The 144,179-nt window shown below is 40.7% G+C and overlaps 1 protein-coding gene and 2 pseudogenes across 4 annotated transcripts; 1 reads left to right on the forward strand and 2 right to left on the reverse strand.

Annotated features, from left to right (window-relative positions):
• Window positions 1–2,328: 2,328 nt before the first annotated feature.
• On the forward strand, window positions 2,329–6,386 carry LOC147611483 (pentatricopeptide repeat-containing protein At3g12770 pseudogene; annotated as a pseudogene). Of its 2 annotated transcripts, XR_015263761.1 has the most exons (3): window positions 2,329–5,364; window positions 5,750–5,844; window positions 6,064–6,386. The product of XR_015263761.1 is annotated as a pentatricopeptide repeat-containing protein At3g12770 pseudogene, transcript variant X1 (transcript). The 2 variants fall into 2 exon arrangements; XR_015263762.1 differs by lacking the exon at window positions 6,064–6,386 and having other exon boundaries at window positions 5,750–5,966.
• A 48,103-nt stretch (window positions 6,387–54,489) lies between these two features.
• On the reverse strand, window positions 54,490–61,446 carry LOC147611484 (DNA repair RAD52-like protein 2, chloroplastic; annotated as a pseudogene). Its single transcript, XR_015263763.1, has 5 exons — window positions 61,222–61,446; window positions 58,879–58,916; window positions 58,693–58,787; window positions 58,413–58,558; window positions 54,490–55,015 (listed from the first exon to the last, which is right to left on the reverse strand). The product of XR_015263763.1 is annotated as a DNA repair RAD52-like protein 2, chloroplastic (transcript).
• Window positions 61,447–94,092: 32,646 nt separating this feature from the next.
• Window positions 94,093–105,816, reverse strand: LOC147611485 (RNA-binding protein Y14A-like). The gene is made up of 4 exons (XM_086784576.1): window positions 105,300–105,816; window positions 104,803–104,939; window positions 94,656–94,801; window positions 94,093–94,494 (listed from the first exon to the last, which is right to left on the reverse strand). The coding sequence occupies exons 1-4, from the start codon at window positions 105,589–105,591 to the stop codon at window positions 94,446–94,448; spliced, it is 624 nt and encodes a 207-aa protein (XP_086640702.1). The 5' UTR covers window positions 105,592–105,816; the 3' UTR covers window positions 94,093–94,445.
• Between the last annotated feature and the right edge of the window lie 38,363 nt (window positions 105,817–144,179).

Raw genomic sequence — 144,179 nt, forward strand, 5'->3', positions numbered from 1 at the left:
CTGGGCTGAGGTTGGAGTAGGGAGGAGGGGAGAAGAGAGAGAAGACATGGGTATAGAGAGAACCGAAAAAAGGCCGCTTCATGCCCTTCCCCCCACTATTGGGTTGTCTAAGACTTTTGGTTCATTTCCAGGAAACGTCGGTAATGTGCACCACTCTAAGTGTGTTCCATTTACATCAATGTACACTAGAACATTAATAGTTTCGTGGTAACTATAACATTGTATCACAAAGGGTCCTCGAGCCCCACTATGTTGAGCCCTTGCCCCCATTGGTCCCTTTATGTCCCTTCTCTCTCCAGTTGGTCCTACGGATTGAGGCCTTTCAGCTCCTTCCAAACGGCTCTTCTCTAAATGCTTCGAGCTCATATTCGATCATTCCTATAGTTGGAAGCTCTATTGGCTTAAGCTACACACTCTTGGTCTGGGTTTCTCCATTGTGAAGGATTCTCTGCTTCACACACCAATTGGAATCTAAAGCTCCTAGGGTAGTTAAATTGATTTTAGGTCTTGCAGGTCCCACTCCCTAAGGTTGGTGCATACGACGATGTTTTTAATTCATAAGTCGAGTTTGAGAAAAAGGTAGCTATGACTCGACTGGATTATAATGCATAAGCACTTGGTCCAATGCCGGAAATCACTCGCTGGGATGCTTTGATGATTTTCTAGTTTTTTAAATTTTTAAAAAGAAGGATAGGTATTCCATAGGTTCTTGGGTCTCACACAGATCAAGAAATTAGATTAGGAACGTTAAGAAATTTTATCCTTGGGAATCTCCAAAATCGAAGGATTGGACTAGTTTGATCGATGATTGGTTTCCTTGCGATTGTACCTTTGAGAATCATACTTGACAACTATTGTCTCACTCATCGATGATTAGACAACGATTGTCTCACTTTTTTGACGATCGAACTTGACAACGATTGTCTCACCGATCAGGCATTGGGTGACTAGTCTTACATGATTGGTCATACTGAGGACTGTGCCCACGATTGTGTAGGATTTGTAGTCTTGAAACGATTAGACTTATGTAGTTTCTTGTATACCCAATCGGTCGTATGACGAATGTACGTTTTAAGCAATTGAATGCTTGTGAGAATCGACAAATGGACTAGTCCAATCGGGCGATTGAACTAGCCGACAATTACACTATCTGCATGTTAGTTGTTAGCTGTTGCGCCGACTAGCACGTCTGCTCAATATCCTCTATCAGATTCGGTCAGTAATCAGCATAACTACATTTCCCTACACTCAACATGATAAGCACCAAAATTTCCTTAATCACTCACAAGTGATAATTATCAAATTTGTATCTTCAAAAAGGCATGGATTCGTTTTGTTTATTGGGAAGAGAAATATCTATAACCCACATCTCTGTTATAAAATGCATATTGAGGATTCACCAATCAATTTTGGTAGCATCATGTGATGGCCAAGGTTGTTAGCTTTACTCTTGGAGCCTTAATACGGTAGCGGGGTGAGGTCAGGGACACGCAAGGAAAATGGAATGAGAACTTTCGATAACACACCAAGTACTGAAACCAAATGGAATGAGAACTTTTGATAGCACACCATGTACTGAAACCAAATATGTACTTATTTTTGGTAGTATGCTTCTAGCTACTTCAATTTAGTGAGAATAGGTTGGGTAGAATATAGCTTTAACCAATAAAGAAGTTGCACAATAGTAATATAGTAATATGTGCCACAATAGTGGTCCTTGAATTATACTAGTGTAGACCCCTTACACTATACAACTTTTGAACATGACTAGGGAGTGTTGGTGAGATAGCAAGCCCATTTGTAGCCATTAGTGCTAGGGGGTATAAAGTCATTGAGGCCGAACAAACACAAATCATGTTTTGCCAAATAGGACACAACCCACATGCATGCGATCTTAGCATCTTTACACTACACAACTTGTTGCTAAAATTTGGGAGGGCGATAGGAGATTCCCAGCCAATGAAAATGAGTAGAGGAGATCTTAGGATCTCTCCCTCTCTCCCTTTTTGTGAATTTCAACCATCTATTGCTGGTGCAAAATCTATAGAAGGCGTGATTTCACACAATAACGAAGTGGTTAGCCAAAGGGACGCACCTATTTTTTCCCAAATAGGCAGAGGGATACGTGTAGGACCTAGGTAATTGCCAAAAAGTTCATAATTTGTGTGGACTTGTTAATGCATCACTCTTGCTAATGCCCACACAAAAGGCCCGAGTTCGATCTGCAAAAAAGTTATGTGGTCGTGTACCCAATCACCCGCCAATGCTATATCGCTCTTGTCAATGCCCACAAAATGTTCATACTCCAAAGCTTTTAGTGAAGGGGCTTGTTGTTGGGGAGTCGACCAAGCAAGCGACAATCATAAGATGCTAGCAAGAGGTGCGAGGTCAAAGCATGTGGTGGACACGCCAAGCAGCACCAGGCATCTTGTAACGTTGGGCAGGGCTTGGTAAAGCACGCGGTGGACACGCCAAGCAGCAACGGGCATTGTGGAATAGTTTGGTGTTCGCGTTATGCAATTCATGTGGTGGAAGCAACCAGCATAATGAAACCATGGGAAGTGTTTGATGAAGCAAAGCATGCCGTGGGAATGCCATACAAGCAGCACCGAGTACTTTGAAAGATTGATATAAGAGTTAGCGTGGTCTGGCTACAAGGGATGGAAATGGTTGCTTGATTCTGGCGTCAGGGCTGGGCTTCAGGATATGAAATGAATGATGGCCAGGTCTACATAGACCTTTTGTACAGCTTATACATAGACCTTATGCATAGCCTATGCATAGACCATATGCATACACTATGCATAGGCCATGGGTGATCCATATGCATACACTATGCAGCTAGCAAGGTCCGCGTCTGGGTCTGGTTAATGAAATGAATGAAAAGAATGTGGTCAAAATGCCAAGCAGCTAAATGCTTTCTCAAACCTTGGCTAGAGGAGCCACCATGGGCACGGGTCATGGGTTTTGATTCCTGGCAAATCATGCAGTAGAAATGCCAAGCAGGGTACATGCATTGTTTTTTTTTTTTTTAATGGTGAGATTTACACACCCCCCTCCCCCCTTGCAGCAGAAACGCTGGGTTTAAGTTGCAGGTCCTATTGCCGGGCGAGGGCATCATTGCATTGTTAAACTTTTACCAAGGAGCTAATCCAGTCACATGTGCAACTTCATTTTCAGGTCTAAAATACAAAGGGATGAATTAAAAGCACACGGTTTTCAAAAAGGCAATACTTTGGGCATGCTCAGCATAGAGGAAACCTTTATATACAGACATCTAAACCACGTGGCCGAGCTCCCTTCAGTGGATGGCTTGATAAGCATCTTGCAGCAGTGCAGGGAACAAAAAGATTTGGCCCTTGCCAAACGTGTGCATGCACACATGTGCAATATTGGTCTGGAATCCCATGAAGATGTGGGAAACTACATTGTCCCGATGTTTGCGGAATGTGGAAGCCTACCAGCTGCCCAGGAGGTTTTCAAGAGGTTGCCTTTCCATAACGTCTACTCCTGGACCTCTCTTATACTAGGGTACACTCAGTGTGAAAAATGGCAGCATGCTTTTGATCTGTACCATGAAATGCAGGAAGAAAGAGTGCATCCTAGCAGCTACACTCTTGTGGCCCTACTTAAAGCTTGTGCTGGATTGAAAGATCCAGATAAATGCCAAGAAATTCATGATCAAATAGCACAGATGGGTCATGAGAGATGCCTTTATGTAGGCAGTGCCCTAGTGGACATGTATGCCAAATGCGGCTTACTTTCTGAGGCAAGAGAAGTTATTGACAAACTGTCAGTTCGAAATGCTGTGTCATGGAATGCTCTAATTGCGGGATATGCCGAATATGGACCCAGTCAGGAAGCCATGAAATGCCTCGAACAGATGAGGTTGGATAATGTCTCTCCAGACACTATCACATTTATTTGCATCCTCAAAGCTTGTCGTAGTGTAGGCGCGATAGGAAAGGGCCGAGAAATACACATGGAGTCTGCAAAAGGGGGAACTGACAGAAACCCTTTTGCTGGTAACATTTTGGTTGATATGTATGCCAAATGTGGTTCTCCTACAGAGGCTCAGAGAGTCTTCGATAAGTTGCTGGTTCGAGATTTTGCTTCATGGACCGCCCTAATTGCAGGCTATGCTGAACATGGAGCTGGTCAGGAAGCACTGAACTGTTTTGAACAGTTACAGCTGGAGGATGTTTCCTTGGATGCTGCCATATTTGCTTGTGTTTTGAAAACATGTGGTAGCATTGGAGCTATAGCCAAGGGTCAAGAACTACACAGGGAGATTTCCCAAAAGGGACTTGAAAATAATCTTCATATTGGTAGTTCCTTGGTGGACATGTATGCAAAATGTGGCCACCTTACAGAGGCACGAGAAGTTCTTGACAAGCTGTCAGAACGGAATGTTGTATTATGGAATGCAATGATAAATGGATATGGCATTAACGATGAAAGCAACCTGGCTGTAAAAGCTTTCGAGGACATGCAAAACGAGGGTGTGAAACCGGATGCCATTACATTCTTATGTCTCCTTACTGCGTGTAGCCGCGCCAGCCTTGTACTCAAGGGTCAAGAGTATCTAAAAATGATGAGAGATGATTACAGCATCTCTCCAACAGTAGGGCATTTTATGTGCATGGTTGATCTTCTTGCACGATCGGGACAATTGTCTGAGGCAGGCAAGTTCATTGAAACCTTACCATGTCCACCCTCTAAAGATATGTGGACAGCTTTGCTGAGTGCATGCAAGACCTATGAGGAGGCAGAAGTGGGACAGAGATGCTTTCATCAGCTTGTCCAAATGGGTTCAGATCTGGCCGCGCCCTATGTCCTGATGGGAAACCTCTACTCCAGTATGGGAAGGTGGAATGATGTACATAGAATAGAGGAGCAAAGGAAACATGCAGGGGCAAAGAACCTGCCTGCAAGTGCTTGGATAGAAGTGAACAAGAAAGTGCATGAGTTTGTTGCTGGTAACAACCACTGCAAGAAAATATCAGGGATGCTGGAATTGTTGAGTTCACACATGGAAGGAAGTGGGCTTGTGCCCAAACTAGATGTGGTCTTGAGACCCATTTCTGATGGGAAAAAGAAAGCGGTGTTATGTCAGCATGCAGAGAAACTGGCCATCGCTTTTGGACTTCTTAATACGCCACAAGGGCAAACACTGCTTGTGACTAAAAATATGAGAATGTGCAATGACTGTCACAATATGGCAAAGGTCGTCTCTAAGATCAAAAGACGGGAGATCATCGTACGAGACTCCTACCGTGTTCATCGTTTCAAGGGTGGCTTGTGTTCTTGCAAAGATTTTTACTGACATGGTCTTTCTCTCTCATGCTATGAGAAATCAATGTGGTGAGCTGTTCCCTAATTTCTTCCTTGTCAGGCCCACATTTTTCGGGGTATGAGCTGGCAAACTCTGGTTGGGGGCATTTTTTGTTCTGAATATTACCTGCTTCTGAGTGGAGAAGGGAATGGGGCTTAAACTTCCAGCATTTCTCCCATAGATGCGTATTCAGATGGACGTCTCATCTCATGACTCATGAGTTAATACATGTTTTTTGTGGCCATTCATATGGCACTCAAAAACAAGTACAAATCTTTAACATGTACTTCAACCCCCACCCCAAGCAGAGTGCCGATGACTCATGCTATGTACCAAGATGAAAACTTTGAAATGTAGGTATTTTAGCAGTTTTCAACATCATACTAAAATCCTGTTAATTTTGTTTTTCACCAGAATCAAGGGGCTAAGCTTGAGTCACCAATGACAAACTTTGTCGCACGTGTCTTCATGTTTCCAAGATCAGCAACTCCTCTTATGTTGAGGCCTTTGTGAGTGCACCACAGATCTAAACCTTTTTATGCGGTTTATGCTGTATTTACATCTAAATATGGAAATGGTAGAACCCTTTCTTTGTGCTGCCTTTAAGGCACATGGACTGGCACATACATCATTTGAGGTGTTGCAATTTTTGTGTAGAGGTGTGTCTCCTTACAGGCTATGGATCCTTATTATTTCATGTAGTTAAAAGTTTTCTTTCTGTTTGCTAGGTGCCTTTGTGTGGTAGAATCTCTTGGTGAGATCTCTTGAATCTACCGCTTTGTTCCTGTTTCATCAATGACGTTCCATTGAGAATTACTGCTGCCATGCTTTTCTCATGGGGAATAAAAAGCAAAGAACTGTGTGAGGATGTAAGCTATTTTATAAGGCCTTAAAGGCAAAGTAGTAGTAGACTACAGAGACAGAGCGTCCTGGGACACCTTTTGACTAGCTAAAGGAGTGTTGACCAGGATCATGATGTGGACAATAAAACTTGAAATCACAGTATGTGAAACATGTATTCACTAATGACAGCAATGAAAGCAATGAAAACTTGAAACCACAGTATGTGAAACATGTATTCACTAATGAAAGCAATGATCCTATACAATGATATAATGAACGAGAGTGGAGAAGAGTAGCTTAGTTCACTAATGAAAGCAATGATGCTATACACTGATATAATGAACAGATATGGAGAACCTAAGCTTTATTCACTAATCAATCATGAAATACATGTACTAACATGCACTATGATGGAGTTTAATCATAAACAATACTTTGTACTCTACTGTTACTCCACTAATTAAGCTAAGTAAGCTCAATCTTTTATGTAGAACCTACTCTACCTAACTAGCTACTATTATTGTTAATGTATAGGAGTTGATTGCTCCAACTACTATTGCACCTACATTAAAATTATTTAGTTAATCTCAACGGTAAGGTTGTAGGTCTCTATGTGTTTAACAATTTTGCAGAAGATTGCATCTTCATCTAGCAGTTAGATTTGGCTCTAGAAGCTCGCAAGTTGAGTAGGTGTACTGAATTCTGGTAGTCTTCAACTAGCTTTATAGGAACCTTGGTATCTATTGATATATTTCATATCTCCTAGGTCTAAACAGTGAACATGCTGAACATAAGCAGCTCTTCATTTTATCTCGAGTCGATCCAATGGTGCAATCTAGAGATATTAGCACTGCAATCTATATCCAACATGAGTTACCATCCAATAATAGTCAAATATTCTATTGTTCGAGGAGCCTTTATTCAAAGGCAATACATCCATGATAATCCCCATCTAATGCTAATATACTCTTGACATCTATGTGATTACTTTGTGAATAGCCATGATAGATGTTGCATACATTCAATCCTAAATGCATAGTGGACAACGTTGAACTTGCTCCACATTCACGCTCAAGATCAACATCAATATGAATCCAATGCTAATATATCATGCCTCTATCATACAAGGCTTATCATATGTATGAGGCACATCACATAAGAAGGTGAAGAGAATGCATTTACCTTTACTCATTTCCCCTTGAATGAATTCTTTTGATCTTAACTCTAAGAGGACTTCTATTTTCAAAGAGTTCTTTTCTAAGAGCTTTTGTGAAGACATTTGCCGCACAATCTTGGTCATGAATCAATGTGATCTTCATCTTACTTTTTGATTAAATGGTAATGAACCTCAAAATGCTCTTATGATGAAATGGATCATGGGCAAAATGTTGTGAACTTTAATTGTCGCATCATGTTGGCGAAACTCCACCATCAACCTTTTTAGTCATAAAGCTTCTTTAGAGCTTTCACATAAGGACTTAGATGCAATCTCATAAGAGCTAAGTGGATATTGTTGATTGTTTTGACTCAATCTCAAAAACAACTCCATTATATACATTGAATGTAAAACTCGTAGTGGACTTTATGTCCTTGGCATCAATTGCAAAGTTACTACAATCAGCGTTGATTTGTGGGATCCACCCTTACTCGAAGTACTGCTAGACCTCATGAAGGTGGTAGGACTAATGTCCACCACCAACACCCCCCCCATGACACTTATGGCTATCCTGTTGGGGGATACATCCGCTACCACCAGAGGAGCATCCAGGGTGTTGAAGTAGAGGTAATAGCAAAAAAGTGTCAACACCAAAGCCCGCTGATTTCAAAAGAAGTAGAAGGGTGCTGCAGTAGAAGTAATAGCAAAAAAGTGTCAATACGAAAGCGACTGATTCCAAAAGAATCTTGGCGGTAGATAGAGGAGCAACTAGTGCAAGAATGGGTGCAGAATCAAGAAGAAGCTCAAGAACAAGAGGAGGTAGAAGTACTTGGGTTTTCAAGAACTATTCCAAGAAGTGAAACCTAAGCACTAAATCCAAATGGTAAACAACTTTAGCTATGAACAGTTCCCAACATACAAAGGCAAGAAAGAAGAGGATCCACACATCCATGTTAAAAAGTTTGAGCAAGCATGGAAAGTCTACATGGTTCGTGGTCCGAGGTTGGAAGACCCAAAAAGAGACTAGTTTCCAACCACCTTTGGTATTGTGCCAATGAAGTGGTCCACACAGTTGATAACCACTTCGACATGCATTCCTGAAAAGGTTCAAGACATCCATGTTAAAAAGTTTGAGCAAGCATGGAAGTCTGTAGTAGGGTCCATGGCCCAGGGTTGGAAGAACTAAAAGAGACTTGTTTATAGCTAGGTTTGGTGACATATGCCAATGAAGCGGTTCACATAGTTGACAACCACTTCTCCATGTATGAGGGGCTGAGGATGTGTTCTTGAAGATGTTCTAGAAGTTAGCTTACAGACATCATGAGAGAACGAAAGTTAGAAGACATGGATGTCGATGCCCATGTAGCAAAGTTCAAATCACTCATGAAGAGACTGGATGAAGCCAACATACCCTTTGAAGAATTGACTAAATTCAAAGCTCGGAGAGTTAATTGTTGCCAATGTGGATATGGAAGACTTAGGGTTTGACGAGTTGGCCAAGGCAACTAAGAGGGTCAAGAAGACATATATACCAGAAAACCAAGTCAAAGAAAAAGAAGGAAGCAATGGTGGTTAAGGATTCATCCGACAATAAGACATAAGAATCGGATGTAGATGACTCAAGAGAGGACCTTGACTCATACGTTCTGGTAAGAAGAAAGGTAAGAAGGGTGTGGTGAGTGTAGAGAGAAAAGCACTACTCTGAGAGATAAGAGACCATGACCAAGTGTACCAAAAAGAAAGGTAAGAAGGGTGTGGTGATTGCAGAGAGCAAGGCACTAGTCTGAGAGATGAGAGCTCTTGCAAGGTAAGAAGGGTGTGGTGAGTGCAGAGAGCAAGGCACTACTCCAAGAGATGAGAGAGCTTGCAACAGCCATGACCAAGTCTACCAAAAAGAGCACCAAAAATCTAGATGGATTCAAATTTTAAGAGGGAGAGTGTACTAGTATGGAAGATATGCAGGCAGGAAGGGCACCTCAAGGAAGAGTGCACCGCTCAACAATCGACGTGAGAAGCCTATCTGGCATGGAATCACACAACACAAAACTGCAAATATAATGGATGGAATAGAGCCCCGTTCAGTGAATCAGGTGGAAATCGGTGAGGACAATCCACTGCCAAGGCTATTATACTATGATAGAGGTCGAGGAACAGGAAGATACAACCCCTTATAGAGGGATGTCTACTACTAATATAGGGTGCATGTCATTAAAAAAAAAGGCCAAATTTTCCTACAATATCAACAAGTATTGTAGGAGAATACAAAGAAACCCAACCAACCAGGTGTAAATTGGTGTAGCTGGAGGAAGACACGACGGAGTTAATGGTAGTGAAGACGAGGCGGTAGAAGCTAGCAGACAAGAAAGGTAAAATGGTCTCATGGGAAGACCATGTAAGAGTAAGGGCCGAGGCCACAAGAATGGTACAAGAAACATAAGGCATTGCAGGAAAAGCAGATAAAGTAAGTTCTGTGCAGAACAAAGTGAGGTTGCTAGCAAGGATAAAGGAAAGGCCAAGGTAGGCTGTGGAGGATGTGAACTACATCTCATAATTCCTAGTGCAATAAAAAATGAAGAAGACACCCTAGAGAGTTTGGAAGCTATTGCACAAAGAAGCATCCGGGGTGCGAAAGCATCAGTGCCATTGGAGACGGGTAGTGAAGATAAAGGCAAGGACAAGGAGAGTATGACCTCTAGAATGAATTGAAGAGCATTAAGCTGAACATAACACTGAGCCAACTACTGCTACTGTGTTGCTGAACTTAGTTCCCAACACTACTAGAAGTAGCTCTAAGCTAGGTTAATGGGTGAGTCTAAAGAAGAGGAATCTGTGACATATTAGCCAACAATAGCATGTTGGAAAACAAAAGTAAAAATAGTCCTGGAGGTAGACAACATGCTCCCATAGGTGATAGTCTCACCATGTGACAATCACACTTTGAGGACAAGATATACATGGAGTCCTACTAGATGGAGGATCAGGAGTAAATATCATCTTAGAACAGACAGCCAGTGACTAGGTATGATGGACTAATAAGCATCACCATTCAACATAAGAATGGCGAGGAGGACAGTGGAACCCTTGGGCATAATCGAAAAAATGAGGAGATACGGGTGGCAGGATGCAAATTGAGTGTCTCCTTTGTGGTACTAAAGATGGAATCAATATATAGTGCTCTATCTGATGCTCTTGGTTGCGACATGGCAAGATTAAACAAGACTGGGAGAAAGGGACACCAAGACAAGGATTTTACTCCAAAAGGGACACATCTATCAAGACGAAGGAAGACAAGGATTTTAGTTTGAAGAGACACAATTGTCAAGCAGACGGTGTGACTATTGCATGCAGAATGATTGAACTTGATGGAAGGAGTAGGTAATGATGAGGAAGAGAGGATCCTAAGGGAAAATCCTCATCTAGTCACATTGTTCAAGGTGGTTGTGGGAAAAACAGTAGCTCAATAGACTGCACCAACACCTTGACAAGAAGTCTATAGAGGATAATCAGGAGACTTCTCATAATAAATATAAGGAATGAACAAAGTTCATAGAAGAAGACCGAGCCAAACAATCACATGATGGAAGAACTAGTAGAAATGGAACAATCGTCAACATAGCCATCCTGTCCTCAATAGATGATCTAAAAAAGTGGTTGGAAAATGAGAAGTTAAAAGAGAAATGGAGCAGTAAGCGTATTAGAGTACAAGAAGATGAGCTCGTGGAGATAAACCTAGGTCTGCAAGATGATCTATGGAATGTCAGGGTCAGTGATGCACAATTGGAAGATAAATGTGGAGAATGAATATAACGATGTCTTTGCATGGTGTTATACTGACATGGAAGGTATTGACCCCAATTTTTACCAACATAGGATTAATCTCAAGGAAGGTGCAGTGCCGATTTGTTAGTAGTGGTATAGGATGAACCCCAACTATGTCAAGCAAATCAAGGAGGAAATCGACAAGCTACTCAAAGCTAGATTTATCTATCTAGTATAAAAGGTCACATGGATATTACCCATAGTGATATGCTAAGGAATAATTTGAAGATCAGACTTGTGCAGATTATAGGAAACTAGATGCTGCAAAAATCTCAAATTTGCTCCCTTTTTCCTTGATATATGAAATGCATTGATTCCTGGATGGCTTTTGAGTGGCTATAATCAGGTCTACATTGCACCACAAGATAATAAGAAGGCTACATTCATCATAGAATGGGGGGATTTGCTTGTATGGTTTTTGAGCGACGGTGTTAATCCCATTTTGGATTAACAAACATGATCCTCCAATTGAAGAAATTAATAAGTGTCATGAAATGACACTATAAAAGTTGTACATTATGAGATATTGGCCACCCAAGGCCTTTGGGCACCCAAGTGTGAATAAGGACCAAATGTATATAAGGCATTTTCTCATAATGAAAAGACACAATCCCCTTTGTGCTAGAGAGAGCTCTTCTTTGTGTCTTGAGAGGGATTGAGAGAGAGAGCATTCTAGCATTGTTCCTCTTCTATGCCTGTATGATTTATGCTTGTGTGGGAGAGTGAGAGAGAGTGATTGCCTTAAGCGACGGTGCGAGAGCGACTCTACGGTGATAGCGTGGAGGTGGAGCTTGGAGGTTTGGAGCTTAACAAGTGAGTGTGGAGGCCTCAAGGGACTCAAGTTCGAAGCATTGGTAAGTGCCCTACAACAGTTATGATCTATTGCTCATCCTTTAGGTGAATGCATTGAGTTCCCTCTTGGAGGTGTGGTAGCCCATAACATTTTTGGTGCCGCTATTGGGGATACACCTTTGTTTCTTCCTTCATCTTGGAGTTTCAGCTCCCATTGCATAAGATTCATGATTGCCCTTGTATTCTAGTAGTGCATTGTGTAGAAAATGAATGGATAAGATTTGTGTGGAGGTAAGAAATCGTGTGAAATTGGTTGTGGTTGTTGTGTATGTGTGTGGTGGAGTGGTCTTAGAATAGAGCTTCACTGTTTTTTCTAGTTAACTTTGATATTTGCATCATTGGAAGCATCAACGTGAATGAGCAGGTTGGTGTTCTATTTTCTTCTTTTTAAAAAATTCTTAAAAATCAAGAAAATAAGGAGCCATTGACTGTGTCGCAAACTTGTATTCCACTCCTTAGACGTGGCACAATCATTTTGGGAACCATTGGATAAGTATTTTGCACCCAAAATCATAATAGTTGACGTGGGAAGTTTCCACATGAAACTACAAAAAAACGTTCACACCGTGAACCGTTTTCTGCAACTTCACACCGGGAATACTCCCGACACCAGCGCAGCAATTAACGCCACAAATCACCGAATTGCCTTGCCAAAAATAGGTAACCTTATCCTGACGCCTCTGATGCCACGAGGTCTGACAAGATTTAGAATCGTGAAAGTTTAGAAATTTATTCACGCTGTGAAATTTTTTAGAACTCTTCATGGCGTGAACCAATTTGTTCAGGATGTGAGCCATTTAGAAGACCTTCACGGCATGAACCCTTTTTTGTTCAGAACGTGAACTTTTCCTACAAACTCACGATTTAGTCCAATCCAACGCACAATCAGGCTAAGGCTACGAAGGTCTCGGTAAAGAAGGGAAGCCTACAACAAGGACAAGGGATTCTGACCCTAAGAGCAAAATTTTTTGAACATGTGAAAGTGCAGAAAAACATGACGTGAACTGTTTTCTGACACTTTACGACGCCGTGAACTATTCTTTGTAATCTCACGATCTCAGAAACAAATCGATAGAATTGGATCAAAATTAAATTGGGTCATCAAAATAGCTTATCAAATCATACATACATGCACTTAAGATCTGGAAAGCTCATCGGAGACGATCTTACACCTGACGATAGTGCATCGAATCACGCAAGATCTTCCTATCAAAAAAGTGTGGGTTCAGGTCATTTAGCAAGCACTCACCTGAGTGTCTTAAGGAACCTGACCACCGTTGAAACTAGTAGTGAAGAATCCATGGAAGAAGGGCTTAGGTACTTTGGGTTTGGGGAAGAGGAGAAACCACCCTCCCCAACTAGGTCGAGTGGTATCATTGATATCGCCCGAGGATTTTTTGGTCTTGAAACTAGTCAATGACGAAGAAGTGCAATCTGTGGGCATGGGTTCATCAACTAGCGCTGGGCTCGGTCCAAAAATGAGGAGCCCAAAAGAGATATTGAGCAGATGATCAATCATCCTTCGTTCCTACAAGACATGGAACTTTTAATTCTGCAAAGGCGTATAGAGGCAACTAATGATGAGCCACTCCAAGGTATAGTGGTCGGACCATCCCATGGACCGGAGAAACCTAGAAGAGCCAATACAAGAAGAGGACGAGGTCTAGGAAGGGGGGGAGAAATCCTGAAAAGACCAAGGATGTGGATCCAACCATTAACGTCAGTCAATATAGCCACAAGGACAGATCTGCTAAATATGGTGGCAGAGATGGGCCGAGGAATGGTCAGAGAACTAGGCACTGCTCTAGAATCTCAACCCTCCCAGATGAAGCCACATATCATTTCCAAACTCGTCCAAAAATTCTCTCGAGACAGAGATCCTATCCAATGTGTAGAGATTTTTGAATCCACATGTGAAACCTATGATTCATGCATTCTCACTGACCCTGGAAGGGAAAGCGCATCAGTGGTTCACACCACCCTCAAGCCCGAGGATAAGGTTAACTTCACATGACTCAAGAATGTGTTTATACCCAGCTTTGCCAGAAGTGGTGACAAATGGAGCCCTGTGGCACAGTTGCATAATATCAAACAAAAAGAAGTGGAGTCGATGAGAGACTATGTGTCTCGACTTAAGCACTTAAATTCAAGGTGAAAACTATGGGAGAGGTTAACTGACGATCAGTTATTGCCTTGCTTCTGGAGAGGGGTTAGACTGGTACTAGCCTGACCAACTATTACTGTTGATGCATGTTGCAAACTGGCAATTGAATATGAAGATAATATGCTAGAATTGCCGCAACCAGAAGATATCAGAACATCTTTAGCAACTACGACTTCTCGTGTCTCGAGTCACCAAGAAATTGGAACTCAGAGCAAGAAAGTCGAAAACATGACTGTGGACGAGCTCAGTAACGCTATACTAGAGAAATTGAAAGTAAAGGAGGGAAGAGAAACATCTGGGCATGGGCATAACCATCTTTACCCTTGCAGGGAATTGATGTGGTGCTCTATGTGCAGATTGAATCACACCAGCACCGAATGTCCACAATTAAGAGCAAGGCCATTACTCTATTGTGCACACTATGTAAAATTAGAGAATCATGACACTTCAATGTGTAGATATCCAAGATTCCAAAATGTTGCATAGCTACCAATACTTAGAGGTCCATTGGCTTTACCTGCGCCACTTGGACAAATCACTGCTACTGTAGGACAACCCAACTGTTCCTACTTACCTAGGGGGATGTTCCGAGTACAAGGCACTTCACCTCTACCACCACCAGTTTTACCACCACAACCACCGCAGGCTAAAATCAACCAAGTATTGATTCAAGAGCCATCAAAAGATGTTGATGTGGTATGTGAAGTAGAACTTAGCGGAGAGTACTATGAGGAAACTACGGAGGTCACGCGTGAATTCTATGTCCTATAGAATAACTCGCCAGTACCTGTGTTTCAAACCACGGTACAGTGGAAGGGCAAGGACATGAACTCGAACATGAGAAGAGGACTGCTATAATATTTTGGCTACGGGAGGGCCGCATCAAATCACTGCCCAAATAAGAATATGGTTCATACGCACCAACCCCAACAAGTGATTGCTATGCCCAATGACATGCCAGTACTCACTTGTACTAAATGTGGTATTGATCATTTGATCAAGGATTTTCCATACCGCGCAAGTGGTTCGACTTCTACTGCCAAGCCACCATCCGAACCATTAGTGTGCAACCTAGAAATATCACACCACTTAATGTCCTAACATCTACTCAGTTCTTTCCCTTGTCTCCTAATTGAGCCCAAGCTCAATTAGGAGACAAGGGAAAGAACCGAGCAGATGTGACTATTTGTAGAACTGGCCGCAGGAGAAGAGCGAAAAAAGTGGGTAAGGGTGACACAAGGGTCACAATCCAAGATGGATCCGAAGAAGATACGATTGACACTGGATCCACCCAATTAAGAGAAGAGGGGGATCAAAGGATCAACCACAAAGGGCCGGACCTAGAGGAGCAAAGGGAGCAACAACCAACAACTCCTAAAGGAGCCGGTGAGTACCCCAATGTTGATGAGGAAATAAGAAAGCTCGAAGACACCAGAGCCTTAGTCGAAGAATGCCAATGGCTTCATTAAGCCAAGCTAAGGGCTAACCGGGTCAGGGATACAATGTATCCATGAAACGAGCCAATCAGGGAAAGGAAATTGGGCGTACCTACTCCAATTCCAGAAGAAACAGAAGAGGGATATAAAGTAGACACAATGTCCAGAATGTTTGAGGAAAATGCGCTGGGTGAGTCCATCCATTCCTTCCCTATGGTGGATGAATGCGAGACACACACCTGGGGAGAACCCTCAATCTCCAAAGAACCCAAAGACATAGGAAGTCTCGTGGGTTGTACTGTCCACGCATGTACAAATGCCATTAGGGAAACTGTTATTATGCAATTCACCAACCCTATGGACGGACATAAAAGAATGGGTAGAAGGCAGACTAAAGCCAGCCAATACTATAGAGGATATTCCGCCACCTCTAGCAGAAAGAACCTTAAGACACGGTGTACAAGGAAAACCCGAGTTGTTAAGATACCAGTTAATCAACTGGGGCGTTATTACGAAAGCGATGACATGAATGCTACAATCCCGATTCATCATAACGGGTACCAGGCACTGGCTATCCTGGATGGTGGGACTGTTAAAATGCAAGCAAAGTGATGAGCTATGGTGGATCAAATGTAGGAATCAACATCATTAACAAAGAGATTAGATGATGATTAATACGTGATTAGTGAGCAATTAACTGATAGCTTAATGTAGGCATGGATACTCAAAAATCAGTAAATTCTCATTAGGCCAATGCCTCAATTTATAGAGTTTACATCCACAAGATGCCAAGTATCTAATTCCACTGATCTCTCCTTGATTCACTCCACCTCTTTTGCTTGATTCTCTCCACCTCTTCACTTTTCCCAAAATATCTCCACACATCCTAAATCTTCTCATGCTACCCTTTATTCTCTCCCAGTAGATACCTCTCACCTTTTCACTCTGCTTCTCACTCATTTACAGATTCTCTTTTACAGCCTCTTGCTGGACTTATTCTCGCACACACCCATTCACTTGTATATTTCAACACCTCCCCTCAAGTGAATAATCCTAGCACACCTGGACCCTATACCAAGTTTCCCTCTTACTTGGTAGCCCGTGACCAGTGCCTCAAGTCCCTAAACTCATAGTCCTTGACACTCTCTCTCTCTTTCTCTCTCTATGTGTCCAAGGCTTACTACAAGTGCCCGTGACCTTGACTAAAGTGCTCACACATACATCTACCACATGGCCTACATCATCGGTGGCTCAAAGGTGGTTTTACTCTGTTGGGGCAGGTTACATTGGGTTGTGGGGTCTCTCTCTCTCTCTCTCTCTCTCTCTCTCTCTCTCTCTCTCTCTCTCTCTCTCTCTCTCTCTCTCTCTCTCTCAGGAAGGAAGGAAAGATGATCTAACTGTACTTCCTTAGGAGTCTCCATGAAGTTTGCCGATGTCGTTCCTTCTCCACTGGGTTTGTTGTAGCAGTCTCTTGCCATGTGTCCTGGCTTCCCACAGTTGTGGCAAGTGAAGGTCCTTCCTCCTCCTCTGCCTCTTCCTCGTCCTCGTCCTCGTGTGAGAATTCTCCTCGGGTGAAGAATGCTTTTTCCTCTCTAGGTGTTGAGTCCACCCATTTCTTCTCGACCTTGGCTAAAAGGACTTGACTTTGGCTGAAGAAGATGAGATGGTTGCTCTCCTTAAGGAATTTAAGGACTGTTTCGCTTGGAATTATAAGGAGATGAAGGGGGTACCACCTGAGGTAATGTAGCATACGATTCCAATCATAGAAGGGTCATGGCCAACCATGCAGAAACCATACCAGATGAATCCTAAGTATGCGGCGATTGTAAAGGAGGAAATTGACAAGCTCATGCTGCATATTTCATCTATGAAATTGAACATATGGATTGGTTGTCACCAATCGCAATAGTGCCAAAAAAGAATGGAAAACTTAGGGTATGTGTTGATCTTAAAAAGGTCAACGCAGCTACTAGGAAAGACCATTATCCACCACTACCCTATACTACGACATATGTTTTGGAGAGAGTGGCTGGTGAAGGAGCTTATAGCTTCTTGGATGGATTCTCTGGCTACAATCAGGTGTCCATAGCACCAAAGGACCAGCATAAGACAACTTTCAATACAATGTGGGAGACATTTACATACAACAAGGTTATGCCCTTCGGTCTCACCAATGCTCCAACAACATTGCAATGACGATTGATGTGCACAACCTTCAAGGACTACTTACAGAAGTGGTTGGAGGTATTCATTGATGATCTGTGTGCACACTCTCAATGGGCGGACCATATGGCTTACTTAAGGAAAGTGTTCGAGCGATGTCGATTATATTATGCAACACGGGGAGAATCACACGATGGTTGCTATTATTGTTGGAATTCGACTTTACAGTCACGGTAAGAAAAGGAACATGGCATGTGTTAGTCGATCATATGTCAAGAATTCCAAATGGGAAACCGCAACAACTGGTGTTGAAGATGATCTCCCTGATGCTTATTTATTCAAATTGGACATGATACTCGAATGGAGCGAGGAAATATCAGATTATCTAGCTCATGGTTTTATGTAGGAAATACCTTTGAACAAAGATAAAATGCAACAGCTTATCAAGCTTGCTGCACCTTATCAAGCTTGCTGCACCTTATCAATTGATTGCGGGAGAACTATATAACCTAGGAAAAGATAATGTGCTAAGAAGATGTGTGAGAGAAGATGAGTTCGTTCTCACGATATTGGATGAAGCTCATTCAGGGATAGCAGGAGGCAGACATTTTGCTGAAGAGATCATGGATCACAAAGTGCTTCAAGCAGGATTATGGTGGCCTACGTTATCCGAGACGCCATAGAATTTGTCAAAAGGTGCCAAGAATTTCAGCATTTTGCTATCCCACAACAAACGGCGGACAAGATGCCGCTCTGTGGGATCCCAATTGCCCCCTCTGCACACTGGATTCCCGGTAGTAGCTGGCAGCAGTCCCTCTTGCACGGGGTAGGGTTTCCCACTCGGGGCCTCACCCTCGAATGTCCGGGCACGAGACTAAGCTGGTGGTCATTCCGAAAACCAAAACCGGGAAAATTTCCCATGCCCGAAAAATGGGGACAATTCCACCATTTAATTTCTTAAACGAATTTTTCTAACGAGGTTAAGATACTGAACTAACCTTCATCTGAATAAACCAGATAGAAAGGAAACTATTACTACAGACTTATCTTGAAGGAATCAATGCTTTTTTCCTAATTAAATCAGGCACAGTCGTTGATCTATTCATTAGAAAGGTCTTCAGGCTTTTATTTAACTACTCGAGTTATAAGCGTATTCCTATTAATCAATTTTATTATTAAAACTCTACTGATTCCAGCCTACCCCATCCGGTTAGCCACCGCCCAACCACTGGAATTAGTAGAACCAGACAAGTACTCACCCACCCATAATTGAATGCCTTTCTTAACTTTTACTTTAGAATACAGATACGCACACACTCCTCTTTAAACTTTAACTTTTAAAAACAATCCATTGATAAACAATTATTGGTTACAGATGTCATAACTCAAAATTTCCAATCAATCTTTTTTTCTCACAAAACAGTATCACTTTGGACTCTCCGTTTGAGACCATCAGGTCAGCAACAACCAGATCCAATAAAACAGATTACAATAATTTTCTCGTCATCATACATATATATATCTTCCACGACATACGCATGGGTGTCCTAAGCACCACGAGCCCGTGCATCGCCTGGTCAGAACCCTCCAGGATCCTCCTTAGGTGTCCTGGCACTTCACTCAGGGACCGCTTCATCGGCCCTCGTCCATCGTACCGGAAGCACACCATTTTTCACCATACCCACGCAGGTCAAGACTTGGGTAGGTTTTTGCCGCATGAGCCGTCCTTTGAACACTCCTTGCCAGCTGTTGCAACCGAGCTTCCCTTAGAAAAACACATATACCAAATGCTGCCTCCAACATTCTGGCGTAAGACAGTCCTTTAAGACAACAGGGTTTCTATGCAAGTTTTCAGTTTTGAGTTTCTTTTGAATACAATGAGTATATCTTAAATCCATATCCCAAGACTTTCTGATCTCGCAGGTCTGAATTCCAAACAAATTTCCTTGAATTCTGTAACCTTGATCCTCAAATCAAAATCAAAGGGTCTCAACTTAGTTTCAGATTCGGTGGGTGATTTGAGTGAATTTTCCTAAACTGGTCACATCGTCTTTTCTTGAAACTGACGAAGGAGTTATGTCTTGGTCATAGTCTGATTCAGGGTTTGAGTCTAGAAAGGTTCTCTTGAACTATCTTTCTCGAAGGGTAATATTTCAATTACTACTTTACTGAATTTCATTCATTGAGTATTTGCTTAACTGAATTTAAAACTAATCATGAATTCCTATGAGGAATAAATTAATCATTTATCTAAAATTTTGACTTCGATAGTTTTTCCGAGTTCTCTCATTACCATCCTAGAGAATATGAAACAGTAGAATTTTCTCTCACAGAGTATTTCCTTATTCATTTACCAATATTCATGGGATTTAAACATAGGATTAAAGAGAACTCTTATTTTGATATAAAAATTCTGTATGTATCTATTTATGCATAAAATCCAACTTCTATGGAAATAACACTTTTATATAAAAGAAAATCCTTTTATGCATAAAAATCAATTTTGATAAAAATAACACTTTTATAATAAAAAAAATTCTTTTATGCATCTATTTATGCATAAAAATTAAATTTGATGAAAGTAACACTTTTATAATAAAAAATTTCTTTTATGCATCTATTTATGCATAAAAATTAATTTTGATGAAAGTAACACTTTTATAATTAAAAAAATTCTTTTTATGCATCTATTTATGCATAAAAATCAATTTTGATGAAAGTAACACTTTTATAATAATAAAAAATTCTTTTATGCATCTATTTATGCATAAAAATCAATTTTGATGAAAGTAACACTTTTATAATAATAAAAATTCTTTTATACATCTATTTATGCATAAAAATTAATTTTGATGAAAGTAACACTTTTATAAAAAAATTCTTTTATGCATCTATTTATGCATAAAAATCAATTTTGATGAAAGTAACACTTTTATAATAAAAAAATTCTTTTATGCATCTATTTATGCATAAAAATCAATTTTGATGAAAGTAACACTTTTAGAATTAAAAAAAAAATCTTTTATGCATCTATTTATGCATAAAAATCAATTTTGATGAAAGTAACACTTTTATAATAAAAAAAAATCTTTTATGCATCTATTTATGCATAAAAATCAATTTGGATGAAAGTAACACTTTTAGAATTAAAAAAATTTCTTTTATGCATCTATTTATGCATAAAAACCAATTTTGATGAAAGTAACACTTTTATAATAAAAAATTCTTTTATGCATCTGTTTATGCATAAAAATCAATCTTGATCACTTTCAGAATTAAAAAAAATCTCCAATATGCATCTTTCTATGCATAAAAATTAATTCTAATGGAAATAACACTTTTATAATAAAAAAATTTCTAATATGTATTTTTCTATGTCTAGAATGAAAATAACACTTTTAGAATACACAAAGGGTGGGGATTACTCTTTTTGAATAATAAAAGATAAAACTTATTTCACAAAATTTAAGAAAATTTTGCCATAACCTCCTTTGTATGGCTGACCATTTTTCAATTTTTTCTATCCTTAAGTTACTTAAAAATTATCCCAAATGGTTTAAAGCATTCTAAACTAATCAAATTCCACTTTTAAAAGAGAAACAATATGAAAAGTTTAATTCTAACAATTTGATTACATATCTAGGATAAAGAAAGGCTGAATTTAAGAATGAAGAGAGGGGGAAAGCCTTTCCATCAAGGCATAACATCATTTTTCATTTTAAAGAAAATAAAATTTAGAAAACCATTAAAAAGAATAAAGAAAAAGTAGGATTTCTAGCTTACTTGAATTTCTGTGAGCTTTTCTTTGGCTTGATGGTTTGATTGCAACAAGAGTGTCCACCAATTCTTTTGAAGAGGGAAAGGTCAAAAACTAATGAATTATCAATAAATTCACTGTTTTTGGCTCTAGGGTTGTGGAGTAGAGTAACAGTGCATAAAACACTATTAAGCTTTTACAAAGGGAGAGGCTTTTATTTATAGGAAAAACTGAGCTTCTAACCAAGCAAACTGATTTTAGAATTTTCCAGATCAGTTTGGTCAATTTTTGACCATTTTTGGGTCAGTTTAGCTTACTTTTTGAAACTAGAGTTGAATTAGGAGAGAGGAGAGATGAAATATCTCAATATTTGAGAATTTAAAACTCCACCACACATGTGAAATAGGAGTCTCCTTCATGAGGGGGAATCCCCACTCTTGAGGTGTCAAAAATTCATTTTTTTAGTATTTCCTTTGGTCCTTAGTCCACTCTTCATCTTATGTGAGTATTTACTCATTTTTGGGGGGATTTTCTTTATTTCTTCAATTTATCTCCTCCATACATTTGGATGAATCTGATTGGCTCCTCAGAACCTTAATTTAAAATTTTTAAAAAATCTGGACATTCCAAAGCCCTTTGGCAACAACCAATACATGATGTAACATATATAACTACAATCGGTAGTTGGTCCACTTATCCTCAGTGGAAAGCAACCTAAATACATCACTACCTGCCATTTTAGTCTATAAATAACTAATCTTTGACACAAAATACAAATATCCCAACTACCTACAAGTATTGACAATGCCCACTGAATATAATTCAGGTGGCATTCCAGTAGATCAATGCTGGTGATGAAGGAAACCTACAAAGTGTATGAAAAATAACATAGTGTAGAATGTGAAAATGATACTTAGTAGGAATGCAAAAATAATGTTAATAATGCTGTTGAAGGTGAGCTCAAAGATGCGATGTTTGCACACCAAATGCTACTATTGTAGTGTAGAAAACCCAAAATTGAATAAAATCATTTCAAAAGACACTTCCTTGGCCCTGTTTGGAGAAACCTTACGACATGCGGCAAGCCCTAAAATGCACTTGAATCACTTCAAAAAGTCAAAAAATAATGTTAATGTAGTTAACAAATTAATGTAGTTAATAGCACACTACAAAAGGTATACCTTATCCACCTAAGAGGATAGCTCAATCTGAGACAATTAAAAGAGCAACTTAAGGAGAAGATGTCAAAGGGACGAGAGCCAAGAGAACCTACTCTGATACTAATTATTGGAGTAGAGATCAAGGTAACAATATACACGTAGATGCAACAAGGAAGGAGAGATAGATAGAAGTGCAATACTCAAAGTAGATGCAACAAGGAAGGAGAGATAGATAGAAGTGCAATACTCAAAGTAGATTGATGAGAATGAGTGAAGTACAAGTGAAGTGACATGATAAGGTTACTTACACATGATACTCAAAGTACTCAAAGTAGATTGATGAGAATGAGTGAAGTACAAGTGAAGTGACATGGATAAGGTTACTTACACACACTCTAAGAGTGTGTTGGGGGAAAAACCACCTAAAGAAGAAAAAAGTGCCTATTAACCTACATCCACATATCACTACCATATAAATGGCTACAAGACTTTTTTTTGTAAGATGATCATAATATTGCTTTTACATACATTAAATATTTTGAGTGGTTACTTTAACATATGTTTGAAATAGAATACTACTTTAACACACGTTTGAAATAGAATACTACTTTAACACATACATTCAATTGAAATATAATATCTCATTTGAAGAAAACACATATATTTAAATTTCAACTTACACACTACATTACCTTTGGTCACTCTATGGGTCTAGCCATAAGGGCTAGCTTAGCTGCCTTGGATCAGCCACCCATAGATGGTCCTAGGGTTGGCTATGGGGGCTGGCCCCACGCAACCCTAACCCTAGCACTTCCATCCTTAGCACTGCACCACGGATACCCCACTGTTTGCCTTCTTGTGCACATATTAGGCCCACTTCTCCCTTTGCTGTTTTCCCCTTGTGGTTGCCTCCATCTCACTTAAGCTCGTCTACGCCTTGGTAGTACTTTGTAGAGAGATTGATATGTTGCTCATGGTGAATTCCAAGACTAAAAACCACTACTCACTTATCCTGCAGGCTCATGAGAACATCACAAAGGAAAAAATCATAGGTTTTTTTTGCTTTAAAGCTACTATCCAACACCACACATGAAGGGTGATTTTTCACCTCCTCTCAGATCCTTGGGTATCCGTGCAAGGGATTCCTTCCTTTCTTGATTTCTTGCACATCTATGTGGATAAACCATGGCTTTCTCGCTAATATCCCACATGCATCACATGCACCTTGCACTATGGTGCTATGTGACACATTAGCTCAGCATAGTACCCCCTTTTAGGAAAATTTTTAATATGTTGTGGCCCCAGTCCACACAGCTATGTAGGTCAATCTCTCAGCCTTTGGTGTTAGGGTCAGTCCCTTGACCCACTTGGAGAACAAGCATATAAGTGATCTCTCAGGCTAGGCATGGTTAAGTCAATCCATTAGAATGCATTAAAACCACACATATATAAAGGCATGTAGAGGCACGACAGTATGGTTTAGCTACCATGAGGCATGTGATGCCTTGCATATTGGTGCCAAGCATCACGGGTAGCATTTCTAGCCCCTAAATAACTCGTTGGCCAACATCAAATGCTAGTAAGCCCCAACATGCATGACATTAAATGCTTATTTTTACAAGTCATGGTGGGCATTAAATAGCAAGCCAACAACATGTGATATTATAAACATCCCACACTCCCTTGCATAAATCATCTCATTTCATAAAAGTTTGTTAGGTAAATAGTTAATATGTGTGCCTAAAGGCCTTTGGGTTTTCTATAGTATACAACTCAGCCTTTAAGCACCCGCTGCTTCATCCCCTAGGCATCATAGAAGATCCTCTCATCTTTAGTTAGCATATGTGCATATCCTCAGTAGTTCTAGATTTTCATAAGTGGCTTTATAGAGTTTTCTACAATGCTATAGTAGGTGAGCATAAGTGGCTTTATAGAGTCTTCTATAGTGCTAGTAGGTGAGCATTGTTAAGATATCAAGCTCATCTAGTGAGGCGATGGACACTGATGACCTGCCTGGGGGATAGGCCCCACACTTACACCACTGGCATGGTTGGTGAGATCATGGGTGATATGCGGCCAGTGGGATGACAGGTTATGTGATAGCCATTCTAGAGACTAGCATAGTTATAGCACCAGCTCATTTAGTTGGGTTCACACTATAGAGAACCCTATTATGTATTTGGTTGAGTACCTTTTCATTGTGTGTACTCTTATCTTTGTATATGGTGTGTTGAGTGTTGAGTGAAGAAGAAGAAGATTTTCAGCCTCTCACCTTGTGTGTTCTCTCTATGAGGATTTTGTGAGTGTGTGTGTGCTTGTTGCAAGAGCTCAAGCTCTCTTCTCCCCTGTATCTTTTCATGGTATCAGAGCTTGGTTCATGTTAAGGGCTGAGCTGCAAAACAAGCAAGGGAAGCACAGGAAGCGGTACAAGGGTAAGAGCTTCAACTACTCTTCCCTATTTGTATTGGCGACTATACCCTTGTCGGGAGCTCTACGGGAGGCACCGGCAAAACGATCTCTTATTGAGGAGCTTTCTTTGCGGCGGGAGTAAAGCTATAGGGAAACTATATTGTCCTATCGGACTCCATTTTTGGGCTGAAAACGCATTTCGGGCACGTCAGGACCTCTGTTTTTCAGAAAGCAGACGATTTCGAGCATTGCGGGTAAGTCATCGATTCTCTGCAGAACTCTCTTTAAGAACTGCAAGAAGACAGATTGGCTGTGCAAACACTGTGTGTGCTGTAAGGAGGTCAACAGTTGCCATTGGGTTTACGTATGCACATTGAGGTCACTGGTTGTGACATTTGAGTGTAGTACAATTTCGCTGCAGGAAATACAACAGTTTGTGCAGGACAAACCAGAGTGCTGTTTCTGGTAAATTTGTGTGTCTGGCAAGATGTTAAATGATGGCATAAACCAGATTGTTGTGCTGAGAAGCTTGATAAGAACAACTTCCATGCTTGGAGGTTTAGGTTGATGAATTTCTTGATGGGAAAGGGTTATTGGAACTACATAGAAGGTGAGTATGAAGAGGCATCGGAGATACCAGAGATCAATCCGACTACTGCAGATGTGAAAGAGTTTAAGGATTGGAACCAAGGAGCCAAAAAAGTTATGTATTTGGCTCTCTATCAGTATATAGGACACCATGATTGGACACATATAGGATGCCAAGTCTCCCAAGGAGGCATGGGACACCTTGGTAAAACTCTATGAAACGAATACCAAGGCACGAAAGATACAGTTGAAGAATGAACTTCATACTGTGGAGAAAAAGAGTATGTCTGTGAATGACTATGCATTGAAGATAAAGGGTATTGTGGAATCCCTTGCATCTATTGGTGTTTCAGTAAATGATGATGATAAGGTGGAAGTCTGTCTACATGGTATCGGGCCACAATACAAGGCGTTCAAGATGTCTATTTAGACTTGGGAAAACATTCCCAATTTTACAGATTTGGTATCTATGCTGATTATAGAAGAGAAGGGCTTGGATGAAGACCAACAGTCTTCACAAAACAAAAACAGTTCAGAGCAACAGGCCTTCTACACAAGTTCAGGAAGAGGACGAGGTAGAGGAGGTTGTGGACGCGGTCAAGGAGGTGGCCGAACAGGAAATCAGAATTATGGCCAGCAGCAGCAGCAACAACAACAGTCCCAGAATTCATAACAACAACAACACGCAGGTGTGGAAGAGGCCAATTCAGAGGCAGGGGGAGTCAAAGAGGTCGTGGAAATTGGCAAAGGCAGTATAATGATACACATGGGTGCTTTTATTGTGGTAAACCTGGACATGTGCAGGCAGACTGTGCACGCAGACTATTATAAGAAGTAGGCTGACATGCAAAATGGAAAATTGTAGCAAAACAACTATGCATCCTCGAGCAGAAACAATGAGGATAATGAAAGGTTGTTTGTTATGCAGCATGTTGTTAATGCCATGTCTGAAAATGTTGAAGCAGCACATAAAGATGATGTATAGTATGTTGATTCAGGTGCTTCGAACCACATGACAAGTCATGGGGAGTGGTTCAAGGAGATGAAAAACCTTGAAAGACCAGGTTTTGTGGAAACAGGGGATGACACTACTCATCCAATTGCCCATGTTGGAGATGTGCCATTATCTATGCAGGATGGCAAAGTGAAGTACCTTGCAGATGTACTTCATGTGCCGAACATAACAAAGAATCTGGTTTCAGTTGGCCAGATGATTGAGGAGGGTCTGCAGGTTTGGTTTAACCCTGATGGTTGTTATGTTGAAGACTTTAAAGACAAGTGCAGGTTGGTTGCAAAAGGCAACAGAGTGGGCAGAATGTTTACGTTGAATGTAAACATGCCTGAAGTGAGTGCTGCAATATTTGCAAATGGTTCAGGAATTGTTGCAGACATAGATATTTGGCATAAAAGAATTGGACATGTGAATGTGCAGAGAATGAAGTCTATGCAGACTAAAGGAATTGTGACAAGGCTGCCAAAGTTTAAAGTTGAAGGTATGCAGAGAATATGTGAAGCATGCCAATTTGGAAAGCAAACAAAGCATGTATTTCCACGTAACAAAAATGTGAGCATAAATGCACTAGATGTTGTGCATTCAGATGTATGGGGTCCTACGAAGACCATGTCTATGGGGAGGCTACAGGTTTTATGTGACATTTATTAATGAGACCACACAAGGAAAGTGTGGGTATACTTTATGAAGGAGAAGAGTGAGGTGTTCACTCATTTTCAGAATTTTAGAGTTATGGTTGAAAAGCAAACAGGGAAATATGTAAAGTGCCTAAGGTCAGATGGAGGGGGAGAGTACTTCTCCAATGAGTTCTCTAAATTTTTGAAGAAAAATGGTATTCGGAGACAGTTTACATGCAGATACACTCTGTAGCAAAATGGAGTTGCTGAGCGAAAAAACAGGCACATTGCTGAGATTACGCGAGCATTGATGGAAGAGAAGAATATGCCGCATAGCTATTGGGCTGAGGCTATTTCTACAACAGTTTACATCATGAACATGACTCCAACTGCAGCCATACATGATGTAACTCCAGAGGAGAGGTTTACTGGCAGAAAACCTGATTTATCTCATCTAAAAGTTTTTGGATGCATTGCATATGTGCATGTGCCAGATGAGATGTGCCAGATGAGCTGAGAACTAAGCTGGATCCAAAAGCTGAAAAATGTGTGTTTATTGGATACTCCCTTGAGCAAAAGGGATACAGGTGTTATAACCCTACTACACGTGAGTTGTTGAGGGTAAGCAGGGATGTTGTCTTTGATGAAATGAGCAGTTGGTATGCTGCTGAAAAAGAAGCTATTGGGGCTCATGTGAGTGAAAATGTGGTAGCACAAAATGCAAGTCAGCAATCACAGTCTTTGAGTGGACCAGGAGAGTCCTCATCTAGTGGTTCAGTTGATAGACCATGGAGTGGCAGGCTGCGTCATAATACCAGTCCTGCAAATGTGATTAGTACATCATGTAAAGGAAAAGAGAAAGTGGTTGAGCCCCTTAGTATGCCTGACATTTTTGCAGGGCATTCTCATGTTGATGGAGAGTCTAGTGGCTCTCAGAGATGAGCCTTGATGAGGAGCTTGGGATCCCAACTATGAGAACACCTAGTGTAAAGAAGGCTATGGAAGCCATGAATGAAAAGCTGCGAAGATCTGGGAGAGTGAAGAACCCTGTGCAGAGGTCTACCTATGATGGTTATGTGGCACATCACTATGCATACATGGCAAAGGTTGTGCAGGTTGTAGAACCCGCATGCATTGATGAGGATGTTGGAAATGTGTGTTGGGAGAAAGCTATGGATAAGGAGATGGATGCATTGATGAGGATGTTGGAAATGTGTGTTGGGAGAAAGCCTTGTATGGCTTAAAACAAGCACCAAGAGCATGGTCAAACAAGATTTTTGAATATCTTGTCACTATTGGCTTTCATGTAGCCAATGCAGATTTCTCACTATATGTGAGACACAGTGGTAGAGGGGTTGTGCTTGTTGTCATCTATGTAGATGACTTGATCATTACGGGGGACCATGATGTAGAGATCTTTGATGTAAAGATCTTGCTTAGACAGAAGTTTAAGATGAAGGATCTGGGGGAGCTCAGATATTTCTTGGGCATTGAGGTGATTAGGTCACCACATGGTATTGGATTACTGCAGAGACAGTATGGCTTAGACATGTTGTCCAAGTATGGTATGAGACAGGCTGTAAGCCTATCTCAGTGCCATTGGATCAGAATGGCAAGTTGAGTGCAGATTCAGGAGAGATTTTGGAGGATCCTACTATGTATAGGCACATAGTAGGAAGCTTGATCTACATGACGATCACCAGGCCAGATTTGAGCTATGCTGTTGGGTTGGTGAGTCAGTTTATGCAGGTTCCACGGAAGCCGCATTTGGATGCATTGAGACGCATACTGAGGTATGTGAGGTCTACTTTGCATTGTGGACTATTTTATGAAACTGGGACAGAGATATGTGTACATGGGTACACAGATGCTGATTGGGCTAGTAGTATCTCAGATGTCATGTTTTCTTTGGGGAGTGCTGCTGTGACTTGGAGCAGCAAGAAGCAGCCTACGGTTGCTCTATCCACCAGTACTACAGAGGCCAAGTACAGGGGTGCTACTTCTATGATGGCAGCATGTGAAGTAGCTTGGTTGAGAAAGCTACTTGCAGATTTGGGTCTATCAGTGGATAGACAAGTTGTCATTTTCTATGACAACATTAGTAGTATACAATTGGCCCCAGGAACCCGGTTTTTCATGCTCGCATGAAGCATATAGAGGTCCACTACCATTTTGTCAGAGAGAAGGTCTTGGCAGGAGACGTTGACCTTGTTTATGTTAGCACACAGGATCAGGTAGCTGACATCTTCACCAAAGCATTGGGTACAAAGAAGCTCCACAGATTCAGGGCTTCGCTTGGTGTACATGAGATGGAATTGAGCTCGAGGGGGAGTGTTGAGATATCGAGCTCATCTAGTGAGGCGGTGGACACTGATGACCTGCCTGGGGGATAGGCCCCACACTTACACCACTGGCATGGTTGGTGAGATCATGGGGGATAGGCCCCACACTTACACCACTGGCATGGTTGGTGAGATCATGGGTGATATGCGGCCAATGGGATGACAGGCTATGTGACAGCCATTCTAGAGACTGGCATAGTTATAGCACCAGCTCATTTAGTTGGGTTCACACTATAGAGAACCCTATTATGTATTTGGTTGAGTACCTTTTCATTGTGTGTACTCTTATCTTTGTATATGGTGTGTTGAGTGTTGAGTGAAGAAGAAGAAGATTTTCAGCCTCTCACCTTGTGTGTTCTCTATTAGGGTTTTGTGAGTGTGTGTGTGTTGCAAGAGCTCAAGCTCTCTTCTCCCCTGCATCTTTTCAAGCATATGGTTCAGCCAACCTTTTCTCTTCCATGTCCTTGCATTTGGTAGCCCACAGTCAACATTCACATCATTGTATGAAGTTATCCAAAGCAATATAAGAAAATACTCCTACTTTTGCAGGGGGGCGTGGAGCTGGAAGTTGTGAGACCCAACTTAGCCACCCAAAAGTGAGAGCATCCCATCTTGCTATAAAGAAATGCCAATGGCAATACTGCTAGCATTGGTAATTACCTCCAATGGGTCATCCCATGATGCCAGCTTAAGAACCGGTGCTTCTGTGAGGCCACTTTCTTCAATGCATGATGGAAGGCCTCAAGAGCTTTGCCAATATGGCAATGCATCTTCACTCCCTTGAGAAGATTTCTAATAAGAGGTGCTACAAGGTCAAAAAACTTGTCCATATGAATTTCCTCCCATAAAGGAAAGGTTACCAGTGCTTGAGTGTTGTGATCACACCTAATAGCTCCTAATCATACACTAGTTCTTCTTGGGGACATTCGACTTTCGGTTATGATAAGCCATTGGTCTGGCATCATCTTGTTATAAAACAATGCCAATGGCAATATTTCTAGTGTTGGTAATTACCTCCAATGGGTCATCCCATGATGGTAGATTAAGAATCGATGCTTCTATGAGGCCACTTTCTTCAATAATGCATGGAAAGCCTCAAGAGCTTTTCTTGTATGGGAATGCATCTTCACTCCCTTCAGCAAATCTTTGATGAGAGGTGCTACAAGGTTAGAAAACTTGTCCATATGGGTATTGTAGGCATGGCAAAGACCCATAAATTATCTAATTTCCTAAGTAGTCTAGGAAATATCTCAATCCAGTATAGCCTGCACCTTCTTAGGCTCTCAAGGTGAATACCGGAAGCACTGATAACATATCCTAGATAATGAACTTCTATTTTTCCAATGCGCTTGTCTTCTTATTAATGTAGATATCATTGTCCCACAAAAGTTGCAAGACCTCCTCCACATCCCACTCATGCTGCTCTATAGTGGCAAAAACGACAAATATGTCACTTTCCAATAAGCTCCATGAACACCTAAGACATCATTTTATTAAACGTGATGCTGGTGCATTGGTGAGTCCAAACGATTACCACCAACTCATAATGGCCATGCTCGTCCGAAAAGCCATCTTTGGAATGTCGGCCTCAAAGTTCCGAACCTAATGATAGACACTCTTGAGATATATTATGGAAAAATACTTAGCACCATTGATACACTCTACAATGTACTTAATCTTGGGCATTGGTGGAAAATTTCTTGCTTATTCAGTACTCTATAGTCTACACATAAACGTGCGGTCTTGTCTTTCTTATGCACAAATAAGATGGGCATAGAAAATGGGTGAGGATCATGGGCAGATAAATCCAACCTGGAGTAACTAGGACAATTGTTGTTCCAACCTTCCCTCCATGCTTGGAGTAACTAGAACAATTTTTGTTCCAACTTGGACTAGTGAGATAGAGAAACTTACTAGGTGACTCTAACCTAAGGACCAACTCAATTCAATGATCCTTAGAAAAAATGGGTGGGATTAATCCCTCAACACGATCACTTAGAACCATGGAAGGAGACCTACCAACCATTTCCCTAAAGTTGCGCTGATTAAACAACGGACTGTTGAGTGTGAACATAGATCACAACCGTTTCCCTAAAGGTGTTGTTGGCTAAACAATGGACTATTAAGTGGGGACATAGATCACAACATAGACTCATCTCATTTTCTAATTGCTCATTAGGCCTGGACGTTCCAAAAGAGTGAGATTAAAAGAATGTGTAAAATATAAGGGCTTCAGTAAACCATAACAATGGTGAAGGCGTCATGTCACTAATCAGGGATGGGCACAAATTCTAGAAACCCTAGATGTCAAGAATTACATCATGCCCCAAATGTGGCGAGACAATGAAATCTCATAGAAATGTGGCTTTTTGAACATGAAACTCAAATTGTTGAGATTTGTGAGTAATGTGCATGTGCAGATCAAAGGTGTAAATTTATCCATAATTACATGGTGTGATACCAATGTACAACCCATCCTAGTAGCAGCCAACTATGGAAAGAGGGCATCCTTAGAGTTGCCCATATCAAACATAGCAATGAACAATTGTCCCTTCACTGTAAAACCATGTGTAATCAGGCATTAGCTAAATGGAATTTGAAATCAAGGGGGGAGGGATAGGGGTAACTTCAATAGTTGGCCACTTTAGAGAATGATGCTTTGGTGGATTTCTCATCCTGCCAGTTGTTGGTACAATCCTTCTTATCATGGCCCACTTCATAGTAGAAAAACATTGTTGGTACCGCTTTTTCTCATCTCACTGGAGATAACCTCCAGTAATGCCCTCATTGGCCTTCTCCTCAGGCATCTTCTTAGGCTTGGACTCTATGTTTTTTTTCATGCCTTAGTTTCTCTAAGACTCCTCCTTATTGTCCTAATTGTCTTTGTTGTTCTATGCTCCCTTATGTGGTTGGGACTGTTGTTGCTATAATAACACCAGTTAGGTGTGAATGTACCTAGGCACAAACTTGTGAACAACAAGCTTGTTAACACTTAAAAATGAACAAGCGATAGTGCAACAGATAACTAAAAGTACACAACATTGCACAAGATAACACTACAAAGATACACATTGCAAAATACACCACCACTGGTGGGGTCGTCATCGCAAATAGGATGACCCCCCAAATACTATTGTATATTATTACAGTATTCAATCTATGTACAAAGTTCCAAGGGATTTCCAGCCAGGAAATGCTAATAATGAATACATGTTACCCAAACAATTATATGTCCATGTAGACTATTGATATCGGACTTGTTTAAAAAGAGTCAAAGTGACCTGACCCCCAATCTCATTCACCTAGAGTTGAGTGAATATGTAATTATCATTTCGATACCATGCACAAATAGGTACTCTTGTACTAGAGCTTAGTTTGCTCAACTTTGAGGATTAGCACACTCTAAGTGATCGAAACCGAGCAGGAAGTATCTCTGAGTGAGTGCAAAAAAATTTGGCGAATGAACTTGCCAATGATGATATCAAAACATACATTTTTTGTGCTAGCCGCCTACAACTATTTTCTGTCCAGTAGCTACCTCTACATCAATACAAGAAGCCAGCGGAGCTCAACTTTCCCATCAAGCAAGCATCCAAAAATATCTTCTCTTTGGCTTCATTGTCACCCTTGACCTATGCAAGCTAGAAATATATCTCAATCGCATGTCAAAAATGGAACACTACACCATCAAACAAACGAACATACATCCAAAACTACAAAAGAACTCTCACTTGCCTTCAGATTCCTCCCAAGTCCTCACAGAAGTAATTATTTACAGCTCCATATCGTCAAGAGATTCATTGGAAAAAATAAAATTCATTGTCGTGGAACACCTTAAAAAAGGTATATTCGACCTCAAAACACTCTTTGCATAAATAGCCTATGAGGATTTCAAAGGACCAAATCACGTACAAATAGCAAAACCCAAAACTTAATTTTGTCCAATACCACAAAGTTGGACTCATTTGTCCTAATTATCCTTCTCCATAGGGGAATATGAAGCCAAATCCAGCATAAAGACATATTGTCAAGGCGCAGTGTGAGGCCTACATCTTGACAGGGCTTGGAATAGCCACCTTAGACAAAGCGGCCTGATGCATGAAGGAATGATTCCATGCATCTAAATTGAGCATGTGCAGGAACACAAAGTAAGGTGTTTGCTCTCCCGCTTCTGAAATTCCTCACAAGCAAGGGAGCTCCGAAATCGTGACCGAGTAGTTCACACCCTTGGTTTGTGACCCCTCCGTGCTAACATAAAATATGTGTGATTCATTACATAAGATGATTGCTTCCTGAACCACTTCAGATGAGAGATTTTTACCCTTTTCAATTTTTTCATTGAACTCCTTAGTCAACTTCTCCCTCCATCAAACTACCTTGTCGTCTCTATATTTAGGATGTACACCGCTAACTGACCTTGGAGTGGTGTGGTGAACTTTCTGCTGATTGGAAGGTGAGCTTCCTCTCTCTAAAAAAAAAACTACTTGCATGAAGATCTTCAATCTCAATGTTGGTGAGGCTTGTCCCGGTGGCAGTAGGCCAAATGCTAGGAGCCGGACCAGGTGGTCCCAAGACCTTGGACGTATTCACAATCCATGAGTGTGTGTTGGTGGAGTTGCAAAACCATATAAAATTCTCAAACTGCACCACCGGAGTATCAACCGCGGCGACCCTAAAAACCATCATCTACAGACTTCCCAGAAGGATTGATCAATTTCCCACACCTCATTTTGCTCTTTGATCCAAAACAAGTGACCATGCTATGTGGTTCAGTTCTTTGAATAGCCCACATGGTCTTGTTGACATCTGCCTCCACAACATCCATACTGAATTGTCTTTGTGGCACACATGGAACCACTCGCTGATTCACTGTTACGGTCATGTACTCAGACCTGTGACTATCATTCTCAAGAACAACACTTGGAGTATTTAACACTGGCTGCTTACGTCGCACACTACATTGTTCCCTATAAACACACTGCATCTCAGGAGAGTTAATGCCAGCCTCTTCCATTGTTGGAATTAGCCAAATTAGCAAGCTTTTTACTGGAGGATGCAGAAACCTCCCCACTACAGAACTTGTCTTGTATGCCCTCCAGCTATGGACTAGTTCCCAAGTGATTTCCTGTAAGAAATGCATAGTAGTTCGAGCTTTGCAAAACTGCCAACACAAGCAGCTTCATACAAGGAAATGTGATTTTTGAATCCCACACTTGCTCTCATGCTAGAGTGCTTTGCCTCAGCCAAATTTAATCATCATCGGCACAAATAAGCCATAATCATTTTGTGTAGGAAACCATGACCCCCAAATGGAAGGCATGCTTTGCTCCCAGTGGAAAACACAAGATCTCTCCTTACCATGCATGATCTTTTTAGCACCGCCATTATACACAGACCACACAGCTAACTAATTGGCACTCGCCTCATCAACCATGAACCCTCGAAACTTCTTAACCACATCATTCAGCATTTTCCAAAACTCAATCTGGGCATTTCTATCCTCCACCTTGAATTCACACGTGGCTATTATCAATAGCTCCTGGATGAAAGGGTCATACACATGGGCATCCATTGTAGACCAGCCTTGAACTCGATGCACATGGTCAAAGTGAATCCACATCTCTTGGAGATTGCCACCATGACCCATTCTTTTCACAAGGTCCAAGCCACCAGTCCAATAGTGGACATTTTAAATACATTTTAAATACATGCGATTGGTGTGTGGTCTCTAGTTGATTAGGAAATAGAAAGCTATGAATAAATGGATATCTATATCTATTTTTTAAATCCAACACTGCATCCAATCCCTTTGAACTAACCAAACTTGCTCTTTTTGTATCCTTTACACACTTTTGAATTCTCCTCTTATTAGAAAGTGGAGTCACCACATCCATAATCTCTTTAACGTCTCTGTCCCCAAACTCAACAGTATTTGTAACCCCATCACCTATAGCAACATTTCCATAAAAATGTCTTGGGCCACAGTAACCCCTAATTGTTTTGGAGTACCAAAAGGATTGAATTGTTTATGTATCATAATCTTCTCCTCCACACTTTTTCATTTTTGCCTAGATGAATCCTCTTCATAAGGGTGTTCATGAAAACCCCAATGAATAGCACATCTTGTAGTTAAAAAATGGTCACTAGGTATGCAGTAGTATATAACTACTGGACAAGTCCCTATACACTCTGGCATTTGACCACAATGTTTGCAAGAGAGACTTCCATATTCAAGACCAACAATTCCTATTGAGCATGTTCTTTTAAGTATTCCTTTCCATTTTGTCAAGTTAGTGCTCATCATTCTTGTTAGGTATGGGAAATCAAGATTCAAGCATCGTAAATGACCACCACACCTACTAAGCCTGACAACACTTGCAAAACAATCTGATGTGCAAGAAATGTATTCTGTCCAAACATGTCCATCATGCTTTTGATCCATACCAATAATTATAGAACTTTATTCACAAGGAGGAAGCTCAAATACAGAAGGCAACTCCTCCACTTGCAACACTCCTTTTGCACTACACAGGGCAACATGCAAACTACTATTTAATGATAGGTTCCCTATCAAATCCAACACACTCTGAACAATAGTATTTTGTGCATGTCCTGCAGAACCACAATCATCGTCAAGAATAATAGGAGCTGTTCGTGTGCCCTAGTCAACAAAAACTTTGTAGAAGGAATAAGTATCTGCATCAAGAAGAACGAAACCATCTTCCCGAGTTCGTAGTGTAGTTATTTCTATCTTCACCTTCTCACTACTCGAAGACAATGGCCAAAGTGTGATAGAGCATCCCACCAACTCAAAGTGTTGAAGAATATCAACAAGTTTAAGATGACAATATCTTGTGTCATTCATAACAATAAGCTTTTCGGCCATATCTGATTACAAAGAAAGTAGGTGACTTAGCCTATGAACTTCTTATGCCTCCTCATCTCAAAGTACATAATGTATTTCATGTCAGCCTTCTTAAAAAGTATATACCGAGCCCGAATCATGTGCTTAATGATAAACTCTTAACTTCTTAACCCAAGGGCTTAATGATGAACTCTTAACTTCTTCAACCCAAGGGTTGATGGAACTCCAACCTGAAGAAATCCTTGATGTTCGAGAGAACATTCTCAGGAACAGAATTCTAAGAGAATTATTAGTCAAATGGAAGTTCTATCCTTTTGAACACGCCACCTGGGAGAAAGAAGCCGAACTGATGTAAGATTATCCCCAGTTTGCGAGATGAGAACATCTCACGTTTTTCAAGTGGGAGAGAATTTAAGATTCCTTCCTAGCCCCTCAAGATGTCCAGTTTCTTCCCCTGTAATCAATCCCCTTTTCAGAAATATGAAAGATCTTGTTTCTACCTGTTTTGGCCTAGAGAGAGAAAATATTCTAGAGAGAGATAACTCAGTTTTTAGATATCTTTGGATGGAAAAATATCTTTTCTTATTAAACTAAATTTCCTCGAAACAGAAGTTTAAAAAGAATTTCCTAAGGTGCATTAGAAATAAATATCTGCTCAAAAGACCTTAGCCTAAGGGTCGAGATTTTCTAAAAATTTTGGATTAAGGTTCTCAGGGACCAATCAGATTAATCCAAATGTAGGGAGGAGATAAATTGAAGAAATAAAGAAACCCCCCCCCCCTAAAATTTGAGTAAATACTCACATAAGATGAAGAGCGGACTAAGGACCAAAGTAAATAGTTAAAAATTTGATTTTTGACACCTCAAAGTGGGGATTCCCCCTCATGAAGGAGGTAACTTTTTTCTCATCATTGCTTTCCAATTTTAAATCAATAAAATGAGATATTTCATCTCTCCTATTTCAAGTCTAGTTCCAAAAAGTAAGCAGAACTGACCCAAAAATGGTCAAAAATTGACCAAACTGATATGGAAAATTCTAGAATAAGTTTGCTTGGTTTGAGGCTCACTTTTTCCTATAAATAGAAGCCTCCCTCTTTGTAAAAGCTTAATAGTATTTTATGCACTGTTACTCTAATCCTTCCTAGAGCCAAATACATTGAATTCACTTGATAATTCAATTGTTTTTTACTAAAGATTATGGTAAAGTTTTCTTAAATTTTATGGAAAATAAAGTTTATCTTTATGTTATTCTAAAAGAGTAATTCCCACTGTTTGTGCATTCTAAGAGAAATATTCTTATTTACTCCATATACATATTCATCTATGAATATGCATGGATATCATTGATATTAAATTTTGAGATTAATTTCTATGCATAGAAAGATGCATATTGGAAATCTTTTTTATTATAAAAGTGTTGTTTCCATTGAATTTAAATTCTATGCATAGAAAGATGCATATTTAAAAAATTTTATTATATAAGTGTTATTTTCATTGAATTTAAATTCTATGCATAGAAAGATGCATATTAGAATTTTTTTCATTATAAAAGTGTTGTTTTCATTGAATTTAAATTCTATGCATAGAAAGATGCATATTAGAATTTTTATTATTATTAAAGTGTTATTTTCATTGAATTCAATTTCTATGCATAGAAAGATGCATATTGAATTTTTTTTTATTATAAAAGTATTATTTTTACCAAATTTAATTTATATGCATGGAAAGATGCATAATAGAAATTTTTTTATTATAAAAGTGTTATTTTCATTGAATTTAATTTATATGCATGGAAAGATGCATAATAGAAATTTTTTTATTATAAAAGTGGTATTTTCATTGAATTTAATTTATATGCATGGAAAGATGCATAATAGAAATTTTTTATTATAAAAGTGTTATTTTTATTGAATTTAATTTATATGCATGGAAAGATGCATAATAGAATTTTTTTAATTATAAAAGTGTTATTTTTCATAAATTCGATTTCTATGCATGGAAAGATGCATAATGGAATTTTTTTAATTAAAGTGTTATTTTCATTGAATTTAATTTCTATGCATAAAAAGATGCATAAAGAAATTCTTTTTATTTTAAAAGTGTTATTCCTATTAAATTGATTTTATGCATAAATAGACGCATAAAAGGATTTTCTTGTATATAAAAGTGTTAATTCCACTGAAGTTGGATTTTATGCATAAATAGATGCATAAAGAAATTTTTATATCAAAATTAGATTCTCTTTAATTCTATGTTTAGTTTCCATGAATATTTGATAAATGAATAAGTAAATACTCTGAGAGAGAAATTTCTATTCACTCGGATTGTAAAGAGAAAATTTAGAAAATCTATCAAAGTCAGAATTTTAGATAAATGATTAATTTATTCCTCATCAGAATTCGTGATTTTGAAATCAATTAAATGAATATTTAATGAATGAAATTCAGTAAAATAGTAACTGAAATATCAACCCCTTTTTGAGAAAGTTAGTTCAGGAAAAATCTTATCAGACTCGAATCCTGAATCAGACTATGACCAAGACCAAACTCTTTCGTCAATTTGGAGGAAAGAAGATGTGACCAGTTCAGGAAAATACACTCAAATCTCCCACCAAATTTGAAACTAAGTTAAGACCCTTCGAATTGATCTGAGGATCAAGGTTACAAAATTCGAGGAATTTTGTTTTGAAATTCAGTATTACGAGCATGAAGTTTTGGGGATACATATTTAAGATATACTTATTGTATTCAAAAGAAAATCAAACTGAAAACTTGCATAGAAACCCTGTTTTCTTAAAGGACTATCTTACGCCAGAATGCTGGAGGGAGCATTTGGTATATGTGTTTTTCTAAGGGAATTTCGGTTGCAACAGCTGGCGGTGGTGGGGAGTGTTCAAAGGACAGCTCATGCGGTGGCAAAGCCTACCCAGGTCTTGACCAACCTCGGTACGGTTAAAATGGTTCGCTTCTGGTATGATGGACGAGGGCCGACGAAGCGGTCCTTGAGTGAAGTGCCACGACACCTAAGGAGGATCCTAGAGGGTTCTGACCAGGCGATGCACGGGCTCGCGGTGCTTAGGATACCCATGCGTATGTCGTGGAAGATATTGTATGATGGACCAATGATTATTGTAATATGTTACTGGATCTCGTTGTTGTTGCTGACCAGCTGGTCTCCACGGCGGAGTGTCCAAAGTGATACTATTTTTTTTTAGAAACAAGGATTGGATGAAAATTTTGAGTTATGACATCTGTAATCAATAACCATTTATCAATGGATTTTTTTTATAAGTTAAAGTTTAAAGAGGAGTGTGTGCGTATCTGTATTTGAAAGCAAAAGTTAAGAAAGGCATTCAATTATGGGTGGGTGAGTAATTGTCTAGCTCTACCAATTCCAGTGGTTGGCCCATGGACCAGATGGGTTTAGGGTATAATCAGTAGAGTTTTAAAAAAATAAAATAAAAAAATAGGAATACGCTTAGAACACGAGTAGTTAAATAAAAATATGAAGACTTCTCAAATGAATAGATCAACGGCTGTGCCTGATTTCAATTAGGAAAAAAGCATTGATTTCTTCAAGTTAAGTCTGTAATAGTTTTCCTTCTATATCTGGTTTATTCAGGTGAAGGATAGTTTAGTCTCTTGACCCCATTAGAAAATTCGTTAAGAAAATAAAAAAGCTGAAATCGTCCCCATTTTTCGGGCAAGGAAATTTTTCTCGATTTCGGTTTCAGAATGACCACTAGATTAGTCTTGTGTTTGGACTTTCGAGGGCGAGGCCCCGAGTGGGAAACCCTACCCCGCGCAAGAGGAAGGTACTTTCGCTGCTATCAACCGGGAATCCGGTGCACGGAGGAGGCAGTGGGATCCCACAGCTGGTATCAGAGCACTGTTGTAAACTTATGTATCAGCAGCAGAAATTGCTAAAATTTTAAAGTAAATCTGCGAAAAAAAATGTTTTCACTTGTTGCTAAGATTATTTTTGAAATGAATTCATAAATTAAAAACTCATAAAATTGAATTAGATTTTTAGATGGATAACCCAAATCTGTCTAGCATTCCTAAACTTTCCCAGGGTCAGGATATGATCGCCTTTGCCTTCAAACATCTCATCAATTCTACGCTACAACCCGAGAAAGCAGAGTGAGGCTCGCTCGTCACTTTGAGGATCTATACTTCCCTGATCTAGTAGAGTGACGTCAGCACATGTGGTTCTCTAGAGGGCGATGTATTAACGTCAATACCAATCAGCTTCAAAGACTCAGGCAGAATATCTCACTAGCTTAAGGCTAGGAGTTGTTCATTATGTCCAACTCTTTAATCATTCGCCCCAAAATTTTAGAAATTCTTGCCAAATTTTTACACTTCTAAGCCGCTTTATTCCTAGAAGTAGAATTACAGCACCCTTATCAGTGATGAATCGTGTATATCATAGCATGTCCCCATCGCAGTGTCGCCTTTTTATGTGTACGCGATTGAGGCAGTGACTTTTGGAGCCGAGACGCTCTATGTTTATATCAAAAACTTTTGATAATAAATGATATTTTGTAAAAGAGTCCAAATTGATTTCGTGGTTGTGAATATTGGTTAATAAAATTATCAGAGTGAATCTTGTTTTTAAGAATTATGATGGAATAATTAATTGTTTAAGAGATTATCTCAAAAAATTAAATAGTCATAAATCTGATGACGAAGTTAAGTTGACAAAAATCTCGTTTTGTCAGAATCATGAGGCGCGCGGCCCGTGCTATCCTCTTACCGATGATGAACAGTTAGATCCGGATGTTCGTAAAGCCTTGCACAGATCCCAACTTGGTCCATTTAAGGGTGAAGGGGAACAGTTAGGAGAAACAGTGGAAAAAAATGGATTGAGGAATGGAAGAGTACTTGATGTAACCGGTTACAATGAGAGGAGCAAGATCGCTCTCGCCAGATTAAAAATTGTGGAAATGGCCATGGTCGCATATGGAGGAACCATTGCGAGAGACAAACCGTCTCGACCAAAATACCCAAACCTAGTCAGATCTTAAAGCATACCTCAGGAAAAGGTTCTGACCCCCCCCCCCCCCCCCCGGCTTCTTGGAAACCAAAATGAATGAGTTCTTGGAATTGAAGCAGGATAGTTGGACAATTGAAGAATACCATCAGGCATTTGCCCTTCTCCTCAAATATTCTCCGCTTTTGGATGAAGAGTAGCTGATGGCCAAATTCATTCGAGGAATGAACGAGCCATTGGACACTTTAGTGAAAAATGCCAAACCAATTTCAATGGTGGCGGAAGCTGTCAGAATGGCAAAGGACTTTGCCAAGGCATTTGTTGTCAAGGTCCCACCAAAGCCTGCACCCTCAAACTTTAAAAGGTTCCAAACCCCGAGAAGTGCTTCAAACTTTCCACCCCCAAAGAGGCAGCAAGGCCTAAATACGAATCAAGATGTTTGTAGATTCAGAAGTGAAGGAAGACCCTTCCCTCATAACACTTTCTCAGGAGCCCCACCTTTTTCAAGGACTCAGAAGGATCAGCTTAGAAGTGAGAATAGATGTTTTGGATGTCAGGGTTTCGGTCACCAGCTTAAATACTGCCCGACTCCTGCCATGTCAAGAGAGGACAGGGAAGTCAAGGACCTAGAATGCAAAGACTAGCCCCTTCCTATCAGTCAAATCATCGCCTCGTCAAAATCAGGGCAATCCTAGGAGGAATCTAGCTCAGCCATCTGCCTATGTACAGCGTAATCTCAGAACTCCCTCCCAGAACTGGGGTAATTAAAGAGAAAGAGTTCCACCCCAATCTGCAGCAGCCAGAGCAGTTACAATAGCAGAAGTAGTTGAAAAGGAAAGAGGCCAGATTTATGCCGCAATTGAAAACCAAGGGCCAAATCGTCAATTCTCTGTCATCCATACTCCAGCTGAGTATAAGGGTAAGTAATTCAAACTTTTGATTGATTCAGGCACAGTACTCATTCATTTATTTCCCCTGGATGCTTATTATGCCTTGATGAAAAGGCTACCCCCTTCTCTTCCTTAAGAATTCAGCCCTTCTTTATTCTAAAATGAGTAACAAATAAATTGATTTAAACTTTTCTTATTGTTTACTCTCTAGAAAGTGAAAATTAAGTAGAGTAGAGTACTTTACTTCAAATTGGGATTAACTTTAAGTTGATATTAGAATGTTAAAAATTAGAAAATGGTCAACCATACAAAGGAGGTTATGGTAAAATTTTCTTAAACTTTGTGGAAAATAATGTTTATCTTTATGTTATTTTTGTGCATTCTAAGAGAAATATTTTTATTTACTCCATGTACATATTCATCTATGAATATACATGGATATCATTGATATTAAATTTTGAGATTAATTTATATGCATAGAAAGATGTATATTGGAAATCTTATTATAAAAGTGTCGTTTCCATTGAATTTAAATTCTATGCATAGAAAGATGCATATTAAAAAAATTTATTATAAAAGTGTTATTTCCATTGAATTTAAATTCTATGCATAGAAAGATGCATATTAGAATTTTTTTATTATAAAAGTGTTGTTTTCATTGAATTGAAATTCTATGCATAGAAAGATGCATATTAGAATTTTTTATTATAAAAGTGTTATTTTCATTAAATTCAATTTCTATGCATAGAAAGATGCATATTGGAAAATTTTTTATTATAAAAGTATTATTTTCATCGAATTTAATTTATATGCATGGAAAGATGCATAATATAATTTTTATTATTATAAAAGTGTTATTTTCATTGAATTTAATTTATATGCATGGAAAGATGCATAATAGAAATTTTTTTATTATAAGAGTGTTATTTTCATTGAATTTAATTTATATGCATGAAAAGATGCATAATAGAAATTTTTTTATTATAAAAGTGTTATTTTCATTAAATTCAATTTCTATGCATGGAAAGATGCATAATGGATTTTTTTATATAAAAGTGTTATTTTCATTGAATTTAATTTCTATGCATAAAGATTTTTTTTATATTTTAAAAGTGTTATTCCTATTAAATTGATTTTATGCATAAATAGACGCATAAAAGGATTTTCTTTTATATAAAAGTGTTAATTGCATTGAAGTTGGATTTTATGCATAAATAGATGCATAAAGAAATTTTTATATCAAAATTAGATTCTCTTTAATTTTATGTTTAATTTCCATGAATATTTGATAAATGAATAAGTAAATACTCTGAGAGAGAAATTTCTATTCACTCGGATTGTAAAGAGAAAATTTAAAAAATCTATCGAAGTCGGAATTTCAGATAAATGATTAATTTATTCCTCATCAGAATTCGTGATTTTGAAATCAGTTAAATGAATATTTAATGAATGAAATTCAGTAAAATAGTAACTGAAATATCAACCCCTTTTTTAGAAAGTTAGTTCAAGAAAAATCTTATCAGCCTCGAATCCTGAATCAGACTATGACCAAGACCAAACTCTTTCGTCAATTTCGAGGAAAGAAGATGTGACTTGTTCAAGAAAATACACTCAAATCTCCCACCAAATTTGAAACTAAGTTAAGACCCTTCGAATTGATCTGAGGATCAAGGTTATAGAATTCGAGGAATTCTGTTTTGAAATTCAGTATTACGAGTATGAAGTTTTGGGGATACTGATTTAAGATATACTCATTGTATTCAAAAGAAAATCAAACTGAAAACTTGTAAGAAACCCTGTTTTCTTAAAGGACTGTTACGCCAGAATGCTGGAGGGAGCATTTGGTATATGTATTTTTCTAAGGGAATTTCGGTTGCAACAATTGGCGGGGAGTGTTCAAAGGATAGCTCATGCGGCAAAGCATGCCCAGGTCATCTTGACCAGCCTCGGTACGGTTAAAATGGTGCGCTTCCGATACGATGGACGAGGGCCGACGAAGCAGTCCCTGAGTGAAGTGCCAGGACACCTAAGGAGAATCCTGGAGGATTCTGACAAGGCGATGCACGGGCTCGCGATGCCTAGGACACCCATGCGTATGTCGTGGAAGATATTGTATGATGGACCAATGATTATTGTATTTTTTTAATAAGTTAAAGTTTAAGGAGGAGTGTGTGCGTATTTGTATTCGAAAGCAAAAGTTAAGAAAGGCATTCAATTATGGGTGGGTGAGTAATTGTCTCGTTCTACCAATTCCAATGGTTGGGCAGTGGCTAACCCATGGGCCGGATAGGGTTAGGCTAGAATCAGTAGAGTTTTAATGAAATTGAAAAATAGAAATACGCTTAGAACACGAGTAGTTAAATAAAAATCTGAAGACTTCTCAAATGAATAAATCAACGACTGTGCCTGATTTCAGTTAGAAAAAAAGCGTTGATTTCTTCAAGTTAAGTCTATAATAGTTTTCCTTCTATCTGGTTTATTCAGGTGAAGGATATTTTAGTCTCTTGACCCCATTAGAAAATTCGTTAAGAAAATCAAAAAGGTGGAATCGTCCCCGTTTTCCGGACAAGGGAATTTTTCTCGGTTTCGGTTTCGGAATGACCACCAGATTAGTCTCGTGTCCGGACATTCGAGGGCGAGGCCCCGAGTGGGAAACCCTGCCTCGCGCAAGAGGAAGCTACTTCCGCTGCTATCAACTGGGAATCCAGTGCACGGAGGGGGCAGTGTGATCCCACATGGAGAACCTTTCATGATGTCACTTTCCCAACGAAGTGTTCTCCAACAATTCCTAAGTGTGATTCCTCCAATACTTGCTTGCACAAACTCATCTTCTCACACACATCTCCATTAAACATCATCTTTACCTAGCTTATATAGTTGTCGTGCTACTAGTTGATATGGTTCCGTTATAGCTTGATAAGCCATCACATCTTATCTTTATCTTGTGGCAAACCATAAGCGAGGTATTGAGAGATCTCATCACTCCACTTAGCATGTGCTAAGGAGATCATCATCAATTCTTGTTGTAGACTTTCCATTAAGAATCCGTGACATATAATTAACTACATGTTGCACTCCTTTTCTTATAGTGATTGTGAAGTCAAACTCCAAGAGTAAGAGCAACCATCTTATAATCCTTCTCATAGTTCAAGGCTTATTTAACCAGATCATAACTAGGCCTGATGATGATCCACAAAGAATATAAACTTGTTGGCCAAGAGATAGTGCCTCTACTTTTTCATGGCATAAACCATGGCCAACCCTTCTCTCTCAATGGTGGTGTAATTCATTTCCATCTCATTGAGTTGCCTACTAGTAGCAAAGCAAACATGGTAGTCTAATTTGTGCTCCCCTAGTTGTGATAGTGCACACCCAATGATAAAATTTGATGCATCAATATGCATATAAAAGATTATGTCCCAATTAGGTAGGTGCACTTATCAGCGATTCTTAAACTCATCATACACTTTGCTGACATTTCTGAGTCCTTTCAAAGACTACAAGTAGTCTTTGAAATGGCCTAGTAATCTCTACATAGAATACAAGTAGTCTTTATAATGGCCTAGTAATCTCTACAAGTAGTCTTTATAATGGCCTAGTAATCTCTACATAGAATACAATCAATCTCCTGTAGTATTTGACATGTCTAATAAACCGTTGTACTTCCTTGAAATTTGTGGGTGGAGGTAGTTCCAGAATTAATTTGACTTTGTTTTCATCCACGGAGATACCATCTTTAGACATAATGCGTCCTAGTATACACCATGCTTTACTCAAAATTGGCATTTCAATGGGTTCAAGGATATTCAATAGAATCGACATCTTTAGAATATTGTTCCCAAGTAAGCTAGGTGGTCTTTTTACTTGGAGTGAGCACACAAATTGTCAAGGAAAACTTCCAGCCACTTTTGTAGATAGTCGTTTTGAAAGCTGTGCACATTAGCTACCACTGCACCACATGCTGTAGGGGCATTGTTTAGTCCAAAGTGTATAATTGAATAGGTAAACGTGCCTCCCATCATTGTAAATATATTCATGCCACGTGAGGTGCAATGGAAACTTGGTTATAGCCAGAGAAACTATCTAGGAAGTTGTTGGCTTCCTCACCAGTTACTCTTTCTAAAACATGTATTGAGTATATGACAGTAGTAGGTAGTGATCTTCTCACTTGGGTATATTGACTTTCTTTAAATCCACACACACTTGCAGTTTTGCATTTCTCTCTAGCACAATGATAATGGGTGTGATCAATTTCATAGATAAATCCTACATCAATTTCTTCTTGCAATTGATGAATCCTACAGGAAATTTCTTCTTGCACAATGGAAGAATATTTAAGATTCACCTGATATTAATGAATCCTACATGTAATTTCTTCTTGCAATTGATGAATCCTATATGCAATTTCTTCTTGCATAATCGAAGAATATTTAGGGTTCACTTGCTGATAAGGTATTTGCTTGGTTGCTCTTGACCCCTCTATGACAGTTACCATGTGTTGTTCCACCTCTGGTGGTACTCCCTTCATATCCATGTACTTCTAGGCAAAGAAATCCTTGAACTCCTTTGATAACTCAACCAATTCTCTTTTCTCTTCAAAATTTAGGTCCTTAGCAATGAACATTGGTTTGGGCTCCTTCTGGAAATTTGTTTGTTCACCCACTATATGTTTTATAATGTTTTGAAACTAGTCATAAGTCTATTGCATCATCTTTCTTGGCCTCAATTTGGGCCAATATCCTCTTGGCTTCTCAATTTTCTTCCGTTAAGAAGGCTTTGTTTCTCTTCTGCCTTTTTTTATCTAAAAAGTTATAGTTTAATTTTTTATGGGACCTAGGGCCCCTTTTACATCTTCAATCTTTTATAGCTCCTCGCCCAACTTTCAGGAAACTCCTCATGCACTTTTATAACCTCGACGTATCTCAGCCACACCATGTGCATTTGTCCTTTGACTTTATAGTAACATATTGTTACGTCTAGTGTGATAGTGCTTTCACTCTATAACCATTTTCTAATGCACCTTAACCTTGGTGGTGATTCACTGTCAAATCTTGTTGTTAACTTTATTTTTGGCGCATCAAGGCAATAGTCCCTATTCTCATCACTTTTAAAAAAAGTCAAAGGCATGTGCTTCATTGCATCCAAATCCATATAGTTAGTTCCACAACTAGGGAATATATCGACTACTATTGAAAATCTAGGTTTCACTAAAATCTTGAGGTGGGAGCGATGCATACATCATGTCCACCTCCTTAACTTAGATTGGGATAATTTCTGGTTTGTACACGTGCACTAATGTAGTGCGATCAGTGGTGAGAGACTCATTTCCAAAGATGTCAACCACCATAGGGTGAGGTGAATCTTCCAAGTTTGCAAATCCACCTTTAGAACTTGCATCTTTTCATAAATAAATTAGAACTAAAGCCTAATTATACACAAACCTAGCCTCCCTCATGGAAGTATGACATCATAAGAATTTGGTTGATGCAAGAAGTTCATCACACTACAAATGTGTGATGATACTGGAATGAAAAGATTTTCAATTTAGTTCACTATAAAACTCCCATGGGTCTTATAGCTATTCCATTGGCCATTTTTAAAATAAGCTTCGTTTATTCTAAGATCGGTTTGCCCCATTTTTCCTAGCATTTCTTGGTGTGATACCCGTTGTGGTAGATATGAATGGCCGCATTCGTGTCATCATTTTTATAGTAATGCCACAATTGGTTGACTAGGATTTGTATAAATTTAGAAGAATTACCCTCTTCATTGTTATGAGGGCTTCACCTTTGGCTCATGTTCTGATATAACCTCTGGTTCTACAATTCCTTTAACCCATTCTTTTACATCCCTCCATAAGATAGGATTTCTATGAGGTAGGGGTCCAATTATAGGCATTCTCACCTCTGACAACAAGAATGTTGTTAGGTTGGCTACATCCTATGGTCCATATATGCTATCTCACTATCCCTAACCAAACATTCAATCCCATCTTTGGATCTAAGAGAATAGACCTCTTCCATTGTTTTTAAACATTCTATTCATGAGGTTATCCTTTGACCCTTTCATGGAGCTAAGCTCTTGCTCCTCCCCTTGTTCTCGAATTGGCTTTGGAATGCCCAATTCACTTTTCCAAATTATGCTCTCTCATGGGTAAATGGCCTCAAGGGCTTTACTACTTTTTTAGCTTTTGTTCATTTTTTCTTTAGGCCTCTAATAAATTCCTTGGTTGTTTATAGTTTACCAATTTATTTTCATGCGTTAGCCTCCCACGCCTTTTGGAAAGTCTACAACAAGAATTTAGGGTTCACTAAGGTATTTGCTTTGTTGCTCTTGACTCCTCTATGACAGTTACCATGTGTTGTTCCACCTCTGGTGGTACTCCCTTCATATCCACGTACTTCTAGGCAAAGAAATCCTTGAATTCCTTTGATAACTCAACCAATTCTCTTTTCTCTTCAAAATTTAGGTCCTTAGCAATGAACATTGGTTTGGGCTCCTTCTGGAAATTTGTTTGTTCACCCACTATATGTTTTATAATGTTTTGAAACTAGTCATAAGTCTATTGCATCATCTTTCTTGGCCTCAATTTGGGCCAATATCCTCTTGGCTTCTCACTTTTCTTCCGTTAAGAAGGCTTTGTTTCTCTTATGCCTTTTTTTATCTAAAAAGTTGTAGTTTTACTTTTTATGGGACCTACGGTCCCTTTTACATCTTCAATCTTTTATAGCTCCTCGCCTAACTTTCAGGAAACTCCTCATGCACTTTTATAACCTCGACGTATCTCAGCCACACCATGTGCATTTGTCCTTTGACTTTATAGTAACATATTTTTACGTCTAGTGTGATAGTGCTTTCACTCTATAACCATTTTCTAATGCACCTTAACCTTGGTGGTGATTCACTGTCAAATCTTGTTGTTAACTTTATTTTTGGCGCATCAAGGCAATAGTCCCTATTCTCATCACTTTTAAAAAAAGTCAAAGGCATGTGCTTCATTGCATCCAAATCCATATAGTTAGTTCCACAACTAGGGAATATATCGACTACTATTGAAAATCTAGGTTTCACTAAAATCTTGTGGTGGGAGCGATGCATACATCATGTCCACCTCCTTAACTTAGATTGGGATAATTTCTGGTTTGTACACCTGCACTAATGTAGTGCGATCAGTGGTGAGAGACTCATTTCCAAAGATGTCAACCACCATAGGGTGAGGTGAGTCTTCCAAGTTTGCAAATCCACCTTTAGAACTTGCATCTTTTCATAAATAAATTAGAACTAAAGCCTAATTATACACAAACCTAGCCTCCCTCATGGAAGTATGACATCATAAGAATTTGGTTGATGCAAGAAGTTCATCACACTACAAATGTGTGATGATACTGGAATGAAAAGATTTTCAATTTAGTTCACTGTAAAACTCCCATGGGTCTTACAGTTGGCCATTTTTACGATAAGCTCCGTTTATTCTAAGATCGGTTTGCCCCATTTTTCCTAGCATTTCTTGGTGTGATACCCGTTGTGGTAGATATGAATGGCCGCATTCGTGTCATCATTTTTATAGTTAGTAATGCCGCAATTGGTTGACTAGGATTTGTATAAATTTAGAAGAATTACCCTCTTCATTGTTATGAGGGCTTCACCTTTGGCTCATGTTTTGATATAACCTCTGGTTCTACAATTCCTTTAACCCATTCTTTTACATCCCTCCATAAGATAGGATTTCTATGAGGTAGGGGTCCAATTATAGGCATTCTCACCTCTGACAACAAGAATGTTGTTAGGTTGGCTACATCCTATGGTCCATATATGCTATCTCACTATCCCTAACCAAACATTCAATCCCATCTTTGGATCTAAGAGAATAGACCTCTTCCATTGTTTTTAAACATTCTATTCATGAGGTTATCCTTTGACCCTTTCATGGAGCTAAGCTCTTGCTCCTCCCCTTGTTCTCGAATTGGCTTTGGAATGCCCAATTCACTTTTCCAAATTATGCTCTCTCATGGGTAAACGGCCTCAAGGGCTTTACTACTTTTTTTAGCTTTTGTTCATTTTCTTTAGGCCTCTAATAAATTCGTTGGTTGTTTATAGTTTACCAATTTATTTTCATGCGTTAGCCTCCCACGCCTTTTGGTTTGTTGACCTTTTCAGCATCATTTGTTTGGGGACCCTTTGTATAGAGACACTCTCTTTGCTCGACCCTGTTGACCCTATTTCTATTTTCCCTTTGTCTAGAACCATCTTGGATTAGGTGACTCATCCTTGCCTACCCTTTTTGGTCATCTCCTCATACTTTTTTTTGAGGTAGAAACTGATGACTGGTGAACATCTAGTTCATTTGGTGGGCTTGGGCATGTGTTAGCACATTTAATGGTGCTAGTGTGATTTGTATCGCAAATGTAAGCATTCACTGCTTGCATGATTTTGTCTACATATTGAATACCAGAATAACTCTCTCCTTGGGTAAAGTTGTGCATTGTTGAGAGGTTCTTTAACTTGACCTTTTCAAGGATGGTGGCCGTGGTCACTTCATCGATTGTCATGTTTTTTACCTACCTTTCTCTAGTGTTTGGGAAAACTTGACAAACTAGAGATGGCACAGCTAACAATGGAGCCTTGTTTTCCTCAAGCTGGGCTAATTCTAACATGTTATCCTCAAAATCAATGCTAATTTACAACACACATCCAGTGTGGCTAGTTTCAACCAACGTAAATAGTCATGGAGTTTAGGGTCTCGTACTCCCTTTCAAAAGCACGTTTATACCTATTGATCAAGGAGCCTCTCCCAAATCCTACATCGGGAGTTCAAATGCTTAAGACGGGAGACATAATTCCTCATGCTCTTTTTTCTTGATGTTGTAGAGCTGTGTCGCTAGGCTTCACTTGTCCCTACTTCTAGTAAGGCTTGGCACAAAGACATTTTGAAGCTAAGTGAAATCGACTTTATCTTCTAGCTTAAGGGTCCTATACCATTGATGTGACTTTCCACCTAACTTTAGGAAAAAATAACGGATCTTGGTGAGCTCATTGATGTGTCCACATGTTTCACAAATGGACTCAAAGACTTCCACATGTTGGATGGGATCCCCATTTCCATTGAAGCTTTGCATTAGTTTGGCTATGTGATATGGCTTCATGGGATTTTTTCTTGGGGAATAATCTTGAATAGTCCCTGATTCCCTTGCCAACCCCTACCTATTTCAATTGCCATTCTTAATAAATCAATTGGGTTAATTTGTAGAGTGAAGACATAGGGCTAGCTCTCATAGACTGGTTCTATGAAAGGTATATTCCCTCTCCCTCTCCCCCCCCCTCTATTCTTGGATGGGTCTCTCTGTGATGCTCCTCCCTACTCAAGGTCATGGAAAAAGGTGGGATTTCGGCATTAAGTGCTTCTTGCCCTTGGGAAAATCAATTGGGTTAATTTGTAGAGTGAAGACATAGGGCTAGCTCTCATAGACTGGTTCTATGAAAGGTATATTCCCTCTCCCTCTCCCCCCCCCTCTATTCTTGGATGGGTCTCTCTGTGATGCTCCTCCCTACTCAAGGTCATGGAAAAAGGTGGGATTTCGGCATTAAGTGCTTCTTGCCCTTGGGAAAATTTCTCGTGTCCTTGTAAGAGCATTGTTTGCATGTAAGCAAGAGGAAATAAGGATTTGTTATCATTTGGTTGATATCATCTTTGGTGTATAGTTGTTCTTTTGGTTTTTCCCTTTTTCTTGAGATGGGTTCTACTAGCCCCCCGTAAGGGCCATTCAATCTTTGGTTCCTCTTGGATTGGCTCTAGAGGGGACATTCCCTCCACCAATGCTTATAATAGGGCTTGGGCTAATTCCACTACTTGTGGTCTACCTTCTCCTATGTGTCTAGCCTCACTCGTTCCTGGTGTCTCTGCTCTACTAAGACCCTTCTAGCATCTATGTTTCCTTTAGTTATAGATTTATAATTGTTTTTGGGCCTCCCTAAATTTTATAGATTTATAATTATTTTTGGGCCTTTCTTTAGTTATAGATTTATAATTGTTTTTTGGGCCTTCCTTTAGTTATAGATTTATAATTATTTTTGGGCCTCCCTCAATTTTATTTCTATGTCCATCTTCTCACTCGTAGAAAGGGCTCTCCCATTTCGGCGATACTTTTTGCATCCCTATTTATCTTAGGAGTATAAGATATTGGCTCTTGGGAATGGGTGAAAAAATGGTCTCTCCCATACTAGATGATACTTTTTGCATCCCCATCAACAATTATATACCTCAAGTGCTCCTTAGTTAAGCCTATTCCATGGAGGAACCCCTCCACCTTTCTTCATCTCAAAGCCAGTTGGCAAGTCAAGGAACACCAAGTCAAAAGCCCACTTGACCCCCACTTTCCCATCCTCATGTAATCTTTATCCTTGCGTGAAATCCCCATGAAGAATTAATTTTCCTTAGTGTAAGCCTCATTCTTTTTCCCTATTTTAAATTCCATACCCATGGACACATAATCACCAATAGTGCAACCATAAAGCTGCATGTCCCACAAAAAACCAAGACTAATGGGAGATGATCTTTAACTGAAATATGTGTTCCTATCACATTATAAGCAAGTTTATATCAACCCATAGATACCAAGATAGCTTTCTCAAGCATTACCACAATTTCTTAGTTTCATATACCATGGAAATTCTCAAGCTCTTGTCTCTTAGTTATATCATCCCAATGTGGACTCTCCTCAATTGTCTCATGCTCTACATGAACACAACAACATAGAGGAGAATGTCATAGCCCATGAGGAAGTTAAGCATACTTTAAAAGATTTAAAATCTCATGCTCTTATTACATGTCATGTGCCTGGAAGCACCACTATCTAGAATCCACTCCCGAGTATCCGTTGCAGAGAGTCCTCCAATCTCCTCCCTGCCTGAAGAAAATGAAACAGCGATGTCCACCACCTCCAGGTGCACAAAAGCTGGAGTCTTCATGATTGCTACTGAGAAATCTTCACCCTTCTCGGTCTTCCGCTTGGGACACTGCCTCCAATAGTGGCCTTTCTCGCCACAATCATTACAGGTCCTCTCTGCCTTTAGTTTCTTGCGGTCAGTTTAACGGACTTCTTCTCAGAAGACTTCTCCGACGAAGCCTTCCCTTTGCCCGTGTTACGGCCTTTCGACCGTTGGCCAGTTAAGGCCTCCAAACCTCCACCTTGAGGAGGGTTAGTGAATCGTTCCTCCTGGTCCAAGACCATGGGCACAAGCTCCTCCCACGTAATAACATGGATGCATAGCACATGTGTATCGTGAGCATACATTAAAGAATTTGAGAATTGAGTAATGCACCTTCTTGTGAGTCTTTGAAAACTTTGATGAGCAGGAGGCTTTCAGAGGCATTTGCTTCCCTTCTCTTCCTTCTCCACCTTCCTTTATGCTAGCATGCATCTTGTAAAGGTCTCTTTCTCTTGCCAAAACTTGTCCTGGAGTGAAATCAATCCATTAATGGCAATTGGAGAACTCCTATTGAGATAAAGAATGCATGCTCTTGGGATACATGCACGTGGCTTCAACCATCAAGTCTACCCACCCATTGCATTGATTGGAAAGCCTTATCAACTTCTTCTCCTTAACCAAATGGGAGATGTGCCTTGTATTTCATTTATGCATCTTTCAATATATTGCATAAGAAAAACAAAATTGATTGATGTAGAAGAGATGCATAGAGTAAATATGCACCCAAAGATCACATGGTGTGCAAGCTATGTCCACTCTTTTGAGGTACACCCTCCCTTTTTTGGAACCTTTACCTCCAACATATGCTCATGTGCTCTTAATGAAGCAAAGATGGATTTTCTACCCTCCAACTTCATCCACTCCAAGTATTCTTGCAATGTGTAATCCTCTAGCAAGGTAAGGACTATTCCCATAATGTGGAGGCCCTACAAGTCTTTAAGGGCAAGGTGTGCTTCCACCTCCAATTTATCAAGAAAACGTTTTCTAGAAATCAATCTACACAGTTGCAAGCAAATGGGCAAACTATCAGTGTGGAAAACATAAAATGATCAAATGAAACAAAGTGATGTTGTAATCCATAAACAAAACTTATGCTCAAAATTCAATATCCCATGATGGCATGAAATACATATCCCTCATTCTTTTATTTGAGTCCAACAATGATAGAAGCATCAACATTTTCTCCTCTCAACTTGGCATTTGACAAAAACTTAAGCTTTTGTAGTACAACAACGAAATCCTTGCTCTCATACTTCAAGCCAAGCACCTTAGAGATCCACACATGACCAAGCTTGGGATCTAGAACATTCAACACCAGTAGACAATTGTGTGCATACAATTAAAGTGTGTATTAAAGCTTGGGATCCACACATGACCAAGCTTGGGATCTAGAACATTCAACACCAGTAGACAATTGTGTGCATACAATTAAAGTGTGTATTAACTTAAACTCAAGAAAATGAAGACATGGAGCGAATAAGTGAATATTACCATTCCCATACCATCTGAAAGTTTCTTATGGTGGATTCTCCCATGGTCCTTATGCTCGGCATCCTCTTGTTGTTCTTTTGGAATGATGCTTACTACATTTTCCATTGCCTTGCTCAACTCTGTTGTGTTCTCAACCTACACAAAGAGACAAATGAAAAGCTCGTTAACCAAATTGTATGTAACATTCCTTTCCTTTGCACACAAAGTCACCATAGAGATCGTATCATATCTCACCTGGAAAACTAGTCTTGCCAAGTAACCTCTTGTCAAGGGAAACCATTGTTTCTCTTTGCTCAAGGAGTATTTTTCTCTTAAGCTCTCAATAACTTGGATTTTCTCTTTGGGAAAAGAGCTAATAAACACTGAAGGGTCACACTTGCATATGTCATTAGAGCTCCATAGAACGTCTCAAATACTCGGCTTGATGATTGAATGTCATTCATCCTATAGGCAACACATCCACATCATGAATGTGTTGAAGGCAACCATCTAAACACACATGACAGTGTAATAGAGAAGTAAAAAGCACTTATGTATGATCTTTTGCAATCCTACAAGCAAGGCATTCTCTGAAATATGACTAGGATCTATCATCATTAAAACCATCCTTATGTGCCTGGCTTTAGTTTCCTTGTAGGTATCTAAAATTAGTTACATCCATGCAGTTACCTTGTGGTTCCCTTCCCACAAAAAACATTTTTCTTGATAAGACACTTCAACTCCCTCTTGCTCTCCACTTCACTCTAAAACTCCTCATCCACTACCAAACACGAGAGACCGTGAATTTCTAACTTCATTGGTAACAAGTGCTTCCTCCATCAAACTTGCACAAGGAAACAACAAAAGATCCTTTCTCTAGTATATAGCCCTCATACTAGAAGGCACAAAGTTGTCATGTCATTTCTCAATCCTCTCACAATAGCATGTGGAATCATCCTGCATAATGGAATTCGGGGAGACATCTCGTGTGATAAAACTCTACATTGGTTATTCACATCACCACAACCCTCCATTTGCATCAATGTCATCAACCTCACTATCCACCTCATCATCATCATGCTCATCAACAGAAGTGGAGGGCACACTAATGTTAGTTGCACTTTCAGTCTCCTTCAAATTCTCCCCTGAATTGAAAAAAACGTCAACCTGATTGTGTTGAAGTCCACTTCCCCAAATACATCTTGCACCAATGGATTTGGCACATCCACATGGACGAATGAAAGATCACCAACTTCCCTGTCCACTCTTCCAATGATGCCAAAGGATGTTTCCTCCTTTTGAGGTATAGGATTGGGGTGGTCTAGCCCCTCTGGCTGGTCTTAACACCTTTCTTCCTTTGCATAGGACTCATGTCTGTAAACAATCATGTTGGGATTAGCAAATATAGAAAGTTTTAACATATTTTTTCCTTCTTGCCCAAGGCTTAAAGCTCCTTAGACATGGAGGCTATGGGACATGCAAAATGGACCGTGTATCAATACACGGTCCATTTGGCATGCTCCACAGCCTCCATGGCTAAGGGTCTTTTGCCCAAGGAGACACAAAACCAACATAGAAGCTCTCTTTATCCACATCCAAGGAAGATATTTAAATAGTGGATTTTTCTTTTGTCTTAGCTAGCAACACAATTCTCTAAAAGAAAAATAAGAATCCCTACCTTCCATGGCGGTTGTGTCCATGGTTGAATCATAACACAAGCTGTAGAAGTGTCTCCTGAGTAGCCCACACAACCTATCATCCTACGCTATCAAGTAGCTCACCATTAAGATGATGCAAGCCGTTGATGATACTTTTAATATTAATATACATAGTAAGGCAAAAGCCACAAGAGAAGTCTTCCCATCTTCCCAGCTTGTCAAAAGAGAGGTGGATAGAGAGAACAAAAGAGCATTTGCTAAGTCTCTCCAACCTACGCAAATCTTGTAGATAAGGTGACAACCAAGCAAGCAGTAAAAACACTCTAGGTTTAGGCATAACTTAAGAAAGCCTAAAAAGAGACAAAAGACGCCATAGCTAGAGCTAAGAAAGCAGATGTAAGAAGCTTGGGACGTCCACATTTGCAACTCTCCCTCTGGCAGATCTTTGCAAACACTCAGCCCCTCAACCGTAGAGACTGTGGAGGCATTCAAAATGGACTGTGTATTGCAATATACGCGATCCATTTTGCACACCCTACAACCTCCATGGCTAAGGGAATTTTTCCCAAGGAGACCCATACTCAGAGACCTACATACAGAGAAAAAAAATCCATGGAGACCCACGCACGGAGGAAAAAAAAAATTACGTAATTACTTGAAAAATGCCTCACGAGCTTGCAAGCTTTCCTTCTCTATCCCAAGCGTACAACTCCATAGACATTCTTCTCCCCACGGGCCTTCTTTTTTCCTCACTTTATCTTTACCCTAAGTTTTTTTCATACTTGAGATTTTTTTTAAAGGTAAAAACTTTTTTAATCACTATATAAGCTATTTTAAAAAAGTTTTACCTTAAAAAAAACTGGTTACAAATTTATAGCCTATTATAATCTAGCTAAACTAGTCTATGTGTAACCACTAATTTAGTTACAACTACTCCATATGGTGAAGGAACCACCATCGTTGATTGCATTAAGGGTTTTTATATCGAGCATTGAGAATTAACCACATTGAGAATTAACCACAACTTTTTTCTTTATTAAATGCTTAGCTTATTCTCTTCATGTACATTCACTTTTTGGTACAAGGTGATGGCGATCTCTTACCCTAGCCAAGGTATATTTATTCTATTACCTTGTTCCAAAGGCTTGACACACTAGATGGTAATAACCACGCTATTGATGACAATATTGATGGTGGTGGTGATCGTATTTATATTTATAATAAGTTGGAATTGAGACTCGGAGGGTCCAATTTAAAATATGTAAGTCTACTATGTGCGATCATTAGGAAATGTTTTTTTAACTAACTAAAATTTTAAAAAAAATACAAAAAACTACTTACACAAGAGAGTTTTAAATAACATTTTTAAAAAACCCATAATTTATTTTTTGAAAAGGATCATTTTATTAATTCAAAATTCACAAAAATGATATTTTTTAATATCCTTTGAACGCAAGTTGTATGTAAGTCTTCCTAAAAGTACACCCCCCAGAATTGAGATTAAGAAAAAAATGCAATAGCATGGTTTAGTAAAATTGCCCAAGCACATTTTTAAATATTTCCACTAATGGTAAACAACTTTAAAAAAGAGCCCTCAAGAGAATCTCACGATTCGTTCATTATTGTGTTAATTATTCCCATAGAGGAGTATTGGAGTAAAGCATGCAAGCTAGATGCCATTAACACCGGCTAGGAGGGTTGCTCCACACACACACACACACACACACATTGAGGAGCTTTCATGAATTAAAAATTGTGCCTCTTACACTTTGGAGGGTGAATTGTATGTTCAATCAGAAGGCCTTATGTAGAAAGGGTACATACTACATTAGCTAGATAATAAATCATAACATTTGACCTAATCATTGTTGATGCCAAATCACAGCATGAGGTACCTTCATTGTTCGTCTTCATGATGGAGATACAGCCCTAGTCCAAACCTCTCACATGCTCTTACAAAGGCCATTGCTTCTGCTGTCTGAGTAGGATCGCCGGCTTTCTTCTCTGTAGTTGAGACTGTACCTGAAGCCTCACGGAAAGCCTGTGCAGTATACACACAATTGTTTAACCCACAATACATAGCACAATAAAGAATCAGATCAAACAAAGCGTCTTTCTACCACTTTGTGGAGGATCAGGGCCAAGCAGAATCAAGAATATGAGCTTTCGTTCTACCTCTCCATCAGAACCTCTTAATGTGACACGATAAATGACTGTAACAAAGCTCCCATTGGCAGAAAACGAGATGTCCCGCACTTCACCACACCAGCCTGCATACGACCATAGCCATGTAATTACACAAAACTTCATTTGTTTTTTAAGCCTTATGCGGGAAAGCATACGCATGTCATCAAGGCCAACCTGGAGCATAGAAACTGAGCATCCGATTAGCGTGATACCTGCAGCATGTAGCCATGAATGATATTGAGTCTGATATGGCCTCTGATTAAACAGTGATATTTCAACTAAAAGCGCAATTTTAATATTTTGATTCCAAATAAAACAGTAGAGAGATATTTGAGCTGAGACGTCTGTGAATATTTGAGCTATGGATTCTCTAAAGAGACTGTCATTTACTTCTCTTTGTCATCACTTCGCATGTGATTAGCATTAATCTCTATAGCTTAGAGTTAATCGTCATAATTAGCATGTCACAATAACATTCAACTACAAAACCTACAGAAGGTTCCCGGTTGCCCACAGAAAGGCAAAAGGCCACTGCTAGAGCAATGTTCACGACCTGTGAGAGCTCACATATGCTATGTGCAAGCTCTGCAGGTAAAGATCTGCACAAGAGAGCTGCTAGCTGGTTGCAGATGTCGTAAACCTGTGGAAACTACTGCCAAGCTGCTTCAAAGTTGAACTGCAGATGCAGAAAATGTCACGAGGGCTAACAAATTGGCGAGGATCAAGTGGATCACAATGCCAGTAAAATAGTGCTTTAAGCAAGGATCTGTGGGTTAAGGCTGAAAAATGAAGCAAAAAGCTTGAGGAGAAGAGGTCTGAAGGACTGCCAAAGCTCAAATTGAAGGCTCTAAAGGACGACACTCGAAGTGTTTGAAAATATCTTTGTGAAGAAACAGTCTGCCCAGGCATGGAGCTTTAGGTGCAATAGGTGACTCATTCCCATGGGAGAGGCCTACAGCAAATACACAAATGCATTGGCATCTCTCTGGAATGCTTGTCTCCACCGACACCACCACACTGCATTTTATCTACGTCTACCCTCCTCTATGCCACACCCACTAGATGTCCTCCTTTATGCCTTCTCTACACCCCAGCTAGACACACCATGCCCACTTGATGTCCCCAACACTCTCCCCGCATGTGTGTGGCTCGCCTCCATGACTACTCCACAAAGTCCCTCTGTCTGTACCCAAGAAGGGAACAAGTGGATTAAAAAGGGCATTGAAAATCATGTAATCACATGTGGCACCAATGCAACAGAATGATTGCCACCGAACACTATCTTGGAGAGAGGGGAACACAGTTCAACACACTATAGTAAAGGCAGGCATAGAGATCCCATGGAGCAAAAGCACTCACGATTGGTATTCATAGTAATGCAAACTCAAAATACATCCTGAATGTGAAAGGATCCTTCAAAGAACCCTATTGTTACCACTCCAATTCAAAAGGAAGGACAGAGTGAGAGCCAGGGGAGGAGATGGGGGTGGATGTTTATGCATTAAACCACCAGCCTCATATATAAACTATCATTTAAATTCAGGACACATGCGGCAACCGAGATCTCCTTAATTGTAGGATTGATTACGATCTTGAAACAGTACATACAAACAGAATGAGACACCTAGCACCATGTTTTGGCAGAAAGTTAAGAAGACAACCCAAAAAATACGAGATTGGTCCAGAGTTAACAGGTAACAGGTTTATGGTGTTTGCAAAATGAATGCTTTCTACATGATTGGGGTTCAGAAAAGATCCTTTTGAAATTCTGATAGAAAAAGTCAAAACAAACGTTTATAATATTATGATTGTGACCCCAAAATTTCAAATTGATGTAACACAGAATTGAAAAGCAAAGCTAGGAAGTGTCTGGGTTCATTGTGCATGCAAATGGGTGGTTTTTGGCCAGTATTACTTAATTAGGGCTCATTAAGGTTCCACTGCAAAATTCAACCAAAATAGAATTGCATCGTGGTCCAGGGTCATGGGACGGAGAATCTTCCACACAATCCGGTGACCTTCTTTTGCAGAATGCCGAGTATATCCGGCCAAGTCAGCAATCAGGACACAGATTCCAAGAATGCTGATTTGGCAGGCCGGCATCACTACAAGGGTCTCATCATTCTGTAAAATTCTCTCAGTGATGAGTTGTCAGAAAACCCTGCAGCACAGTGTTCGGGAAACATTTTTGAGTGAATCTGACATGAATTCTTCTCACCATGGGTTGAAGAGGAAAGGACAATTTTGAACAAGCATTTTCTTCATAGTTTCATCCAATTACTACTATTTTTTGAAAGTTTGGAGGCATTTTTTCTTTTCCATTATAGAAGTTGAGCAGGCTCTAGGATGAACCGACCCATTTTTTTTCAAGTCCAGCCTACTCCACTCCTCGGGGGGTACTCTCCCCTCCCCTCAAGAAAATGGGTCGCCTATTTTCTTGGGGGGGAGTTTCCCTACACCATAAAAGGTTTTATGGAAAATTCAATGAAAAAATGCATGCAAAGGAATGAGACATACCAAGGGATGTATTTGCAATGGTCCTCACTTCCTGATCTGCCCTTGAGCACCTGGTCAGGGACCCTCTTGTTGAGGTCCCGCAAGATTTCTGCTAGTGGGCGCATCATGAAGGAAGAGCCTGGTGAGGAGGCGGCTCCACAGGGGTTGCATAGCTTGCATTGGAACTGGCCAGCTTCATCCTCCCACTCAGATCAACATCACTCACCTTCATCATGGGCTTGCTGGAGTTCTGAAAAAAACATAGAAGCATATGGACTTTATATGCATCATGGCATGATGGAGTTGATGATGATGACCATGAGGATGATAATGACGATGATGATGAAGCAAACACGAATGCAACATTGGCATGATGTTAAAATGATCATCATCATAATGATAGCATGGTGAGGCCATTACCTTGTTGAAGTTCTGAGAAGCACATGGATCTGGGTATCTCATGGGGACTATAACATGGAATGATGATGATGATAACCACGATGACTTTGCTGACGATAACCATGATGATGACAACAAGGGCCATCTGGAAGCTGTGAGTCCTATTGGCTTGGAGAAGAGAATTGCCATAGCTTGGCTATCCATGGAATATGTTTTTATATTTTTATGTGCACAAAACAACCCTGGAGAACGCAAAAGTACTGAAGGCTGTTTTGAAAACCTCCAGATAACAGAAGGATTTAGCGCAGTGATTTGAAAAGCACAGTGTGATTAGAGCAGAGATTCTGATAACACTAGGACGATTAGGGTATAGATCTGTGGAACATAGGGGTGATTGGGGCACAGATTTCAGTCAATCACTGCAGGGGTGATTAGATTTACGGTGATTAGGACCTAGAGTCGAAAAGCAAAGGGTAGAGATTGGGGAATCACTGCAAACCCCTAAATGAACAGAAATCAAGCCAAATGAAGAAGACGGGACATCACGTGACCCATTAGGCTGCTGCAGGCTGGCTGCGGAACTGCACCCGAAGGCAAGCTGGCAGTTGCTGGGTACACAAAATATACACATTTCGTGTTTGTACATGCATAAGGCTGCAAAAATTACCCTATAATACAATAATATAGATACGCTGCAAAAATTAGACCTATATTATGTCACTCGCCTTTTTCGATTATATTAATATGGTACCCAAATTCTCTTTTCGTATTAATTAGTTAGTGAGGCAACAGGGACCTTAGGGAAGAGGGACTTCCGTGACGTTAATATGGTGGAGAAACCATCAAACATGTGTAGGAAGCACCATTCTAATGGGGGACGAGAAAAAGAAATGGGGAGAACTAAGAGGAAAGTTGGGACTTGTGGATGGATGGAGTTTGGGGGAATGGGGATCAGATCCTGGCCATACATACTTCAGCCTATAATACTTTAGCTCTTATAGTCACCAGGGTTCCTCATACCTTAGTGACTAAGATTGATAATTCCTCTCCTCTTTCAAATCATATGCCCTTAATGTGGGAATGGCATATTAGAAATGGGGAAGAAGAGATACTGAGTCACTGTCCTACTATGAAATTACGGGTAAACAACTCTTTGTTGAAAGTTGAACTTATCATAAAAGGTACTGAAGAAGCTATTAGCAGATTAAGGAGAAGAAGCATTGGTGGAGGAGCATGGAGGTCTTTTGCTATGGAAATGTTGAACTGTTCATAAAAGGTATTGAAGAAGCTATTAGCAGATTAAGGAGAAGAAGCATTGGTGGAGGAGCATGGAGGTCTTTTGCTATGGAAATGTTGAACTGTTCATAAAAGGTACTGAAGAAGCTATTAGCAGATTAAGGAGAAGAAGCATTGGTGGAGGAGCATGGAGGTCTTTTGCTATGGAAATGCAGGGAGTCATTAGAAGGGTAAGGAAGCTGAGAGCTTATGAGAGGAAAGAGAGAAGAAAAAGGTGGAGTGACCAATTGGAGGCATTGCAAAGAAAAAGGCAATTGGGGAAGCTTTCAGATGAGGAAATCAACCTGTATACAAAATGTCAGTTGAGCCTCAAAGAGGAAGATGACAAACTGGCAGTATTCAGATTGGGGGTCCTCAAAAGGTGTGCCTTCTCCTCAAAAAAGAAACCTAATAGACATCTATTTAAATTAGCTCAAGATAGAGACAATAGGGAGATAGTTGGTAATATTAGGGATGAGAATGGATTAGTGATTCAGGATATTGAGGAAGTGGTCAGAAGATGGGTAGATTATTTAGGAGCTATTTTGAGTCTCAAGGAAGATGGCTCCATATCAAGATTTATGGAAGAGAGTAACATGCTTAATCCGGTAAAACAAAGTATAAATTTGGGTTTTGGCTCCATCTTCCGTATTCACTCTATCATTGTGGGGTTTCTCTAGCCTTCTCTTAAATGGTAGGATAGTAGGGGGATTTGAAATAAGAAGGTCTATCAGGTAAGGATTTCCTTTAGCTCCTCTTCTCTTTGCCATAGCCTCTCACCCTCTAATTGTAGCCCTGGAAGAAGCTAGTGTGAGAAAGGTAGGGTTGTTGGTCTAAAACTGAGGAATGGGGAGCAACTAATTATCCAATGCTTTGCAGATGACTCTCTAATGTTTCTAAAGGCTGATGGGGACAACAGGAGACAAGCTTTGTCCGTAGTTCAGAAGTTTGTTGAAGCCTCAAGATCCAAATGCAATATTCAGAAAACTAAATTGATTAGCTTAACAGAAGATAATGACTTTGATCTGGATAGGTGGGGATGTGAGGTGGTCAGAAGGGGTCAAATCATTAGACACCTGGGAGTACCCTTTGGGGTAGATGTCACTAACAAACGGCTCTCTGAGTGGGCCATTGAAAGATTTCTACTGAAACTCAAGAAGTGGGAAGGAGTGAGAGTCTCATTTCATGACAAACTTGCTATCTACAACACAATCTTGAATACCTATATTATGTTCTTGGCTCTAGTGATTAACTTTAGAAAAGCCCAGTGGAATAGGATTATAAGTCCTATCAAAGACTTTTATGGAGGAACAAAGCCAATGGCAAAAGAAGTACCTGCTTGGCTAGCCTAGGACAAAATAAGCTTGCTAAAAGTGGATGGGGGGTTGGGGATCCAGCATCTTCCCACTCATGCTTCTGCCAGGATTGCTCTCCTTTTACCTAAATGTCTATCTCAGGAAGAAATATGGGCCAGAATGTTTAGAGATGTGGTTGAAGAATCTCTTGTCTCTCAGACGGGTATGTGGATGGGACTCAATTGGAGAAACAAATTGTTTTCTTTTTCCCCCCTTAAGATCTCAAACTCTCCATTCTGTAGTCTTTTATGTGGCAAGTGGAAGGAAGTCGTGACTGTATCACAATGGGATGCCTGTTCTAGAGCCACTGGCAACTCTTTCTTTAACCTTGGGATTTGGTGGTCCCACAACTTCAACCCTCCTCTAGCTTTGTTAAACATTAATGTGGCCATGAAATTGAATAACAAAGGATTGAGATGTCTTGCGGATTGCTGGGACTGGTCCCAAGCAGGTTGGAAAGAGCTTGACCAGCTAGTCATAGAATTTGGGTTGCAGTCCAGAGAAAAACTTTTGGTTAATCAAATTCTGGGGGAGTTCCAAAAAGTTTGGGTCTCCACTTTTTTGGATGATTCTTGCTAGCTCAAAGACTAGATGTGGTTTAATGGGGTTAAGACGGACAAAGGGTCAGGTAAGCCTTGTACCTAGAAATGAGAAAAACATATCTAAATACTGAATATTGCAACAAATTTTGGAAAGTAAAATGGAAAGCTGGAACTTGGAGAAAGAGATGCAAACTCATTTGGGAATCTAACTTGCCCTTGAAATTTTATGGAGAGTGTGCTTTCTAGCTCTACCAGTTGGATCCAAACTTCTTCAAAGAAATTTTACCTCAGGCTGTTGCCCAAGGTGTAGGTCAACCTTGGAAGATGGGAAACATACATTCTGGGGGTGTCCTGCTATTAGGGGATTTTGGGTTAGAATATGGAAATGGGTGGCTAGGTGTCTGGGAGTTCAAGGGTTATGGGGGGATTGGGTCTTGGGAAGGGGGGTGGAATCAGAAGATGTTACTAATTGGTTGTTTATTATTATTGGATATCTAGGAATAGCTTAGTATTTCAAAGAGGTGGGGAAACTTGTTTGAATGTCATTGAAATAATGTATAAATGTGTTCATATGTGAAGATTTGTATATATTGTTAACAAGTTAAATGATGCTAACATTCTTCAAGTAATACAATCTCTCCACAATGGAATCAGATAATCTGCAATACAGCTAACCTTGGTACATTCTAGGAACTCCTAACATAAGATTTCTTGTAGGTTGGCCTAACTGAACGTGAAGATCAAACTGCCCAAGTTTGGACCCAAGACCAAAAGGTGGTATCTCAAGAAAAAACATCCAGTTTATACATTTGTGGCATTTGTGGAAAATCCCTTAGGTTCCAGGCCAATGGTCAAGGTCTAGACAGGCAAACATGTCTTAGAAAGGCTTCCACCTAAAGGTTTCACAACTAAGCCCATGATGATTGCTTGTATACAGTTGGGCTACCATATATCCTGGAGTCAATCTTCCTTTGTTTGGGAGGATGAAAGATGGGATATGCTTTGCAAATTACTAAATTGTAGTAAATTAGACTTGGAGTATGCCTAAGATACAAGTATTTTTGGTGGAAGCATTGTAAGATAACTCTATGTTGTAAATATCTTCAGTTTTAATATTATAAATATTTTCCCAAAAAAAAAGACTTCCAAAGTTAACAAACGTTAATTTCAAACCTTAGAGAATTTCAAGAATAAATATAAAGAAACGTTGAAACTCATTTTTGAAAAGCATCATAAAAATAACAGCTCACATGCAAATGTGCATGGGAAAAAAAACACGCGTGTTATTTATGAAGGTTACAACTAAGAAAAAAACACGCGTGTTATTTATGAAGGTTACAACTAAGAAAAAAGGAAGTACACATAAGGAAAGCCAAGTGTAGAAATGAAACCTAGACAAAACAAGCTTCTTTTTCACTAAGACCCACAAGTTTACAAACTTCTGGTGAGAGTGGGACAAATTCATCTCCATCAACAATGGCTTTTTTGAATATATGTGTGTCCTTTCCCATACAGAAAGATAAGATGTGTTGTAGTCATGTGGTGAGACTGGGTTTCTTGATCACCATCAATGACGATGGGATTTCCATGACTCCCTAGCTCTGCAGTCTGGTCACCATGCACATTTTGCACTCCATCATGTCCTCACTTTTGTCATCTTCATCTTCTCTGTCGGGCTATGCGTGCACTGGATTGAAATATCTGGCACAAGGACTATCTACAAAGAAAATTTCTTCTATGTCTATGCAGTGGGTGAGGTGAGGAAGCTTCATAACTTTCCATATGGCAGCAAATCTTTTCCTGATCATACTCAAACCGGTCTTCAGAATTATCTATAACCCTATTGGGTAATAATTTCCAGTGCAAACCATTTCTAGCAGAGTGCTCTGGAGTGAAGCGCCAAGTTTGTTTGCTATGTAATTGTCCATGTATACATAAGCTCGCTTAAAAAGATTGATAGGGGACAAGCACATTTTGTTCTTCAAGGCAACCTGGCCATATAGAGTGTACAGTTGATGTCCTCTTGTTATCTCCTCAGTAGATATATTGTGTAAGAATAACTTGAAAAGAGGCTTCTGTAAGTCTTTCATGCAGTAACCTACCACACCTTCGAATGTGTGCATTTTGATTTGTCTAACTCCTCTACACAACTCCTCTACACATCACCAAGGCACCCTCTAGTTTGAAGAAATCCCACCCTAAATATCATTTTATTGTTTTTCCTATACTTATGAGGGATGGAACCATTAAACTCACAACCACTTGGAAATGCAAGTGGTTCAAAGTACCACCTTTCTCTAGTGCAAAGAGACCTTTTAAACAATCCATTCTTATAAATTCTTCTAATGGTTCCCAACATGACAATTTTATATCTTTATTCACGATAGCCACGGTGAGTCTGAATTTTTGTCACTTGTCATGGGTTGTTTGCCTTTGTTGTCATGATGTGTGGATCCTACAGAAAAGAATGAATAAGGAATACAATACAGCACTAATGTAAGACTAACAAGAACCCACAATGTTTTTTCGTTTGTGTTTAATTACAATACTTATTGTTTCACTTGCTTATCATCATGAGCTTGATGAGATGAAAGAGCAGTATGCCCAAGATGAGGATTTTGCCAGGGTCTATGATCAGATGTTTGAGGGTCAACGGCATGATCATTATACTCTCAGGGATGGCTTCTTGTTGATGCATGGTAGACTGTGTGTTACCAGGCAGTTACGACTCAAGGTTATGATTGAATGTCATGCTCCACCGTATGCAGGTCATAGGGGCATTGAGGCCACGGTAAAGGCACTTGAGGATTTCTTTTATTGGCCAACCTTGAGAAGAGATGTTGATGCTTTTGTTAGGCAATGCATCGTATGTCTCAAAAGGTGAAGTTTGACCGTCAGAAGACACCAGGGTTACTTCAGCCTCCTTTACCTATTCTAGATAGACCATGGGAGAACATTGCCATGGATTTTATATTTGATCTTCCAAGGACACAAACGGGAAATGATGGCATTTGGACTATCATATGCAGTTTTTACCCTTAGCGCTTCTAAGGTCACGTGTCCCCTTGGCTTTGTTAACTAACTAATATTGTGCAAAAACCATTTAGGGGACCTATTTATATCTTTTAGATTGATTCACTTTCTAACAAGCAATTTCGGATTTTCATTCAACTCAATTTCAAGGTGACTCACCTATTTTCCAAATACTAGCTTTGTAATTTGGTGGAAAAACAAACTCCAAATTCAAGACAAGTAGGGCCCTATCATTGGTCCTACCAAGTTCTAGAAAACACCAATTTCAAGGGCCAACCAAAATTTTTAATCATCTCTTTCCAATCTTAGCCATGAAAAATATACCCAAGAATGGTCTTTTTCTCCCAATGATCCTCACTCTTATGCAGAAGTGGGTCATTTTGGCTAGTCAAAGCAATGCGGTCAACTTGTTTATTTTGCTTTTTTATCCAAAGGCTTAATTTTTTTTATTTACAAATTTTTTATTCGATCTAATAGTATTAAAAATATATGCAATTTTTGTCAATATAGGCAGGAGTGGGTCCTTTAGTCTTCTTTCTTTTTTTAATTACTAGCATATATTGACAAGCATGTTTAATGTCAAGAATTAATGCCCACAAAATTTTTCGCACATTTTGCAATAATAAAGACCTTATTGGGTTTTTGCTACAATCTGTGAGTGATTTGCATATTGAGGTTTTGAGGTAAAACGTGATCTTGTCATATGGCCTATAAACCCATTGTCATAAGCCATGCCCTGTGACCATTTCATGCTAGGTTCTTCTATGTGCATCTATGTCTTCTCATTCTCAACAAATCTCTTCCAATATTATTGTATCCAAATTTAGACCCTAAGTCCCTTCCTCACCTACCACGTGGACAACAACATCACATGGCACTACAAACCACATGCCCTCAATGTGGTATCCTTTAGAAAGTCGTCAATCATGGAGGGGGGGGGGCCTCTTTCTACTTTTTACATTCTTCCTCCTCAGAGGGTTATAGTCTAGCATCCTTACTGCTTTTCAAAAAGATAAAAGCCATGCAGGCTCTAACAAGCTAGCACATGCATCCATGATGTGAATAAGCATGCAATAAGCCCATCTTATCAAAAGGATGGAGGCCATAGATTATAGTAATGATAATTTTCTAAAAAGTCCTTACAAGCAAAAGAGAGGCTTCACAAGGTGTGCAAGAAAAAGAGGTCAATTATGGTACACACAAAATAAGTGTTAAGAACCAAATACCTTTTGAGAGTCCAAGGGAGACCAACCCTAAAGGGCATCAACAACAAGAAGCTTGGAGAGCTGCTCGGACCACCTCACGTGCATGTTGCCATACCCTTTCTAATGCATCCTATACCTATAGGCCTATACCTATAGGGAGTGCATCTCTATAGTGAGGAGGGAACTAAAGAAGCCTGGCTATGGCTCGAACCTCGAGGGGTTCAGAAACAATAGCGTCGTTCAATTTTCTAAGGCTATGGATGCCATTCCTCTCATGTGGTGAGGCCCTATCTGCTCGAAGAATTCCCTAGTGCCTATGCCTCTAGCCTAAGTCCAAAAATATGCTCAAGCATAGCATGGACTTTGTACTCCACACTCCTCTCCTCTAAGGAGTGTGCGGTTTGTGACCAATTGTGTATCAATCCATTGGCTACCATGTGTTCTCTCCTATAGGCGATGGAGGGATGCAAGGCTCCAATGGTGGAGACTTCTCTCTCCAACTCCCTAAACTTTGCTAATATGGTCTGACCTATCTCTTAGAGAATGTCATTGAATCACACTAATCCCAATATCCAAAGTCATCTATTACTAGTCTTGATGAAAGGCCAAGCTCCCCCATCCTCCAAAAGGTGTCACTCCTGCCCTCCAAAATCCTCCCACATTTGCAAGTACAACTAGCATACAAATGATGCTCCAGTAGAAAGAGGATGTCAATAGAGCCTCCCATTAAGGCTCTCTGCAAATCCTCACAAAAGACTCCCAACCTAGAGCGACAACATGGGGCTCCCACATTTGCAAGTACAACTAGCATACAAATGATGCTCCAGTAGAAAGAGGATGTCGATAGAGCCTCCCATTAAGGCTCTCTGCAAATCCTCACAAAATACTCCCAACCTAGAGCGACAACATGGGGCTCCCAATCCCTGGATGTTCCAAGTGACTATCCGCATCATAGGGGTCTAGTGGGGGGAGATCTATCTGTGTTGCCCTCCACCCTATGAGACCTGGGCAAAGGTTTCACCGTTTGTCCTGGTACACAGCCAACCAATGTGCTCCACAATCCTATGCTCCTTAAGGGCCCCTTTTGCTATGGCTTGAATATATACATAAATTGGGTCCAACTATGATGGATGGGTGGAGAGGGACCACCAACAATACATGAAGGGAAATGAAGAGGTTCACGTGCAAGATTTTGCTCTACGAGCTCACCATCTTGGTTGTCTTTGTGGCTTGATCCATCGAGCTCCATGGGGGCCAAGGGCCATGTTCATCGACTGAGAACACTTGATTCTTGCAAGGTAAGAAGGAGAGGAGAATGCAAGGGTCTTATTTGTTTTCACCTCAAGCCACTCTTGGTAAAGTAACTCTCTCTTGTGGAGAGCTAAGGCACTCAACCTTGTCTCCTTCCTTGTTATCTCCATAAAGGAGCTAGGGAGCAAAGAGAGAGAGAGCCATGGAAAGTTCAACCTCTACTTTGATATGCCATGGTGAGAGAGAGCTACGGAAATCTCAACCTCTACTTTGATGCCATGGTGAGTAAGAACATGAGAGAGTAGCCAAGAGAAGGAGAGAGGGAGAACAAAACATACATCAACACTATCACGCACCCACATAATCCCTAAGCATGCATGCAACAAAGAAGAAGAGAAAGCATACAAGCTACTTCAACCACAAGAGCAAGAAAACTCAAACTCAATTGCGAGAATGGGATTATGTCTTTTCTCAGTAAATCAAAATGTTTTATATACAAGACTTATTTATATAATGTCCGACGGCGGCTGAGGGCCCAATAAGTTAGTCTAGGCTGATTTTCTAGTCTAAATGTACATTACCAATATTACACAAGTCATAAGCTCGGTGTTTGACTATCTTCCACTATCTTCCAACATTACACAAGTAGTAAGCTTAGACATTTCCCATAATCATTTTACATAAAGCGCATTGTGCAATACAAAAATATGGCTTGAAGATGTTGTCACACGTCTTGGAGTAATGTTAGCCAATGTGGTTAACATATCCCCCTCCCTAATCAAGATTCCATACTTGGAATCGGCAATGAAGCTTCGTGGGAGGCTAGTGGTAGAAGCCATTGAAGTTCTAGTAGAAGTCAAAGTGAGACTTCGTGTACTGGGTGGCTCAATGAAAGGCTTTATAGGATGTCCAAAGGCCATCTCAAACATATCTTCGAAAGTGAGAATGCACCATTGCATCCACTGTACTCGCTTATAGTAGCCACATATTTGGTGAAGTGTTGTACCCTTGTTGATATCAAAGGCCATGCCTTGTTCACCTTCATCAACAAAGGTGTGCTAGTCAAGAAATTCCACTAAAAGGATGATGATGAGCCGGGAAAAGAAGATGGTGAGGATGACCATATCAACATCTAGCTGTATTATAATCTTGGATGAACTTTTGCATTGTGTGAAGCATCCATTCTTCATGTACGAGTAGGGATGGTCTATGTGTAGGTATCCATGGGACATTGAACTTTAGCTTTGGGTTCTTCTCTAGCTCTTGCTTGAAGAGGTCCCAGGCCCATCTTCATTCGATTGGAAAATAGACAAAACGTCCAGCTGTATTATAATCTTGGATGAACTTTTGCATTGTGTGAAGCATCCATTCTTCATGTACGAGTAGGGATGGTCTAGGTGTAGGTATCCATGGGACATTGAACTTTAGCTTTGGGTTCTTCTCTAGCTCTTGCTTGAAGAGGTCCCAGGCCCATCTTCATTCGATTAGAAAATAAACAAGGTTGATCCTGAGATACGTTGGAGCATAGTAGGACTCTTTCCAACACTGGGCCTAAAGGAGGTAAGGTCACTGCCACATAGGTTGCTCCCCCATCGTGAGGTCGTGTGTTGTTGGGACTGCCCTAGCCAGTGGTCATTTGTATCCCCCAACTTCCCTCTTGCCATGAGATCTGAATCACTGATTAAACTTTCATTTTCCAGATAAAGCTTGATAAGGCATAGATTGAGACAATCAGTGATTGTGTTAGTGTTGAGGGGGTAGGGTCATTGCATTGGTCCATGATTCGAAGGGTTCTGTCAATATCAATACTATCGAGAGGATCAAGCCAACAAATGAATGGGTGATGAGGGGTGCATCTCATGCTGGTCTTCGGACGACAGGGTTCTAGGATCTCACCTTCTTCAAAGAATAGTGATAGGAGAGGGGGGTGATCAACTTTTGAGGTTGAGGCATTGGTTAGTCCATTGAGGAAGTCCCCAAGAGAGATCAGTGGTGGGGGCGGTTTAGGAGATGAGAGGGGTGATATCGGTGTTGGAGATATAGGGAGGGAAACCAAGGAAGAGTGACACATGGTGAGGTGAAAGTGAGGAGAGGGGGAGCTCATGTAGAGGGTTGGTCTAGGAGAAGTTAATGTAGAGGGTTAGTCTAAGGGAAGGAGGGTCAAGGCTATTCTTTTTCTAGGGGAAGGAGGGTCAAAGTTGTTCTTTTTACTTTCCTTTGGAAAAAGTTCTTAGAGCAAGTGGAGCTAAAGAGGGTCTTGATGTTGAAGGGCCTTGTTGAGTTTCACTAGGGCCACCCACCACACTCATCGTGTTTTGGGGGGCCTTCTTTGCTATTGGATGCTCATCCTTGTCCTTGGCAGTGTCCATGGTGTCCTCTTTCTCTTTCTTTACCTTGAGTTCTAGCTTCGTGGATTGATAAAATTTTAGGGCCTCCTTGTATTCCTCTTGGGGTAGGCCATGTGCACCGTGCCGAAGAGGTGGCATGCATATGAGTTGCAACTACTTCCAAGTAATCATGAAAATAAGAAATTATATAGATACATCTTCCCTGATCCCCCTAGCCCATCTAGAAAAAAATGTCACCTGCATCTACTATTGCAACTGCATGCAACACAGTTTCGAAAGCAATGTGTTGGAAATCTGTTAGCACATTGACTCCATTACATATGATAGGTTGGATTGTTCAACCATATCAAAAGCTGTCTTCCAAAATCAATCTTATTCCACCCAAGACCTCCAAATCAATTCTGTTAAGCTGAGGCATTTCATGCAAATTTGCTAATGTTCATGCTTTATCATCACGAAGAATTTTTTCCACATGCAGGAGTGCATGAGTTTATAACCAATTGTTTAATACCATGAAACCGGCGGTTCCGGCCGGTCATGTGTCCCCGCAGAATTAAAGAGATGAAAGAACGGTCGCTCTGGATTCCGGGGAACAGTTTGTTGATCCAGATCTATTTGCTCAATTTTTTTCAATTCAACACAAACTTGAAGACACGTCTTGGGTTTAGGAGAGGCGGAAGGGGAGGGAGCTACTAGGGTTTGTTGCTGCTGAGGAGGCCTCCTCAGGGTGGCGATCCTTTGGTAGCTACACGATTTGAGGATCTCTTCCCATCTGGTGGTGTAGTAGAGAACATTTTGGAGGATCATGGTTGCTTCGAACTTGCCAGCCGGGTTTGCACAGATGTTGTGGAGCTCATGATGGAAATGGTCGGCCCAGTTCACTGAAAGACCTTGCTTGAGGTGGGTGAGGAGGGAGAGGTTTTACCTGCTATACCTTTTAGTCCATCGGAGATTAGTTAGCATGGTGAGTACATGGGCCAGGGTAAGCATATCAGGTCGAGTAATGTCCTCCCATTTTACTCCATATTTGTTGATAAGGCCCTTGATGTCTTTGAACATTCTTTGTGCTTCGCTCAGCTTTAGTAAGGCTTTATAGCCTGGGGCAGGTGCAAGGCTTCATGGACCACATCAACTATAAGAGCCAAGGTCAAGTCAACACTTGTAGACTCACAAACTATGCTAGTGCTGAGGTGGGTATCATAAGAGGAGCAATAGCTAAGGTTGGGGCCCCAAGCTTGAAGAGCTTCCAGCCCACTGAGTCCAAGTCTATGAAAGTGTTCCATGAATTCTAATCGCCTGCTGGCAATCTGGGAGCACTCCTGGGTGTGGTAGGTGAGCTTATGCTCCACCTTCTTGTTAGACGAGATGTGGCTGTGAATCATGTGGCTGAAGCAGCTCCAGTCCCAATGGTAGTGGTAACTACCATTGGGACTGTGAATCATGTGGCCTAAAGCAGCTCCAGTCCCAATGGTAGTGGTAATAACTACCTGATATTCCAAGAGCTTGGCAACCTTTGTGGCCTTTCTCTTCTTAATGGTATGAGGAGCACAGTAGAGAGAGAGAGGGTGAGGGAGAGAGAGAGAGAGAGAGAGAGAGAGAGAGAGAGAGAGAGAGAGAGAGAGAGAGAGGGAGAGGTGAGGAGGATTCTAGAAAAATTTTGGCAAGACTTTGGCTAGCTGAAGAGTGAATAGTAGAAAATGATAGGAGGACCCTCTATATTTATAGCTTTTACATGAGGACGTACATACACAAGTGGATACCTACATTCATAGGCCATTCTTGGAAACATGCATATGCAAAATGACGTATGTAAGTTCGTAGGTTCTAAACGTGTGTGGAGTGTGAACGTGGAAACTTACATGTGTAAATCTGAACATGGAAATGTGTGTGTAAATATAATTGTAGAAATGTGTGTTCACAAATGTGAAGTGTGTAGTAGATGAGAATACATGTGTGTAGATGAGAACGTGCGTGCGTGCATATGTACACGGTTTTTCTAGTTAGTGGTGTTCTGACCACTAGTAAACAATCAAGGCAATGGGCCATACCATGGACTAGGTTCTCACCCACCATGCCCCTCATCCTGAGATGTACCTAAAAGAACGGTGATGACAGAACCATTTTACATAAATAGTATTGGCTTCTTTGTGGACTCTCCTTTATAAGTCTCCATCCTTCTGATTTCTTTTATTTCTACTTTCTTCTTTGCCCCTTCTCAATTGCTTTCCTTGACTCTTTTTTCTACTTTCTTTGATATTTTTCATGATTTTTTTAAATTTGTATCCCTCGTCATCTCGCAAGGGTGAGGTACCTATTTTTGGCCCACTTAGCGAGGCTTGAGAGAGATGTTGGTTACAAGCAAGGAACTGGGTGGTGCAGGGCCTTCTATGATATCATAGGCTTTTGAGTTCAAGGTTGAAGAGATATCATGTTCATGGTATGTTTGGAGAGGGTCATGGGGCCATGAATTGGTCAATTTTTGTCTTACCCGTTGCTAGGGTTATCGCACATGGGATTTCCATGGTGATGTTGCCTTTGCTAGCCCTCCTTCTATTTGTTGTTGGCAAAAGAGGTTGGGGCAACCGACGTGTGACTTTAAAAACCCAAATGTTTTTGTTACCTTCATAATACCCTTGGGCCACTAAAATATTGTCACGCACCCATCACCATCTTTGGGTAGTGCGTTTTTGTCGAGGTTATCTTGTTTCGATGGTTTGGTTTTGACTGGCTAGTACTGGCTTCTTTGTGGACGAGAGTTATAAGTCTCCATCCTTCTTTGTGGACGAGAGTTATAAGTCTCCGTCCTACTTATTTGTTTTATTTTTGCTTTCTTCTTTGCCCCTTCTCAATTGCTTTCATTGACTCTTTTTTCTACTTTCTTCGACATTTTTCATGAGTTTTTTTTATTGGTATCCCTCGTCATCTAGCAAGGGTGAGGTACCTATTTTTGGCCCACTTAGCGAGGCTTGAGAGAGATGTCAGTTATAGGCAGGAAAATGGGTGGTGCATGGCCTTCTACTATATCATAGGCTTTTGAGTTCAAGGTTGAAGGGATATCATGTTCATGGTATGTTTGGAGAGGGTCATGGGGCTCCATAAATTGGTCAATTTTTGTCTTACCCTTTTGCTAGCGTTACCACACATGGGATTTCCGTGGTGGTGTTGCCTTTGCTAGCCCTCCTTCTATTTGTTGTTGGGCAGAAGAGGTTGGGGCAACCGACGTGTGACTCTAAAAACCCAAATGTTTTCGTTACCTTTAAAATACCCTTGGGCCACTAAAATCTTGTCAAGCACCCACCACCATCTTTTGGTAGTAGTGCATTTTTGTTGAGGTTATCTTGTTTCAATGGTTTGGTTTTTTCATAGCTAATACTGGCTTCTTTGTGGACTCTCCTTTATAAGTCTCCATCCTTCTGATTTCTTTTATTTCTACTTTCTTCTTTTCCCCTTCTCAATTGTTTTCCTTGTCTCTTTTTTTTACTTTCTTTGATATTTTTTATGAGTTTGTTTTATTGGTATCCCTCGTCATCTGGCAAGGGTGAGGTATATATTTTTGGCCCACTTAGTGAGGCTTAAGAGAGATGTTAGTTACATGCAGGGAAACGGGTGGTGTAGGGCCTTCTACTATATCATAGGCTTTTGAGTTCAAGGTTGAAGGGATATCATGTTCATGGTATGTTTGGATAGGGTCATGGGGCTCCATGAATTGGTCAATTTTTGTCTTACCCTTTGCTACGGTTACCGCACATCGGATCTCTATGGTGATGTTGCCTTTGCTAGCCCTCCTTCTTGGCAGAAGAGGTTGGAGCAACTGACGGTGTGACTTTAAAAACCCAAACATTTTTGTTACCTTCATAATACCCTTGGGTCACTGAAATCTTGTCAACAGGCACCCACCACCATCTTTGGGTAGTGCATTTTTATCGAGGTTATCTTACTTCGATGGTTTGTTTTTGACTTGCTAGTACTGGCTTCTTTATGGACTCTCCTTTAAGTCTCCATCCTTCATATTTCTTTTATTTCTGCTTTCTTCTTTGCCCCTTCTCAATTTCTTTCCTTGACTCTTTTTTCTGCTTTCTTTGACATTTTTTATGAGTTTTTTTAATTGGTATCCCTGTTGAAATATACAAGTGAATAGGGTGTGTGCGGGAACAAGCCCTTAGTTAGAGGCTGTAAAAGAGAAGATGTAACTGTGAAAGAACCTGTGAAAAGGTGAGAAGAATCTACTGGGAGAGAATAAAGGGTAGCATGAGAGAATTTAGGAGTGTGGAGTTATTCTGGGAGATATTCAGGGAAAAGAGAAGAGGTGGAGAGAATCAGGCAAGAGGTGGAGATGGAGAAATCAATGGGATTAGATGCTTGATGTAAACTCTATAAATTGAGGCATAGCCCTAATGAGAATTTGTTGGTTTTTGAGTATCCATGCCTACATTAATCTATTTGCTAATTACCCACTAATTACGTCTTAATTATTTACTAATCACTTTGTTAATGATGTTGATTCTAGTGTTTGATCCACCATAGCTCATCATTATGCTCAAATTTCAACATGGTATCAGAGCCATGCCTAGAATCCATCAGGTTTATGAGCCCATTAGTTAATTAATCGAGATTAGATAATTAGGAAATAATCCAAATTTTAGTTATTTTTCACTTCTCCCCTTCACCCCCAACCAGTGGAGGACTCCATTCACCTTGCACACATAGAATTAGGGAAGCCCTTCTAACACAAGCTAGCCAACTTCCTTGGCTTCAAGCACATCAAAACGGCGCAGCAAACCGCGAAGGCATTTAGGAGAAATCGCGATTTTCGTCAGTGCCTTTTTTCTGAAGGAGATTGGAGATTTCTTCTTGCTCAGTTCAAATGCATCTAATTCCTCTTAGCCCAAGGTGTATTCAAGCATGCTCTACAAGCTGATGAAGACAGAATTCAATTTCATCAAGTCTACAGTGAGATCTAAGCTCTTCATCAAATCTGCAGGTGACTGGTGTAAAACAGAGATTAAGCTTTCAATATTTGGTCAAACCTTGTGTTTCTTGGCTTAATCCTCTACTAGACTCATTGCTATTGATGCCTTTAAAAGCATTTGAGCTCATTTGAAGTGTAAGGCACCAGATCTGGACTCCCCGCATACTCTATTTTTTGCACACAAAACAGAGCATTAATTTGCTAATCAGTGATTAATCAATGCTAATCACTGTATTTTGGTGCAATTGAGGGTTCAAATTAACCATTAGGTATCTGATACAGATCCCTATAACTTCATATTGCAAATCGGAGTTGGTTTGGTACTCCAACCATCCCGTACAAATTGGTTACCCTTGATTTAGTGTAATTTCTGGTGATTTTATGCTAATAAATTTGTTGTAAACATCTATTAAACACCAGATTGAGTTGTAAAAGGGTAGACACTACCCTTGAATCTTGAAATTGGATCAAGAGGTAAGACCCCCTTCACATCACCATGAGTTCAACATAGGAAATAGCCAAATTTAATGGGGAACAGTTTTATACATGGCAGACCAAACCATGTATTTGCTGATGAGGAAAAATCTGTAGGGATTAGTTGAAGGGAGAGATGAATGCCCAGAGAGAGGGGAAAATGAGTAGAAGAGCAGGAATGAAAAAGCATTGGGACTTATTGCACTCAGTTTAATTGATGAAATCATTCATCACATCACAGGGATACAATGGGCAAAAGATGCATGGGATGAACTCAATAAATTATTTGGTACACAAGCAAAAAATTCAAAGATAAATCTGTTAATGCAATTCTACAAATTGGACATGAAGGAAAGTGAACCTTTAATCACACACTTGAACAAATATAAAAGCATTAAGCAACAGCTGCTATTGGCAAAAAGGTAGAAGATGATGAATCATTAGCTGTACTTCTGAAGAGTGTGGACAAAGGAGATTATGAAAACATTGTAGCAACACTAAAGAATGTACCTGAATTGAAGCTACAAGAGATAGAAGCAGCTCTACTAGAGCAAGAGAGCAGAGGCAAAGAGAAGAAAGGGCTCGACTCAACAGCAGGAGAGGAAAGAGCATTCTTCACCCGAGGAGGATTCTCTCGAGGACGAGGACGAGGAAGAGGCAGAGTAGGAGGAAGGACCTTCACTTGCCACAAATGTGGAAATCCAGGACACATGGCGAGAGACTGCTACAGCAAACCCAGTGAAGAAGGAACGACATCGGCGAACTTCATGGAGGCTCCAAAGGAAGTGGAGTCGGATCATCTTTTCTGAGAGAGAGAGAGAGAGAGAGAGACCCCACAACCCAATGTAACCTGCCCCAACAAAGTAAAACTACCTCTGAGCCAGCGATGATGTAGGCCACGTGGTAGATGCATGTGTGAGCACTTTCGTCAAGGTCGCGGGCACTTATAGTAGCCTTGGACATATAGAGAGAGAGTGTGTCAAGGACTATGGAGTTTAGAGACTTGAGGCACTGGTCGTGGACTGTCAAGTAAGAAAGAAACTTGATACAGGGTCCAGGTGTGCTGAGATAACTTAAGGGGAGGTGTAGGCACTGGTCGCGGACTATCAAGTAAGGGGAGGCAAACTTGGTATAGGGTCTAGGTGTACTAGGAGTATTCACTTGAGGGGAGGTGTTGAAATATACAAGTGAATAGGGTGTGTGCGGGAACAAGCCCTTGGTTAGAGGCTGCAAAAGAGAAGATGTAATTGTGAAAGAACCTGTGAGAAAAGGTGAGAAGAATCTACTGGGAGAGAATAAATGGTAGCATGAGAGAATTTAGGAGTGTGGAGTTATTTTGGGAGATATTCAGGGAAAAGAGAAGAGGTGGAGAGAATCAGGCAAGAGGTGGAGATATTCTGGGAGTGAATCATGGAGAAATCAATGGGATTAGATGCTTGATGTAAACTCTATAAATTGAGGCATAGCCCTAATGAGAATTTGCTGGTTTTTGAGTATCCATGCCTACATTAATCTAATTATGTCTTAATTATTTACTAATCACTTTGTTAATGATGTTGATTCTAGTGTTTGATCCACCATAGCTCATCATTATACTCAAATTTCAACAATCCCTCGTCTTCTAGCAAGGGTAAGGTACGTATTTTTGGCCCACTTAGCGAGGCTTGAGAGAGATGTCACTTTTATAGGCAGGGAAATGGGTGGTGTAGGGGCGTTCTACTATATCATAGGCTTTTGAGTTCAAGGTTGAAGGGATATCATGTTCATGGTATGTTTGGAGAGGGTCATGGGGCTCCATGAATTGATCAATTTTTGTCATACCCTTTTCTAGGGTTACCGCACATGGGATTTCCGTGGTGATGTTGCCTTACTAGCCCTCCTTCTATTTGTTATTGGTAGAAGAGGCTGGGGCAACCGACGGTGTGACTTTAAAAACCCAAATTTTTTTGTTACCTTCATAATACCCTTGGGCCACTAAAATCTTATCAGGCACCCACCACCATCTTTGGGTAGTGCGTTTTTATCGAGGTTATCTTGTTTTGGTGGTTTGTTTTTTACTACACTACTTTGGGTAGGCAAGTTGTTTTTGTCTGGTGTAGTACCCTTGGGGCTTCCAACAAGTCCTTTTTGACAAAACATGCTTTGGGTCTGGAGCTGGGGTGCTTTGGTGTTTCGCTACATGGTCCATATTTTCTTGTTCCCTTGCAACCTTGTGCTCAGAGCATTACTTTTGATACCCACCATGTGTGGCCCTTATCATGGAAACATTAGTGTTACTGGGGACTGATGATTGGGTGGTCTTGATTCTGCAAGGTTAGAAACAGTAGTGATGTCGGTGTTAGTTAGGTTAGTTTTTGGATAGGTCTTACGTCCAGGGGGTATTCAATGATAGAGGTTGATCCTAATTAGTAGGTGAGGCTTTTATAGAGCTTGGTCACTTACCCTTGTGATCAAGTATAGAATAGGCTTATTTTTAAGGAACGTTCATTGCTATGTTTCACATTGGAAATGACCACTTGGAAGGGAAGTTCTATGTTATGCCTACAAGTACCATGCATGAAGAAATGCTTCTCGGACGAGGAGGGATGGGGCACAATCGTCGATGCCAAATAGACTGGGATTCGTGAACTGCTACCTTGCAACTAGCCACCACTGGACAGGTAACTATCCTAATGTCAGATGAGGATCCCATTTCTTGTCAAACTTCAACACCAGAAAACCATTCTCCCATCAAAAAAGTGATCCAACCCATTGAACATCCAAAGGTTTCCCACACTCTAACCATGTTGCTATGCATGAGGTTTTGAATGTGTCTATCTACTCCTTCAACTCTTGTTTTTGCAGATATTATCAATAATGGTTGTTGCAGTGCACACCAAGTTGTGTGGGACATTAGGTTATGGCTAGCACCCGAGTTAACGAGCGCAAGCTTGTGTTCTAGGCCATTTTGTGTGGTCATGCCTAGCCTAATTCTGGTGGGCTTCACCTCCCAACCCTCCTCTTCTAAGTCAATGACTTAGGCCATGTCAACAAAAATGTGGCAGTTGTGCAACTTTTCTTGTCCAGGCTTGGGCTTCACATTTTAGTGTAGCTTCTTTTATTTTCTCCTCTTTCTTTTGATGAATGGACTTCAAGGCATTCGTAATTAATGGGGCACAATAGCGTCTAAGTTTGGTACCATTAAAGAATTCTTGTTTTTCACCAAGTGTTTTAATGTGTGTTGATTGTGGGGTGAGTTCACACATAAGGAACAGTCCCATCCATTTATAGTTAAGCTTGCACTTTTGGTTCTTTGTGCTACACATGAGAACCATGTCTCCAACTTAGATATCTTTTCCTTTGAGCTTTGCATCAAGTCATTCCTTGCATTATAACTTTTCGACTATCATTTCATAGATGGTGCACACAATAGTCTAACTTCTTCCTAGTGTTCAAGTTTAAACAATCAATAACCTTTCCTTGATGGAAATTCTTAATCTTAGTACTAAGAATTCCATGGGCATGATGGCATTTGTTCCCTATGTCAAGTTGAAAGGTGTCGCATGGATGGCTACCCTCTTGTAAGCCCAAAGAGAAACTGGCAACTGTTGTTCTTAGTCATTGCACGAGACTTCCACTGTCTTGGTCAAGATAGCATAGATAATCTTATTAATGCTCTCAGCATGGCCATTGGTAAGGTGAGGATTTGTGATGCACTACCATAAACTCACTCAACATGAACTTAATTACATCATTGATGAAGTGATCCCTCTAACGCTTACTAGTTTGAGTGGACACCCAAATCTAGTAATTATATTTTTATAAAGGAATTTGGCTGTTGCCCTAGCATCAGCCTTTATGGTAGCACGGGCCTCAACCCATTTGGTACAGTAGTCCAAAGCAACACGATAAAAAATTACACTTGTTCCTCAAGCTGCTAGATTAATCGGTCAATGCCCCATTTCTCAAATGATTATAGAGACACTACACGGTGCAAGGCATGGTTGTGAACCCTAGCAAATCATTGATATTCATTCGCAACCTTTTACAAATTCAACCGTATCTCTAAAAAATTCAACCTTTTACAAATTCAACCGTATCTTCAAAAAATGTTGGCCACCATAAGCCTATTAATTTTAAAAAAAATACGATGGGTCTGCCGATAAATATCCTCCTACTACACCAGAGTGGGTTTGCTCAAGGACATCGACATATTTGAATTCCTAAAGGAAAGTGCCTCATGATCCTATCTTGGACTAACTTGTAACTACCTTTTTTATAAGACATTGTGCCTATCTCAATTGAGGGGTCTCTCTTGGGGGAAACCATTAGCTAATGGGAAATCTCTTCAGCCCATTCTAGTGCATCCTTCACTCTGAATGACAATTCTCCATTGGGGATGCGCAACAAATGATCGGCATACATATCTTTTGATCATTCACTCCAAATGAAAATTCTCCATTGGGGATGTGCAACAAGTGATTGGCATACATATCTTGTGAGCCTTTCCACATAGTCTCACTATGAAATCAAACTCTAGTAGGATCACGTGATCCTTTCCATAGCACAAGGTTTATTGTATTTTGACTAAGTAGAGAAGTGCCTGGTGGGCTATAAAAATACCATTTTTTGCCAAAAATCAAACTCTAGTAGGATCCTTTCCATAGCACAAGGTTTATTGTATTTTGACTAAGTAGAGAAGTGCCTGGTGGGCTATAAAAATACCATTTTTTGCCAAAAGATAATGACAATATTTCTTTATAACATAGACCATTGAGAGTCCTTCTCTTTTTGTGGTGGTGGTGTTTTGTTTAGCATCATTCAGCCAGCACCAAGCTATGCTTAGTAAAGCTAACAGGGAAATAAATGTTATTCTCTCCTGGTTGTGCCAAAACATAGCCAATTTGCAAAAGGCAAGGCATCTATGTTCATATGGAAAATAATATCCCAATTGGGAGATCTTATATCTAATTGACATAGCCTCTTTGGCTCTCCCCTTGCCTTGAGACTGGCCTCTTCCACCTGTGTATGATTTTTGCTGCTCTGTGAATTATTGGATTGTTGTTGTCCATAATTTTGGTTTCCATGTTGGTGGCCACCTTGGCCTCTACCACAAGCACCTTGGCCTCAACCACAACCTCTACCTCTGCCTCTACCTAAATTGGAGTAGAAGGCATGTTCTGATGTGTTATTTCTTTGTGAAGGAGAGTCCTCACCACCCAGAGACATTTCTTCTATGATCACAGCAAGACACTAAGTCCCAAAAGTTGGGAACATTCTCCGTGAGTGACTGCAATGGAGGTCTTGAATGGCTTGTACTCTTTGCCAAGCCCATTCAGATAGCACTCACTAAATCATCATCTTCCACGGATACATTGATAGACCTAAGGGATTCAACAATGCCCTTAATCTTTAAAGCGTACTCATTGATATATATTCTTTTCTTCTCCATAGTATGCAGCTCTTGTTTTAGCTACAGTTTCCTTACCTTTGTGTTGGTCTAGAACATTTGCACCAGGTTCTACCATGCAACTGCTAGAGTGTTGGCATCCTATAAGTGTCTTATCATTATGTCTGTGACACTAATTGAAAGGCAATACATGACTTTCCTTGCACCTTGGTTCCAGTCCTTGAATGCCTTTATATATGCTAGAGTGGCATTCTCTTCAGGCAACTCTGGAGGCTCCTCATTGTCTCCTTTGACATAGTCCCGAAATCCTTTACCAATCAATAAATTGGTCATTCTGAACTTCCAAGCATGGAAGTTATTCTTGTCAACCTTCTCACTCACAATTTGATTGAGTCCACCAGACATGCCTGTAAACAACAAAAAACCTACACAAATATACAATTTTTATATGCAATCTATAACACAACAGTATCTTCTATGACTATCGCGATACTTCTGCATTTACCGGATGTGACTAAAGTACATGTACATACACCCAAGATCAACAATACATGTGTAAACATTGTCTGCACTCTAAAAATGCACTATTGCACTATAATAACCAGGTTTCGAGCAGAGATAGTTCTTAACCAAAACTTCTCGAAGCTACCTGAAAATGCCTTCCAGTGATAGAATATACACTAGAACGCACCTAAACGCAATTTTGGCCACAAGATTATAGTATAAAGTACTATGCACCTTACAGACTCCTCCATGCCTACGAAGACAGCTCCTCAATCGGAGATGTGTAGCTCCTAAGGGGTGTCATATACCTAAACAAGAAGGGGAAACGATGATTATGCTTTTGCCCATGTACTGCTTCCTTTGTCTTCATAGCTTCCTTTGTAACTCGTTAGCTTGACCCAGGCTCTGATACCATTAAAATATTGGGGGAGGAGAGAGAGCTTGAGCTCTTACAAGCACACACACACACACACACACTCACACAACAATAGATAACATATACACAAAGATGGAAGGCTGAAATCTTCTTCTTTTAACTCTCAAAATAAGGCTTTAAAAGATAAGTAAAAACCTAACATAAGTACTAGAGTACTATGTACAAGCAGTCCATAATGTGAACATGCTAAATAGGTTAGTTGTTGGCAAGATAAGTATGCTATATCTCGGTAACAGTAGTGGGTGGACTATATAGGTGTAGTCCAATTGTAGAATCACTAATGAATATCCATCCTGTCGGCTACCAACAAACGCGCCAGTGATGTAAATGTGTAATGGTCACCCAGGCACGTTGTGAGTGTCAGCTCTAGTTGAGATTAACATCTTAGCATAGCAGCTAGGTGGTCTATTTAAGCAAGCTCTAACTCAAGGTGCACTCGTTCTACTGTTGGTTCTATCTCAAATGCATCATCATGCACAAATAGGGATGTGATTTCAACACTGTCCAATCATGTAGACCTTGTCCCAAGTGGAAGAGCATTCATGGTTGTAAGAATGTGAATCTAGTCCTTAGTGATTGGCAAGAATACCTTTCCCCATGGGATAAGTTTACTATTTTTTTAAGTGTATTTTCAAGACCTAGTTATCCTTACGTACATAAATGTGATCGGTTTCCAATCGTAAACCAACCTTGTGTCTCTCATGTAAGGCCCTCTGAGGGTCATGGTGTATGACCCTCTTCTCTGAAAATCCATCACCAAGAATGTGTGGTGGACTCTTAGCTGAAGATCTTAATCTTTGCAACTTAAAGGACACCCAAAGGTTTAGCTATATTCCTGTCAATAAGCTTGACCCCACCACGAGGTTTGTGCCTATGAGTGGCAAAATTCCCAAGGCCTCCCAGCAATCCTTGGTGATTATTCTAACACCAACACCACCATCCAAGATTGTGGAGACCATCATTCCTTTATAAATGACAAGTAACATGGCATTCATTTCCATCGCTTTTGAAGTACTGTCCCACCTTGTCCTTTCTTCTTGGGTACGAAAGGAGAGCACTCATTTTGGCACAACTCATACACTTCCTCTTCTTGAGGTTCAAGTTCAACTATGTGAGCTCTTAAATTCCCATTCATCCCCAGTCAAATAATTCTCTCTAAAGTCAAGAAGTTGCTTGTAAAAGAGAACTTATCAAGATGACTTAAACTTCTGAGACAATAAGAAGGTTGTAAGGCTTGTTATGTCCCTTGTGCGATATTCATGCTCACTTAGCTCATACTCACTCGAAGGCGGACTAGGATGTGCCAATGTGTAGGGGATGTGCGCTGATCCTTCCCTAGGAAGTGGTGCCTAGAATGGGGTCAAAATGAAATCATCACCTATCACATTGGAGAAAATATTCTAGTGACTATGATGACCCATGGAAGGCCAACTTTCATCTCCCATTGAGTCCTCCTTCACTATATCTAGCAATGCGAAATCTGGTCGGATTAGTTCCAAGACAGAGAATCCAAAATTGGATCTTTTTGTGGCCACTTTAGAATGGTTACGATGGTCACGCTCAAGGCATTTGGCAAGTACTGAGGTTACCTCATTGGTTATATAAATGGTTTTGGGATGGGATCATCAAGGATCAGCTCAGGCACAAGGTCATTGGTTCATACTCGACTACTTGCTCAAGGGCTCTAGTTTAGCTTGCACCTTCCTTACAAGCCCTTGGGCTTGTTTTGTTCACCCTTTCTCCAACACGGGGTTAGGGTACTCTTTGAATTTCCTTGGAAGGTTTTTGTAGTCAATCAATTTCTTCTCTTTGGGAAGAGTTGATTTAAACGAGATATCTCTGCCGAGCGAGGGAGGTAGCTTTGGATCTATCATCTGAACCACTTTCAATGGTCACGATATCATTGCCCTTGACAATTGATCGTGTGTTGCATTTCCATGATCTCTTTGAGGTCGTCTTCTTTTGGGCCCCTGGGTCTAGTTCATTAGTATTTTTAGGGGCTGATGTAGCCTTTAGGACTTGCACCTCTAGCTCTGGGTTACTTGCTTAGAGGTCAAAGCCTTCTTGTTTCTCGTTGCCTTGGATGTTTCCTTGGCAACTGCTCTCGACTTGGTTTGAAGCCTTGTGTGATAGCATTATGGGGGAATGTATGAATAAGTTCACCTTGTACACTTAACAAGTTAAGGCTCATCAAAGTGGCTAATGTTGTAGCCACTAGGGTGGTGGTCACTTTGTTGGGACAATCCTTCAAAGCATGTTCAAATCCACACTTGTAACATGTGCCTCCATATGGAATGACATTGGGGTTTGGAACTAGATTCAAGGATGGAGTTAGGGCACTAGGTGTGATGGTTCTATGAGGGCACTCAGCAACACAGTGTGGACCCTTATAATGAAAACATTAAAGAGGTGGCCTACATGCCATATTGTTGAGATCGCTCGCTCTTTGTTGCATTATGGGCTCAAACCAAGAGGTGTAGTCAATGGCTAGGGGATATTTTGGGTATTGCTTTGGGTATCCATATGATTCATATCTATCTTGTTTTGGACTCTCGGAGTCCGCTGGCAAAGTCATCGAGTACTGTTGTACTAGTGCAGTTCCAAGAGGAACCGGTTGGGAGGTAATAGAGTGGAGGTGGGTAGTACAACATCAGTGGTCATCTATATATACCTCACGGTATAGGGTTTTGATAATTGGGCACAGGATTGGATTATGCATTGGTTGAGAAGAATTTGGTATGGGCGGTAGGGCTTGAGGTTGCTTCGGTGTGCTGAGAGCATAGGTTATGGTGCCAGGTTTCCCTAATATCAATGCTAAGTTGTGGCATGGTTCCCATGGCACTAGTAATGAGCACAAAATTGTTGATGTCTAGGCCTTAACATTAGACATTGTATACTTTTATGATTTATACACACTAAACCATAACTTTTCATGGAAATAGATGTGTATGTCGTGCTTGAGGTGCAACTAGCATATGAACATAGATTGTCCTAATACAAAATAACTTCAATTAAAAATCAAAATCAAGAAACAAGAACATCCAATGCTCTAAAACTATATGTTCTTTTAAGTGTGACCTCCTATCCAACACCCAGCAATATTGGGTGATCCCAATAGCTTAGAATGGATGAAAAAATGGAGCTAAGCCTTAGGCTAGTCCCCAACAACAGCAGCACCGAATATGTTCAAGTTAAGATCTTACCTTAGCCTTGCCAAAGCATGTCTCATTGGGTCTTGCCTTAGAGCTGCAATCTATAACTTTTCGTGTGGGTGCACTAGCTTGTTCATCGCGTTCTTACTCCATTGTCACACCCAAATGCTCCTTGCTAAAGGGAGTGAAGGGAGAGCTCTCAATGCTTAGATGGAGACAAGAAGAGATCCGTCTTTGATCAAGCAAGATTCAAAAGCATACAAGCAAGTAAGAAGAGAAAAGAAGGAGAGCTCACAAATGAGCTATTTGCAAGGGAATGATTGTGTATTGCTTATTGTAAAAATGACACATATACAAATAACTAGTTTTTACACTAGGCTCGCCAAACTTAAAATGGTCTAGTCTCTATACTAGTCCTAAGCAACTATGTACACTAAGTTTGTAGACTTTTACTATTTGACATTAAGAGCATGGTAAGGCCGCTTTATATGTTCAAGCATCTTACAACATAGAAGTATCCGTTCGCGTGGGTAAGATGGCAAAGTAGCTTACAGTAGGTTGGGCAAGCCAGAATGAGTTAACCTACGGAGTGGTTGGGAGAGAGAGAGAGAGAGAGAGAGAGAGAGAGAGAGAGAGAGAGAGAGAGAGACAAATTTATTGCTCACTATCCATTTTGATACTGTTAAACTCACACTTGCACTTTGTTATTGAAGCTTAAATGGATCCTAAATTACTCTAACATGTATATGAGTATGGTGTTGGAATTAGGGTTAGAGTTGCAACAATGCACACACACAAGATAGAGAAGCTTGAGAGCACACAAACTCACTAGATTAGAATGAACAAATGTGTACCAGATATAAAAAGATAAGTACACACCCGAAAATGAGTAGATAAGAGGGTGTACATACGCACAGGGAAAAAACCTCCTAGTGAGGGAAAAAGTACCCCGGCGGTCCTAAGTGTGTTCACACATCACTACCATATAATGCTACAAATCTTCCCTGGAGTGATAATGTGAACATGTACAGGGTATGGCCGATCAATCTTGAAAGGCAGTAATCCCAAAGCTTTACGGAAAGCTTGGAACTTTTCACGAGGAAGAGCCTTCGTGAATAAATCTTCCATGTTATGTGTAGGCACATAGACCAAGCTGATCTCTGCTCTGCAGAGAGTCTTTTCCTGACAAATTGGTAATGCACTTCAATGTGCTTAGTGCAAGCATGAAACACTGGGTTCCTCTGCTAATGTGCTTTGGCTGCTGTCAGTGAAAATCGTAGTGCTAAACAACACCCAAATCAACCATAAGACGTCTGAGCCACACACACTCAACTGTAGCTGTAAAAGCTACCCTGTACTCAGCTTCATAGCTCGAAGTGGCCACTGTAGGCTACTTCTTGTTGAGCCATGATATACGTGAATCACCAAGGTGAAAGCAAAACCCACTAGTGGACACTCGTGTATCATAACATCCAGCCCAATCTGAATCACTAAAAGCATGCAACTGTGACTCACCCCCCTTTGGATAAAACAATCCAAAATATTGAGTGCCCTACAAATAGCGAAAAACCCGCTTGACAGCCTACCAATGCTTCGTACCTGGGCTATGCATAAATCTCAACTGTGAGACTGCATAGTGTATATCTGGCCTCATGTTACATACATAAAGAAGGGATCCAACAGCCTGCTGATACAAACTAGCATCAAAAGAGTCTCCTACATCTTGAAGACTAAATCGAATACCTGTGTCCAGAGGTGTAGCCACAGGTTTACAGTCTTCAAACCTCTTCAATAGCTTCTGTATATATTTAGACTGCAGCATAATAATGCCATCATTGTGTTGCATAAACTGAATTCCCAAATAATAATGCAAGGGCCCCAAATCTGACAGCTTAAACGATGACTGCAAATCAGACTTAAAGGCTGAAATTTGATCTATATCGGGTCCCATGAGCAGCATGTCATCAACGTATAGAACGATGACCAAAAATGTGTCCTTATTCCTCTTCACATAGAGGGTACTCTCTGTTGGACTATTGCAAAAAGCATTTGCAACCAAGTATGCATGAATCTTCTCATACCATGCGCTAGGAGCCTGCTTAAGGCATAAAGAGTCTTTTTCAACCTGCATACTTTAGACTCTTCTCCTTTCACATCAAAACCAGGAGGCTGCGATATATACACCTCCTCATGTAAATCACCATTCAAGAATGCAGCTTTAATGTCCAACTGATGTACATTCCACCCATGATGTACACACCTAATGGTAGTCATACGAGATATGGGTGCAAAGGCCTCATTATAATCAATATCCTTTTGTTGGGCATACCCCTTTGCGACAAGACTGGCCTTGTAGCGATCAATGCTACCATCTGCTTTGCGTTTTAACTTGTAAACCCACTTAGTACCAATGGCCATCTTACCATGAGGTAGATCTGTCAAATACCAGGTGTCATTCTTGAGTATAGAGTTATACTCATCCTGCATAGCACACATCCAATAATCATCAGCATGTGCTTCCTCAAAGGAAACAGGTTCCTCCTTATTACATAAAGTAGAAATGAGAACATGATCCACATGAGAATAATCTGCATGATGAGAACCTGCACGAGTTCTGGCTAGTAAAGGAGCTGCCAACTTGCTATCCCTCAATGTCTGCACAAGCCATTTTGGCATACGCCTAGATTCCTCTATGGCTGCTCTCTCCTCATCCACTACATCCTCAATAATTTCCTCATCAAAGGCTGATTTGCATGCTAATTTTGTACCTGCAAAGGCTGAATTTCAGCACTTGGTTGAGCATTCAATTGCTCTATATATGGCTGCCCTCCATTAAACAAAGGTAGGAGCGAATCAAACATGTCCTGTGAGCATACATTCTGTCGTTTTTTGCATGAAAGCATGGGCTGAACTAAGTTTTCGACAAAAACATCTCTACTTACCAAAATCCGCTTTGTGGCCAGATGGTAAGAGTCTATATCCCTTGCTTTCTAAACTGCATCCCACAAATATGCATTTAATTGCCTTATCTCATCAAGCTTACTGTGTTGTTGCTCAGGTACAAGAGCATAAGTAAGACAACAAAAACACGCAAATGAGCCACAGAAGGCTTCATGCCATGCCAAGCTTCATATAACGAGTTTTAGACTGCAAGGGGCATTTGTTCAACACATAGTTTGTGCACATAGTTGCCTCTAACCAAAAACCATCAGGTAAATCTTGGGCTTTCACCATACATCGTACCATCTCCATGAGAGACCTGTTCTTCCTCTCAGCCACACCATTTTGCTGAGGTGTGTATGGCACTGTACATTAATGCCTTATGCTTTTTTCAGCCATATATACATGAAATTCCTTGGACATATACTCCCCCCCTCCGATCTGAACGAAGGGTGCCAACTTTACATTCACATGCATTTTCAGCCATGGATACAAAGTGCCTAAAGCACATAAAAACCTCTAACTTCTGCTTTAATGGATACACCCAGCTATATCTAGAGTAATCATCAATAAAAGTGACGAAGTAGAGATATCCCCCAATAGATGGTGTCCTCATAGGACCACATATATCACTATGTATAAGCTGGAATTATTCAGATGGCGAAATCGTGCATGCCATAATTCTGCATCACTCATAGCACGAGTCGTAGAGATTGAGCAAGCATCATGCTGCAGCTTCTCAAATACATCCATCTTATATAGGCCATGAAACAAGGTACCTAAGGCAATGATAGAATAACCATCATTTCTATCATGAAGTGTACATCTGTCATCCATAAATTTCACCATCAAGCCTGACAAGGCTAAGGCTAAAACTGATAGCAAGTTCTTCTTAATGCTTGGCACATATAAAACTTTTAAAAGAGTAAATGCATCCCCATTTGCAACAGTGAGCACAACTCTACCAACTCCTTTCACAGGACATAAAGAATCATTTGCACATGTGACGGTTCCTACACTTGGGACAGATTCCAGAGATGAGAACAAACCTTTTTTTAAAGTAATGTGCTTACTAGCACCACTGTCAAAGTACCAAGCATGCGATTCTACCACTGACATGCATACATCATGAACAAAAGGGTCATAACTGCAATGTACAGTCCATGCCCAATCATCTTGAGCAAAACTTGCACATTCCTTCTTCTCTACACTTGGTGCAGATGCATCAGCCACACAGCCATGCCAGATTCTTTCTTTTTCTCCTTCTCTAGCCTTCTCTTGCACTCATGTATGTAGTGTCATGGTTTCCTGCAATAGTGACACTTTGCCCTTCTTTTTAGGTTTATCACCTTCTTTCTCTGCATCCTTACCTGAGGATTCTGATTTTGGTTTATAGCCACCATGCGAAGAAGCTTTACCTTTGCCTTTCTGATTAGCAACAAAAGCTTGGTCACCAACTCGCATATTAGATATGTTTTGCCTAGACTGCTCTTCTTGCAAGAGTACTGAAACCAGCTCATCAAATGTAAGGGCATTTGGATTTCCCTTGATCATGAGTCTAAGGGTAGAGGCAGAACTCTGATAAGAATCCGACAATGCATTGAGAATTGCTGGCACCAATGTACTATCAGGATATATCTCATCCACACTAGCAAGCTGCTCCTTAAAATCTTTAATCTTGGTCAAGAAAGTGTCCCTTGAGTGACTCCATACAACACGTGCTTCATTGCGCACTGGGTATAATGTAGCAAGGGCATCCCATGCCTGTTTTGAAGTCTTACATGACCGAATATGAGGAATAATGCTTCACTTCACTGAAAGTACAAGCAATGCATGTGCCTATGCATCTCTTCCATCCCATCTCGTTTTAACAGCAGTGGGAGGTACTGGTGGTGCATGTGGAGGAGCCACATCTGTATCAGATTCTACTTCAAATGTACATGCAACACCTGGTTACACTAGTAGTTGTGAAACAGGACGAGTTTCACTACCACTGACCACATTCCAAAGGCCTTTAACAACCAATACATGCCTCATCATATAGAACCACAATGGGTAGTTAGTCCCATCAAGTTTGTCATCAGCAGACAGCATGTTGAATTAGAAAGTCATGGCTGGTAGTAGTGATGTCCACATGCAAAATCTTTCAACACATTGTCGGTATTCACTGAATGCAACCCGGATGGCTGCCAAGTGTATGAAAATTAACACAGAGTAGATAATAGCGAAAGTATGATGGTCGATGTTGTTAAAGACACTGTAGATACTGCTACACACCAAATCTTTGCTGTTACATAGCCAAACACCCAAAATCGAGCAAAACCAATCCAAAATGATGCCTCTAAAACGTCTGCAGAAACCTTGCGGTGCCTGAAACGTGCCCGAATCGTGCCGCGAACCCCAAAAATGTTGTATACTTTGTATACAACATACTACAGTATACACCTTCTTTTCTTAAGAGGATATCTCAATCAGAGATCCAAAAAAAAAAAAAGATCGTGAAGAAAGAGACAGACTACTAGATCAAGTGTCAAGGAAACTAGCTCTGATACCAATTGTTAGAATTAGGGTTAGGATTGCAACAATGCACACACAAGATAGAGAAGCTTGAGAGGACACCTCACTAGATTAGAATGAACAAATGTATACATGATACAAAAAGATAACTATACACCCCAAAATGAGTAGATAAGAGGATATACATACGCATGGGAAAAAAAACCTCATAGTAGTGAGAAAAAGTACCCCGATGATCCTAGGTATGTTCACACATCACTACCATATAATACTACAGATGGAGCAACATACACATATACAAGACGCCACCTATATGTACTACCTCCGCTAAGACATACCACTGTGTAGACAATACGTTTAGAATTTCCATTCACCTCTTATATCCTTAAATCTAAGGCTCAAAAAAACTAATTTTGTACGACCATGTGTTGCACTTGATTTTTCAGTTTGTTGGTGGTGGAGAAAGAGAGGGATTTAGAAGTACACTTTTGGCAAGGTGGTGTGAATCTAAAGCTGAGTGGAAAGCAACACAAAAAAAAAACCATTTTTTGTAGACCATGGCATAGCTAGAGCTTGAAGCATGATGGAAGTTTTGGGCAGCAGCCCCACTTCCATCATGCTTCAAACCTAAACTTAGCCTTTCTCTTCTTGAAAGGAGGACTCCAACCCTTTTTCATGCAACCCCTTTCTCTCTTATTCAAGGTTGTGTTTTTTTGTTTTTGTTTCATATACATAGACACTTGTGTGAGATCAAAGACCTATGCAACAATTAATAAGAGTGATGATCGTTCACAAAAAGGCTGATCGTGAACCTATCCCAAAACCCGCCAAAGTCATACATAGACACTTGTGAGATCAAAGACCTATGCACATTGTGTTGTCTACACACTCATGCTTTTATTCCTGAGAGTGCAGTTCAGTAACACCCAACACAAATGCAGAACTTCCTCAAGCATTTCTTCGTAGACCTCAAAAGGCACCCATCGTCTTATTGTGCGAGAAGAGTCAACACCTCAACAAGTGCAACTTTTTATCGACTTCATCAGGATTGACACCAAGAGACGCACTAAAAAACAGTTGAAATGGGACACTGACTTTTAAAATGCATGTAAAAGTTCAAATCAAATTGCAAAAACACAATGTACTTCTGTAGTTCAAACAACACATGACTGTTCCACTGATTAGCCTTCTGGTTCCAAAACCCAGACACTGCCCACAGGGTAAGATAGTGGCTGCCTAGGAAAAGAGTGATAAGTTTGCTGGTGCACACCAATAAACAACTCAGCTGCATATACACTTCATAGCTATCAAAGTTTAAACATTCAGGTCTCTCCCTACATAAGAATCAGACATTCAAAGGAGGAGATAGTCCCCAGTCACACCAAATGTCAAAATATCATTTGCAACAATGCAGATGCATGCCAAAGCTGCGTGCTGCACATGTACACAAGCAAAATTAATAACGTCTTCTTGCTGGGCTGCGTGAACGATGCCCACGGGGAGACCTGTCAAAATTAATTCAGAGATTTAGCTAACGTCTATTGTTAACAGCTATAATTACATCCATTAGCCATACATGATGGTTCGATAATGACTCCCAGCTGAGTATGTTAGCCATGAAAAATGTTATATGGAGTAAACTGTGCAAGTGAGCCATCATCCTCACCTCTTTCTAGCGTTGCGACGCCGAAGAGGCCCACTGCTGAAAGCCCAATCCACTGTTACGGTCTGGGTCAAGAGCTCTGCACCATTCAGTTGATTGATTGCGGCTTGCGCTTCCTGCTTCTTCTCAAATTCTATCAAAGCATAACCCTGGAGACAGGAGTATCACAATGTCAGAGAGCTACCAAAAAGCACACTTTGCTTTGCAACCACAAACTGCCAAACACTTCATGTAAGCAAATTCTTTTCCTCAAAAAAACACTATTTAAGTGTGTTAGCAAAGGCAGAAAGGCATGTGAGCACATGCATCATTTAAAGCATAATTTAAAAAAGCAACGCACTAGTAATTAGATATACTACAAGCATGCAGTAAACATGAGCTTGATCATGCTTGGTCAAACCAGTTCCGCCATTGGTCTACCCATATGCTCTTATTTTGCATCATGCATGTGATCCTATGATGCAACCCTGTTCAAAGTAGTTGTACCTAGCAACATCAGAAATTGTGCATCTTTCAGCAAAACCAGTAATCAGCTTTGAACAAACAAGAGCCTGAGTCCAAGGCTATTTTTCTGAACATGTATCCTCTTGCAGCATAACGTCTTCAGCAAACACCAGAGATATCTTGAAGATCCTAAATAGCACCCTAGCCTGATTTCTCATTGTCTAAGCTTTGTCTCCCTCTGTACAACCACATGCATTCTATCTACAACTTTCAATAGCCCAATTATGGGTGGCAGCAATAAAGGGTGCTTTCAAGAGCTATCACTTGTCCACAGCAGGAAGAGAAGAGGAATTTGGAAAAAAAAAACCCTTCGTCTGCTATTGCACATGTAGCTTTCCCAATCATAAGCTAACTAAAGCACAGGTTCCGCTATCCAAAAAGGAGCTTTATCAATAATGTATATGCATGACGACACTACCTTTTGTGGCAGTTCATCCCTGCAACAAATCTAGCCCTAGGGATCAGAAGAAACATTTGTGCTTCAAAGTTATTTGATTAACAACACTTGGATTTCTCTTTGCCGCCTGACAATATACTAGACTACATACAAACACCAAAAAATTATTCTATTTTGCGGAAGAATCAACTTGAAGATCATCAAAAAATCTGCCTCATAAGCAATACTTGGAGGAAACAGCTTATGAATTCCTTGATTTCCAAATGACATACATGCTGGAAATGTCTTCAGAATTGACATAAATGATTCTTCAGATGATGGAAAGCCAGCAACAACACATCAGAAGGGTTGGAAAGAGTAACAAAAAGCACACGCCAAGCACATCGTAAGATTCCCTAAACACAAGCAACAAGATTAGTACCTAGTAAAAGGAGTGCAAGCTAGCTCACCTCCCAACCGTAGGTCTGAATCCATAACCGCCTTGGGCTAAGGCTTCCATGGACCATGTCCCAAGCCTCCCGCCATCCGACCACACTGGTGGGATACAAAACCATACAGTCATCCACACAAATACGCTCACACCACTTATATAGCCTCAGTCAACCTATAAATAGCCATTGACTCATAAATAGTTGTAACTTATGGGATAACACTTATGAACCATATTCACCCCCTGCTGCACTAATCCTCAAGGTCCCCTAACCCCACATTAGGCCCCACTAACCATGTGGTTAGCGTTAGGTATCTATCATAACCTAAGACATTTCCACTCTTGGAAATGAATCCGGAATTGTTGCAGCTCACATTGCCCATCTTGTTGCATGCACGGAAGCCTTGTTGTACTGATCCACAGCCCTAAGCCTGATTAAGAACAAGATGCTGATTTAAACATGATTAAGATAGAGGAGAGAGAAGAAGAGAGAGATAGTTGGTGTTCAAGGTTTTCTGTATTTAATATGGTACAAAAAGGTGATTGAATGCTTGTACATGGTTAGGCCCTTGGTCAGCCCCAAAGGGGTTGCACTCTGGCCCCTACATAACTCTGAATGACTTCCATGCTTGATGAACTGATGAATGAACTGAATGTCATGACTGAAATGATGTATGCTTTTATATGTGGAAGATGTTGGTCAGCCAGCAGATACTGTTGTCGGCCAGCCTTGGACTAAATATTCAGGACTTTTCCTGATAAATGCTGTGCTTTATGGCTGCTGTCGACTGGCTGCTTGGACTCCTGCTGGCTGCCGACAGGGTTCCCATCAGGGTTAGTTCCGTACGCCGTACGACTGAAACCGTACGTACCTGCCGTACCGTACGGTACCGTACGGATTCGTACGATACCGTACGATTTTTTTTGTGTTGTTGTTGTTGTTGTTGTTGCGTGGAGCAATTTTAGTCTTCTAGAGAGCCATTCATCGCCCTTTGCAGCCTATAGGGAGCTGTTTGTCAGGAGCGTGTGCACTTGCCATTGCCATATTAGGCAAGCGATCATATTGCCTGATGAGGAGGAGGAGGCAATCTTCATGGAGCTCTATAGTGAGCTTGTGGCAGCACATACTCGCAGCACCAGGAGTCAGCATGGACGGGGCCGAGCAGTTGGAGTTCATAGGCCTCCGCCTTCGGCATCGGCAAAGGGTGGCCTTCGCACATATGTGAGGCGGGGATCCTCGAGCTCCAATCCCCGCCTTCATGATGATATTCCATTGCCCCCTCATGATGATACCCCACTGCCTAGAGAGCCCTTGTTTGATGATGATGGCAACCTACTTAGCGAGAATGATCCCCAGAGTGTCTCGTCCACCTTCGAAGAGTCCTCTTCAGAGAACTCTCTTGATGGACACTCTAGTAGTGATCATGTTGATGATCATGGAGATGTTGGTGATGATGTAGACTTTTGATATGTTATAGCTCTCTAGGCATTGGGCATCTATCTCCTTCTAGCCCATCGATGATGTATTGTAGTATGTAGTATCATGTATGGACGCATGTTGGCGGTCGCCCATGCCATGAGTTTTTGGCCTATCCTTTTGTAGCAATTTTGTACTCTAATGGCATGATGACATTATGTTCATGGTTCTACTATTTTGTAACTTCTTGTCTACAATTTTTAAGTTTAGGAAGTATTTTTTTTTAAAAACGTACTAATATCGTACCGCACCTCAAAAAATTTTAAGGTACCAATTAGTACCGTATTTTATCGTACCGTACCGTATCGTACCTTTCGTACTAACTAACCATGGTTCCCATCCATCCTTGCTGATGGTGATGATGATGATGATGATGATGATGATGATGATGATGATGTGGATGTTGACGTTGATGTTTATGTTTATGTTGCTATTGATGATGCTCTAAATGCTGACTTAATTAGGGATTCTACTGTTCATGCTCAAGATTAGCTATGAACGGGCAATACACAAGCATTCCTTCGGAAAACTTCCTCGACAAACACTCCTCCAGCATAAGACTGCGCTCTACCCTGAGCTCATATGAAAGAATCCTGCAGTGATCGGTATCTCTTACGTATCCGTAAAGAAATCTCTAACGGCGGATACCCTGAAGTCACATTGTTACCGGGGATCTATCATTCGTACATAACATAAACGAACTGGAACCAGTCGTTGAATGCTTAGTACTCATGTAGGCAAACTCGACCATTGGGATGATATATCCTCTCTGCTCCCTGATAAGACTGAGGACAATCACCGTGAGCCAGAACTCAAAGTCAATCATCGAATGACCAAAAAACTTCAAGTTCCTCTCAAACACTATGTCAAGGTAATCGTGATGCAAAATTACGCCAAGTGCTGTTTTGGGCGTAGGTAGAACTAGTATAACTCCCACCAGTCAACACATCACCACATAGTCCTAGACATCTACCCCTATCAGAAGCTAAAACATCTGTCTCATTAAGGGCCAGTAAAACTACACGTGTGACGTTGTAGATCCTAGCGTCCCATGTTGGAATAATCGGAGTCTTAGTGGTGTGAAAGGTTTAAAGCCTTGGTGTGAACCACCTCTTATTAAGAGAATTAAAGATAAGGGCACCCTGGTGCCTAAAAAAGCAAGGTCATGGGTTGTATTTCATTCTTGCCAAAGTAATGAGTATCGATTGAGTTCTTGCCATCTTGCCTCTCTCTCTCTCTCTCTCTCTCTCTCTCTCTCTCTCTCTCTCTCTTTGGGAAGAGTGCATAGGCTCGAGATCAGTTCATCGAGGTGTTTCTATAGCCGTGTACAGTTCAGCCAACCTCCGATCCTCCGAGATCTTGCGTTTGGCTTATCTACAGTCCACAGTCATTCTCTCTAAAGAAATAAAGCAAATACTATCTCGTTATCGGGATAGGGGGCCCTTCAGTGGGTAATTCGGGACCCAATCTGGTGTACAGTTCTCATCTCTCTCTCTCATATCTTTTTAAAGTTTGAAGTATTAAAGTGGATTACAAAGACTTCCTCTACATATCACATTGGTATCAGATTCAGATTGTCCACACACACCATATCCTAGCGTGGGGGCATCCTTGGATGGTTAGATTGCGTTCCGGCACGACCACCGCCTTCAGCATCATGTCTACAGAAGAGAGTACTCATCAGCCGGAAGACGTCTCCCCAAAGGAGACCTTGTTCTTCCGCCTACAGCAGACACCATAGCTCTTCTTAGAGCTCAGAACCAGCTGCTCATGGAGCGTCTCCAACTCTTGGAGGCAGCAGCAGCAGCACGTCCTTCTACACCTCCAACAGCATCTCCCTCTTCTTTCAGATGGAACAACAAAGGAGAGAGGACGAGGCCCGAAGGAAAAGAGAAAAAGCAGAAAGACGGGACTATGAGGAAGCCTAGCACATCACTTAGGGTTATCTGAGCAGGCTAAGATGGAGCAATTCATTCGTGGATTGGACTCTAACATTCGGTTAAGAGAATCATTCATGCATGTAGAGTCAGTAGAAGCCTTAGGGTTTACATCAGAAAGCACTCTGTATCCTGCATAATATGCATTCATATGCCTGTGCATCATTTAGAACATCCTAGAAGCCTTAGGAAATTTATTGGGATTTATCTGGTATTTTTTCCAACCTCGATCACCTGTGTTACAGTGGGATTCTCAGGACTTCAGCATGATGCAGCACGTAATTTTTTGCAAGATATGCAAGAAATGTTACAAGTTGCGAAGGAATCTATTAGAAGTGCTCAAGACCGAGAGAGATTTTATTCTAATAGACATCGTTCACCCAGAGAGTACTCTGAAGGAACGATGGTATGTTTGCGAGTTCCGAAAGATTCCGAGACATTACGGACAAGTCAATCTCCGAAATTATCCCCTAGATACTGTGGACCATTTCATATTACACGACGGATTGGTTCAGTTGCATATGAACTGGATTTGCCTTCTCATGTGAAAGTTCATCTTGTATTTCATGTCAGTAGACTGAAGGAAGTACTGGGTGGAACAGACTAGTTAGTTACTCCTCAAGAAATCATAGATGTCGAAGACATGACATTTGTTCCACAACACGAACCTCAAAAGATTCTTGGATTTCATGAAAGAAGATTGCGTAATACGCTTATCACGGAATACAAGATCAAGTGGAAGGATCATGTTGAGGAGGACGCTACATGGGAGACATTGACTACTCTTCAGAGAGATTACCCTGGCTTTTTAGTGAGCTCTTAGAGGAAGGGGAGTATGTCATGTGCACAGTGTGTATCTACCGTGTGCTACACGCACACAAGACTAGCTTCGAGGTTTGGGGAAGCTTGGAGCTAGGCAGGCTGATTGGCGAGCTGAGTTAGGGATAGACTAACGGGCAGGCACCCAAGTATGGACGGGCGGGCGCCCAAGTGTGGACGCCCGATAACCGACCAAGAGCCTATAAAAGGGTGGCCAAGGTTAGTCATTAGTCATATAGAGTCTCACATGTTTTGTGAGAGCTCTATGGTCTGGAGCCTGGATCTAGTGCAGACGTGCACCTGCTTTACGCAGCCGAGGCCGGCAGCAGTCTCGAGGCCCGTGAGGGTAGCTTCGTGGCAGTATGGGACGTCGCGAGGTAGAGATTGGTCGGTACGTCAACCTAGTTAGCTCAGCTCGTGGCTCGGTGGGGACAGCCAAGTGTGTGGGCTTACCCTCGGCTGTCATGGATGGGTGGTGCGTCAAGCCTGCACCCCCTTTTTGCTTGTTTGTTTGCAGGTTTTGAGTCTCGTACCAGGAGCGTTCTACAAGAAGATCTATGGGGATTTGACACTGACACATCCAGTGCTCCTACATCACAACGACGACTCCAAACTGTTTTCCAAAAGAGAAATCACATCACAACAGATCATATCATACAGTCAACACACCTGTACCAACCCTCTCTGCCTTCCAAGGGTACTATCCATCTCACTCATGGATTCCCGAACCCTTGTCCAATCAGGAGCAAGACTGTACCAAACATGTGTCCATTGTTGTACCCACTGCTTGCATGTTATCTCCTAGAGAAACCATAAACACATGTTTCCTCGAGAAAACTACGACATGTTTCCACATGAAACCCATAGGTCTGTTTCCCCATTGAAACCTTTATCCTGTTTCCCCATTGAAACCTTTATCCTGTTTCCATACATAACCATTCACAGCTCCATTCAAAAACAATGCCAACAATGGCATACATCCGGTTACCTGTTCCCTCTTGAAACATCTGGAACATAAATATGCCCAAAACTGTAGGTCCCTCTGTTCCTTTCAAGCGGGAAGAAAGCAATCTGCTCTATGAACATGCACCCATGCGAGCTTGCATCACTTCCATGCCCGGAAACACATCCAGGTGACCTGTACTTGCAGCCAACCAAAACAGCCCATAGACAGCCTCAGCAGTCCCGGCTGTGTACATCCTTGAGCCCGACTTGTTGGCGAAGAAAGAGAAAGACAGGGACCTGCAGTCCTGCGCCTCCCTTCCTACAACCATCTGCAGCTCAACCAGCCCGCCAATCCTCCCAAGAGGAGAGCACGTACCTCTGCTGCATCTGCCTGACCAGCCCTCCCTGCAAAACTGCCCGTTTTTCACGAGAGAGAGAGAGAGAGAGAGAGAAAGATAGAGCAAATTCAGTTCTCCTGCGATCCCCCTTGCGCGTGAGAAAAGCGTGTACTGTTCTGTCCAGCAGCCGCCTACAGTTCCCCTTGTGCGTGGAGAAAAGCATGCACTGCTCTGTCCAGTGCTGCCTGCAGCCACTCGTTTGCCAAGAGAAAGAGAGAGAGAGCATGGCGTGCTGACATCTGTACCTGCAGCGGCTGTTCAGTCCGCCTGCAACCAGTCCAGCAGCCACCTAACACCTTCCCTTCTGCAACCCGTCAAAAGCCTGCAGAGCCTGCTGTCCTTGTAGAGAACCAGCCCACGTGTGGTCCTCTGTCCAGCAGCCGCCTCTGTGCAAAGGAGGAAGCCAACGTGTATGAGCAATCCAGTCCTCCGTATGCCAAGCGAAAGAGGGAGAGAGAGAGAGAGAACATATGCTGTCGCTTCAGCCCGCCAGCCCTCCTTCCGAAAAAACATACGCGTGCCCTGCCCGCCATGAAAAGCCACCTCTATGCTGCAGCCCAACTTCCCCATTGGGGTGTTGGGTGTGCCTTGAATGATGGTGTGCCTTGCCCTTACGGAACTCGGTGCACGAGGCATCTATGGCATGTGCACAAAAAGCAATCAAGAAAATGGAGAAATGTCGAGACGAGTCACGACTCGAGAGTTTTAAAATATATTTCAAAATTCAAGCACAATAAGAATAAAATTTCAGCCTGTGTGTAAGGGTCCGGGGAGGTGCAGCAAAGAGAGCCTTGTGGGGGAGAGAGTCTAGAGAGAGAGAGAGAGAGAGAGAGACTTGCAGTAGGGGGGAGAGAGAGAGAGAGAGAGAGAGTGAGGGAGAGAGAGACTTGCGGAAGAGAGAGAGAGTCTAGAGAGAGAGAGTGGCAGGGAGAGAGAGAGAGAGAGTGAGTGGCGGGGAGAGAGAGAGAGAGAGAGAGAGAGAGAGAGAGAGAGAGTTGAGCGAGTACAGGAGGGAGAAAGAGAGGGGTTGGCTTGTGCGGAGAGAGAGAGAGAGAGAGAGAGAGAGAGAGAGAGAGAGAGACTAACTTACGATGAGCGAGCACCAGCACGACCAAAGAAGCGGCGAAGCCCAACACGACCAGCCCACGAGCGCCCGCGGCTGAAGAGAGAGCGAGCCGCACGCACGTAAGAAACAGAAGAAAAAAAACATGATGCTAACGTGCGTTCGCCCTTCAATTTTTAACCTACATTAATCAAACTCCCACGTTCACTAACGTTTGGAAACGTTAGGATAGGATCCTATCCAAACTGCGTTAGTGAACGTTTGGAACGTTTCAAACGTTTGGATCCTATCCAAACTGCGTTTGGATGCAACCTTGGTGTGCATGCTTGACTTAGAGATTTCATAGTTGTATGACTTGTATTTTTGGGTTGATAGCATTGCCATGACTAACCTTGGCAGCCTAAGACACCTACCTGCCAACCCATGTGTATGACCCTACCTTCTAAAAAGTGGTCGGAGTTTTGTAGGTCACCAAAATTGGGCCAAAAGCAATGCCCAAATGTTGGTTTGGGACTTACAAGAGTGCTCACACACATTTTAAGACTAGCTTCAAGGTTTGGGAAAGCTTGGAGCTAGGCAGGCTAATTGGCGAGCTGAGTTAGGGATAAACTAACGGACGGGCACCCAAGTATGGACGGGCGGGTGCCCAAGTGTGGACGCCCGATGACCGGCCAAGAGCCTATAAAAGGGTCGCCAAGGTTAGTCATTAGTTCATAGAGTCTCGCGTGTCTTTGTGAGAGCTCTACGGTCAGGAGCTTGGATCTAGTGCAGACGTGCACCTCCTTTATGCAGCCGAGGCCGGTAGCAGTCTCGAGGACCGCGCGCTTCGTGGCGGTATGGGACGTCACGAGGTAGAGATTGGTCGGTACGTCCATCTAGTTAGCTCAGCTCATGGCTCGGTGGGGACAACCAAGACTAGTGGGCTCGCCCACGGCTGTCAAGGTTGGGAGGTAGGTCAGGCCTGCACCCTCTTCATGTTTGTTTGGTTTGTTTGCAGGTTTCGAGTCTTGTACCAGGAGCGTTCTACGAGCTGATCCTATGGGGATTTGACACTGGCGGGTTGTGGGACAGCTGTGAAATTGTACAAGAAAGTTGTACAACCTGTGCAAAAACTCTAAATCGGGTTTTGTCGTCTAAAATCGGCTGTCAAATTGAATGGGCAAGCTGTACGACCTGTGCAAAAACCTTAAATTGGGTTTTATCGTCTAAAAATCAGCAAAACATGTATTTGAAAGCACTTGAAGGCTCATGAAGACATAAGAAGGCTCTCAAAGACGTGTGAAGAATCAAGAAGGCCTGTGATATGAAGGCATTTGATAGTGCATGGAGGCCCCTTGGAAGATCTTGGAGTTAAAAGATTGAAGACTAGGGACCGTTTCAAGGTATCCTTGCTCTTGTGTGCAACTAGAGCATGGCCTAAGAGATCCACACGAGGCATGGTGTGAAGCTTTGGAGGTCTCCTCCTTGTTTAGTGACTTGGGGTGGTAGTGGTCCTCTGCCCTTGCTTCGTGGCTTGGATCAGGATCTTTGTTTGATTCATGCATATGGAAATCTGATGCATGGCAGCGTCAAAGCTTGTACATTAAATACTCTTGTGGAATATAAGAATTCCGCCGCCGGGGGGGGGAGGGGGGGGGGAGTCAGCCCGTTACCTCCCCGGTGTAGATCATCTATTAAGTATTAGTGTTTTGGACCAGCTGCGTTACAATGCCCGCAGTTTCATGTTGCCTATTTGGCAAGATGTCAAACCTACCTAAGCACTCTCCCACTCACCATCTGGCCATATATGGCCCATCCCATGTGTCCAAGTGGGCATCTATGCTACTCATTCTCAACACGGCTTCTCCTCATAAAGAGACTTACAACACAGAGCTAGCCAGTTTCTATGCAATCAACATGACGAGAATGACGCCTTCAGGGATCAAAAGAAACCTATGCTGTTTGTGTGTCTGAAAAGTGTCGTACAGACCCTCCAATTGTCATGTTCAAGAAGGCAATGCTCTATAGGCTCCTCGCAAAAAGCTAGAGCTTGTGTTAGCTACCGCACTTTCTTTCCTAAATAAGTGTTTCTGAATTTGTAAGCTCATCAAATGTCCAAGCAAGACCCAATAAAAAACACTACTGATGTTGGCAACACGTTAAGATGCGATACTCTTTCTCTTGAAGATGACAAAAAGTACCTTCACGAATCCTGTTCTCCTGTCTAAGTTGAGATGCAGGTTCTTTATCTCCCCAAATTCACCAAATAGTTCATGTAGATCGTCCTCCTGCGCCTCTTCATGCACCCCGGTGACCAAGATTATCCATCCTTCAATGGCTGTGAAATATGGATTAAGGGACAACATTATACGAACCCAACTTCATAAAAACCTAAATATATCCACTCAGCAAATACATTCACATACTATGATGCTGACACAATTTTTTATGGTAGCTCATATGTGCAAGCACTTATAGAACCTAATTTCGAGAAATAACCCTAAATTTTCTGCAAGAAATAGTAAGCCTAATCATTGTCCTTCTGCAAGATGAGTTTCTTCTAAACCGTAATTTTAGGTGCAAGAACAATTAAAATTTATGCCTGGTTTACCCCGCAAGCAAGTTCTTTGCTCTCACTTTTCTACAAGCAGAGGTAAACCCTAATTTGTGCAGGAAAAGAAAAAGTTGGGGGGGATACAGCGCTGTGGTCCAGGACCGCCATCTGAGAAGAGCGATTCGAACTCTTTTCCAGCAAATCGGTTGGAACGTTCCGGGTCTGCTCTGTCGCGGAAGCCCCGGCCCTTGGTCTTCTTGGGGGCTCCTCCAGCAGTCTGCGAGGTGCCTGCGGTGCCTCCCGTGATGGTGGACTTGAGCTTGGGGGCAGCAGGGACCGGGGCCGCTTCTCCCTCCTCCATAGCTGTGTCCTCATCCAGGAGATCGTCTTCCACATCGGGCTCAAAATCCACTGCATCCACCTCCGGGGCCGCCATTGCCAACTTTACTAGGAATCCTTTTCAAAATTAGGGCTTTTGCCGACTTTAGGTTTTTTCTGCAGATTAGGGTTCTGTAGGATTCTGCGAATTATGGTTTACCAGCTCTCTAAAACTGCACCTGTCTCTGGAATCTTGGATTCCAGTCTCAAGCCCTCAATAGCTGGGTGTTGCCATGGTGAAAAAGCTTGACACTAAATCTTGAAACTATAATATTATTCACAACTAATTTTTGAGGGTGCTTATTTATTCACTCCAACACATTAAGTTGTTTTTATAGGGTTCTTATACCAAGGTTTGAAAGTTTACCAATAACCTTAGTACGAGATAAATTTAGGAGATAATTATAAATTCAAGATTTAAAAACTAAGCCACGAACTTAAAAAAAAATAAAACACGAAATGAACTTGCAAATAAATTAAGTAAGCCATGAATGAAAAATTCAACATTCAACGACAAGAATTTGCAAATAAGCATGATGAAAATAGTTGTTTCTATTTATAAGTATGAGGACATGTAAAGTACAAGCCATAAACCTAATACCAAAAACCCAATCTAGCCGAAAACACCAATTTATTACAAGGCAAAATCACAATCTACAGGAAGCAAGCTTCTTCCTCGAGATGAGGCCCACAAATTTACAGACTTCTAGTGAGAGCGGAACAAACTCATCTTCATCCACAATTGCTTTTTTAAACTTGTATGCTCTTTCCCAAACAGAAAGATAGGATGCAGAATAGTTTTCTTATGAGACTGATTGTTTTGCTCATCATCAATGACAATAGGATTACCACGACTACCCAGCTCTACATTATGGTTGCCATGCACATCTTCATCGCTTTGTCCTCCATCAACACCTTCACCTTCATCATCTTCATCATCTTCTCTATTGTATTGTGCAAGTAGAGGATTGAAGTATCTATAACCAGGAGTATCTGCAAAGAAGATTTCGTCAATGTCTATGCACTGGGTCAGATGAGGGAGCTTCAATGCTTTCCAAACAGCAGCAGCAGACCTCGTCCTGCTCATACCATTGGAATGATCCATGAAGTTGGTGGGTGGTATTTTCCCGTGCGAACCATTTTGAGAAGAGTACTTTGTAGTGAAGCACCTAGTTTGTTTGCTATGTAATTGTCCATGTATCCATATACCCGTTCAAACAAATTTACAGGCGACAAGCATACTTTGTTTTTCAAGTCTGCTTGTCTATAAAGAGTGTAGAGTTAACGCCTATGTAATTGTCCATGTATCCATATACCCGTTCAAACAAATTTACAGGCGACAAGCATACTTTGTTTTTCAGGTGTGCTTGTCTATAAAGAGCATAGAGTTGACACCCTCTTGTTATTTCCTAGATATATTATGCAAGAAGAACTTGAAGTGAGGCTTATGTAAATCTTTCATATAGTATCCTATCATCCCTTCAAATGTGTGCATTTTAATATCCTCTACACATTACTATACCACACTGGGGTTTGAACAAATCCCAGCCTAAATATCTTTTGATAGTTTTGCCTACACTTATGAGTGATGGCGCCATAAGGCTTACAACCATTTCAAAATGTAAGTGGTTCAAAGTACCACTTACATTTATGAGTGATGGCGCCATAAGGCTTACAACCATTTCAAAATGTAAGTGGTTCAAAGTACCACCTTTTTCTAACGCAAACATTCCTTTTAAACAATCCATCCTTATGAACTCTTCAAGTGGCTCCCAACATGAGAGATGTATCATGTATGTCTCTTTTTTTTTATAGCCACGGTCACTTATACTTCAAATAGGTTTGTTTTTTTTTTCTAGTGGGAATTGAGGAATCTTTTGTACAGAGGGTTCTAAGTCTACATTCTTTTTATTTGTCATGGGGTTGTTTCCCTTTTGAGTTGCGATGTATAGATCCTGTGCAATACACACCCACACCCACAAACACACACACACACCCCAACACACACGCCCACAAACAGTCCCACACACACACACATGTAGAGCATACATGGATGCGCGTACATATTACAAAATTTGTATAGTATAATGTAGTTTTTTATTTTAAATAGAGAGCAAGTTCAAGATTCAAGATGAGCAAAACCCACACACACATACACACACCCACACACCCACACACACACATGTAGAGCACACATGGATGCATGCACATATTACAAAAGTTGTACAGTGTAATGTATTTTAAATAGAGAGCAAGTTCAAGATGTATGCTACCCATGTTATGTTTTTTGAATATAGCTATGGGAACTTCTATTTTATGTACTGTGAATCATAGAGAGAGAGAGAGAGAGAGAGAGAGAGAGAGAGAGAGAGAGTGCCACATATGGTGACACACACGCACACCCACAAACACTCCCACACACATACATGTAGAGTACATATGGATGCATGTATAATGTATTTTATATTTTAAATAGAGAGAAAGTTCAAGATGAGACTATTTTCAAGATGAGTAACAAACCCATACACCCACAAACACAAATGTAGAGCACACATGGATGCACGTACATATTACAAAATTTGTATAGTGTAATGTAGTTTTTTATTTTAAATAGAGAGCAAGTTCAAGATTCAAGATGAGCAACACACACACATGTTGAAATATACAAGTGAATAGGGTGTGTGCGGGAACAAGCCCTTAGCAGCAAGAGGTTGTAAAAGAGAATCTGTAAATGAGAGAGAAGCTGTGAAAAGGTGAGAAGTATCTACTAGGAGAGAATAAAGGGTAGCATGAGAAGATTTAGGAGGTGTGGAGATATTCTGGGAAGAGCTGGAGAGAATCAAGCAAAGAGGTGGAGTGAATCAAGGAGAGATCAGTGGGATTAGATGTTTGGATGTAAACTCGCCTAATGAGAATTTGCTGGTTTTTGATTATCCATGCCTACATTAAGCTATTAGTTAATTGCTCAATACATCTTAATTATCATCTAATCTCTTTTCTAATGATGTTGATTCTAGCATTTAATCCACCATAGCTCATCACATTGCTGCAAATTTAACATGGTATCAGAGCTTAGTAGAATCCATCAAATTTATGAGCCCATTATCTTACTAATCACCTAACTAATCAGGATTAGTAGATAATCAAGTTTTTTTAACCTCTTTCTTCATTCAAAGAGCTTCTGTACCCCCAGCTGGTGGAGGGGCTTGATCTCCCTCCAAGCTTAACAATAGCCTTCAAGCCTTTTGCCACACATAGCCACAAGCCCTATGCTCCAGCCCATCAACGCGAATCGCCAAACCGCCTCTTGGAGCTGCAATTTTCGGGAATTCACCAGCGCTAGTTTTCTGAAGAGAACTGCAGATCTACACTTACACAGAAGACATTGCTCTAATTCCTCTTGGCCCTAGGGGTTTTCAAGGGTGCTCTACAAGCTGGTGAAGACAGTTTTTGATTTCATCAAGTCTACAGTGAGATCTAAGCTCTCCATCAAATCAGGGTGACTTTGGTAAAACAGAAATTAAGCATTCAATGTTTGGTCAAATCTTGTGTTTCTTGTCTTAATCCTCTACTAGACTAATTGCTATTGTTGGCCTTGAAAGGGGTTGAGCTCATTTGAACTCTAAGGCTCCATATCTGGACTCCCCGCATACTCTATTTTTTGCACACACAATAGATGTTATTTTGCTAATCAGTGAATTAATCAACACTAATCACTGTGTTTTGGTGCAATTGAGGGTTCAAATTAACCATTGGGTATCAGATCCCTATAACTTCGGATTGCAATTCGGAGATGGTTTGGTACTCCAACCATTCATTACAGATTTGTTACCCTTGGTTTAATGTAATTTCTGGTGAATTCGGAGATGGTTTGGTACTCCAACCATTCATTACAGATTTGTTACCCTTGGTTTAATGTAATTTCTGGTGAATTTATGCTGATAAATCTGTTGTAATAATCATCACCTAAACACCAGATTGAGTTGTAAAAGGGTAGACACTGCCCTTGAATCTTGAAATTGGATCAAGAGGTAAGACCCCCTTCACATCATCATGAGCACGGCACAAGACATAGCGAAATTTAATGGGGAGCAGTTTTATACATGGTAAACAAAAATCATGTATTTGCTCATGAGGAAAAATCTGTGGGGGGGGCTAGTTGAAGGAAGAGATGAATGCCCAGAGATGAGTGGGGAAAATGAGGGAAAGAGCAAGAATGAGAAAGCATTAGGACTCATCGCACTCAGTTTAAATGATGAAATCATTCATCACATCACAGGGATACAATGGGCAAAAGATGCATGAGATGAACTCAATAAATTATTTGGCACTCAAGCAAAAAATTCAAAGATAAATCTGTTAATGCAATTCTACAAAGTGGATATGAAGGAGAGTGAACCTTTAATCACACACTTGAACAAATATAAAGGCATTAAGCAACAACTGGTAGCCATTGGCAAGAAGATAGAGTTACACAAGATAGAAGGAGCTCTACTAGAGCAAGAGACCAAGGTCAAAGACAAGAAATTACTGGACTCAACAATTGGAGAAGAAAAAGCATTCTTCACCCGAGAAGGATTCTCTCGAGGACGAGGACGAGGAAGTGGCAGAGTGGGAGGAAGGACCTTCACTTGCCATAACTGTGGGAAGCCAGGACACATGCCAAGAGACTTCTACAGCACACCGAGTGGAGAAGGAACGACATCGGCAAACTTCATGGAGGCTCCTAAGGAAGTGGAGTCAGATCATCTTTTCTGAGAGAGAGAGAGAGAGAGAGAGAGAGAAACCCCACAACCCAATGTAACCTGTCCCAACAGAGTAAAACCACCTCTGAGCCACCGATGATGTAGGCCATGTGGTAGATGTATGTGTGAGCACTTTAGTCAAGGTCACGGACACTTGTAGTAGCCTTGGACACATAGACAGAGAGAGTGTCAAGGACTATGAGTTTAGGGACTTGAGGCACTAGTCGCGGACTACCAAGTAAGAGGGAAACTTGATATAGGGTCCAGGTGTGCTAGGAGTACTCACTTAAGGGGAGGTGTTGAAATATACAAGTGAATAGGGTGTGTGCGGGAACAAGCCCTTAGAGAGAAACTTGATATAGGGTCCAGGTGTGCTAGGAGGGGAGGTGTTGAAATATACAAGTGAATAGGGTGTGTGCGGGAACAAGCCCTTAGAGAGAAGCTGTGAAAAGGTGAGAAGTATCTACTGGGAGAGAATAAAGGGTAGCATGAGAAGATTTAGGAGGTGTGGAGATATTGTGGGAAGAGGTGGAGAGAATCAAGCAAAAGAGGTGGAGTGAATCAAGGAGAGATCAGTGGGATTAGATGCTTGGATGTAAACTCTATAAGTTGAGGCATTGGCCTGATGAGAATTTGCTAGTTTTTGATTATCCATGCCTACATTAAGCTATTAGTTAATTGCTCACTAATCACGTCTTAATTATCGTCTAATCTCTTTTCTAATGATATTGATTCTAGCATTTGATCCACCATAGCTCATCACATTGCTCCAAATTTAACATGGTATCAGAGCTTAGCTTAGAATCCATCAAATTTATGAGCCCATTATCTTGCTAATCACCTAACTAATCAAGATTAGTAGATAATCAAGTTTTTTTAACCTCTTTCTTCATTCAAAGAGCTTCTGTACCCCCAGCTGGTGGAGGGGCTTGATCTCCCTCCAGGCTTAACAATAGCCTTCAAGCCTTTTGCCACACATAGCCACAAGCCCTATGCTCCAGCCCATCAACGCGAATCGCCAAACCGCCTCTTGGAGCTGCAATTTTTGGGAATTCGCCAGCGCTAGTTTTCTGAAGAGAACTGCAGATCTACACTCACACACAAGACATTGCTCTAATTCCTCTTGGCCCTAGGGGTTTTCAAGGGTGCTCTACAAGCTGGTAAAGACAGTTTTTGATTTCATCAAGCCTACAGTAAGATCCAAGCTCTACATCAAATCTACAAGCGACTTTGGTAAAACAGAGATTAAGCATTCAATGTTTGGTCAAATCTTGTGTTTCTTGGCTTAATCCTCTACTAGACTAATTCCTTTTGATGGCCTTGAAAGGGGTTGAGCTCATTTGAACTCTAAGGCCCCAGATCTGGACTAATTTATTGGCTTAATCCTCTACTAGACTAATTGCTATTGATGGCCTTGAAAGGGGTTGAGCTCATTTGAACTCTAAGGCCCCCCTGCAGACTCTATTTTTTGCACACAAAACAAATGATTATTTTGCTAATCAATGATTAATCAGTACTAATCACTATGTTTTGGTGCAATTGAGGGTTCAAATTAACCCTTGGGTATCTGATACAGATCCCTATATAACTTCAGATTACAATTCGGAGATGGTTTGATACTCCAACCATTCATTACAGATATGTTACCCTTGGTTTAATGTAATTTCTCGTGAATTTATGCTGATAAATCTGTTGTAGTAGCATTATTAAAGAATGTACCTGAATTGAAGTTACACAAGATAGAAGGAGCTCTACTAGAGCAAGAGACCAGGGTCAAAGAGAAGAAATTGCTGGACTCAACAACTGGAGAAGAAAAAGCATTCTTCACCCGAGGAGAATTCTCTCAAGGACGAGGACGAGGACGAGGAAGAGGCAGAGTAAGAGGAAGGACCTTCACTTGCCATAACTGTGGGAAGCCAGGACACATGGCAAGAGACTGCTACAACAAACCCAGTGGAGAAGGAACGACATCGGCAACTTCATGGAGGCTCCTAAGGAAGTGGAGTCAGATCATCTTTTCAGAGAGAGAGAGAGAGAGAGAGAGAGAGAGAGAGAGAGAGACCCCCCAACCCAATGTAACCTGCCCCAACAGAGTAAAACCACCTCTGAGCCACCGATGATGTAGGCCATGTGGTAGATGTATGTGTGAGCACTTTAGTCAACGTCACGGTAGCCTTCGATATAGAGAGAGAGAGTGTCAAGGACTATGAGTTTAGGGACTTGAGGCACTTCACTTAAGGGGAGGTGTTGAAATATACAAGTGAATAGGGTGTGTGCGGGAACAAGCCCTTAGAGAGAAGCTATGAAAAGGTGAGAAGTATCTAGTGGGAGAGAATAAACGGTAGCATGAGAAGATTTAGGAGGTGTGGAGATATTGTGGGAAGAGCTGGAGAGAATCAAGCAAAAGAGGTGGAGTGAATGCTTGGATGTAAACTTTATAAATTGAGGCATTGGCCTGATGAGAATTTGCTGGTTTTTCATTATCCATGCCTACATTAAGCTATTAGTTAATTGCTCACTAATCACGTCTTAATTATCATCTAATCTCTTTTTCAATGATGTTGATTCTAGCATTTGATCCACTATAGCTCATCACATTGCTCCAAATTTAACATGGTATCAGAGCTTAGCTTACAATCCATCAAATTTATGAGCCCATTGTCTTGCTATTCACCTAACTAATCAAGATTAGTAGATAATCAAGTTTTTTAACCTCTTTCTTCATTCAAAGAGCTTCTGTACCCCCAGCTTGTGGAGGGGCTTGATCTCCCTCCAGGCTTAACAATAGCCTTCAAGCCTTTTGCCACACATAGCCACAAGCCCTATGCTCCAGCCCATCGACGCGAATCGCCAAACCGCCTGTTGGAGCTGCCAATTTTTGCGAATTCGCCAGTGCTAGTTTTCTGAAGAGAACTGCAGATCTACACTTACACAGAAGACATTGCTCTAATTCCTCTTGGCCCTAGGGGTTTTCAAGGGTGCTCTACAAGCTGGTAAGGACAGTTTTTGATTTCATCAAGCCTACAGTAAGATCCAAGCTACAGGTGACTTTGGTAAAACAGAGATTAAGCATTCAATGTTTGGTCAAATCTTGTGTTTCTTGGCTTAATCCTCTACTAGACTAATTCCTATTGATGGCCTTGAAAGGGGTTGAGCTCATTTGAACTCTAAGGCCCCAGATCTGGACTAATTTTTTGGCTTAATCATCTACTAGACTAATTGCTATTGATGGCTTTGAAAGGGGTTTAGCTCATTTGAACTCTAAGGCCCCAGATCTGGACTCCCTACAGACTCTATTTTTTGCTCACAAAACAAATGATTATTTTGCTAATCAATGATTAATCAGTACTAATCACTATGTTTTGGTGCAATTGAGGGTTCAAATTAACTCTTGGGTATCTGATATAGATACCTATATAGCTTCAGATTGCAATTCGGAGATGGTTTGATACTCCAACCATTCATTACAGATTTGTTACCCTTGGTTTAATGTAATTTCTGGTGAATTTATGCTGATAAATCTATTGTAATAATCATCACCTAAACACCAGATTGAGTTGTCAAAGGGTAGACACTGCCCTTGAATCTTGAAATTGGATCAAGAGGTAAGACCCCCTTCACATCATCATGAGTACGGCACAAGGACATAGCCAAATTTAATGGGGAGTAGTTTTATACATGATGGCAAACAAAAATCATGTATTTGCTCATGAGGAAAAATCTGTGGGGGCTAGTTGAAGGAAGAGATGAATGCCCAGAGGTGAGTGGGGAAAATGAGTGAAAGAGCAGGAATGAGAAAGCATTAGAACTCATCGCACTCAGTCTAAATGATGAAATCATTCATCACATCACAGGGATACAATGGGCAAAAGATGCATGAGATGAACTCAATAAATTATTTGGCACTCAAGCAAAAAATTCAAAGATAAATCTGTTAATGCAATTCTACAAACTGGATATGAAGGAGAGTGAACCTTTAATCACACACTTGAACAAATATAAAGGCATTAAGCAACAACTGGTAGCCATTGGCAAGAAGATAGAAGATGATGAGGCACTAGCAGTGCTTCTGAAGAGTGTGGACAAAGGTGAATATGAAAACATTGTAGCAACATTAAAGAATGTACCTGAATTGAGTTACAAAAGATAGAAGGAGCTCTACTAGAGCAAGAGACCAGGGTCAAAGAGAAGAAATTGCTGGACTCAACAACTGGAGGAGAAAAAGCATTCTTCACCCGAGGAGGATTCTCTTGAGGACGAGGACGAGGAAGAGGCAGACTAGGAGGAAGGACCTTCACTTGCCATAACTGTGGGAAGCCAGGACACATGGCAAGAGACTACTACAGCAAACCCAGTGGAGAAGGAAGGACGTTGGCAAACTTCATGGAGGCTCCTAAGGAAGTGGAGTCAGATCATCTTTTCACAGAGAGAGAGAGAGAGAGAGAGAGAGAGAGAGAGAGAGAGAGAGAGAGAGAAACCCCACAACCCAATGTAACCTGCCCCAACAGAGTAAAACCACCTCTAAGCCACTGATGATGTAGGCCATGTGGTAGATGTATGTGTGAGCACTTTAGTCAAGGTCAAGGGCACTTGTAGTAGCCTTGGACACATAGAGAGAGAGTGTGTCAAGGACTATGAGTTTAGGGACTTGAGGCACTCGTCGCGGACTACCAAGTAAGAGGGAAACTTGATATAGGGTCCAGGTGTGCTAGGAGTATTCACTTAAGGGGAGGTGTTGAAATATACAAGTGAATAGGGTGTGTGCGAGAACAAGCCCTTAGAGAGAAGCTGTGAAAAGGTGAGAAGTATCTACTAGGAGAGAAAAAAGGGTAGCATGAGAAGATTTAGGAGGTGTGGAGATATTGTGGGAAGAGGTGGAGAGAATCAAGCAAAAGAGGTGGAGTGAATCAAGCAAAAGAGGTGGAGTGAATCAAGGAGAGATCAATGGGATTAGATTCTTGGATGTAAACTCTATAAATTGAGGCATTGGCCTGATGAGAATTTGCTGGTTCTTGATTATCCATGCCTACATTAGGCTATTAGTTAATTGCTCACTAATCATGTCTTAATTATCGTCTAATCTCTTTTCTAATGATGTTGATTCTAGCATTTGATCTACCATAGCTCATCACATTGCTGCAAATTTAACATGGTATCAGAGCTTAGCTTAGAATCCATCAAATTTATGAGCCCATTATCTTGCTAATCACCTAACTAATCAAGATTAGTAGATAATCAAGTTTTTTAAACATCTTTCTTCATTCAAAGAGCTTCTGTACCCCCAGCTAGTGGAGGGGCTTGATCTCCCTCCAGGCTTAACAATAGCCTTCAAGCCTTTTACCACACATAGCCACAAGTCCTATGCTCCAGCCCATCAATGCGAATCGCCAACCGCCTCCTGGAGCTGCCAATTTTCGCGAATTCGCCAGCGCTAGTTTTTTGAAGAGAACTGCAGATCTACACTTACACAAAAGACATTGCTCTAATTCCTCTTGGCCCTAGGGGTTTTCAAGGGTGCTCTACAAGCTGATAAAGATAATTTTTGATTTCATCAAGTCTACAATAAGATCCACGCTCTACATCAAATCTGCAGGTGACTTTGGTAAAATAGAGATTAAGCATTCAATGTTTGGTCAAATCTTGTGTTTCTTGGCTTAATCCTCTACTAGACTAATTCCTATTGATGGCCTTGAAAGGGGTTGAGCTCATTTGAACTCTAAGGCCCCTAGATCTGGAATAATTTCTTGGCTTAATCCTCTACTCGACTAATTGCTATTGATGGCCTTGAAAGGGGTTGAGCTCATTTGAACAAGGCCCCAGATCTAGACTCCCTGCTGGCAGACTCAATTTTTTGCACACAAAACAGATGATTATTTTGCTATTCAATGATTAATCAGCACTAATCACTATATTTTGGTGCAATTGAGGGTTCAAATTAACCATTGGGTATCTGATACAGATCCCTATAACTTCAAATTACAATTCGGAGATGGTTTGATACTCCAACCATTCATTACAGATTTGTTACCCTTGGTTTAATGTAACTTCTGGTGAATTTATGCTGATAAATCTGTTGTTATACTCATCACCTAAACACCAGATTGAGTTGTAAAAGGGTGGACACTGCCCTTGAATCTTGAAATTGGATCAAGAGGTAAGACCCCCTTCACATCATCATGAGTACGGCACAAGGACATAGCCAAATTTAATGGGGAGTAGTTTTATACATGGCAAACAAAAATCATGTATTTGCTCATGAGGAAAAATCTGTGGGGGCTAGTTGAAGGAAGAGATGAATGCACAGAGGTGAGTGGGGAAAATGAGTGAAAGAGCAAGAATGAGAAAGCATTAGGACTCATCGCACTCAGTTTAAATGATGAAATCATTCATCACATCACAGGGATACAATGGGCAAAAGATGCATGAGATGAACTCAATAAATTATTTGGCACTCAAGCAAAAAATTCAAAGATAAATCTGTTAATGCAATTCTACAAGAGCTGGACTTAACAACTGGAGAAGAAAAAGCATTCTTCACCCGAGGAGGATTCTCTTGAGGACTAGGACGAGGAAGAGGTAGAGTAGGAGGAAGGACCTTCACTTGCCATAACTGTGGGAAGCCAATACACATGGCAAGAGACTGCTACAGCAACCCGAGTGGAGAAGGAACGACATCGGCAAACTTCATGGAGGCTCCTAAGGAAGTGGAGTCAGATCATATTTTCTGAGAGAGAGAGAGAGAGAGAGAGAGAGAGAGAGAGAGAGAGAGAGAGAGAGAGAGAGAGAAACCCCTGACCTTCACTTGCCATAAATGTGGGAAGCCAGGACACATGGCAAGAGACTGCTACAGCAAACCCAGTGAAGAGGGAATGACATCGGCAAACTTCATGGAGGCTCCTAAGGAAGTGGAGTTAGATCATCTTTTCTGAGAGAGAGAGAGAGAGAGAGAAACCCCACAACCCAATGTAACTTGCCCCAACAGAGTAAAACCACCTCTGACCCACCGATGATGTAGGCCATGTGGTAGATGTATGTGTGAGCACTTTAGTCAAGGTCACGGGCACTTGTAGTAGCCTTGGACACATAGAGAGAGAGAGTGTCAAGGACTATGAGTTTAGGGACTTGAGGCACTCGTCGCGGACTACCAAGTAAGAGGGAAACTTGATATAGGGTCCAGGTGTGCTAGGAGTATTCACTTAAGGAGAGGTGTTGAAATATACAAGTGAATAGGGTGTGTGCGGGAACAAGCCCTTAGAGAAAAGCTGTGAAAAGGTGAGAAGTATCTACTGGGAGAGAATAAAGGGTAGCATAAGAAGATTTAGGAGGTGTGGAGATATTCTGGGGAGAGGTGGAGAGAATCAAGCAAAAGAGGTGGAGTGAATCAAGGAGAGATCAATGGGATTAGATGCTTGGATGTAAACTCTATAAATTGAGGCATTGGCCTGATCAGAATTTGCTGGTTTTTGATTATCCATGCCTACATTAAGCTTGCTCACTAATCACGTCTTAATTATTGGCTAATCTCTTTTCTAATGATGTTGATTCTAGCATTTGATCCACCATAGCTCATCACATTGCTGCAAATTTAACATGGTATCAGAGCTTAGCTTAGAATCCATCAAATTTATGAGCTCATTATCTTACTAATCACCTAACTAATCAAGATTAGTAGATAATCAAGTTATGCTGATAAATCTGTTGTACTAATCATCACCTAAACACCAGATTGAGTTGTAAAAGGGTAGACACTGCCCTTGAATCTTGAAATTGGATCAAGAGGTAAGACCCCCTTCACATCATCATGAGCACAGCACATGACATAGCCAAATTTAATGGGGTGTAGTTTTATACATGGCAAACAAAAATCATGTCTTTGCTCTTGAGGAAAAATATGTGGGGGCTAGTTGAAGGAAGAGATGAATGCCCAGAGGTGAGTGGGGAAAATGAGTGAAAGAGTAGGAATGAGAAAGCATTAGGACTCATCGCACTCAGTTTAAATGATGAAATCATTCATCACATCACAAGGATACAATGGGCAAAAGATGCATGAGATGAACTCAATAAATTATTTGGCACTCAAGCAAAAAATTCAAAGATAAATCTGTTAATGCAATTCTACAAACTGGATATGAAAGAATGTGAACCTTTAATCACACACTTGAATAAATATAAAGGCATTAAGCAACAACTGGTAGCCATTGGCAAGAAGATAGAAGATGATGAGACACTAGCAGTGCTTCTGAAGAGTGTGGACAAAGTTGAATATGAAAACATTGTAACACCATTAAAAGAATGTACCTGAATTGAAGTTACACAAGATAGAAGGAGCTCTACTAGAGCAAGAGACCACGGTCAAAGAGAAGAAATTGCTGGACTCAACAACTGGAGAAGAAAAAGCATTCTTCACCCGAGGAGGATTCTCTTGAGGATGAGGACGAGGAAGAGGCAGAGTAGGAGGAAGGACCTTCACTTGTGTTGCCATAACTGTGGAAAGCCAGGACACATGGCAAGAGACTGCTACAGCAAACCCAGTGGAGAAGGAAGGACATCGGCAAACTTCATGGGGCTCCTAAGAAAGTGGAGTCAGATCATCTTTTCTAAGTGTGTGTGTGTGTGTGAGAGAGAGAGAGAGAGATAGGAACCCCACAACCCAATGTAACCTGCCCCAACAGAGTAAAACCACCTCTTAGCTGATGATGTAGGCCATGTGGTAGATGTATGTGTGAGCACTTTAGTCAAGGTCACGGCACTTGTAGTAGCCTTGGACACATAGAGAGAGAGAGTCTCAAGGACTATGAGTTTAGGGACTTGAGGCACTGGTCGCGGACTACCAAGAAAGAGGAAAACTTGATATAGGGTCCAGGTGTGCTAGGAGTATTCACTTAAGGGGAGGTGTTGAAATATACAAGTGAATAGGGTGTGTGCAGGAACAAGCCCTTAGACAGAAGCTATGAAAAAGTGAGAAGTATCTACTGGGAGAGAATAAAGGGTAGCATGAGAAGATTTAGGAGGTGTGGAGATATTCTAGGAAGAGCTGGAGAGAATCAAGCAAAAGAGGTGGAGTGAATCAAGGAGAGATCAATGGGATTAGATGCTTGGATGTAAACTCTATAAATTGAGGCATTGGCCTGATGAGAATTTGCTGGTTTTTGAATATCCATGCCTACATTAAGCTATTAGTTAATTGCTCACTAATCACGTCTTAATTATCATCTAATCTATTTTCTAATGATGTTGATTCTAGCATTTGATCCACCATAGCTCATCACATTGCTACAAATTTAACATGGTATTAGAGCTTAGCTTAGAATCCATCAGATTTAACATGGTATTAGAGCTTAGCTTAAAAGTTGTATAGTGTAATGTATTTTAAATAGAGAGCAAGTTCAAGATGTATGATGCCCATGTTATGTTTTTTGAATATAGCTATGGGAATTTCTATTTTATGTACTATGAATCATAGAAAGAGAGAAAGAGAAAGAGAGTGTGTCTAAACTCTTTTCTAATGATGTTGATTCTAGCATTGATCCACCATAGCTCATCACATTGCTACAAATTTAACATGGTATTAGAGCTTAGCTTAGAATCCATCAGATTTAACATGGTATTAGAGCTTAGCTTAAAAGTTGTATAGTGTAATGTATTTTAAATAGAGAGCAAGTTCAAGATGTATGATGCCCATGTTATGTTTTTTGAATATAGCTATGGGAATTTCTATTTTATGTACTATGAATCATAGAAAGATAGAAAGAGAAAGAGAGTGTGTGTGCCACATATGGTGACACACACCCACACACACAGACACATACATGTAGAGCACACATGGATGCACGTATAATGTATTTTATATTTTAAATAGAGAGCAAGTTCAAGATAAGGCTATTTTCAAGATGAGAAACACACCCACACATACACACACATGTAAAGCACACATGGATGCACGTACAAAAGGCTTGATCTCCCTCCAGGCTTAACAATAGCCTTCAAGCCTTTTGCCACACACAGCCACAAGCCCTATGCTCCAGCCCATCAACGTGAATCGCCAAACCGCCTCCTGGAGCTGCCAATTTTCGCGAATTCGCCAGCACTAGTTTTCTGAAGAGAACTGTAGATCTATACTTACACAGAAGACATTGCGCTAATTCCTATTGGCCCTAGGAGTTTTCAAGGGTGCTCTACAAGCTGGTAAAGACAGATTTTGATTTCATCAAGTCTACAATGAGATCCAAGCTCTTCATCAAATCTGCAGGTGACTTTGGTAAAATAGAGATTAAGCATTCAATGTTTGGTCAAATCTTGTGTTTCTTGGCTTAATCCTCTACTAGACTAATTGCTATTGATGGACTTGAAAGGGGTTGAGCTCATTTGAACTCTAAGGCCCCAGATCTGGACTCCCCGAATGCTCTATTTTTTGCACACAAAACAGACGTTATTTTTTGCACACAAAACAGACGTTATTTTGGTAATCAGTGAGTGATTAATCAGCACTAATCACTGTATTTTGGTGCAATTGAGGGTTCAAATTAACCATTGGGTATCTGATACAGATCCCTATAACTTCGGATTGCAATTCGGAGATGGTTTTATACTCCAACCATTCAGGACAGATTTGTTACCCTTGGTTTAATGTAATTTCTGGTGAATTTATGCTGATAAATCTGTTGTAATAATCATCACCTAAACACCAGATTGAGTTATAAAAGGATAGACACTGCCCTTGAATCTTGAAATTGGATCAAGAGATAAGACACCCTTCGCTTTATCATTAGCACGGCAAAAGACATAGCCAAATTTAACGGGGAGCAGTTTTATACATGGCAAACAAAAATCATGTATTTGCTCATGAGGAAAAATCTATGGGGGCTAGTTGAAGGAAGAGATGAATGCCCAGAGATGAGTGGGGAAAATGAGTGAAAGAGCACGAATGAGAAAGCATTAGGACTCATCCCACTCAGTTTAAATGATGAAATCATTCATCACATCACAGGGATACAATGGGCAAAAGACGCATGAGATGAACTAAATAAATTATTTGGCACTCAAGCAGAAAATTCAAAGATAAATCTGTTAATGCAATTCTACAAACTGGATATGAAGGAAAGTGAACCTTTAATCATGCATTAAGCAACAACTGGTAGCCATTGGCAAGAAGATAGAAGATGATGAGGCACTAGCAGTGCTTCTGAAGAGTGTGGACAAAGGTGAATATGAAAACATTGTAGCAACATTAAAGAATGTACCTGAATTAAAGTTACACAAGATAGAAGGAGCTCTACTAGAGTAAGAGACCAGGGTCAAAGAGAAGAAATTGATGGACTCAACAACTGGAGAAGAAAAAGCATTCTTCACCCGAGGAGGATTCTCTCGAGGACGAGGACGAGGACGAGGAAAAGGCAGAGTAGGAGGAAGGACCTTCACTTGCCATAACTGTGGGAAGCCAGGATACATGGCAAGAGACTGCTACAGCAAACCCAGTGGAGAAGGAACGACATCGGCAAACTTCATGGAGGCTCCTAAGGAAGTGGAGTCAGATTATCTTTTCTGAGAGAGAGAGAGAGAGAGAGAGAGAGAGAGAGAGAGAGAGAGAGAGAGAGAGAGAGAGAGAGAGAGAGAGAGAGAGAGAAGCCCCACAACCCAATGTAACCTGCCCCCCAACAGAGTAAAACCACCTCTGAGCCACCGATGATGTAGGCCATGTGGTAGATGTATGTGTGAGCACTTTAGTCAAGGTCACGGGCACTTGTAGTAACCTTGGACACATAGAGAGAGAGAGACTATCAAGGACTATGAGTTTAGGGACTTGAGGCACTGGTCGCGGACTACCAAGTAAGAGGAAAACTTGATATAGGGTCCAGGTGTGCTAAGAGTATTCACTTAAGGGGAGGTGTTGAAATATACAAGTGAATAGGGTGTGTGCGGGAACAAGCCCTTAGAGAGAAGCTGTGAAAAGGTGAGAAGTATCTACTAGGAGAGAATAAAGGGTAGCATGAGAAGATTTAGGAGGTGTGGAGATATTCTGGGAAGAGGTCGAGAGAATCAAGCAAAAGAGGAGAGAATCAAGCAAAAGAGGTGGAGAGAATCAAGCAAAAGAGGTGGAGTGAATCAAGGAGAGATCAGTGGGATTAGATGCTTGGATGTAAACTCTATAAATTGAGGCATTGGCCTGATGAGAATTTGCTAGTTTTTGATTATCCATGCCTACATTAGGCTATTAGTTAATTGCTCACTAATTACATCTTAATTATCATCTAATCTCTTTTCTAGTGATGTTGATTCTAGCATTTGATCCACCATAGCTCATCACATTGCTACAAATTTAACATGGTATCAGAGCTTAGCTTAGAATCCATCAAATTTATGAGCCCATTAGATAATCAAGTTTTTTAACCTCTTTCTTCATTCAAAGAGCTTATGTACCCCCAGCTGGTGGAGGTGCTTGATCTCCCTCCAGGCTTAACAATAGCCTTCAAGCCTTTTGCCACACAGCCACAAGCCCTATGCTCCAGCCCATCAACACGAATCGCCAAACTGCCTCCTAGAGTTGCCAATTTTTACAAATTCGCTAGCGCTAGTTTATGAAGAGAACTACATATCTACACTTACACAGAAGACATTGCTCTAATTCCTCTTGGCCCTAGGGGTTTTTAACGGTGCTCTACAAGCTGGTGAAGACAGTTTTTGATTTCATCAAGTCTACAGTGAGATCCAAGCTCTTCATCAAATCTGCTGGTGACTTTGGTAAAACAGAGATTAAGCATTCAATGTTTGGTCAAATCTTGTGTTTCTTGGCTTAATCCTCTACTAGACAAATTGCTATTGATGGCCTTGAAAGGGGTTGAGCTCATTTGAACTCTAAGGCCCCAGATCTGGACTCCCCGCATGCCCTATTTTTTGAACACAAAACAGACGATATTTTGCTAATCAGTGAGTGATTAATCAGCACTACTCACTGTATTTTGGTGCAATTGAGGGTTTAAATTAACCATTGGGTATCTGATACAGATCCCTATAACTTCAGATTGCAATTCCGAGATGGTTTTATACTCCAACCATTCAGGACAGATTTGTTACCCTTGGTTTAATGTAATTTCTCGTGAATTTATGCTGATAAATCTGTTGTAATAATCATCACCTAAACACCAGATTGAGTTGTAAAAGGGTAGACACTGCCCTTCAATCTTGAAATTGGATCAAGAGGTAAGTCCCCCTTCACATCATCATGAGCACAGCACAAGACATAGACAAATTTAATGGGAGCAGTTTTATACATGGCAAACAAAAATCATGTATTTGCTCATGAGGAAAAATCTGTGGGGGCTAGTTGAAGGAAGAGATGAATGCCCAGAGGTGAGTGGGGAAAATGAGTGAAAGAGCAGGAATGAGAAAGCATTAGGATTCATCGCTCTCAGTTTAAATGATGAAATCATTCATCACATCAAAGGGATACAATGGGCAAAAGATGCATGAAATGAACTCAATAAATTATTTGGCACTCAAGCAAAAAATTCAAAGATAAATCTGTTAATACAATTCTACAAACTGGATATGAAGGAAAGTGAACCTTTAATCACAAACTTGAACAAATATAAAGGCATTAAGCAATAACTGGTAGCCATTGGCAAGAAGATAGAAGATGATGAGGCACTAGCAGTGCTTCTGAAGAGTGTGGACAAAGGTGAATATGAAAACATTGTAGCAACATTAAAGAATGTACCTGAATTGAAGTTACACAAGATAGAAGGAGCTCTACTAGAGCAAGGGACCAGGGTCAAAGAGAAGAAATTGCTGGACTCAACAACTGGAGAAGAAAAAGCATTCTTCACCCGAGGAGGATTCTCTCGAGGACGAGAACGAGGAAGAGGCAAAGTAGGAGGAAGGACCTTCACTTGCCATAACTGTGGGAAGCCAGGACACATGGCAAGAGACTGCTACCGCAAACCCAGTGGAGGCTCCTAAGGAGTTAGATCATCTTTTCTGAGAGAGAGAGAGAGAGAGAGAGAGAGAGAGAGAGAGAGAGAGAGAGAGAGAGAGAGAGAGAGAGAGAGAGAGAGAGGAACCCCACAACCCAATGTAACCAGAGTAAAACCACCTCTGAGCCACCAATTATGTAGGCCATGTGGTAGATGTATGTGTGAGCACTTTAGTCAAGGTCACGGACACTTGTAGTAGCCTTGGACACATAGAGAGAGAGAGTGTCAAGGACTATGAGTTTAGGGACTTGAGGCACTAGTCGCCGACTACCAAGTAAGAGGGAAACTTGATATAGGGTCGAGGTGTGCTAGGAGTATTCACTTAAGGGGAGGCGTTGAAATATACAAGTGAATAGGGTGTGTGCGGGAACAAGCCCTTAGAGAGAAGCTGTGAAAAGGTGAGAAGTATCTATTGGGAGAGAATAAAGGGTAGCATGAGAAGATTTAGGAGGTGTGGAGATATTGTGGGAAGAGGTGGAGAGAATCAAGCAAAAGAGGTGGAGTGAATCAAGGAGAGATCAGTGGGATTAGTACTTGGATGTAAACTCTATAAATTGAGGTATTCGTCTAATGAGAATTTGTTGGTTTTTAATTATCCTTGCCTACATTAAGCTATTAGTTAATTGCTCACTAATCATGTCTTAAATATCATCTAATCTTTTTTCTAATGATGTTGATTCTAGCATTTGATCCACCATAGCTCATCAATTGCTACAAATTTAACATGGTTTCAAAGCTTAGCTTAGAATCCATCAAATTTATGAGCCCATTATCTTGCTAATCACCTAACTAGTCAAGATTAGTAGATAATTAAGTTTTTTAAAACCTCTTTCTTCATTCAAAGAGCTTCTTTACCCCCAGCTGGTGGAGGAGCTTGATCTCCCTCCAGGCTTAACAATAGCCTTCAAGCCTTTTGCCACACATAGCCACAAGCCCTATGCTCCAGCCCATCAACGCGAATCGCCAAACCACCTCCTGGAGCTGCCAATTTTCGCGAATTCGAGTTTTCTGAAGAGAACTGCAGATCTACACTTACACAGAAGACATTGCTCCAATTCCTCTTGGCCCTAGGGGTTTTCAAGGGTGCTCTACAAGCTGGTGACGAGACATTTTTTGATTTCATCAAGTCTACAGTGAGATCCAAGCTCTCCATCAAATCTGCAGGTGGCTTTGGTAAAACAAAGATTAAGCATTCAATGTTTGGTCAAATCTTGTGTTTCTTGGCTTAATCCTCTACTAGACTAATTACTATTGATGGCCTTGAAAGGGGTTGAGCTCATTTGAACTCTAAGGCCCCAGATCTGGACTCCCTGCATACTCTATTTTTTGCACACAAGACAAACGATTATTTCTCTAATCAGTGAGTGATTAATCAGCACTAATCACTATATTTTGGTGCAATTGAGGGTTCAAATTAACCATTGGGTATCTGATACAGATCCCTATAACTTTAGATTACAATTCAGAGATGGTTTGATACTCCAACCATTCAGTATAGATTTGTTACCCTTAGTTTAATGTAATTTCTGGTGAATTTATGCTGATAAATATGTTGTTCTAATCATCACCTAAACACCAGATTGAGTTGTAAAAGGGTAGACACTGCCCTTGAATCTTGAAATTGGATCAAGAGGTAAGACCCCCTTCACATCATTCATGAGCACGGCACAAGACAGCCAAATTTAATGGGGAGCAGTTTTATACATGGCAAACAAAAATCATGTATTTGCTCATGAGGAAAAATCTGTGGTGGGGGCTAGTTGAAGGAAGAGATGAACGCCCAGAGGTGAGTGGGGAAAATGAGTGAAAGAGCAGGAATGAGAAAGCATTAGGACTCATCGCACTCAGTTTAAATGATGAAATCATTCATCACATCACAGGGATACAATGGGCAAAAGATACATGAGATGAACTCAATAAATTATTTGGCACTCAAGCAAAAAATTCAAAGATAAATCTGTTAATGCAATTCTACAAACTGGATATGAAGGAAAGTGAACCTTTAATCACACACTTGAACAAATATAAAGGCATTAAGGAACAACTGGTAGCCATTGGCAAGAAGATAGAAGATGATGAGGTAGTAGCAGTGCTTCTGAAGAGTGTGGACAAAGGTGAATATGAAAACATTGTAGCAACATTAAAGAATGTACTTGAATTGAAGTTACACAAGATAGAAGGAGCTCTACTAGAGCAAGAGACCAGGGTCAAAGAGAAGAAATTGCTAGACTCAACAACTAGAGAAGAAAAAGCATTCTTCACCCGAGGAGGATTCTCTCGAAGACAAGGACAAGGAAGAGGCAGAGTAGGAGGAAGGACCTTCACTTGCCATAACTGTGGGAAGCCAGGACACATGGCAAGAGACTGCTACAGCAAACCCAGTGGAGAAGGAACGACATCGGTAAACTTCATGGAGGCTCCTAAGGAAGTGGAGTCAGATCGTCTTTTCTAAGAGAGAGAGAGAGAGAGAGAGAGAGAGAGAGAGAGAGAGAGAGAGAGAGAGAGAGAGAGAGACCCCACAACCCAATGTAACCTGCCCCAACAGAGTAAAACCACCTCTGAGCCACCGATGATGTAGGCCATGTGGTAGATGTATGTGTGAGCACTTTAGTCAAGGTCATGGGCACTTATAGTAGCCTTGGACACATAGAGAGAGAGAGTGTCAAGGACTATGAGTTTAGGGACTTGAGGCACTGGTCGCGGACTACCAAGTAAGAGGGAAATTTGATATAGGGTCCACGTGTGCTAGGAGTATTCACTTAAGGGGAGGTGTTGAAATATACAAGTGAATAGGGTGTGTGCAGGAACAAGCCCTTAGAGAGAAGCTGTGAAAAGGTGAGAAGTATCTACTGGGAGAGAATAAAGGGTAGCATGAGAAGGTTTAGGAGGTGTGGAGATATTCTTATAAGAGGTGGAGAGTATCAAGCAAAAGAGGTGGAGTGAATCAAGGAGAGATCAGTGGGATTAGATGCTTGGATGTAAACTCAGGCATTGGCCTAATGAGAATTTGCTGGTTTTTGATTATCTATGCCTACATTAAGCTATCAAATCATGTCTTAATTCTCATCTAAACTCTTTTTTAATGATGTTGATTCTAGCATTTGATCCACCATACCTCATCACATTGCTGCAAATTTAACAACACACACACACACACACACACATGTAGAGCACACATGGATGCACGCACGTATTACAAAAGTTGTATAGTGTAATGTATTTTAAATAAAAGGCAAGTTCAAGATGTATGTTGCCCATGTTATGTTTTTTGAATATAGCTATGGGAACTTATATTTTATATACTGTGAAGCATAGAGAGAGAGAGAGAGAGAGAGAGAGAGAGAGAGAGAGAGAGAGAGAGAGAGTGCCACATATGGTGACACACACACACCCACACCCACACCCACAAGCACTCCCACACACATACATATAGAGCACACATGGATGCATGTATAATGTATTTTATATTTTAAATAGAGAACAAGTTCAAGATGAGATTTTTCAAGATTAGCAACACACCCACACACACACATATAGAGCACACATGGATGCACATACATATTACAAAATTTGTATAGTATAATGTAGTTTTTTATTTTAAATAGAGAGCAAGTTCAAGATTCAAGATGAGTAAAACACACACACACACACACACACCCACCCACAACCACTCCCACACACATACATGTAGAGCACACATGGATGCACGTATAATGTATTTTATATTTTAAATAGAGAGCAAGTTCAAGATGAGACTATTTTCAAGATGATCAACACACCCACACATCCACACATAAACACACATGTAGAGCACACATGGATGCACGTACATATTACAAAAAGTTGTATAGTGTAATGTATTTTAAATAGAGAGCAAGTTCAAGATGTATGATGCCCATGTTATGTTTTTTGAATATAGCTATGGGAATTTCTATTTTATGTACTATGAATCATGGAAAGAGAGAAAGAGAAAGAGAGTGTGTGTGCCACATATGGTGACACACACCCACACACACACACACACACACACACACCCACAAACACTCCACACACATACATGTAGAGCACACATGGATGCACGTATAATGTATTTTATATTTTAAATAGAGAACAAGTTCAAGATAAGACTATTTTCAAGATGAGAAACACACCCACACATACACACACATGTAAAGCACACATGGATGCATGTACATATTACAAAAAGTTGTACAGTGTAATGTATTTTAAATAGAGAGCAAGTTTAAGATGTATGATGCCCATGTTATGTTTTTTGAATATAGCTATGGGAACTTCTATTTTATGTACCGTGAATCATAAATTAGTTATTATGAGGAGCATGTGAATCATAGAGAGAGAGAGAGAGAGAGAGAGAGTGCCTATATACATATACACATATGGTGACACTCACACACACACCATGACAAAGACACTCCCACACACACACACATGTAGAGCACACATGGATGCACGTACATGAGGAGCATGTGAATCATAAAAAGAGAGAGAAATAGAGAGAGTGTGTGTGCCTACATACATATATATATATGGTGACACTCACACACACACACACATGTAGAGCACACATGGATTATAACATGCCTACATACATATATATATATGGTGACACTCACACACACACACACATGTAGAGCACACATGGATTATAACATGCCCATCTTCAATAATAATATATGCCCATGAATTTATGGTCTTTTGTGGTGTAAAAATCAACAATTTTAATAAACAAGCTGTTTCCACTTAGAATCTTAGAATTCTGAGTCCAAATGCGGAATATGCATGTAATTTTAACCTAATATAGGATTTTACACCATCCAAAAAATGGACACTGGATCGAGCCTATATGTAAATTTTTAGCTATTTTCTCAGTTAAAATACGGTAAACTTAGACCTTAATAAATGCATGACCGGGTGTCTGATTGACAAACGATCAACACCCCTATGACCAAGGAGACACCTCGGACATTTTTGCCAGAAAAAAAATCACACCGTCGGCGCTCCGACACGCATATCGAGGCTAACACCCCAAATTAGGGGACCTCATCCCAAAAATATGTCGTACACACTCGAGCGCCCATACAACGCCCCCACAAGGACCAAAGGCCGATTGCCTTGGTGTATGGTCCACACACAAACCGCCACATGGACGCCCATGCTACCCCTGACTCGGAAGGTACATGCGTACCATAGCTTTTACCCACGCACAGGCACCATTCCTTTCCCTAGGCCCATGCAAGCCACAGGTCGGTGTACTTTCACGGTACACCGTCCTGTGCACCCACGCTTTGCTCTTCCTTTCACTGCACCCGTACCTGCACCTACATAAACCCCCCAACACCTCCTGGTCAAGACACTGAACACCCTATTCTGCTCGTACCTGACACTCGGCATAGCGTCTGTACCCGCCAGGCCATACCCGACATTCTGTGCAGGACTGTACCCGACAGCCCTCTACACCCCTCTTCCAGCAAGCCATTTTTTCCTATCTCCAAGTAAGCCCTCAACAAAATATTTTTTGCCCCCTCACCCTTGAGGGTAGAGTGTCCTTAGCTGCTCTCTCTCTCTCTCTCTCTCTCTCTCTCTCTCTCTCTCTCTCTCTCTCTGTGGTATGAATAGACTTAAGGGAGAACTCCCCCTTCTCTCCCTCTAGCTGCAGCCTTCTCCCTTGCAAATCTAGTTTAAGGACACCTTCCCCTCCCCATTAGCAGTGACTTTAGTAAGGGCTTTTAGGCTCTTAGAGGTGGTTCACACCTAGGAGTAGTTTTTTGCTCATAACTTGAGTAAACGAGCTTCGATTTGTGATCCGACTAAAGCATTGGATTAGTGACATCATGGGTTACAAGAAGGCAGGAAGAATAGATCACCAAAATATCACCTCGAGAGACACGCACAACAATGAGTCTAAAGAGGTTGCTCCAGATGCTGCCTCATCTCTCCCCTTGGAAGCCCCACAAGAAATTAATAACTAGGTTAGCTTGGTCGTTGTTCAAAAGGAGATTTTTTTAAATCTTTAATGTTAACTTTAAGAAATTAAGAAAGAAGATGCCACTTTTCTTTATGCCAAAACTTCTGTGAAATTGTTGTTTCCTCAAGAAAAGTGATGAAATCTGTCATATTTTGTAGTTTAGTTTGTAACTTGTTATCTTGATTCAGTTAAGAAGTACATGTATATCTTCTCCTCGCCTCAATGCTAACCCTATTTTCGTGCTTGTGTAGCCGAACGGTGATGTTAGCAAGGCCCTGAGTTGAGGCCCTGAGTCGACCCAAGGTATCCCTCATACCGTTGGGAGAATAAGATTTCACTAATGGAGGCGAATATTGTGATGCTACCTAGTCTTGCGGGCCCAAGCTAGTGCGGTGAATAAGCCCTCCCTAGCGCGTAGACATCCCTCTGAGGGGCGGGAGGATCAAGCGATGGAGCCTGAGAGGGCGACACAGGCCGTGGCTTGAGTCCTCGCCAAGCTGCTCTGACGATGAGGTGTATGGTCCCATAGGGATTGCCTAGTCTATAGAGACAGGAAGGCCGAATTCTAGATCATCGGCAAAATAAAGTAAAGAGCCTGGATTTGGCTATGAATAATTTTGAACATTGTATCTATTTTTTAAAATCCTTTGTTTGTAAACATTGTGTATCATTGATAAAGACTGTTTAAACAAACCATGTGTAAGGCCTTTAATTAAGGAACTTGTTTATTTATGTCAAACAGTGTGGTAGGATTAATCAGAAAACAAATTGACGCATAAGTTAGGTGGAAAGTGGGGGGATGGAATGCCCTGACAACAACATCCTATGGACAGGTGGACCCAATTAGTCAGGTAACTTTCCAATAAATTAATTAAAGCTCTACGTTAGATAAATAGATCCCTGGGCAACCCTACTCTAGAGAACTAGGTCAACAGCTGTGCCTTGCATAGATGAGGAAAAAAGCGTTGTTTCTAGAAGTCAAGAATAGAGGTTGCGCGAGTTAAGGTTAATATCACTCTATGAGTGGTTTGATCTTAAAAATCCTTTAGAAAGACCATGCTTCCCCTGAGGGATAGAACTAGGTCATACCTACTAATCGTATCCTTGTATCTTACATGGTCAAGGTGTCGATGAGTATGAAATTATCCTAAGTTAGACTTAGTAGACTATCTTAAAGGTTTCCCCTATTTAGAAAGGGAGGGGACCTCACAATTGGTATCAAAGTTGATCTTAGTTCCTAGGACTTGTTAATAGAGATTGTTTTGGAATATATGTTTTACCTAATGATGATTGATAAAATAACTTACTAGAACAATTTGAATTGGTGATTGAATGATTGTAGGAAGAGGGTGACGCCTACTTGAGATTCTTAGTCTTCCAGGGCATCTTCCTGACGGCTTGTCACTCTTCAAATTTCGAGTTCCATGATACTATGGTGTAGATACTTGAGAGATTATCCCTCCCTCATACCTCTCATATCCAAAGAGGGTGGGGTAGAGATCACCTTTGGAATTGCGGGCCGAGGTATTTTTTCATCAGAGCAGACCAAATTGGGAACATCATCACCGATTTAAAGCGGGTTCGATGGATCAAAAAGTTGAAGATGGTCCATTTATTTTGGTTCATGGGACTCCCATGCTCGACAGTTCTGTGACCATAGATGGGAATTGCATACCACAGGACCGCTGGGTATATGACCAAGTAATGCAAGTCTTACCCATCGACAAGGTAGCCATTTTGGGACACAGCCCAATCCAGAGTCTAGCACCCTTACCACCATTAGTCTTCTGTGTCTTATAAACTACAATGGAACCACCATATTTCACCTATGTGGACCGCTCTAGTCTCATGTCTAGGATTTTTCTTTTATGATGAATAAGACTATATTATGATGATTTTTCTTTCATGAATAAGACTAATTACATTAGTCTCAAACCTTTGTAATAAAACTTGTCCTTGTAAATATTTGAGAAATAAAATTTCAAACTTTTAATTTTACAAGCATGAGTGTAATGTAAAGTATGAGTCTTGCAATCCTAAAATTTAATCTTACGATAATGACCAAGACAATCAGCCTCCATTCCCCAATGCACTATATACAGATGTCCAGGAGAAAAAGCTCCTACTCAAGCAAATGCAACCTCCCTCCTTTAAGGGGGAAGGTTCAAAGATCGAGAAGGATGCTAAGGTTTGGTTCAAAGCAATGGATGATTATTTCTCATATGCTGGTACTAGAGCGGCAAACCAATCCATGCTTACATGATTTTGCCTCACCGAGGATGCTAAGCTCTCGTGAAAGCAATGGTTCCGCAACAAGGGAGTCACTGAACACTCCCAAACATGGGAGGATATCAAGCAGGCTATGAAGGAATGATATCTCCTGCCATCTCATAAATCCATCAAGATGAATGAGTTTTTTAGTCTCAACAAGCATCTCAGTTTTAACCTTGGAAGAATACTATTCTAAATTCATCACTCTCTGGAAGTATGCCCAAGCTTCCTAGTAAGTGGCTCATTTATGCCAAGGCTTGAATGAACCCTTGGATTCCTGCCTCAAAGCAATGAGGCCAAGCACATTGCAAGATGCTCTTATACAAGCAAAGCCTCTTGTGAAAGAGCTGAAGTCTAGTAAGCTAAGCCTCAAAAGAGATCTTACCCTGAAGCAAAACCTAAAGATCAATCTTACAAGAAGCCCCAGGAGAATGCTCCCTACTACAATCGAGGGTGGCAAACCAACTCTTTTGTTCCCCACTTGTATGCTGCTTCTTTTAGAGAGGCCCCTCTCTGTTTCGAATACAATGAGCCGGGATACTTCAAGGCCAACTGTCCCAAGCTAGCATCATCTTTACCTCAAATGGGTAGATCAAATCAAGGCCATGAAACCCCCACCCACCAAGGTGTGCAAGAGGTTGTGGACGTGGTAGAGGTTGTTGCTCGCACTGCCCTGTGCTATAAGTGAAGAAACAACTCTAGAGATAGCTGAAGAAGAACGTGCCACCGTCCATGTGGTGGCGGTAGAACATCAAGATCCAAATCAACAATTTGGTGTTATTCAAACCCTAACCACTCATCATGGTAAGCCATTCCAACTTTTAATTGATTGTGGCAGTACCCATTCATTTCTTTCTCCAAGGTGTTTACAAAAATTAAACTTGGGTCAAAAACCAGCTAGAAGAATGGTTGTAGAACTAGCTAGTGGGAAGGAAGTAGTGTCTCAATATTCTATAGGAAACCTTGATTTGGAATTGGGTAGTGAGCAAACTCATGGTCATTTTAGAGTCCTACCATTAGGAATTTATGATGGGATTCTTGGAATGGACTGGTTAATTGTAAACAATGCTAGTATTCACTGTAACCAAGGGAGTATCACTTTAAAAAATGAGCATGGCCAAGTAGTATCAGTTTAGGGGAAGACAGGTAAACCTAAGTCTAGGGTAGTCAAGGCAAAGTATTATTCTCAAGGGAGCACATGGGGGACAACAAGTTTTTCGCTCAACAAAGCTGTTGAACCTAGTAAAGAACCAGAACCCTCTTGGCTCCAATAATTCTTTGACATCTTTCCTGATGAGCTCATAGGGCTCCGCCTCCTCGAGAAGTCGATCATGAAATTGAGGTGATCCCTGGTGCTCAACCTGTCTCAAAAACACCTTATAAAATGTCTCAACCTGAACAAGTTTTCCTCTAGTTAAGCTCAACAAAGCTGTTGAACCTAGTAAAGAACCAGAACCCTCTTGGCTCCAAGAATTCTTTGACATCTTTCCTGACGAGCTCATAGGGCTCCGCCTCCTCGAGAAGTCGATCATAAAATTGAGGTGATCCCTAGTGCTCAACCTGTCTCAAAAACACCTTATAAAATGTCTCTTCCTGAAGTCATTGAGCTTAAGGAACAACTTTTCAAACTCATTGAGCAAGGATTTGTACGTCCCAATAGCACTCCTTGGGGAGCACCCGTTCTTTTCCAAAAAAAAAGAAGGACAGCACTCTTTGTCTCTACATAGATTATCGGGGGTTAAATCAAGTCACCATCAAGAATAAGTATCCTATCCCTCGCATCGATGAGCCTCTTGACAGGATTCATGGGACCAAAGTTTTCTAAAAAATAGACTTAATATCTCATTACAACCAGATCAGTGTTAAGGAAGCAGATATACCCAAAACAGCTTTCAATACCCGTTATGGCCATTATGAGTTTATTGTAATGTCATTCGGGGGGTTAACCAATGCTCCTGAGACCTTAAATCACCTAATGCAAGATATATTATATCCCTACTTGGATTAATTTATACTTGTCTTCTTTGATGACATCTTAGTATACTCTAAGTCGATGGAAGAGCATGAGGAGCATGTGCCTAGAGTTCTGCAATTGCTGCGCAAACATAAACTCTATGCCAAGAAGAGTAAATGTACCTTCTTTACTATCAAATTGAATATATTGGATTCATTATCTCGCAAGATGGTATCTTGGTAGATCTTGCCAAGGCTAAGGATATACTAGAATGGCCACCCCTTAAATCAGTCCACAAAGTTTGTGGATTTTTGGGAATCATAGGATGGTACAAGATTTTCATCAAAGATTTTGCCCTGGTAGCCACACCCTTGACAAATCTTCTTAAGAAGGATTGTAAAATAGTGTGGTTACCAATCCATCAAGTCATCTTTGATTAGCTCAAAGCCATCATTATCTCAGTGCCAATCCTAAAACTTTCTGATTTCACTAGGGAATTTGAGGTGGTTTAATGTGCCAGTAGTCTAGCACTTGGTGGTGTCTTAGGACAAGAAGGAAGACCAATGGCTTATACTTCTTATCTCGCAAGCTGAAACAATATGAAGCAAATTATGCCACCCATCATTTGGAGCTCTTAGAAGTTGTTCATTGCCTCAAATTATGGAGACATTATCTCTTGGGGGGCAAATTCCAGCTCGTAAACTGACCACGAGAGTCTGAAGTGGATCTTCACCCAGCCTAACCTCAACATGAGGTAGAGAAGATGGATTGAAATCCTACAAGAATATGACTTCGACATCAAATTCTACCATGGGAAGGATAATGTGGTAGCGGATGCACTCGGTCTCGCAAATCTTTCTTGAGTGCAATTTTGATGCCAAATGATCCCATACTAGAAAAGGTCAAAAGCCCCATTGTAGGGCATCGAGGCTATGCAAGATCATTGAATGCTGTAAGGAGGAGCTATCATTGGGCAGGCTTGAAAAATGATGTCCTTCAGTACTTGAAGTAATGTCTCTCATGTCAAAGGATCAAAGCGGAAAGAGTCAAGATGTTTGGCAAGCTTCAACCCTTTGATACCCTCCTGATGAAAAAGGAATACATTAGCATGGATTTTGTCACAAGTCTCCCCACTCTATAAGGAGAATATGATTCCATTTTAGTGTCGTATATTGTGGATGGGAACCAAAAAGATGGATTCAATACCTTCCTCTGGTCGAATTTGCTTATAATACATCTTATCATCAGAGCATAGGAATGTCACCATTCAAAGCACTCTATGGGCAAGAATCTTTATCTCCTCTAAATTTCTCTGATCCAATCATAAGAGTTGAGGCATCCATAAAAATGCTCGAAAAGATGGAGGAACAGGCCAAGGCGATCCAAAAAGATATTAAAGCTCCTCAAGATCGGCAAAAGCATTATGCTGATGACACAAGGAGGTCTAAAAGGATCTTCAAGGAAGGAGACAAAGTTCTTCTACGAGTGCGACCCAAGCATAGTTCTCTGTCACTTGGGAAATATAAGAAACTCAGCCCAAGATATTGTGGGTCCTATACAGTTATCAAGTGTTTGGGAAAAAGTGCCTATATAAGCTCTAGCTCTCCCATGCCATATTAAGGTCCACAATGTATTTCATGTAAGTTTATTAAAGCCTTATGTACCTAGTCTTGATCATATTCTCGATGATGAACAAGTTGTAATCCCAACTCAGGGAGTCCTTGAGTTGCAGCCTAGAAGGATAAGAGATTCTAGAGAAAGAGACCTTTGTAATATAACTCTTGTAGAACATCTAATACAGTGGAAGGATTACCCTGAAGAAGATGCGACTTGGGAAGATGAAGTGACACTCTTAAAGGATTACCCCAATTCATGAGTGACGAGATGAGGACATCTCGATTTCTTTAAGGGGGGGGAGGATGTAACATGCCCATCTTCAATAATAATATATGCCCATGAATTTGTGGTCTTTTGTGGTGTAAAAATCAACAATTTCTTTAAGGGGGGGAGGGATGTAACATGCCCATCTTCAATAATAATATATGCCCATGAATTTATGGTCTTTTGTGGTGTAGAAATCAACAATTTTAATAAACAAGCTATTTCCACTTAGAATCTTAGAATATTGAGTCCAAATTCAAAATCTGCGTATAATTTTATCCTAATATAGAATTTACAACATAAAAAACAAACACCGGATCGAGCCTACACGTAATTTTTTAGTTATTTTTAGTTAAAATACAGTAAACTTAAACCTTAATAAATGCACGACCGGGTGTCCGATTGACAAATGGTCAGCACCCCTACGACCAGGGAGACACCTCGGACGTTTTCGTCTCGTGGGAAAAAAATTTCACACCGTCGGGCATCCCAACATGCATATCGAGGCCGGTGTCCCAAATAAGGGGACCCCGTCATAAAAGAACGTCGTACACACACTCAAGCGCCCAAAAAACGCTTGCACAAGGACCAAAGGCCAACCACCCTAGTGTACGGTCCACACAGACCGCCACGTGGATGCTCATGCTGCGACCGACAGGTCGGTGTACTTTCACGCACAAGCACCATTCCTTTTCCCAGGCCCATGCAAGCCACAGGTCAGTGTACTTTCACGGTACACCATCCTTTGCACCCACGCTTTGTTATTCCTTTCCTTGCACTTGTACCCACACCTACATAAACCCCCCAACATCTCGTGGGGTCAAGATACTCAACACCTTGCTCTGCCCGTACTCGACACTCAACACAGCGTCTGCACCTGCGAGGTCGTACCCGACAGCCCTCTGCACCCCTCTTCCCGTAAGCCATTTTTGCCTATCTCCAAGTAAGCCCTCTGCATAATATTTTTTGCCCCCTCTCACCCTTGATGAGTGTCCTCAGTTGCTCCCCCCCTGTGTGAATAGACTTAAGGGAGGACTCCCCCTTCTCTCCCTCTACCTACAGCCTTCTCCCCATCAAATCCAAATTAAGGACACCTTCCCCTCCCCCATTAGCAGTGACTTTAGTAAGAGCTTTTAGGCTATTAGAGGTGGTTCACACCTAGGAGTTTTTTGCGCATAACTTGAGCAAATGAGCTCCGATTTGTGATTCAACTAAAGCATTGGATTCAACTAAAGCATTGGATTCATGATGTTGTGGGCTACAAGAAGGCGGGTAGAATGTTTCATTCGCATCAAAATATCGCCTCGAGAGATGCGCATAACAATGAGTCTAGAGAGGTTGCTCCAGATGCTGCCCCATCTCTCCCCTCGGAGCCCCACACGAAATTAATGACAGGTTAGCTTGGTCATCATTCAAAAGGAGATTTTTTTAAATCTTTAATGTTAACTTTAAGAAATTAAGAAAGAAGATGCCACTTTTCTTTATGCCAAAATTTCTATGAAATTGTTGTATTCTCAAGAAAAGTGATGAAATCTGTCATATTCTGTAGTTTAGTTTGTAAATTGTTATCTTGATTGTGTTAAGAAGTATAGGTATATCTTCTCCCCACCTCAACACTAACCCTGTTTTCGTGCTTGTGTAGCTAGACGATGACGTTAGCGAGGCCATTTTTGTGAGGTACTAATTTGAAAATGTAAGGCATCAAGAAAGCTTCAACAATATGTGGGAAAACATTGTTGTGCAAGTGGGAATTTTATTATCTTTGAAAAATCATCCTCCTACATTAGCTGATCTGTTACTTGTGGTAATGATTATGTAAGTAAGGAATATAGGAAAAATATATGCTCTTATAACAATGCATTAGCATTCGTTTCACTGGGATCAGTTTATTAGGGGAGGAGGTGTATTTAATTTTTGAATCCATGGTACTACCTATCATCGTGTTGGCTCTGTAATTCCCGATGAAACACGAGATGTAGCTTCTCAATTTGCGCAATTGTATGTGTATGATACCGAGCATGAATTGGAGAATAGACTTAATGGGATGCCTTCTTTAGATCATAACGTGCCTTAAAGGTTACAAACAATGATGTATGAACACAATCCGTATGCTGGTGCATTTTGTACAATGAGAGAAATGTTACAGTCCAGTCCACATGCAAATCCTAGAATGGTCATCGGTGAAGCTCAATCAACCTCAAGGCAATACTTTGCTCCTACAGGTAGTGAGGTAGCTGCTATCATGTCGATTCAAGGGGATGATTTTTATGTAGGTCATAGAGATATTCAAATAATGTCTCACACAGGTGCTATAAAAAGTTTTTTTTTTTGCATTGTTCATATATGCCTCTATTATATGTTCTTTTGTTTCCTCGAGGAGAGGATGGTTGGCATGTTGGAATTTCACTCCATGGTAGGAATAGACAAGGTTCAAATGAGGAGACAAAGACTGTAACTCAATGAAAATATTATGCATATAGACTACAAATAAGGGAAGATACAAATGCTTGCCTTCTACGCAACGGTCGACTTTTGCACAACAGTACATTGTTGATGCATATAACAGCATGGAAGAATCAAGATTAGTATGGATATGCAATAACCAGAAAGCATTGCGTGTTGAAGTATACCAAGGGCTTGTAGATATGGTTAATATGTCAGTGATGGGGTCATAAGAGTCTCTAGGTGAATTGCTAGACGCAACAGATAGTTCTACCATCTACATATACTGGGGGGCCTCGATATATAAATCAATTGTATCAGGATTCAATGGCAATTGTTGGGAAGATGGGTAAACCTGACCTATTTATTACCTTTACTTGCAATCCAAACCTGACCTATTTATTACCTTTACTTGCAATCCAAAGTGGGATGAAATATGCCGGGTCAGGCTACCCAAGATCGACCTGACTTGACGGCACGGTTCTTCTATGTGGATGAGATTAATGAACTAGCCTTGGCTGCATTACCTAATCTTGAAAGAGAATACCTCAATGCAGATTCGGTTCTTTCTTTTGAGAGTGACATAATATTGTATGCAGTTGAGTACTTGAATAGTTTGAGTCCGGGTGGTGGTTACCCTCCTCGTTGCTTGCTTTTAAAGATGAATGCTCATTTATAATTTGGATCCTTCGGCAGGGACTTTGTAACGGTACCAGACTCATATGTAAGCAATTTCACACAAAAGTGATAGAAGTAGAAATTATTATAGGTACAAACATTGGAGACAGGGTCTTCATTCCGAGGATAACATTCATTCCATCAATGCTTTAGTTTCCTTTTGACATGAGAAGGAGACAATTTCCTGTGAGGCTAGCTTTTGGTATATCAATAAATAAGTCTTAAGGTCAAACATTGAGTGTGTTGGGACTTTATTTGGCCACACAAGTATTCACGCATGGACAGTTGTATGTTGCTATGATATGTGTTAGATCATCAGATGCAGTGAAAGTTAGGAGGTTTTTTCCCTCGTGCATATGTACACCCTCTTATCTACTCATTTTGGAGTGTGTACTTATCTTTTATATTTGGCACACATTTGTTCATTCTAGTCTAGTGAGTTTGTGTGCTCACGTTTCTCAATCTTGTGTGTGTGCATTGTTGCAACCCTAACCCTAATTCCAACAATTGGTATTAGAGCTACTTCCTTGACACTTGATCTAGTGGTCTGCCTCCCTCCTCATGACCCTATTTTTCTGTCTCCAATTAAGATACCCTCTTAGGAGAAGAAGGTATATATTGTAGTGTGCTGTATACAACACACTACGGGGTCTGCGGTGTGATTCAAGTGCGTTTCAGTGCTACAAGGTTTCTGTAGACATTCCGGAGAGGCGTCATTTTGGATTGGCTCTACTAGATTTTGAGTTTTTAGGCCGTGCAGTGGCAAAGATTTGGTGTGCAACCACATCTACAGTGTCTCAACAACATCGACCATCATACTTTCGTGGTAACACTCTATTCTCTACTTTGTGTTATTTTTCATACACTTTGCAAGTGATTCAATCAGTTAACAGTCATCCAGGGTTGCATTAAGTGAATATTGAGTACTTGCAGTGTGTTGAAAGATTTTACATTTGGTAGATAGTCATGGGGCTAGCAGTAGTGATGTATTCAACATGTTGTCTGCTGAGGACAAACTTGATGGGACTAACTACACATTGTGGTCCTATATGATGAGAAAGGCCTTTTCAGTGGTAGTGAAACTTGTCCTGTTTCACAACTACCAATGCAACCAGGTGCTACAGCATCATGTACATCTGAAGTAGAATCTGATATAGATGTGGCTTCTCCACATGCACCACCAGTACCTCCCATTGCTGCTCAAACGAGATGCACATGCACATGCATTGTTTGTACTTTCTGTGAAGAAGCAAAGCATTATTCCTCATATTCGGTCATGAAATAGGGATGGAATGCACTTGCTGCATTATACCATGTGTGCAATGAAGCACGTGTTACTTATCTGCGCAAATAGTTGGAGTCTAAGCACATGAATGAGGGAGAGTCAATGGATAGCTTCTTGACCAAGATCAAAGACTTTAAGGAGCAGCTCGCTAGTGTGGATAAGATATATCCTAATAGTACATTGGTGCCCACGATTCTCAATGCATTGTCAGATTGTTATCAGAGTTTTGTCTCTACCCTTAGACTCATGATGAAGGGAAATCCAAATGCCCTTACATTTGATGAGCTGGTTTCAGTACAGTCTAGGCAAAAAAACAGATCTGTTATGCAAGTTGGTGACCAAGCTTTTGTTGCCAGTCAGAAAGGTAAAGGTAAAGCTTCTTCGCATGGTGGCTATAAGCCAAAATCAAAATCCTCAGGTAAGATGCAGAGAAAGAAGGTGATACGCCTAAAAAGAAGGGCAAGTGTCACTATTGCAGGAAACTAGGGCACTACATAAATGAGTGCAAGAAAAGGCTAGAGAAGGAGAAAAAGAAAGAATCGGGCATGGTTGTGGGCTGATGCATCTACACCAAGTGCAGAGAAGAAGAAACCTGAAAGTTTTGCTCAAGATGATTAGGCATGGTCTGTACATTGTAGTTATGACCCTTCTGTTCATGTGATGTATGCATGTCAGTGGTAGAATTGGATGCTTGGTACTTTGATAGTGGTGCTAGTAAGCACATTACTTCACAAAAAATTTGTTCTCATCATTGCTACGAATGGGGACGCATTTACTCTTTCTAAAGTTTTATATGTGCTAGGCATTAAGAAGAACTTGCTGTCAGTTTCAGCCTTAGCCTTATCAAGCTTGATGGTGAAATTTGTGGATGACAGATGTACAATTCAAGATAGAAATGATGGTAATTCGATCATTACCTCAGGTACCTTGTTTCATGGCCTATACAAGATGGACGTATTTGAGAAGTTGCAACATGATGCTTGCTTAGTCTTTACGACTCGTGCTATGAGTGATGCATAATTATGGCATGCACGAATTGGCCATATGAATTATGGCAATTTATTATGCCTTTAAAGGCATGATATGGTGTCTGAGTTGCCAACTCTTGAGATCCCTGCCAGACATGTATGTGAGGAGTGTATTCTTGGTAAAATGCATCGCGCATCATTTCCAAAGGATGGATCTGTGAGAGCTCTTAAGAAATTACAGCTTATACATAGTGATGTATGTGGTCCTATGAGGACACCATCTATTGGGGGGTATCTCTACTTCGTCACTTTTATTGTGATGATTACTCCAGATATAGCTAGGTGTATCCATTAAAGCAGAAGTCAGAGGTTTTTATGTGCTTTAGGAACTTTATATCCATGGCTAAAAATGCATGTGAATGTAAAGTTGGCCCCCTTCATTCATATCGAGGGTGGGAGTATATGTCCAAGGAATTTCATGTATATATGGCTGAAAAAGGCATAAAGCATCAATGTACAGTGCCATACACACCTCAGCAAATTGGTGTGGCTAAGAGGAAGAGCATGTTTCTCATAGAGATGGCACGATGTATGGTGAAAGCCCAAGATTTACCTCATGGTTTTTGGTTGGAGGTAGTTATGTGCACAAACTATGTGTTGAACAAATGCCCTACCAAGGCCTTGCGATCTAAAACTCCTTATAAAGCTTGGCATGGCAAGAAGCCTTCTATGGCTCATTTGCATGTTTTTGGTTGTCTTGCTTATGCTCTTGTGCCTGAGTAACAATGCAATAAGCTTGATGATAAGGCAGTTAAATGCATATTTGTGGGATACATTTCAGAAAGCAAGGGATATAGACTCTACCATCTGGCCTCAAAGCAGATTTTGGTAAGTAGAGATGTTGTTTTTGTCAAAAAATCAGTTCAACCCATGCTTTCATGCAAAAAACAGTAGAATGTACACTCACAGGACATGTTTGATTCGCTTCTACCTTTGTTTAATGGAGGGTAGCCATATGTAGAGAAAAAGAATGCTCAACCAAGTGCTGAAATTCAGCCTTTGCAGGTACAAAATCAGCTTTTTGATGAGGCAATTATTGAGGATGTAGTGGATGAGGAGAGAGCAGCCAGAAGAATCTAGGCGTATGCCAAAATGGCTTGTGTAGACATTGAGGGATAGAAAGTTGGTAGCTCCTTTACCTAGCAGAACTCATGTAGGTTCTCATCATGCATCTCATGTGGATCATGTTCTCATTTCTACTTTATGTAATGAGGACGAGCCTGTTTCCTTTGAGGAAGCACAGGATGATGATCATTGGATGCATGCTATCCAGGATGAATATAACTCTATACTCAAGAATGACACCTGGTATTTGACAAATCTACCTCATGGCAAGAAGGCCATTGGTACTAAGTGGGTTTACAAGTTAAAATGCAAAGCAAATGGTAGCATTGATCGCTCTACAAGGCCAGACTTGTTGCAAAGGGGTATGCCCAGCAAAAGGGCATTGATTATGATGAGACCTTTGCACCCACATCTCGTATGACTACCATTAGGTGTCTCATTGCTTTGGCAGCGCATCATGGGTGGAATGTACAATCAGTTGGACATTAAGACTGCATTCTTGAATGTGATTTACATGAGGAGGTGTATGTATCACAGCCTCTTGGTTTTGCTGTGAAACGAGAAGAGTCTTAAGTATGCAGGTTGAAAAAGGCTCTTTATGGCCTTAAGTAGGCTCCTAGAGCATGGTATGAGAAGATTCATGCATACTTGGTTGCAAATGATAGTACCCTCTACTACGTGAAGAGGAGCAAGGACACATTTTTTGTCATCGTTCTATATGTTAATCCAATTCTAGGATTAACAAGAGCTATTGCCATTATCTTACATCAAGGATTCATGGTAGATACACCAAAGGGTCATACATTCAAGATATAAAGCAATAGTGTCCAAAGCTACAACTTGGACGAGCGTCCGTAATGGTGTGACGGAGTATTTATGAGATGATTCCCGCTTCAAGAGCGTGTGGTAGCAAGTTAGGATGAAGTCCGAAGTGATGTACTTCATAGATATATTATGAGAGTAGTCATTGTAATAGCATTAGGCCTCTTATGAGCCTAATGAGCCCGGTCGGCCATAGTTTAAGTGAGTGTGAACACTTATGGCCATGTATATAAGTGAATTTCTCTCATAATACAACAGCCATTCGCAAAAAAACCCCACCCCCACCCCGTTAGGAATTCTCAATATACCACTAACCTATTCATTCATTAACTAGCTTTTCTTATTCCTTCTAGAAGAGGAACAAAGACCATTGAACGTCATTCAAACATCAACGCCATCAACAAATCTTGTTCATTCTACCCACACAAAGGTCTTCAACGCAATCACGAGGATTAACAAGAGCTACTGCCATCTCCATCAGGAAGGGGGGAATGTCAATCCAATTCTAGGATTAACAAG

This window comes from Cibotium barometz, chromosome 47 (assembly GCF_041138505.1).
Source record: "Cibotium barometz isolate CiBa-2024 chromosome 47, ASM4113850v1, whole genome shotgun sequence".
Taxonomy (NCBI): Eukaryota; Viridiplantae; Streptophyta; class Polypodiopsida; order Cyatheales; family Cibotiaceae; genus Cibotium; species Cibotium barometz.

Coding starts and splice junctions, on each gene's coding strand:
- LOC147611485 (XM_086784576.1), bottom strand. CDS start 105,591: ATGGCGGCCCCGGAGGTGGATGCAGTGGATTTTGAGCCCGATGTGGAA. Junction 104,940..105,299: donor CGGTCCTGGACCACAGCGCT/GTATCCCCCCCA, acceptor CATATTTCACAG/CCATTGAAGGATGGATAATC. Junction 94,495..94,655: donor CGTCGCAACGCTAGAAAGAG/GTGAGGATGATG, acceptor TAATTTTGACAG/GTCTCCCCGTGGGCATCGTT.